Source organism: Mesocricetus auratus, unplaced genomic scaffold, assembly GCF_017639785.1.
Source record: "Mesocricetus auratus isolate SY011 unplaced genomic scaffold, BCM_Maur_2.0 Super-Scaffold_100676, whole genome shotgun sequence".
Lineage (NCBI taxonomy): Eukaryota > Metazoa > Chordata > Mammalia > Rodentia > Cricetidae > Mesocricetus > Mesocricetus auratus.
Genome location: NW_024429266.1, coordinates 183,210,273 through 183,346,720, shown reverse-complemented (window position 1 = coordinate 183,346,720; position 136,448 = coordinate 183,210,273). Strand labels below are relative to the sequence as shown.

The following is a 136,448-nucleotide window of genomic DNA, read 5'->3' as shown; positions in this document are numbered from 1 at the left end:
CTTCAAAGACTTAACTTTCCTTCTAGCAGGTAGGTAGGTCAAGGGACGGAATTTTAGAAGAATAAAGGGTGGAGACTTAAATTAAGCAAAATCACCCAGGGGCGGAGCTAAGAGGCCTGACTCCAAAGCCAAAGGCTGAGATTTTGACATACTAATTGTCTTGCACAAAGTCTGGCTGAGCTGCCTAGCCTCCTCTTTGGGTCAGAGGATCTGAACTGTATTAGGTAGACTTTGACCCACAGAGATCCAAACTCAAAACTCTCCCTAGTTCTTTACTCTGGCTGTCAGCCACTTTGGTACCGTGTGGAATCTGATCCAAAGAGAACGGCTTATTCTCCACAATTCCCTGGGGGAAAGGATCCAAGGTTAGTTAGGAGAAGACTGGGAGCAGAGTCTCAGTTTCTTTCGATTTGATCATTACTAAAATGAAAAAATAGTGTATCCACGAGGTATGCAGGCAGATTGGCAAAATGAAACAAGAATATAAGAATTTTTTTCATTGATATTTTTAGAGATAAATAAAACCTTAAGTCTGTGTCCTGCCCTTTCTTCTGAGTACGCAGAGGGGGGCGAGGCAGTGGTGGCCCACACTTTAACTCAAGAGGCAGAGGCAGGTGGAGCTCTGAGTTTCAGGCTACAGGACAGCCAGGGTTACACAGATACACAGAGAAACCCTGTCTTAAACATCGCGCTCCCCCCGACCCCTGCCGCGCCCCAAAAAAGAGTACGTCAGGGTTGCAGAGACAGGTCAGTGCTAAAATATCTGCCGTTGGTGGGGCCCGAAGATCTCTGTGAGCTAGGGGCTGTCCTGGGCTACATAGTAGGTCTAAAAACCAAACCAACCAAACAAAAATATATATATATATATTTTTAAACACGGGCTGGAGACATGGCTCAGTGGTTAAGAGCATTGGTTGCTTTTCCAGAGGACCTGAGTTCAATTCCCTGCAACCACATGGCAGCTCACAAATATCTATAATGGGATCCAATGCCCTCTTTCTGGCATGCAGGCACACATGCAGATAGAACACACATAAAATATATAACAAAGAAAAACTGGGAAATGGTGGTGCTCATCTTTAATCCCTGTCCTTGGGAGGCAGACAGATCTCTATGAGTTTGGAGGCTAGCCTGGTCTACAGAGAGAGTTCTAGGACAGCCAAGGCTACACGGAGAAACCCTGCCTCAAAAAGAAACAAAAAAGTTCTTGTTTCTATTCCAGATGATCCCAGTATGATTAGAGTTCCAGCTCCAGGGAATCTGACAACCTCTTCAGGCATCCAAGGGTACTCACCTGGCATTCTGACACACATGCATGTAAAATCAATCTAAAACAGAGCACTTACTGCTCTTGCAGAGACCTAGTACAATTACCAGGACCCACTTGGTGACTCACAACCACCAGTAAAACAAAATCCAGTTCCAGGATATTCAATGCCCTCTTCTGGCCTCTGTGGGTATTGCACACACATGGTACACATACATAAGCAAAATAAGTATACCCGGGGAATAAATCTGATCATTAAAAATATTTACTTCCCATGCCTTTAATCCCAGCACTAGCACTCAGGAGGCAGAGGCGGATCTCTGTGAGTTCCAGACCAGCCTGGTCTACAAGAGCTAGTCTAGGACAGCCTCCAAAGCCACAGAGAAACCCTGTCTTGAAAACCCAAAAACAAAGACAAAAAAATTTACTTCCATTAGTGTTCTGCCACCTAGACTTAAAGAGATGCTGCACAAGTTCTTTTTTGTTTTTGCCTCCTTTCAAAGCAAGTTCCTGTCTGGGACAAGGTCCCACTATGTAGCTCTGGGACTGAAGGTGTGTGTTATCACACCTGGCTATCAAAGCAAGTTCTTGTTGCTTGGCCAACCAACTGGTATTTAATGAGCACTTGCCCTGTGCTAGGAATAGTTTATTAAACAAATAGACAAAGCTAAGTAAGATAGTCCCTACCAGCTTGAGGTGTATAGTCTTTTAGCCTCCTTGCTGTGAGTTCTGTTTGTTTTGAGACAGGGTTTTGCTGGAAAGCCCTGGCTGGGAGCACTTGAACTAATGGTCATTCTGCCCTAGCTTCTGGGATGCAAGGATTTCAGTTGTGTGCTACCATAGCCAGCTGTATCTCCATGTTTGTTTTTGTTCCTTCTGTTTGTTTGTTTGTTTTGAGACAGGGTTTCTCTGTGTAACAGTTCTGGATTTCCTGAAACTTGCTCTGTAGACCAGGCTGGCTTCAAACTCAGAGATCTGCCTGCCTCTGTCTCCCAAGACTAAAGGTGTGTGCCATCACTGCCCAACATCTCTATGTTTCTTTTTCTATTATTTGGTATCTTTGTCTCCTGCTTTCAGATGTCTGGAAACCTTTCTCTTCTGTCCCTCAGATTGTAAGAATGTCACTATGAATGTTGGATGTACATCTGTAACCCTGTCTCTCAAATTGTAAGAATGTCACTATGAATGTTGGATGTACATCTGTAATCCCAGCTCTACACATAGCAAGGCTATATGTAAGATGTTGTCAAAAGATATAAATACCAAACAGGAAACCTTAAGAATCTCATACCACCCATTTTTATCTTTGCCTCTGTGTGTGTGTGTGTGTGTGTGTGTGAATCCAGGATTGAACCCAGGACCTTGCATATGGCCGAAAGTGCTCTCCCTTTGAGCTAAGTTTTCACAGCCCTATTTTTATTTGGGACAGTCCACTGTGTGACCCAGACTGATATGAAATTTACTGGATTGGAGTCCTGATCCTCCTATTCTCACCAACCAAGTGGTGGGATTCTAAGCATATGGTGCCCTGTCTTTTCATGATTTTGTTTTTATTAAAATCTATTATGTTCATTTGTGTATGGGGTGCATATATCAGGACATACATGTGGAGGTCAGAAGGCAGTTTGGAGGACTCAGTTCTCTTCTTCCACTATGTGGGCTCCAGGAAGTCAAAGTCACAGTGTCAGGGTTGGTGGCAACTGCTTTTTACCTGCTGAACCATCTCACTGGCTCTACATGATTTTATTTTAAGATTTATTTAGGCTAGGCATGATGACTCACACCTTTAATCCCAGCACCTGGGAAGCAGGGGGAGGAGGAGATTTCTGAGTTCCAGGCCAGCTTGGTCTACATGGTAAATTCCAGGCCAGCTGGGACATTGAGAGACCTTGTCTCAGAAAAAGAAAAGATTTATTTATTTCAAATGTATGAGTGATGAGTGTTTTGCTGGCAAATGTGTCTGTGCTTGCCTGAGGGCATGCAGGAGTCAGAAGAGAGAAAGTGTCAAGGACCCTTGATTGAAGTCAGGATAGTCGGATAGTCTTAAGCCACTATGTGGATACTGGGAACTGAACCTGTGTCCTCTGCATGAGCAGCCAGTGCTCTCGGGCTCTCAACCACTGAGCCGTCCCTCCAGCCCCTCTACATGACTTTAAATGAGTGGATCTCCTCTCCTAGGAATGTTTACAAATTACAGCGTAACCTTTATTAGACATAGCTTGAAATCTGGATTTGTTTGTTTCTCCTGAACCAAAAGTTCTTGAGCTGGGCTCGGGATGTAGCCCAGTGTCAGAGAGCTTGCCTTGTACACACAAGACCATGCCTTGGGTCCTCAGCAACACACACACACACACACACACACACACACACACACACACACACACACACACACACACACACACACACCCCGACAGGTGAGACTAAAAGAGGAGATACGAGAGCTCATTTTCAGCATGTTGGTGACATACACAGGCAGCTCTCTAGGAATTGAAGGGATATAATTTACAAGCAACCAGCAGTTATGTCTGTCTGCTTCTTTTCTCCTCTCTCTCCCCCTCCCTCTTCCCTCTCCCTTCTCTGCCCGATCAATGAAGGAGGAAAGAGGCTTCCTCAAGGGATGAGGCTACCGGACTAGGACTGACTGTGCCTCCTTCATCTGCGGGTTGTCTGGCTGGAGTCAGTCAGGAAAACCTTGAGTGGGTAGAGAACGCCCTCTTTGGATGTGAGGTCACACATCTGGAACCCACCCAGGACAGCTGGATATTTGTACAGAGTGAGGGTGGAGAAACGTTGTAAGCAGGGAATTACAACAGCCTGTTTGTATTTTAAATCGAAAGGCCGTTTACACATTCCTGGAAACTTTCTTTTGAGCTTGTTGCACAATATAGCAGGTACAGAGATAGGGAAACCAAGGTAGGTGTGAAGACACAAACCTCCTTAACTCACTGTTGACAATCACGATCTGTTGTCAAGTCTCTGAGCAGGAGGGACAGGTCAGGAAAGGGAAGGGAAGGAAGGGAAGGAAAGGGAAGGAAGGGAAGAAGGGAAGGGAAGGAAGGGAAGGAAAGGGAAGGAAGGGAAGAAGGCAAGGGAAGGCAAGGGAAGGGAAGGGAAGGGAAGACGAGGTCTAGTGTGGTCCCTTTGGTGGATACTTGCGCTGAGGGAAGTACCATCAGCCAGACAGGAAATGGGGGGAGACTTCTGCTGCACCCTGTTACTGTGAGACTCCGTGGAGCCCAGGAGAGAGGAAAAAGAGCTGAAATTGTGAGTCTGGACCTCGGGAATAAAGCCAGTGCTAGGGACTTTGGAGTCACCAGTGTCTGAGTTTTGTGGTTGGTGGTGGGACTTGGACGGACGCCCGTGATGGAGCAGCCTAGGGAGAATGCACAGACCCTGTCCAAGTCCATCCTCACTGTTCTTTCTTTAGTCCAGCTTGCTAGGCCAAGTCAGTGCCTCCCATTTTCACTAGCCTTTTCTTTACTGGTCTGTGTAATGTGTGAAAACTCTAAACACACACCTAAGGTAAAGTATCTAGCACAGCAGACAGACTAGCTCTCTGACATTCTAATTACGAATTGCAAGGGTTGGATGTGGGCAAGAAGGCAGGCTGCAGGCTGGGTTAATAGCTCAGTAGTAAGGCTTGTGATTAGCGTGTACAAAGTCCTGGGTTCAATCCCCAGCAGGCTCCTTAAAAAATCAAAACAAAAAAAGTAAGGGGGCTGAATAGATGGCTCAGTGGTTAAGACAACATACTGAGCTTTCAGAGAATGGAATTCAAAAATGATCCAACTGTCACCTGTACTTATGCACACATATTCACACAGAGACACACATAATTTAAGATCAAATAACTTTTTTTTTTAAGGAGGTAGCTTTAAATAGATCTAAGATTCTGGTAACTAATATGGTAGCTGCTAGCCACAAAGAACTATTTAAATAGGGCTGATGGTGTAGTGCAATGGTCTGAGCCTTGATTAGCATGTATTAGGCCCTAAGTCTGACTCTTTGCAGAGCAAAAACAAATAACAAGAGTTAAATAAATAATTATCTTTCGGCCGGGCATTGGTGGCGCACACCTTTAATCCCAGCACTCGGGAGGCAGAGGCAGGCGGATCTCTGTGAGTTCAAGGCCAGCCTGGTCTACCGAGCGAGTTCCAGGACATCCTCCAAAACAATACAGAGAAACCCTGTCTTGAAAAAACCAAAAAAAAATTATCTTTCTTAGTGAAACTAACCACTGTTACTTTTTTTTTTTTTTTTGAGAGAGAGGGTGTTTATGCAGTATGAGTATCCAACTCAGGACTTTATGCACAAGAGGCAAAACACTTTGCAACATCCCCAGCCCTTGAGCTAGCCATATTTTCTTTTTCTTTCTTTCTTTCTTTTTTTTTTTTCCGAGACAGGGTTTCTCTGTGTAGTCCTAGCTGTCCTGGAACTCGCTCTTGTATACCAAGCTGCCCTCGAACTCACAGAGATCCACCTGCCTCTGCCTCCTGAGTGCTGGGATTAAAGGTGTGTGTCACCATCGCCTGTCTAAATACTGTCTTTCTTATTATGGATTTTTTCTGAAAGCCTGAAAAGCATTTTGGAGAGTAATATGAGGGAGAAAATGAATGGACAGCAGAGATTTGGGCCAGAGTCAGCTCTTCTGGGAGAACAAGTAAAGGAGAGAGAAGAGAGAAAAGCCAACCCACCAAATGAAGATCGAGGCTTGGTGGCACACGCCTGTAACCCCAGCACTCACAATCACTAAAGTTTGAGGCCAGCCTGGTCTACTTAGCCAGACCCCACCTAAAAATGAAAGCCAAAGGTTCCAAAGTACAACGGTAAAACCGATACCTCGCCAGCAAGAAAGTTCAGGAAGAAATAGAAAAGCACTAAAATTTTCCTAGAGCAAGGTCAGTCTAAATATAGGGAATTTGCTACATAGAAAGTTCAAGGACAGCACAGCCTACATGTCAAAACCCTACTTCTAAAAAGAAAAAGCAGGCTGGTGATGCAGTCAGCTAGTACAGCACTTGCCTAGCACACACGAGACCTGGGTTCGGTTCCCGGGACTGCATGAAAATGGTCTTGGCGGTACACTATTAATTCCAGCACTCAGGCGATGGAGGGTGAGCATCCAAGCCATCCTTGCTACATATGGACTTGGGGGTCAGCTTGGAATACAAGAGGCTATCTCAAAACAAAAACAAAAAAGTAAACAAAACAGCTGGAGGTGTATCTTCTGACGATTGTGGCCTCAAATTCTATTATTAGCAAACATAGAGACAAAAACATTCATACTTCAATAAACTTTAATTGCCCTCTTAGTAGCTGTTAAGGACTGTGGTAAATAGTGGAGAGACGAAACTGAATGAAAAAGACATGATCCCATGGGGGCTGGAGAGATGGCTCAGCAGTTAAGAGTACTGACTGATCCTCCAGAAGACCTGGGTTCAACTCTCAGCACCCACATGGCAGCTCACAACTGTCTGTAAATCCAGTTTTCCAGTTTCAGGAGGCCTGAAACTTCTCAGGGCAAAACACTAATGCACATTAAAAAAATAAATAAATAAAAAGACATGATCCCTGCTGGTAGCATTACAGATGAAGAGCTTGTCACATCACAATACAGCCTAGGGGCTGGAGAGATAGCTCAGAGGCAGTGGCTGCTCTTTCGGTGGGCCTGAATTCCATTCCCCACACCCACAGGATGGCTCACAACCACCTGTAATTCAGTCTCAAGGGATCCAGAACCTTCTTCTGGTCTCTGTGGGACTACAGGTAAGTAAGTGGCGCAAGCAAAACACCCACAATATAAAATAAAAATAAATACAAAAAAATTTTAGCCGGGCATTGGTGGCACTCGCCTTTAGTCCCAGCACTAAGGAGGTAGAGGCAGGTGGATCTCTTGTGAGTTCGAGACCAGCCTGGTCTACATGAGCTAGTTCCAGGACAGCCTCCAAAGCCACAGAGAAACCCCGTCTCGAGAAACAAACAAACAAAACAACCAAAAAACAAAAATTAAGCTTGATATGGAGACACAATAGAAATTTAAATTTCTTCAGCTAAAATTGGCTTATATCTGAGTATAATTTTTTGTTGTTTTTTGTTTTTCGAGACAGGGTTTCTCCGTGGCCTTGGAGACTGTCCTGGAACTAGCTCTTGTAGTCCAGGCTGGTTTCGAACTCACAGAGATCTGCCTACCTTTGCCTCCCTAGTGCTGGGATTAAAAGCATGTACCACCAGCCTGAGTAGATTTTTGATGGTGGATAAGACTAATGAAACAACCAGACTAGCCAGGTGTTGGTGGCACATCACACACACACACACACACACACACACACACACACACACACACACACACACACAAAGAAGCTGGAGACTTCACTAAGAGCGAGCTTGAAGCAGTTAGAAGGGAACACTTCCTAGCAAGACCAACTTCTAGGAACTCAGCCCGATGTTATGGCTTCCAGAGGCTCTGGCCTTTCTTATTCTCACCCAGGATCTCCTTTTTCCCACTTTCAGAAAGTGTGTAAGCACAGTTTTCCTCCCTATTCAATTCGTGGGAAATCTCTGTAGAGTGTAGAGTGACAGAATTCTAGGAATAGGCAGACCTCAGCAGTCCTTCCACGGAAAGCAGCAAACGTTACCATAACACTGACCCGAGGCATACAGACAGACCTTAAAGGACCGCCCTGTCCTGGTGGGTTCTCAACATCCCATTACCTCCAAATTCACCCTAAGTCTCCCAGCCGTTTCCTCATAAAGCCAAACTCCGGGCGACTGATCTGCGGTCTAACCAGATAGGAACAGACATTAGGTGCTTCCTCCGTGTGGGAGGTAGCTCAGATGCGGTCCCGTCCTATCGTCCTGTAGCATTTCCCCGGTCCCTGCAGACCCAAATGTCCACGCTCTTTTAGATTTCCATGCACTCCCTTGGGCCTTGGGGCAGGATTCCCATTCTCTGCCTCGCCATCTCCCTGGAATTTTCCACTGCAGCTGCCTCCTCTCCTAGACACCCCTTCCTGGGCAAAATTCCCGGCTCCCTCCGCCTCCCCTTCCCTAATCACACCTCATTCCCACCCCCAGTCTTGAGGCCCAGCCCACAGTCCAGCCCACTCCCCACGGTCCGTCCCACACCTCACAGAAACCTTGGTGGCCCCATTTAGAGAAATAGGAAACCAGGCCTATGTGACAGGGTGAACTAGGGGGTCCCAATCTCTTTCCAGAGCGGGAGAGAAAGGACAGTCGAGGGGCTCGTCCCCTGTAGGGCTGGAGTGGGGGGAGTGGCTCTCCTCGCATCCCCTTATAAGGCAGGGCAAGCAGTTAGGATCCTGGATTGGCTGATTCAAATGAGCATTCCACCTGGCAACAGGGTTTCTATTGGTTCTCAGGAAAAATAGGAGGAAGGTGGATGGAGGTTGTTGGTGGCGGTGATTGGAGGGGGGGGATGGGAGTGGAGGTGACCGGAGTTGAGGGCGGTTACCAGGGCAACAGGGTAAGAGCCCAGCAGGGTGTCCGAGACAGCAGGCGGGGCTGGGAGGTGGAGTAAGAAGGCCGAGGAAAAAAAAAGAAGGCAGGAGGGAGAGGAACGAGACCATCCCGGAGGGAGCTAGACTGGGGGCCGGGGGGGGGGGGTTGGAGCCAGAGAGGCCACAGAGATGGAATATGGTGAGAGGTCGCTGAAGACTTTAGTCACTGAAGTCTGAAATGGAAAGATCTCAGAAAAGGTGGGCCGAATCCTGCCAGGAAAAACCAGGGTGGGGCTCCCCGATTTATGAGGCCAAGACGGAGAAACTGAATAGAGTCAGAGAAACCAGGAGGTGTGTACAAAAGATGGTGTGTGTTGACTCACATGCTAAATGATGGTGGCGATCAACAATGGCTATATTATTTTTCCTAATTTATTTGAGGGTGACAAGAGGTCTCACTGTGTTGCCCAGGATGCTTTCAAACTAATGACAATCCTCCTGCCTCAGCCTCCCAAGTGCTGGTATAGATCATTTGCCTCCAAATGTCTTTATTAAGAAAATGAAAATTTGGAGGTGAAGAGTAATGGTAATGACGAACACGTACACACACACACACACACACACACCAAAGACAATCTTTTCCCAGAGCCCAGCCCTCTAGTACCATCATATTTCTGACTTCAAATCCACATCTCAGCCCCTGCGTCCTTCTGAAACCCCAGGTTCTCAAAATGGTCCACAGACGCTGAACCCAGGGGTGAGGAGCTGAAGATGTGTGCAATAGGGTGTGGCTGGAGCTCCAGGTGTTCGCCAAGAAGGCGGCGAGAATACAGAAAGACAGGGAAGGTGGCGAGAAAAGCCAATCGAGGTGAAATGCGAAGGGGCAGAGGGGTGGAAATCAGCTAAGTGTCTAGGGCCAGGTGCCTGAGTCAGGTAAGACCACCGTGTTGCCTGGGGAGGGTAGAGAGACGCACGCACGCGGCACAGGGAATGAGAAGCCCACGGTTCTAAGAGAGGTCGAGGACTGCAAGACAGAAGGGAGTTGAAGAGAAACGGGAGGACCTGGCAAATAAAAGTGAGGTGAGACTTGAGACAGGTAGGGAGGTAGAATAAAGAGGCAGAAGAGGAGATCAGAGACCTCGGACACCCCTCAGATCAAGGAAACGGACGGCAAGGAACCCGCCAAGGACCAAAAATGTCAGGTCCAGCCAAGGCCCAGACTGTCCTTTGCACTCTCCCTTGTCCTCCTCAAGGCCACCTAGAGAAAGCGGACACGAGAGAGAAATGGAAGTGGCTCGTCCGCCTTCTTCCTCTTCTTCCAGCTTTTGGTTTCTGGAATACCTGCCCAGTCTCTCCATCTAACGCCCCCCACCCCGCCGCCGCCGCCGCCGCAGCCCCCCTCCCCTCCCTTCAGCAACATTTCAGGGCTTTGAGGAGGTCAGCAGGAGTCTGGCCACCTCTCCAGCACGCCCCCAGGAGCCAGACTCCAGCTCGCAGGCAGTAGGCTGGGTTTTGGAACGGTGTCTCCCCGCTGGAACCCCACCCCTTCCCACCTCCTCGCCCCAGCCCGCTCCCTCCCGAGCCGTCAGTCTCTCCATTTCCCCCGTCTCGTCCTTCCTCCCGCCCCCCTCGCTCTCCCGCCCTTCGCTTTCATCCTCCTATCCCCACCTCTCCAACCTCCTCTTTCATCCCCCTCCCCTCCCCTCCCTCCCCGCTCTCGCCTGCCCCACCCCTGGGAAGCCCCTCCCGTCGGGCAGCGCCGCCTTAAAAGCGGGTTCCCTTCCCGGGGGCGGCAGCGGCTGGTCGGCGGCAGCTCTGCTGGTGCGGGGGCGGCGAGCAGGACCGAGCGACCGCGACCGGAGCGCGCCGGCCACCGCCCGCATCACCCTCCCGCCCGCCCTCCGGACGGCCGCAGCCCTGCGGGTCTCGGCTCGGGACCCACCCCCGCCCCACCCCGCGCGCCTCTGCCGCCTCTTGCAGAGAGCCAGCTTGCCGAGCGGCCGTCGCTGCCGCTGCCGCCGCCGCCACCGCGCCAAGTTCCGGCCGCGGCCACCCTCCGCCGTCCAGGGCCCCTCCGCCTCGGCCCCGGGACCCCGGCTCCCCGCCAGCCCCGGCCCCGGCACCATGTCGGAGAAGAGCGTGGAGGCAGCGGCCGAGCTGAGCGCCAAGGTACGGGCAGGGGCGGCGGCGGCCCGGCACCCGGGCGGCCCCGGAATCGGCGCGGTCGTTCGCGCCCGGTCGCCCCCGACGGCCCCGAGCGGCCCTGGCGCCCGGTCCCCGCGGACCCCGCTGCGCCCTCCCCCCGCTCGGAGCCCGGCGCTGCCTGCCCCGCTCGGCGTCGCCAGCGCCCTCTAGCGGCCCAGCGCGCGGTGGCTCGGGCCTCGCCGCCCGTCCCCGCCATCCCCACCCCTCGTGTGCCCCGCCGCGCCCGCCGCGGCCCGGTCCGCCCTCCCGTCGGAGAGCGGCGCGTCTCGCCTTCCGGGCCCGGTGTCTGTGCCGCGGCTCCAGGCCTCTTTCCACTGTGACCTCACCTTTCCTCTGCTAAGCGGTTTGGGATCCTCAAGTGTAAACAGGACTCTCGGGGGAGGCTACTCCTCGGCCCCTCCCTCGCGGGCGGCCCGACCGTCCGTGCTCGTTCCCGGAGGGCTGCGCCTCTCCGGCACCCTCTTTCTGCCCATCCTCATCCGTTTTCCCTCCACCACCGACTTTCAGTTTTCATTTTGTCGCCTCCCCTCATGTCGAATTCCTAAAAATCAGAAAGGTGGAGCGAATAGCCTTCGAAAAAGCCGAAACGGCAGCATCGCTTGACCATACGTCAAGCTGTCTTTGCTCGCAGCACCTGCCTTTCCCGGCCTCATCCCTTTGCCCTTGCCTGCCTTCCAGCCTTCCTCTAATTTCCCCAGGGAAACTGCGGAGTGTCGCTTAGGGAAATTAATGCGGCCGGGCTTGGGGGCTGGGAGCCTAGTCTTTTGGAGGGGGCAGTATAGTTGTGGAGGCTAAAGTAGAAGGAGAGGGGACATGTGAGATCTGACAAGGTGTGCCTGCGTGGCCCTCCGGTGGGTTGTGCGGCGGCATGTGACTTCACTGAGTAGGCGTCTTTGTATGTCTGAGATCCAGCGAGTGTGTGGGACTGCCCGTGTCAGTTACATGTGTGCTTGTGGAGACCGAAACGTTCCGGAGGCATGTTGCCGCTTGGTGAGTGCCGAGTGTCTACGCTGTGCTCCTGGGAGAGTGTACCAGAATGTCCAAACATTGGGCCATGTGTCTCCAGAGCGCGTGGGCGCTCCCCTGTAGATGTATGTGTGAGTTGGTGTCAGCTTGCGTGAGCTTGTGTACCCGTGTAGAGGCCAGAGAGCTGCTTAGCACTGGGCAGGTCACATACCCGCCTGGCAAAGAGATCATGGAAGGACAGTGACCAGAAGGACAGGACCCAGGAGGAGAGGGGCCAGCCCTGTGGACTTTGGTCCCTGGTATTCTCTCTCCCTCTTCCCCTCACCCCTCCATCAACCTCGATGGGAAACGCAGGCCAGGGCCTGACTCCAGCCAAACTGCCTGGCCTAGGATGTAAGGAAAATCTCACCTGGTAGTACAAGGCCAGCCCCACCATGTGACAAATGACAACAAACAGAACGAAGAAGAGCCCTGCTTGGAGCGGGGGTCAAGTGTTCTTGTGCCCTGCTCCTAAAGGGAAAGCAAAGTCGGGTGTCTCCAGGCCAGTCACTGGACACCGAGTCCCTCCTCTACCCAGTCTTGCTCTAGAAAGGATCTACTAGGGAACCTCCAGCCCACTTAGGATCCTGCACGTAGAGTTGCACACTAGCATAGATAAGATCGTAGGAGACTGTGCACCTGCCAAGGAGTGCGCTGGGGAGAAAAGCAGACTCTACACGGGCAGGGAGGCTGGGATGCCCAGAGGCGCTCACCCACAGGCGCATCTCCCTCCGTGGGATAGAATAGGACTTCCCGCACCTGCGGGATCTTGGAATGGAGGGGAGGACAGCCTGGTGGGAGGGGCCTCTGGACAGGTAACTCCCCCATCCTTTCTCCTAACTCTGAATGTTTCTTTTACCCGGCTTTACCTTTATTTCCACAGAAAATTTCCACTTCTTCTCTTCCGCCATTCCAGTCCATATCCCATGACGGGGCGGGGGGGAGAAGGCACACTGAAACTTTTGCTGGGGACAGGAACGGATGTGGGAATATACTAGGGTGACCGTCATAACCCTGTGCTGCTTTGCCAAGTAGGAACAGGAGATTAGGGAGACACAGACAGGGAAACAAAGGCCTCAGAAGCTGAAGGGGAAGCTGGGAGGATGCCCAGGGGAGAGAGTACTTAGGCAAAGGCCCCTGAGGTAGACAAAAGGCAGAGCAGGGCAAGCAGAGAGGGTGAAGGGGGCGGGGCATCGCTGCTGGCAGATGGGGGATTTGCTTTGCGGAGCAGAAGTCTTAGGGCCAGGGAGGTTTGGAAGAACTTGATGGGGTGGGCGCCTCAGCTACGCTTAGCTGTTTGCTCCCCCTTTTATCGTCGCTTTCCCACTCCCTTTGGGTCTTGGGGTAGGAGGGCTCTGCTATCGGCCGGCTATGACCCAAATCTAAGGACCTGAGGACGCCTGCTGCGCCTTAAGCTGTGGCCACCATCACGCAACACCTTTGACCGAGCTGCAGAGTTGGAGAAACAGTCTGGGGTACTCAAGGACTGTGATCATTCTGCCTTGCAGGACCTGAAGGAAAAGAAGGAGAAGGTGGAGGAGAAGGGCGGCCGGAAAGAACGGAAGAAAGAAGTGGTGGAGGTATGGATGGAGGCGGTGTGCAGAAGGTGGTCCCGCTTTGCCCCAGCGTCCGTCCTCCCTCCTCTTACCTTCCTGGCGGTGCTGGGGTCCTGCCTTCCTCTTGATCCCTCCTCTTGCCTTCCCTGAGTCCTATCCAGTGAGTGGCAACACAGCCATCCTGACAGAGCTCACTGTCTTGGTCCCCGTAGGAGGAGGAGAATGGAGCTGAGGAGGAAGAGGAAGAAACTGCTGAGGATGGAGAGGATGACGATGAAGGGGATGAAGAAGGTAGGGAGGGGCCGGGAAGGCTGGGCTGGGAAGGTTGGGGCTCAAAGGAGCAGAGTGAGGAAGCAGTTGACCACCACAAGCCAGGCTGAGGGTAACCATGGGGTCGATGTGGGTCTGTGCCCGGAGCCTCCCGTCCTTCCCCAATGACTTGTTTCTGGCTCCTCAGATGAGGAAGAGGAGGAGGAGGAGGATGAAGGCCCTGTGCGGAAGAGAACTGCTGAAGAGGAGGTTTGACTGGGTTGGGACCTGAGGGACTGTCAAGAATATACAGGGGCTGGGTGCCCTTTGGATTTGGACCCAGGTCCTTGTGGCACAGGCAGGGGCTGGAGCAGGGCCAGCAGGAGCAGGGGTGATCTCCTTCATGCAGCTACCTCAGCTTTTATCCTTTCCACAGGATGAAGCAGATCCCAAGAGGCAGAAGACAGAAAATGGGGCGTCGGCGTGAGCCCCTGCCAGTGGGCTTGGGGATGGGCGGCCCCTCAGGTCCTGGAGGTGGGGCGGGAACACACAAGTACAGCCCCCCTCTCCCGGCCCCCTGCTCTGGCCCTGCCCCAGAGCCAACCCTTGTCCTCCGACCCAGTCTCTCATTTCCGTCTCTCTAGACACTGCTCCTCCACCCCTACCGCCATCGTTGCAGCCCCTGACACCTCCCCTGAGCTCCCCAGCCGGCCCTCACTCTGCATTCCCTCACCATCCCGTGTGTCCCAGGCCTTGCAAAGCCTCTCCTTACCCTTGCCACCCCAGCCTCTCAGCCTGCCCGTCTCTCACCTGCCTGATCCCTGGGTCTCCCTCAGATTCCCTCCTCTCAGACAGCGCCAGGCCGGGGTGGGGCCGGGGTTGGGGCCAAGCCCCGAAGCTGCCCCCCTCCCCTTTTTGTATAATTTAATAAAGAAACGGTCGCGCTTCTGTTTTTAACCTGTCTCCTAATTTCCCAGAGTCCAGTCAGTCCCTGAAAGGGTAGGGAAAGGGTGGCTGACCTCGTAACCAGATCACAGGGGTGCGATGAGCCCTCCAGGGGTGGACTGGGAACCCAGGTCTGCCTCTGGGAGCTGACTTGTGTTTTGGGTTCCTGGGGATGTTCCTCAGCAGTGCACACAAGATCTAACCCACACAACATCTAGACACTGCTGAGCCCAGTGGAAAGCTACCAGCTCCGTTGTGCTGAACCAGGCAGATAGGCAGATAGAAACAGCTCTAGAAACAGGAAGTCCCGCCCCAAAGTGGAAGAGACTGGTAGACTTGAGTCTGGCTCGGCTAGGGTTTTGGAAAGAACGGCTGAACATGGACGTGTTTTGACGTGTGGGGAGCAGGGTCCTCTTAAGCGAGGGAGGGCTCCAGAGTTACTTATCAAGTCTGTCTCCTTGTCACTGTCTTCTGGTTTTCTCAGCTGAGCTGATCTGGGAATCAGATTCCGTTTGAAGACAGTCGCACTGTGCAGCCCTGGCTGGCTTCAAACTCAGAGAACTGCCTGCCTCTGCCTTCCAGGTGCTGAGATAGAGGTCTTTTGTTGTTGACACAAGGAATACCTTGCAACCCACGATGTCCCTGAATTCACTAGGTAGCCCAGGGATGTCTGAAACTCCTTTCAAATCCCCCCCAAAGTCTAGGATTACAATTAAGTGCCATGTCCTGACTTTTCAGTCTTTCTTGAGTTTGCTCTGTTACAAGATTTCTGCATTATTCCATCTATATAAACCTTTGCCTTCATTTTTTAGCACAGAATCTGGGGGGGGGGGGGGGACTTTGAAGATGGTAAAGTATCCTATCATCAAGAGATAACTATCTGATGAACTCATCAGTTACTGGTACTTGCTGCTCTTTCAGAAGACCTGAATTTGGTTTCCAGCATCCAGATTGGGCAACTCTCAAGCCACCTGTAACTGGCTCCAAGGAATGTGACGCCCTCTTCAGGCCTCTGGGCATTCATACACAGGCAGTGTTCATGTACACAGACATAAGCAGAAATAGATCTTTAAAACAATTATCCCATCGTCATCCTCTTCATGGAAGATGAAAGGCCACTCCATAATGCAAATAGGGTTAGGACTAGGGTATGCCCTCATGCCTCCTGACCTTGGCAAGTTGTTTAGTGCCTGTGGGCCTGTTTCCTTGTCTGTATTTTCACAAGTTGCTTTATGGAAAATGTATCATACTAAAAGTAGCACAGAGTGAAGATTGACATCATGTAGCCACTAGACTCTGCCACCAAGCCCTTCTTCAGACCTGCTAACTTGTGGTATGCTGACACTTCCTATGTATGTGTCCAGGAGATGCTGAATAGGCAGGCAGCCTACAGGGACAGTTCTGGGAAGTTAATGGGAAAGATCCTGCCAAGAAGGAAGTGTGACTGTGGGGACATAGGCAGCTTAGAGATAACAGCTGTCACTCTAGGCAGACATGCTTAGCAGAGAGACTGAGGGGGAAGAGGTGAAGAGGGGGCGGTGGGGAGACCCGCGTCGGAGGAAGTAAACAAGGGGAGCGCCACAACAGAGACAGAGGGCACTGCTGGGAATCGGCCCCCTCACACTTTCCACTGCGAATCGAAACCCAGAGCCCTGGGCTGGGGGGCGGGCAGTGGAGAGGGAAGTGGGGAAGGTGGGAGGAAAGGAGGAGGGAGCCAGGGCCGCAGAGCAGCATCCTAGCTCCCTCAGTGGCCTTGCCTCCACGCTGCTCTCTGCCCGGCCCTGCCGGGTCCCAGGAGTGTGTCTCCGGGCCACCCCATCCAGCCTGCTTTCTTTGTCTCATTGGTCCTCCTGCTCTCTCTCCAGACCTTCCTGGTGGTCCTTACCCTGTGTTCTTTCTCTGCCTCTCCTCCCTCCTTGTAGAAGGCTTTTTTTTCTTCCAGGACCTCTTTCTGACCTCCCTTGGAGGGCTGGGGAGGCCCAGGCCTTAGAGGAGATGAGGGAGGCTCTGCTCCTAGGCCTGTTGCTTCTGAGACTGCTGTGGGAAGATCCAGGTAAGATGGGGAGTTCGGGAGAAGCCAGCAGGGACCTCCATAGCCTGCCTCTAGCTCTGTGGTGGGCTTCTAATGCCTTTTTAAAAGTCAGTCCTTTGGGTCCCAAAGCTGACTCAGTCTCCCCTCGACTAGGAGGAATGATGTTTCTCTCTTGGGAACGCCAAGCCTTTCTCTATTCTCAGATCTTTGGCTCATAGCCCTTGACCTCTCTTTTGCTCCATTAGTCGTGGCTTCAGAGCCTGGGAAGGAGGACTCTGTGGTGTGGGCCCAGGAGGGAGCTCCTGTCCATCTTCCTTGCAACCCCCAGCTCCCCCACCTGAATCCCAACCTTCTGCGAAGAGGAGGGGTCACTTGGCAGCATCAACCAGATGGGTATGCACCCCAAAGTTGGGCAACCTCCCAATTCAGTTTTAATGGCATTCTGATAAAACCGCATCCAAGCCAGTCTAGTCCTCTGAAGCCTGAAGCTCAGCTTCTTCGCCCAGCCTTCCTGCGACTTCTCTGCAATCTGAGATCCATAGTCCACCACCTCTGCAGTAGCAGCTGGAAGTGGGGACAGGGGTGGTTGGGGGCGTGGGGGGGCAGCTAATGGTCGAGCGCTCTCATAGGCGGGTTGTCTTATCCTTAGAGTGTTTGGAGTGCATCTTCTTTATGGCTTTTTCAAATTGCCCCGGAATTTCTCAGTCCTATTCTTCCCGCCCCCGACCAGTGGCCAACCCGCTCCCACCTCTGCCCTTGACCATCTCAAGGGGATGCCCTCGCCTGGGAGGCCGGCCCCCCATCGTTACACCGTGCTGAGCGTGGCTCCAGGAGGCCTGCGCAGCGGGAGGCTGCCCCTGCATCCCCGCGTGCAGCTGGAGGAGCGCGGCCTCCGGCGCGGGGACTTCTCGCTGTGGCTGCGTCCAGCCCTGCGCGCCGACGCTGGCGAGTACCACGCCGTGGTGCGCTTCCCGGACCTCACCCTCTCCTGCCATCTCCGCCTGCGCATCGGCCAGGCCTCGAGTAGGTGGGGCGGGACAAAGGGAGAGAGGGGCTGGGAAGCAAGTCCTTGTCGCCCCGAGGCAGGAAGAGCTGTGGTAAGGGGTGGTGCCTTAGACCCCGCCTGTGGGCCTCCAGAAGTGTTCAAGAAGGGATGACCGCTTAATGGCAGGGTGGAAAGTGTCCCCCGAAATGCCTGCCTCTAGGCGGGGGTAAGGGGGGCTACGGAGAAATTGTATCACACACCCCAGCTCCCTTACCCCCACCTACAGCCTCCCTGTTGGAGAGGTGGGAGGGGACCTTTACTTGGAGGGTCTAGAATGATTCATTTATGACATCCGTAGTTCATCCTCAGGCAAGGTCTCCCCCCAAAAACAGACCAAGTAAAGTGGAGGCAGGAGGCAGGAGGCAGGAGTCCCAGGTCTCCTGGAGACCCGCGTTAAGCAGCATCATGTACTGAGTTGGAATGGGAGGCGGTACGGAGAATCCGAACGTAACGTCCCTGTTTCCATGACTTTTCAGCTTGGTTTGGCTGGCTGCGTTGACAGAAGCCTTTCCATCTAGTCGACTGATGGGTCTTTTTTTACTTTCTCACAGTAACGGCCAGTCCCTCAGGACCCCTCAGGCCATCTGATTGGGTCATTCTGAACTGCTCCTTCAGTCGTCCTGACCGCCCAGTCTCTGCGCACTGGTTCCAGGGCCAGAGCCGAGTTCCTGTCCAGAAGTCCTCCCGTCATCACTTAGCTGAAAGTTTCCTCTTTCTCCCCCAAGTCAGTCCCCTGGACTCCGGGACCTGGGGCTGTGTCCTCACCTACAGAGATGGCTTCAACGTCTCCATTACATACAACCTCAAGGTTCTGGGTAACTCTCGCAAGCTGTCTTTACTCTTGACCACAACTCCTTCCTGCCCCCCCACCTCGCCTGACTCATGCACCCCCCCAAGCAGGTTCTCGGTTTCGGGGTCACTTCAGATTGGGGTGTCGACTGCCTTTCCTCTGCGGGAGTCCTTTAGCTCCCGTCTCTCAAGTGTAGTTTGTCCACTAGCGGTCCACCCTTCTGATAGCCTTTGGTCTCCTGCTGGCTCCGCACAGCACGGGTTTCCCAGCTTTCCAGGGCTGTCTGCTTTATTCTGTTTCTCTGTGTGTTATAGCCAGAGTACCTCCTTCACGCTCTGCCTTCCGTCCTTCCTCAATGTTCCTGCCCTCTGCCGCGCTGCATACCCATCCCGGGGCACTGATCTTGGCCTTTCCCTTTCCCTCTAGGTCTAGAGCCCCTCGCTCCTCTGACAGTGTATGCTGCCGCAGGCTCTAGGGTGGAGCTGCCTTGTCACTTGTCCCCTGGTGTGGGAGCCTCTTCCCTCATTGCCAAGTGGACTTCTCCTGGGGGAGGCCCCGAGCGCCAGGTGACTGGAAAGAATGGCAGTTTCAACCTTCAACTTGAGGCCGTGAGTCTGGCGCAGGCTGGGACCTACATCTGTAGCACCCATCTGCAGGGGCAGCAGCTCAGTGCCACCGTCACGCTGGCAGTCATCACAGGTGGGAAAGGAATAGCGTCTCCTTCAGGGGACAGAGACAGGGCGGCAATGTTGCTTGGTCAGAGACTGTGCATGTGTATTCCATGATGCTAGGTCAATCGACTCAAGCTGTAGCTTCTTTTCTTTTTACGAGAGAGAGAGAGAGAGAGAGAGAGAGAGAGAGAGAGAGAGAGAGAGAGAGAGAGAGAGAGAGAGAGTGCATATGATGGGTACATGTTTCTCAGCACACGTGGAGGTCACAGGACAACTTTGGAGTTAGTTCTTTCCGCCCATCTTTCTTTGAATGATAGGGATTGAACTTGGGATTCCGGGTTTGCATGGCAAGTGCCTTTCTCATGTGGTCCAGGCTGCTGTATCTTAGGATAGTATTCATTTCCTGATTCTTCTTCCACTTCCCAAATGCTGGGATTACAGGCAAGTACTACAGTGCCTGTCAAATCATGGGCTGGTTGTTGCTTTTTGTTTTTCCTTTTCTTTTTTTTTTTTTTTTGGTTTTTCGCGACAGGGTTTCTCTGTGGCTTTGGAGGCTGTCCTGGAACTCACTCTGTAGACCAGGCTGGCCTCGAACTCACAGAGACCCGCCTGCCTCTGTCTCCCGAGTGCTGGGATTAAAGGCATGCGCCACCAACGCCCGGCTTTGTTTTTCCTTTTCGAGTCAGGGTTTCTCTGTGTAGCCCTGGCCATCCTGGAACTCACTCTGCTGGCCTCAAACTTGGAGATCCAACTTCTGCCTCGGGAGTGCTGGGATTAAAGGCATGCACCACCATGCCTGATTTACAGGTTGTTTTTTTCTTCACCCCAATGATAAAACAAAACAAAAAACAAAACTGAAACTGAAAATCTCCCCTTGAGTCACAAAATAAAAATCCCGCTTCTTCTCTGAGGGACTCCCCTACCCTGAATTGGCGGGAGGTCTGAGAAGTTAGAAACAGATGATAAACATTCAAATGGTTCAGAGGAAGCAGCACCCAGCCTCAGATCCTTGTTTGCTTGATCTGGGGCTTGGTTAACGGTGTGGGAGTTGACCTGGATTTGGAGGGAGTTAATAAACCAGTCCCTTGTCAGTAAATATTTGTAAGGGTTTTCCAAGACAATAAACAAAAACAGGCGAAAAATAATCAGAAAGTATGTGTTCATTGATTGGTAACTGTCAGCCATGATAATTAGCTGTGTCTGCAGTATTCACTGGTGGCCATTAACCACACAAGAGGTGCTTAGTGATGGTCACGGGAGCCAGGCATGGTGGGACAGTGCGGTAATCCCAGCACTTTGCAGGAGGACCAGGAATTCAAGTTCATAGTGAGTTCCAGACCATCCTGGGCTACTTGAGATCCTGTCTCAAAACAAATAAACGAATGTTGATTACTTGACTAAGTAAACGAACTAACAAGCACCATATCTCTAGGATGTTAGTCCTGAATCCTACACACTTTTTCTGTAACTCTACCCCTCAGCTTCACTGGGAACCCCATCTTTTCACTTCAGGCTTTTTGCTGACTCAGCCTATTAGTAAATCCATTGGAATTCCATGCATCCCTAACCCTTCTTTGCCACATCCAGTCAGTTCCCAAAGCCCACCCTTTCTCCTGACCAATGTTAATGGCCAGAGTCTTACTGGCTAAATATCTGAGACTCTGAGGTTGACCTTGAACTCCTGAACCAGTGATCTTTCTGCCTCTACCTCCAAGTGCTGGGATTACAGTGTGACCCGCCATGCCTGGCCTCCAATGTCCCCCTCCTCCTCCTTCCTCACTTCCTTCTTTTCTTTCCACACAGTCTGATGTATCCCAGGTTGGCCTAAAACTCACTACATAGTGATGGGTGGTCTCAAGTTTCTAATTCTTCTGCAACCACCTCCCAAGTGCTAGGATTACAGACAGACAGCACCACACCCAATTTACGAGGTGCTGGGAATTGAACCCCGGGCCTTCATGCTGCCAGCTAACTCTACCATCTAAGATAAACTATCACCAGCCCCCCAGTGTCTTCTAAAAGATCAGCTGTGTTCAGCTACTCAGTGGGCGAGACACTGTCACTCCTGCTTCACAGAGGAGTGGTTTCAAGGTCACACCGCCCGGAAATGCTCAACTCAGGGTTTCAAGTTGGGTGCCTGCGTCACCAAGGTCAAGGCCTTTACCGTCTGTCTACTACCACCCCATTTCTAGTCAACTTCGAGCATGCTCTGTTTGCAGATCAATCAGCCGGTTACTTGTTCTGTAAACATTCAGGCCGGGAAGCTCACTCAGGCACCACACAGCAGGGGGCACAGGCTCGAGCAAAGTGACCGAGGCCATTGTGGTGCTGGCTCGCCTGACGGGTCACTGCGAGTCTGAGCATTTTAGAAGAGAATAAGCTTGTGTGTATGTGTTCCTGTGAGAGTGTGTGCACATGGATGGGCTGTCCAAGGATGAGAAGGAAGCGTTGGATCCCCGGGCGCTAGCGTTACAGATGATTGTGAGCTGCCGGGTGTGAGTGCTGGGAACTGAACATGGGTCCTCTGGAAGAAGAGTAAACCCTGACGACTTAGTAAACTCTGGACCATCTCTTCCCATTTGAAAGTGTGTTTTATAAAGCTGGGTGGTGGTGGCACACGCCTTTAATCCCAGCACTCGGGAGGCAGAGGCAGGCAGATCTTTGAGTTTGAGACCAGCTTGGTTTATAGAACAGAGCAAGTTCTAAGACATCTTGGGCTATACAGATAAAACCTGGCTCAAACAATAAGAACAAAACAAAACAAAAAGGCGGAGGTGGGGGGTGGGTAGTGGTTGTGCAAGCCTTTAATCCTAGCACTCAGGAGGCAGAGACAGTTGGATCTCTGTGAGTTTGAGACCAGGGTTGTTATATAGAGAATCATGTCTCAAAAAACAGAACAAACAAAAAAGGTGTTTTATTATATGTGAATGGGTATTTTTCAGGCTTGTACATCTGTGGCTAGTGCCCACAGAAACAGAAGAGGGCATCAGTCTTCTAGATCTGGAATTGCAGACAAGATTGTGAGCTACCAAGTGGGTGTTGGGAATCAAACATAGGTCTTCTGGAAGAACAGCAAGTACTCCTAATCACTGACTCATCTCTCCAGCCTTATTTTCTTTTAAAAACAAGGTCTCATGTAGCTCAGGCTGACGACGTTGAATTCAATGTGTAGTGGATCTTTAACCTCTGATTTTCTTGTATCTACACCCAGCTTATGTGGTGCTGGGGACTGGACCTAGGGACTCATACATTCTAGGGCAGCATCCTGCCAACCGAGGTACATCCCCGGCATGAATAACAGTTTCCATGCGGTCTTCAGTACCAGTTGGAGTTTTATGGTGTCTTGAAGGGTTGGGAACATTTTGAGCAGGGAAAACAATCAAACTATAGCATTGTTTTAAGACTCCTATGGTCAGGTGGGACACCCCTGTGATCCCAGTACTTACGGGATGGAGGCAGGAAGATCAGGAGTTCAAGGTTATCTTTGGCTACATAGTAAGTTCAAGGCCAGCTTGAGCTACATGAGACCCTGTCTCAAAAGCACACAACAAAACCAAAGATAAATGTATTCATGACTTGTGCTGTAAGTCAGATCCCCAATGAGAATAAAGTGACAGAGATATGGCATTGCAACTTTGATAACATTCAAGGGGTCAAGACCCCCATGGGAGCTCTTCCCTCTAATTTTTCAGTGACTCATCAATCCTTGGGTTTACCTGGCTCCCCCGGGAAGCTGATGTGTGATGTAACCCCAGCATCTGGACAAGAAAGATTTGTGTGGCTCCCCCTGAACAATCCGTCCAGGAGTTCTCCAGGACCCGGGTTGGAGATGCAGGAGGCCAGGCTCCTTTCTGAGCCTTGGCAATGCCAGCTGTACCAGGGGCAGAAGCTTCTTGGAGTAGCAGTGAACATCGCCGAGTCTGGCCCAGGTCTGAGGCTCTAAGATGCCATGGCCCCAACTCCAAAGCTGTCACCTTGGTTGTCTTCCAAGCCCTCTCCCCCTACCTCTTCTCCTTCCCAGTCAGGGACCTGACTTCAAGCTCTCTAGGCCTGACCTACTTCTGTCATTCATTAGCAGAAGGATCCTGGACAAGTCCCTTAAACTCTCTGACCTCATTGTATCTGTAAAGGAGGAGGGTGTATCTGAGTGTCCTTTTCATCCCTGACCCTAGGTCTAATCCCATGCTTTCTTCATAGGTGCCCGGAGTGCAAGGAGAATCTCAGGTGACCTTAAAGGAGGCCATCTCTTTCTCCTTCTCGTCATTGGCATCTTCTCACTGTTCCTTTTGGTGACTGGGGTCTTTGGATTTCACCTATGGAGAAGACAGGTGAGCCAGGGACAGAGCTCCCTCTCGTCAAACCTCAGAGTGCTTGCTGTGTGGGACCCCCCCCTTCCTCGATGAAGATAGCCATAGTGAATTCTGAATATACTCCCAGAGCCTTTGGAGTGGGAATGCCTTGTAGCTGGGGAGTTTAAAGAGGCTGAAAGAAGGCCCTGGGCCAGATGGGGAGGCTGGAAAGAAAGCAGCAGGACTCAGGGTTCGTGCTATCCCTTCCTCCTCCATTCTCTCCATCTTTCTCCACAGTGGCGGTGGAGAAGGTTTTCCGCCTTGGAGAATAGGATTCACCCACCTCCTGCTCCCAGTAAGACAGAGGAGCTGGAGCAAGAACTGGAGATAGAGATGGAGCCCGAGCTGGAGCCGGAACAGGAGCCCGAGTCACAGCTGGAGCCAGAGTTCAGGCAGCTCTGACCCAGAGCGAGGCAGCCAGCAGAGCTCAGCAGCTTCAAGCGGAATAAACTCCCCGTCAGCAGCAAGCTGGAGTGCGACTCTTTCTTATCCAGGGACGGTTCCTGTCTCTCCCCGCCACTGGGGGCTCCCTTCTCCCACTCCAGCCTCCCAACCTACTTTCTCCAGCCAATTTTTCTCCTCATTCCCTTTTCTGTTGCTTGCCTCTTTGTTTCTTTCTGTGTTTCTCCCTTTCTCCCGAGTAATCCTTTATTCCCCACTAAAGCTCCGGAGATCCCTCACTTCTTAGCTCTGCAACCCGGTGCCCATGTTCTACCCACATTTTGCTGGCTGTCCTGGTCTCCTTTATGTTCTTGTCCCTTTGGCCCGCACCAAGCTCAGCTGCATTTAAGAACTGTGAAGGGAAACACAGACAGACAGGCAGGCAGGCAGACCAATGTCCGCACGCGCGCTCACACACATGAGCCGGCCATGTGAAGTCCTCCAGGAGATGGGGGCCTCCTAATCTTTCTGGGTAACCAGCTGACGTTGCTACCTCTGCCCCATCCCCCATGCTTGCCATCCCTGGGTGACTTTTCTGGTCCCAGGCATGACAACACACTGCCACCTGGTGGTCACTACTGGTCACACCCCAGAGGAGGTCACCGGACCAACTGCCGCAGGCCTGACACCTAACACACTGCGGTAGGTAAGATGGAGCAGGCGTGCAGGTGCTTAGTTTATGATGTTCGCTCTGGGTGTGCGGCACTGAGTGTGCCCCCGGCATCTGCCACATGTCTTACGCATCCTGCAGAAGAGGAACTAAATAACACATGCTTCAGGGAATGCAGCCCTGGTCCTGGCAAGGTTCTAATCCAAGTACAACAAAGGGGAGGACAGTAAACAAAGGCCACAGGCAGGGAGAGAAACAACCTGCGAGACAGCTGGGTATTGCTGCCGCTGTGGAAGTCATACGCCCTGGATTCTCGTTCTATTACTGTTGGTGAGGCTGTTGCAAATCTCTGTGAACGCTTTTTGTTTTTTAGCCTATTAAGCGGGACAGTGGCGGGGTACAGAAGCATGCATCTGAAGTCTCAGCTAATGGGGGACTGAGGCAGGAGGATCCCCTTGGGACCCGGACTGTTGGACGAACATGGGTAACATAGTGAGACTCCATCTTTAACAAAACAGATATGGAGGTGACTGCCTGCAATTCCAGCATGCGAAAAAGTCAGCTACCTAGTAAGTTCGAGGTCAGCCTAGGAAACATCAGACCCTGACTCAAAAATAATAGACAGCAAAATAAAAGCAAACTAATCGAACGGAAGAGTGAGGGAAGCTGGTGGTGGCACACATATTCCTGTGACAAACACCCTATCAGGTGTCTGTGCACAGTCTGGTGGTGGCACACATATTCCTGTGACAAACACCCTATCAGGTATCTGTGCACAAGCAAGAGGTTGGAGGTCTCTGTCTCTGTGGATGCATAAGGCCCAGAGACATGGAGACAGAGAATGAAAAGTAACACTATTACTTCTGTGTTAGCCATAGGCAAGGGGAGAGCCCCTGATGCCTGAATAATGAGCCATTTAAGGCAATCCGAGGTTCTGAGGCTCAGGATCATGGTTGGAACTCTTGCGACGTGACAGGTGGCACACTTTTAATCCCAGCCCTTAGGAGGCAGAGGTTAAGGGCAGCCTGGTCTACAGAGTTACAGGACAGGCAGGCCTACACAGAGAAACCCTGTCTCAAAAAAAGTAATTAATTAATTAATAGGATCCTGGACATGGTGGGGGCATGCCTTTAATCTCAACACTTGGGAGGTAGAGGTAGGGAGATTTCTGTGAGTTTGAGGCTAGCCCTATCTACAGAGTGAGTTCCAGGACAGCCAGGGTTACACAAAGAGACCCTGTCTCAAAAAATACACAAAGAAACAATTATTTTAATTAATAGGCCAAGTGAGATGGGTCAGAGGATAAAGGAGAATGCCATACAAGGTTGGTGACCTGATTCACCAATGCCTGGAACCCTTGTAAAGATGGAAGAAAAAAACAACCAATTCCACAGAGTTGTCCTCTGAACTATATGTGCGTGGTGTGGTACCCACTCCGTATACACACCATGCAATTGCACATAATAATAATAACAGTACTAAAACAAACAAATAAATAAGACAGCAATAGGGGCTGAAGAGATGGTTCAGTAAATGCATGGCAAGCATGAGGACCTAAGTTCAGATCCCCAACACCCATATAAAAGTTAGGAGACAGGGCTAGAGAGATGGCTCAGAGTTTAAGAGCACTGGTTGCTCTTCCAGAGGTCCCAGGTTCAATTCCCAGCAACCACATGGTGGCTCATAACGGACTGTAGCTCTAGTTTCAGGGATCTGATACCTTCACACCGATGCACATACAACGAAGTTAAATTATTAGAGAAAGTAGACGTTAGGAGACTTACGAAGACCCTTTAGGACTTCACTTTAGAGTGTGCCTGTCCTCATTCTGCCTCTCTGTGCCACTGAGTTTCCACCTGTCGTAACGCAAGAGTTCCCACCACGATCCTGAGCCTCGGAACTCAAATGGCTCATTATTCAGGCATCAGGGGCTCCCCCTTGCCTATGGCTCAACACAGAAGTAATAGTGTTACTTTTCATTCTCTGTCTCCATGTCTCTGTGCGTCCACAGAGACAGAGACCTCTAACCTGTTTGTGCAGACACCTGATAGGGTGTTTGTCACAGGAATATGTGTGCCACCATGAGTCTCCTGCAGGCTCCCTCACCCTTGTGTTCAATAATTTGCTCTCCGGCCTAGAGTTAAAGTGCCTGACAGATAAAGTTACCTGAGGCAAATGCCCACCAGGCTGCCATAGTCTTCACAGCGTGAGGTCTCAGGTCCTACCCAGACTTAAAGGACACTGACTGAGGCCTAGAGACAGCTGCTGAGGCGGCTTCCTAGCAGCCCTGCCTCAGACCTTCTTTCCATGGCCTCAGTGGACGCCACCATGTTTTCACAGGGCAGGGGTTTCCTGGAAAGTTCTGTGGGTGGCATTTTTTGCTTTGTACTAGATAATAACCTATGCCCTTTGGGTTTATGAGACGAGTTGTCATAGGTTCACTGGGGCTCATGCAGGGACTTCCCCGTGCTCTTTCATGAAGGGGAGAGAGACAGCGTGGAGGGACACCTGTGTCTCACAGAAGAAAGAGGAAAGGACAGAGGGAGAGGAGCGGGGGACTTGGGTATAATGTGCTGTGCTGTGGGGCCTTTCTTAGGGGTGATGTTCCTACTCTCACCCCCCACACAAAGCCCCGCCCTCTAGCCAGCAGGGTAGCTTCTACTCCTTTCTGTGTTCTCTTAAGGTCTCTGGGAGCTGGGTTAATTTGTTAGGTATCCCTAAGTGATTGTTTGTTTTTGTGGGATTAGAGGTGGAACCTACCAGTTTATCTATAAGCCCGTGCTCTGGGCTGGGAGCCTGGAGGGGAAGGGATTTGATGAGACAGTTTGTCCAGGGAGACTTAGGGGGTCAGGTGGGGATCATCTCAGAAACAAAGTGTGTGTATTATAGCTTTCTAGTGCTGCAATTTAAAAATCACCCCCAAACTTAGTAATCCTCACATGGCCAGAAGTCAGGCTAACCAAATGGTTCTGGTACAGGGTCTGTCATGTGGCTGCTCTAAGGCGTGGCCAAAACTGTGGTCAAGGGCACGCTTGGCTTGGGCTGAGGGATCTGCCTCCTAAAAGGCTAACCCCTGTGACTGGCAGGATGGATAAGACAAAAGTAATCCACCCCATCGCCTGATCTGTGATAGGACGTCACCTCTGTCCTCGTCTGTAGACCACACAGGCCACTTGTGATGGTGTAGGAAGGGGTAAGATAAGGGTATGAACAAGGGAGGTGGGATTGCTGGGGCCACTTATAGCCTGGCTGTCACGAGGTAGCGGTGCTTGAATGACAGACAGCCCAGGAGAAGAGTGGGCATCTGGTTATCCTCCATCCCTGGCTTCTCCTGGACCTGGCAGTCTCCTCCATTGTCAGCTATCCCGATGTGCTGGAGATGAAGGCCACGCCCGGCAATCAGGAGGCTGCCTGGGACATTCAGACCGTTGGCCACCGCCCCTCCCACCTCTGAACTTGTTTGCTGGGCTTCATGGGTCAAAGCCTAACAGAGCTTTCTGCACTACATCCCCAATCAAGCCAAGGTGTTGGGGTACAAATTTGAGTCCCCGATTTTACCCTTCTGCAAAGAAAACAACAAAGGGCCCTAACCCTTCTGAGCCCCACCCTAAGATGGGAGTCGTTTCTTTAAAGGGAATGAGGTTGGGGTGGGGTGGGTTCTATCAACTCCACTTTGTGGCTGACAGTTTCTCCAAAGGGTCACAGGTGTCAGCTGGCTGAGCCTCGACCGAGCCCTGGGATAGGCTACTCCTATCTTCTCATGGCTGGAGGAGCCCTTGGGAGTCACAGAAGGTGGCCATGGGGCTCAGGAAAATGTGACTGGGATGGAGGTGGAATTGATCCTCCTAGATACAACTTCCAAGGAAAATCCTTGTAACCCCGCCCAGCTACCCACTCATGCCCACTCCCCAGTTACCTTAAAATAGTGTCTGTGCTAAGCAGATGGTTCCTGTAACGAGGTCACCACAGGGCTGCACCTGGTGCCCCACTTCCCTGGGCCTCAGCTCCCACATACTGGTGTCTGGTGCTCTGTTGGCAGCCTCTCATAATGCAGGGGGGGGGGAGGCTCTGCTTCCATCTCCCATTCTCTCCCTTTGGTTACCTCCCCCTCTTCTAACCAGGAAGTATAGCAGCAAAAGTAGCTCCAACCAAGAACTAGGAATCGGAGGAAACCGGGCTCCAAGCTTACCTTCATGGAAAGCCCCAGACAGCCCGACTTCAGTTTCCTTTGTAACGTGAGGGCTGTAAGCTGACCCTGGTGGCTCATGCCTTGTCCTCTGACTCAGAGGCAGAGACAGAGCAGGAGAAGCTCTACTCCCTGGCCGGGCAAAGCTTCTTAGTGAGAGTATCTCAGTAAAGCAAAAATAAAAACAAACAGAAAACCATGCGGAAGGCCTTTCTACAATCTCACCTCTGTGGGACTCAGGACCCCGGGCCTCACACAGGCCGGGGAATTGCTCTTCCACGGAGCTGTCCTCAGCCGTCTTCATTTTGAGGCAGCGTCTAACTATGTAGCACAGGGTGGCCTACAGCTCCTATTTCTCTAGCCCAAACCTCCCGAGGACCGGGATTAGAGATGTGACCACCACATCCGGCTTCTATTTTTTAATTGATTTTGATCTATCAAAACATTAAAAATGCATTTACTAAGCTGTTGTGGTACTGTAGGCGTTTGATCCAGCACTCAGGAGGCAGATTTTGAGGCTAGCCTGATCTACTGAGTGAGATCCAGGACAGCCAGGACCACACAGTGTAACCTTGCCTCAATAAACCAGGAAAACAAACAAAACAAAAACAAAAAGCCCACTTATTAGTGAGAGTACCTCCTGTGTAATGTGTTGGTGCATATGCATGCTACGTAATATTTAAATCAGGGTAATGGGGTTATAGGGGTTATATGATTAAGAGCACTGGCTGCTCTTCCATTAGACCTGGGTTTGATTCCCAGCACCCACATGGAGGCTCACAACCTCCTTTAGCTCCAGTCCCAGGGATCTGATGTCCTTTTTTGACCTCTGAGGGTACCAGGTACACACATATTACACAGACATACATGCAGGCAAAACACTCATACACACAGAATAGTAAAAATAATAAATCTAAATCAGGGTAGACATCTATCCATGTGGTGATATTTTGTTTATGATCTAACAAATAAAACTTGCCTGAAGATCCGAGTGCAAAGCTAGCCACAGCCATGGAGGCCAGGCAGTGGTGGTATGTACCTTTAATCCCAGCACTCAGGAGACAGAGGCAGATGGATCTCTGTGAGTTCAAGACCACCCTGGGCTACCTGAGAGTGAATCAGTCTAAAAGGGAAACAAGCTCACAACTTTGATCTCAGTGCTTGGGATGACACGTTTGCCTTTAATCCCAGCACTAGGGAGGTGGGGACAGAGTGATGTGGCTGGGTGGAGAGAGGAATATAAGGCGGGAGGAGACAGGAGCTTACAGAGTCTGAGGTTTGGTGGAGAGCAGTGCTGTCTGAGGGCAGAATCGCCCTCAGGTCTGAGCATTGGTAGAGGTGAGAACTCTCTGGTAGCTTGGCCGTATTGCTTCCCTGATCTTCAGCTTTAACCCTAATATCTGACTCTGGATTTTTATTATTTGTGCTACATATCTACTCCAAAAATTTATTATTTCTTCAGAGGGAACTTTTTAAAAAATTTTTTCAAAACAGGGTTTCTCTGGCTGTCCTGGAACTCACTCTGGAGACCAGGCTGACCTCTAACTCAGAGATCCACCTGCCTCTGCCTCTCAAGTGCTGAGATTAAAGCCCATGCCTGGCCATAGGGAACTTAAAATTCTTTTTTCTTCTAAGTTCTCGTGGGTCTTCCAAGTACAGGATTGCAGGTATGTGCACCAGGCCAGCATCCTATAGCTCTCTGAACTGTGGAATGCATTAGGATTGCCTGTTATCACCTTTGCAGAGCTCCTCCTCCTCCCCATTACCCTTCCACGCTCCTCCTCCCTGCTTCTCCCTCCTCCCCTTCCTTTCCCCAGTCCTCCCTGCTCCCTCTTCTCCTCCCCTTCCCCACTCATCCTCCCTTCCCCCTCTCCCTCCTCCCCACTTTCCTTCCCCACTCATCCTCCCTGCTCCCCCTTCCCTCTCCTCCCCTGCCTCCTCCTCAGCTTTGGATAGCCTTGATTCTACCCTCCACATCTATGAGATCCACTTTTCTTTCCTTTCTTCGCTCCCCTTTCTCCTTTCCTTCTTTGCCAGTACCGGAGACTGAACCCAAGACCTTGAACATGCTGTCCAGTGCTTTACTCAGACCAACTTTTTGAAGTTGCACAGTGAGAGTGCTTTCCAAAAGGAAGAACAGCCTTCCGAGGTGAGGCTCCAGGTGACACTCAGCCCCAGGAGCAGCGGATGAGACTGTCAGTCTCCTGCTGTGGGAGAACATCATCCTTGCTGTGTGCGTGTGTGTGTGTGTGTGTGTGTGTGTGTGTGTGTGTGTGAGAGAGAGAGAGAGAGAGAGAGAGAGAGAGAGAGAGAGAGAGAGAGAGAGAGAGAGAGAGAGAGAGAGTGTCTCTGTGTAGAGCTGGCTATGTAAACCAGGCTGGCCTTGAACTCACAAAAATCTGTCCATCTGTCCAGATCCTGAGTCTGGAACTAAAGATGTGCACAATTTATTATTTTATTTTTTAAGATTTATTTATTTACTAATATATATTGTTCTGTCTGCATGTATTCATGCAGGCCAGAAGAGGGAACCAGATCTCATTACAGATGGTTGTGAGACACCATGTAGGTGCTGGGAATTGAACTCAGGTCCTCTGGAAGAGCAGTCAATGCTGTTAACCATTGAGTCATCTCTTCACCCCCAGTTTTTTGAAACAGGGTCTTAATATGCCACACAAGCAGTTCTGAAAGTCTTTCACACTGTGTAGCCCAGGATAGCCTTGAACTTGTGCTAATTCTCCTGCTTCAGTCTTATGAATGCTGAGGTTATAGGCATGGACTACTGCATCTGGTTCCCAGCCCAGTACCTTTTGTGTGTGTATGTGTGTGTGTGTGCGCGCGCGCGCACGCGCCTGCACGTGTGCAAGTACACATGCACATGAGATCACTGTGGAGTCCCGAGGGCTGCTTTGGGATCTTTCTTCAGGAGCTGTCCACCTTGTTTGTTTTTTTGTTGTTTCTTGTTTGTGACAAGGTCTCACCGGATAGCATTGGCTGTCTTAAAGTTTGCCATCTAGACCAGGGTGGTCTCAGACTCACAGAGATCCATCTGCCTTGGCTTCCCAAGGACTGGGACTAAAGGCCTGTGCTACTCAGCTGAGCCTTACAGTGTTTTCTGAGGCAGGGTATCATATTGAGGCCTAAGCTTGCTCATTGGATTAGGCTGGCTGGCCAGAGCCCAAGGGACACCCTCCCCCATCTCTGTCTCCCTATCTCCCTACTGTGTGCTACCACACTAACTTATAGCATGGGTGGGGCCCCAGACTCACATCCTTAAGCTGTTTGCAAGCTTTCCACTAACAGAAACTTTCTAGGCCCCTCAGCCCAAATCTTGTTTTTGTTTTTTGAGACAGGGTTTCTCTGTGTAGTCCTGGCTGTCCTGGAACTTTGTAGATCAGACTGGCATTGAACTCACAAAGATCCAGCTGCCTCTGCCTCCCAAGTTCTGAGATTAAAGGCATATGCCACCACCGCCAGGCTTAACTTAAACAAACAAACAAAAAGGCATGCTGCCCCAGTTTCCGAATCTATGCCTGGGGAAGGGTACCCAGGCCGTGCCATTCTTGTGAGGATCAAATAAACATCAATCGTACAAAGTCCATAGCGAAGCCATCTGCTTACCGCAGACCTTTCTTCCTCTTTTCTTTTCCTCTCTGGAAAGCCCCTCAGGGGAAACAGGCTTTAGATGCCCTTGACTCCCAGGAGCCCCTTGGCACAGCCAGCCAAGGCCCGCACTTCAGAGTCAGCAGGCTGACCAGGTTCCTCCTTGACCCACAGTTTGCTAACTGGTGAGTCTGGAGCTGGAGCCAGGCCTGGGAATGCTTACTTGGTCTACCCAGTGGCATTACGGAGAACCTTCTTCGACATCATTAAAACAAGGAAATAGTACAGGATACCTGGTTTTTCGCTCTCAGAATTTTGGCAGAGCTGGCAACTCTAGGCTGACATTTTGTCATTTTGATACGAGTTCTGCTACTGAGCAGGCTATGGCAGTGGAAACCCATAATGCCAGCACTTGGGAGGTAGAAGGGTGATGGAGAGATCCAGAGCATCCTGGTCTGGGGAGTGAGTGCCATGCCCGTCCAGGCTGCATGAGATCTTGTCTGAAATAAACCAACATCTACTACTGGCTCAGCTGAACTTATGCAGGTGGTTTCTGCTCTTCCTAGAGGAGGTGGGTGCCCTCTGGCTTTCCTTTGTTCCCGCCCCTCGCTGTGACATTCCAGCCAGCTCATTCTCACCTACTTCACCTAGCACACTCCTAGAAGCTTCGGTTGGAGACCTGCTGCTGTAGACCAACCCTTTTCATTCACTCACTCATTCATCCATTAGCAAATGGCTAGAACCTGCTCCCCCTGCCGGCCGGCCGGCCGTGTGTGTGTGTGTGTGTGTGTGTGTGTGTGTGTGTGTGTGTGTGTGTGTGTGTGTGTGTGTGCAGGAGGAAGTTATGGTGTTTAATGAGGACAGAATTTAGGTAGGGAACATGAAAAAATTCCACTGGTGGATGGTGATGTTGATGATACAACATTGTTAGGGAAAATTTTCAAGATGCCCTAAATTTAACAACAAGAGCCAGAAGATGGAGAAAAGCAACAAGGGAAGTTATTCAGTTAGCAGCTACATTGGCAAACCAACACCAGCGCCACAGAAAAATTCCACAATTCTGAATGTTTATATCAAAAGTCTGACTCCAGCAGCAGGTGGCTGGCTGCCAAGAGTCCCTACACTTTAAATGCTTAATTTTCCTTCCTCTACTTTTCTTATAAAAATGCTCCGGAATCCCAGGTGGTAGTGCATGCCTTTAATCCCAGCTCTTGAGAGGCTGAGGCAGGTGGATCTCTGTGAGTCTGAGGCCAGCTTGGTTTACACAGCAGGTTCAAGGCCAGCCAGAGAGACTCTGTTTAGAAAAATTAATAACATAAAACAAAATAAAAACCCTGTTCTTGGACAAGAAAGAGTATAAAAGTGTGTGTGTGTGTGTGTGTGTGTGTGTGTGTGTGTGTGTGTGTACAGACTATTCTGTGGAACCCCATTATTTTGTATTAAAATTGGGGGTATGCTTTAATCCCAGCACTTGGGAGGCAGAGGCAGGCGGATCTCTGTGAGTTTGAGGCCAGCCTGGTATACAGAGTGACTTCCAGGACAGCCTCCAAAACAATACAGAGAAGCCCTGTCTCGAAAAAAAAAATTGGGGGTATGTACATGTGTGTGCCTGGGCACAGGTGTGTACACAGATCAAGGGGACAATGACAGATGTCTTCTGTGGCATTCCACCTTAGTTTTTGACACAAGATCTCTCTATGAACCTGAAACCTGCCATTTCAGTCCAATGAGCTTTGGGTAGTGATCTCTGCCCCCACACTGGGGTCATAGGTACACACAATCACGTCCAGCTTCTCGAGTGTTGGTGATTTGCACTCTGAATCAGCTTTCTTTCATGGCAAGCGCTCTTACCCACAGGACCATCTCCCAGTCTTAAAGTTTTCTTCTCTCCCTCCCTCCCTTCCTCTCTTTCTTTCCCTTTCCTTTATTTTTTCTTTCGTTCTTTTTTTTTTCTTCAGAATATGGTCCTAGCTCTTGGCAAATAGAGGCGGGAAGACTGCCATAAGTTTGAGGTCATCCTAGTCTACATAATGAATTCCAGACCAACCAGGGCACTGGCTGTTCTTTCAGAGTACCCTGGGTTTGATTCCCAGCATGCAAAAAACAACTCCAGTCCCAGAGGGTATGATGCCTCATCTGGTCTTTGTGGGCACGCATGAACATATATGCAAGCAAAACATCCACACATATAAGATAAATATTTTTTTCATTATTACAAACATGTTTGTTTGCTTCTTCAAGGCAGGGTTTCTCAGTGGCTTTGGAGGCTGTCCTAGAACTAGCTCTTGTAGACTGGTCTCAAATTCAGAGATCCACCTGCCCCTGCCTCCCAAGTGCTGGGATTAAAGGCATGAGCCACCACTGCCCAGCTATTACTAATTTTTCAAAATTTTTATTCAGGCGTGTGTGTGTGTGTGTGTGTGTGTGTGTGTGTGTGTGTGTGTGTGTGTGTGTGTATACAAGTGCTTTTTGGAAGCAGAAGAGGGCGTGAGATCTCTTGGAGCTGGGGTTACAGGCATTTGTGAACTGTCTGATGTGAGTATTGGGAATTGGACTCAAGTCCTCTCGAAGAGCAGTAAGTGCTCGTAACTACTGGGCCATCTCTCCATTCCCCCAAGATAAATCTTAAAAATAAAAAATCAGGGGTGTGATTACTCATATCTGTAGTCTTGGCACTCGCTCAGGAAGGAAAGGAAGGAGGATCAGGGGTCTAAGGCCAGCCTTGATTATTTGAGTCTGAGGTCAGTCTGAACTGCATGAGACACTGTTTCAACAACAACAAAAAGAAACAAGTTTTTTTTTTTTTTTTTTTTTTTTGGTTACGAGCCTAGCCTTTAATGGCTGAGCCTTCTCTCCAGCCCTAAGTGATTTTTTTTAAGTTCTTGGCTTGTAGGCCTAGTGAGTATATTTTCAAGTGCTGTTTAACTTTCTGCTGGAAGTCTTGGGAATATACTCTTGGTCTCCAGAGTTTTGTTTTAAGATTAGGCCAACAGAGCATACCTGTAAAAACAGCACATGGGAGGCTGAAGTGAGGGGATTTGATCTTTGTTTACTTTGCTTTTCGGCAGGGTCTTGTGTTGAGGCTGGTCTTAAATTTGCTGTATAAGCATAGGATGACCTTGAACTTCTGATTCTCCTGCTTCTTCCTCCCAAGTGCTGGTGCTATAGGCCTGTGCCACCATGCAAGGCTTGATGGAAGGAACTTTTGGATTAGAAACTAGTATAGGTATTGTAGAGAGATTGTTTAAAAGGCAAAAGGTTTCAGTTTAAAATAGTAAATGTACTTAATCCCAGAGGTGTGCATTTTAAAATGGTTTCAATGTGTGCTGTGATAAAGCTGGGTGGTAGAGCTCATACTTAGCATGTATTCAATCCTCAGGACCAAACATTAATTTATAAAATTTAAATGGTGTAGAGCGGGGCATGGGGTGTGCGACTGTAATCCCAGCACTAGGGAGGTAGAGGGAGGGAGATTAGTAGTTAAAGGCCATTCTTGGCCACATATCAAATTCAAGGCCAACCTAGGCTACCTGAGACCCTTTTACCTACAAAACAATGTTACCACAACAAGCAAAAAATTGAAGTGACTAAAATGTTAAATTTCATGATATGTATATCTTACCACAAGAAGTTTAATAGCAATTTCATGTAAATTAATTTTAGCATTCTGGTGATATATTATTTATGATTTATTAACTCTTTCCTGAGGGTACAGAAAGCAAAGCCAGTCACATTAGATAGCTATAGAAGCCCGATGGTGGTGGTGCACACCTTTAACCCTACCCCTTGGGAAGTAGAGGTAGACAGATATGTAAGTTCAAGGCAACACAGAGCTACAAGAAATTGACCCAGTCCTAAAGAGAAACAGCTCACACAAAGACGACCTCAGCACTTGGGATCACACACCTTTATTCCCAGCATTAAGCAGGTATAAAAAGCAAAGGGTCACATGAGGAGAGATTCTCTCCAGCCACCAGGAGGAGAGGCATCTGTCTCAGGCTTGGAGGAGAGCTCGTGGAGACAGGATCAACCCTTTCAGTCAGAGGTATAGGTAAGAGATAGTGGCAGCTGCTTTGCTTCTCTGATCCTCAGCATGAAGCTTGAACCCCAATATCTGATCTTCAGCATGAAGCTTGAACCCCAGTATCAGTCTCTGGGTGTTTTATTTTTCATGTAACACAACATATTCAAATATATTCGATAAATGATGTGGATATAGGCCAGGATTTAGGAAATAATTGGCGGAAGACAATGGTTTAGAAATTGATAAGACAGGGTTTGGAGAGACAGCTCATTAGTTGAGAGCATGGACTGCTCTTCTAGAGGACCTGGGTTCAATTCCCACTACCCACATGGTGACTCACAACTGTCTGTAACTCCAATTCCAGGGGATCTGACACCCTCACACAGACAGACATGCAGGCAAAACACCAGTGAACATAAAATAAAAATAAATTAATCATTAAAAAAAGAAAGAAGTTGATAAAGAGCTGGGCAGTTGTGGCACATGCCTTTAGTCCCAGCATTCTTGAGGCAGAGGCAGGTGGATCTCTGAATTCTAGGCCAAATCGGGAAATTGATAAAAGAAAACAAAACAAAGCTACATTCTGGTCACAGTCTGCAACAATCCTTTACTTGTCCTGGAGATCCAGGGTCAAAAACCCATCCACCCAATATACAGTAAATATTTAAGACATTTGGGCTTGATGCTAAGAAAGTAGCTGCTAATTCTGGAAAAAGCCTGTTCCTATGAAGATAATAGCCTAGCTGAGACACTGAAGGGCTTACCTCACAAGTCTGGGGACTTGAGTTCAGTACCCAGACCCATTAGCCTGGTTACTCTCTGTGTTCTTCTTCTGTTTGCTCCAAGAAGTCTGCCTGTTCTTGCTGAATCTCTTTAAATATCTTTAAAAAAAAAAAAGGTCTTGCTCTGTAGCCCAGGTCACCCTCAACTCACAGTCTGCTTGCCTTAGACTCCAATGTTGGGATTATAGACATGTACCAGCACACTGGCTTTCCCTTGAATTTCTTTCTACTAGGACACCAAGAACCCCTGAGAGTACAGTCTGGTGACATAGGTATGAGGAGTCTGCCAGGCCAGGGTCAATGTACTCTGCTGGGATCCTGGGGGTAGGGTGCTAAGGCACGAGCCACCATCATCGTGTTTAGTCAGATGAAACCAACTAATATGCATTTTATTCTGGTTGAACAATGACTGCAGAGAAAGGGCAGGAGGTAGCACTCTTACCTTCCATTAGGGAAGTGTATCTCATCCGAGGAACTGAGGGGCCTTAGACTATGGGCAGAAAGTAACAGGGTATCAAAAACCTAGACCCTAGCACAGAACCTGGTGTTCCCTCCCACAGAACCGCCCACCCAGACCTCTTTCATGTGAGGAATAAACTCGAATCTTGGCCAAGTCAAGCTACTGTTTTGGAATTTCTTCCATTTGTCGCAGACAAAAGCTCCTGATGGTTAGTAATACACTAGGCACTGACATAAAGCTACTTTGTGGTAAGCTTTCTCAGCCCTCCACGATTTTCCTTTTGTAGCACATACCGTCTGCAATGAGATCATTCATTACAGATGTTCACAAGCCAAAGACTGTGGGACCCTATCTGTTTTTACCCACTATTAGATATTCATATTCACTGTTACACCCCAGCACTGACTAAAGTGCCTTGGGTTGGTGGATACTTACCATTGAATATGTGGATGGATGGGTGGGTGGATGGATGGGTGGATGGATGGATGGATGATGGATGGATGGATGGATGGATGGATGGGTGGGTGGATGGATGGGTGGATGGATGGATGGATGGGTGGGTGGGTGGGTGGATGGGTGGATGGGTGGATGGATGGGTGGGTGGGTGGGTGGATGGATGGATGGGTGGATGGGTGGATGGGTGGATGGATGGATGGATGGGTGGATGGATGGGTGGATGGGTGGTTGGATGGATGGATGGGTGGATGGGTGGGTGGATGGATGGATGGATGGGCGGATGGATGGGTGGATGGGTGGATGGATGGGTGGATGGGTGGGTGGATGGGTAGATGGGTGGATGGGTGGATGGGTGGATGGGTGGATAGTTTGGTGGGTGGGTGGGTGGATGGGTGGATGGATGGATGGGTGGATGGATGGGTGGATGGGTGGATGGGTGGATGGATGGATGGGTGGATGGGTGGATAGTTTGGTGGGTGGGTGGGTGGATGGGTGGATGGATGGATGGATGGGTGGATGGGTGGGTGGGTGGATGGGTGGATGGATGGATGGGTGGATGGATGGATGGGTGGATGGGTGGATGGGTGGATGGATGGGTGGGTGGGTGGATGGGTGGATGGATGGGTGGGTGGGTGGGTGGGTGGATGGGTGGGTGAATGGGTGGATGGATGGATGGGTGGATGGGTGGATGGATGGTTGGATGGGTGGATGGGTGGGTGGATGGGTAGATGGGTGGATGGGTGGATGGGTGGATGGGTGGATAGTTTGGTGGGTGGGTGGGTGGATGGGTGGATGGATGGATGGGTGGATGGATGGGTGGATGGATGGATGGGTGGATGGGTGGATAGTTTGGTGGGTGGGTGGGTGGATGGGTGGATGGATGGATGGATGGGTGGATGGGTGGATGGATGGTTGGATGGGTGGATGGGTGGGTGGATGGGTAGATGGGTGGATGGGTGGATGGGTGGATGGGTGGATGGGTGGATAGTTTGGTGGGTGGGTGGGTGGATGGGTGGATGGATGGATGGGTGGATGGATGGGTGGATGGGTGGATGGGTGGATGGATGGATGGGTGGATGGGTGGATAGTTTGGTGGGTGGGTGGGTGGATGGGTGGATGGATGGATGGATGGGTGGATGGGTGGTTGGGTGGATGGGTGGATGGATGGATGGGTGGATGGATGGATGGGTGGATGGGTGGATGGGTGGATGGATGGGTGGATGGGTGGATGGGTGGATGGGTGGATGGTGAGTCACAAATTCAGCTGCCTACTTAAGCCTGCTAGGTCATGCAAATGAGAAAGGAGGGCTGGCTATGTGTTATAGAGAAGGTGTTTGCATACCAGACTGTAAAAAAAGAAACTTCAAGAGAGAGAGATAGACGCCTAGCTGCTTTTAAAGAGCAACTCAGAGGTCTGACACTTTCACTTCAATTTATTCACAAAACTGAGTCACTTGGCCAGGCTGACTGCAAAGAAAGTTTGGGAATGTGTGTTAGATCTGGGTTGCTAAAGCCAGAGCCGGCACTGCGGGCCTATAATCCCAGCTACTGGAGAGGCTGAGGCAGGAGGATTGCTTGAGCCCAGGAGCTGAAGACCAGTCTGGGCAATATAGTAAGATCTCATCTCAAAATAAATAATCAACAAAATTGAGGTAGCTAGAACTTGTGAGTGCTAGAGCTAGGGAAATGACTCAGTGAATGAAGTGTTTGCCTTGCAAGTGTGAAGATTCGAATTTGGATACCCAAGACCCCACATAAAGCCAGCTAGACACAGTAGTTACAGACAGAATGTAGCAGTAACGGGAGGACTTGTTTGAGACCTTTTCTCAAACAAGGAGAAAAGTGATGACCAGCAACACTCAAGATTGTCCTTTGACCTTTACATGAACTCAACGACATCACACACACACACACACACACACACACACACACACACACACACACCACACGATAAAATAATTGAGGGACCTACTACGAAGAATAAGGAGAAAACTGATTTGAGACATAACTAAAAAGATAGCTAAGGCCTGAGGGATGAATAAAAATTCCCTAGATTTGTGTTTCTCAACATGTAAGTGTGGACCGTGGACTCCCAGGAGGCCCTGATGCCTTCCAGAGGGTCTTAAAGGGCAAGCTAGTTTCATAAAAGGGACAGGACACCATTTGCCTGTTGCTGCGTTGCTTCCCTGAGAGCCTGCAACAGCTTCCTGGGGGAAACTGCCGCCTTAGCACAAAGCCAGGTGGAGGCACAAAAGTGTACCGTGGTCCTCCACTGCCAGACACTTGTAATTTAAGAACATGCCCATTTTTACCGAAGAACGTCTTTGATGACACAATAAAATTTAATTTTATTAAAATGCAGCCCTTGGGAACACCGTGTTATGAAGCAGGAAGAAGCAGGGAACATTTGCAGATGAAGTTGCGATGGTTGCCATGAGTAGAAGCACTTATATCCATTATGGGTGTTACAAGCCTAACTACACTTTCAATATCTCTTTTATTATTCTTCTTCTTAATAATTAATTTATTTGAGCAGCCAGTACTCTTTTTTTTTTTTTTTTTTTTTTTTTTTTTTGGTTTTGGTTTTTTTCGAGACAGGGTTTCTCTGTATTGTTTTGGAGCCTGCCCTGGAACTTGCTCGGTAGACCAGCCTGGTCTCGAACTCACAGAGATCCACCTGCCTCTGCCTCCCGAGTGCTGGATTAAAGGTGTGCACCACCAACGCCCAGCTGAGCAGCCAGTACTCTTAACTGCTGAATTATCTGCCCAGTCCCTTACTGTATTATAGTATGCAAATTGTAGTGTTTCATTATGGCATTTTCATACATATGTCATCATATTTTGTTCTTACCTTATTCTTCCCCCTCCCCTATGCCCATCTTGTTGAAGTAACCACTTTTTTTTTAAGATTTATTTATTTATTTATTATGTATACAGTGTTTTGCCTGCATGTATGCTTGTACACCAGAAGAGGGCACCAGATCTCATTATAGATGGTTGTGAGCCACGATGTGGTTGCTGGGAACAGAACTCAGAACCTCTGGAGGAGCAGTCAGTGCTCTTAACCTCTGAGCCATCTCTCCAGCCCCAAGTAACCACTTTTTAAAAAGTTTTTTCCCCTTAATGTGTATGGGTATGTTACCTGCATGTCTGTGCATCATGTGTGTACTTGGTGCCTGAGTAGGCTAGAAGATGGGGGTAGATTCCTAAAGCTAGAAGTAGAGTTGTGAGCCACCAGGTGGAATTGAACCTAGGTACTCTGGAAGAGCAACCAGTGTTTTTAACTACAGAGCCATCTCTTCAGGCCTGGAATCAGCTACTTTTTTAGGGTAGGGGAATGGCTAGATCACATGTACACCGTTTAGTGATCACTCTGACTGCTGTGTGGAACATGACCTGGAGGAAGGCAGAAGAAAGAGTGTCATGGCCAGTCCAGCCGTGGCTATCAAATAGACCTGAAAGAAAGGTAATGGTAACTGGAAATTGGTGGCGCACGTCTTTGATCCCAATGCTTGGGAGGCAGAGGCAGGCGGATCTATGTGAGTTCGAGGCCAGCCTGGTCTACAGAGCGAGTTCCAGGACAGCCTCCAAAGCTACACAGAGAAACCTTGTCTTGAAAAAAAGAAAGAAAGAAAGGAAGAAAGGAAGAAAGAAAGAAAGAAAGGTAATGGTAGACAGACACCCAGGACACTCTGGGTTCACTTCAAGAATGAACAATTTGCCTGGCATGGTGGCACAAGCCTTTAATCCTAGCAATTGGGAGGCAGAGGCAGGCGGATCTCTACGAGCTGGAGGCCAGTCTAATCTACAAAGCAAGTTCCAGGTCAGCCAGGGCTATACATAGAAACCCTGTCTCAAAAATAAGCAAAGGAAAAGATGAACACTTTGTTTTTCCCACCACTGCTTATACATTGTTTCTTTGGCTGTAGAGATTGCATTGAAGCAGAGCTTGAACAAACTGCTGTGGAATAATAATCCTTCTGTACACTGTGTGAATATATGCTGCTATGATTGGTTCAATAAAGATGTTGATTGACCAGTAGCTGAACAGGATAAAGTTAAGCGGGGGAACCAAACTAAGAATGAGGGGATGAGGAAGGGCAAAGTCAGAGGCATTGCCAGCTAGATGCAGAATGAGTCTGACACAAAATGGGACTGAGGTAAAAGCCACCAGCCTCGGGCCACCACATGGATTAATAGAAATGAGCTAAATAGTAAGAGCTAGTTAGTAATAAGCCTGAGCTATCAGCCAAGCATTTGTAATTAATATAAGCCTCAGTGTGTTTATTTGGGAGCAGTTGAAGGACATGGAAATTTTCACCTACAACAAACGACATCTATATTCCTCTTAGATTAGTTCTTCTTTCTGCACCCCCTGCCCTTGTGACTTTGTTTTGCTCCAGAGGACATTCCTCTTCTGATTTTATCTGTGCTTGCAGTTTCCCTAAGTCATGCAGTCATGGGGCCACATCTGGGTCAGGAGAACCTCAAACCACCTGGACTCCAGCAAGAGAGTCCAGAAGATGGGAGGTTGGAGCAAGAGGCATGTGCTATAGGGTAGCAGTGTCACCCAAGCCTGGAATGGTGGTATTGGTGCAAAGTGGCTTTAGTATTCATAAACAGATACACGAGACGATTTGCATGCTGAGGAAGTTAGATCTCATTCAATATGTTTGGCTTGGGTAGCTTGGATGTCGATGCCTTCCCTTAGTGCTTAACCTGGAACAAAGGTGTGCAGATGCAATGTTAGTCTGGAACTAGTCAGAGATGTGTAGGAACTGCTATGTCTGTGTCTTAGTCACTGGCCCATTCCTGTGAAGGGACACCATGCCCGAGGCAACTCCTATGAAAGAAAGCATTTAACTGGGGACTTGCTTACCGTTTCAGAGGATTAGTCCATTATCATCATAGTGGGGAGGATGGTGCTGGAGCAGTAGCTAACAGCTACATCCTGATCCATATGAAGAGAGAGAGACAGACAGAGACTGGGCCTGGCATGGGCTTTTGAAACCTCAAAGCCCACCCCCAGTGACACACTTCCTCCTGCAAGGCCATCTCTCTCTCTCTCTCCTTTTTTTTTGGGGGGGGGTTGCTGTTTCAAGACAAGGTTTCTTTGTGTAACAGCCTTGGCTGTCTTGGAACTCAGTCTGTAGACCAGGCTGGCCTAGAACTCACAGAGATCCACCTGCCTCTGCCTCCCAAGTACTGGGATCAAAGGCGTGCGCCACCTAAGCCCTGGTGGAGGGCACATCTCTCAATCCTTATAATCCTTTCAAAAATTGCCACTTCCTGGTGACTAACCATTCAAATCCATGAACCTGTGGGGGCCATTCGTATCCCATCACATTATGGTAAACATGCAGCGGAGACTTCAGAGGGAAGGCGGGTGTCTGTCGGCAGAAGGAGGAGAGGTCTGGGCTGGGTGAGAATATGGGAAATGCTGAAGGGAGCGGGGAAGCACCTTGGCCTAAGCACCGCCATTTTGACTTCAGACTCCGTTTTACCTGTAGGGTGAAATAAAGTTCAGGTTCCCAAGCCCTAGGGAACTAATAGCTGATCCACTGCCCCCTAAACCACAGATGTGCCATTATGAGTCTTTAGTTCTCCAGAAGCAGGCTGTTCTTCACAACAGAAGGAACAAACGAATCTTACTGGTTGGGTGGAAAGGCTTGTGTTGTCAGTCAGTTCACAATGACGGAACACACAAGGAGAGGCCCTAGCCTTTGATTGTTGATGATGAAAGTTGTGACTGAAACTTGGCAACGGATGTTTGTGAATTTTATGCTTGTAAACCTGGCTTCTGCCCCTGCTGGGGCTGTCAGGAGAAACAAGGCTCCCAAGTCCTTGTCCTGCAGCCCTGAGGGACAGCGGCCCTCTTATGTGGTGATTTAATAAAATCTTTGGAACCTGTAAGTGTTGTCTCTCTCCTTCTTCTTGGTGCATAACAGGTTAGGTGTAACAATGTTAGCAACTGTATGGCCCATGGCCACTCCTGTCCTCAGACACCCACAGTGTGGCCCATGGTCACTCCTGTCCTCAGACACCCACAGTGTGGCCCATGGTCACTCCTGTCCCCTCAGACACCCACAGTGTGGCCCATGGTCACTCCTGTCCTCAGACACCCACAGTGTGGTCCATGGTCACTCCTGTCCTCAGACACCCACAGTGTGGTCCATGGTCACTCCTGTCCTCAGACACCCACAGTGTGGTCCATGGTCACTCCTGTCCTCAGACACCCACAGTGTGGCCCATGGTCACTCCTGTCCTCAGACACCCACAGTGTGGCCCATGGTCACTCCTGTCCTCAGACACCCACAGTGTGGCCCATGGTCACTCCTGTCCTCAGACACCCACAGTGTGGCCCATAGTCACTCCTGTCCTCAGACACCCACAGTGTGGCCCATGGTCACTCCTGTCCTCAGACACCCACAGTGTGGTCCATGGTCACTCCTGTCCCCTCAGACACCCACAGTGTGGCCCATGGCCACTCCTGTCCTCAGACACCCACAGTGTGGCCCATGGTCACTCCTGTCCTCAGACACCCACAGTGTGGCCCATGGTCACTCCTGTCCTCAGACACCCACAGTGTGGCCCATAGTCACTCCTGTCCTCAGACACCCACAGTGTGGTCCATGGTCACTCCTGTCCTCAGATACCCACAGTGTGGCCCATGGTCACTCCTGTCCTCAGACACCCACAGTGTGGCCCATAGTCACTCCTGTCCTCAGACACCCACAGTGTGGTCCATGGTCACTCCTGTCCTCAGACACCCACAGTGTGGCCCATGGTCACTCCTGTCCTCAGACACCCACAGTGTGGCCCATGGTCACTCCTGTCCTCAGACACCCACAGTGTGGTCCATGGTCACTCCTGTCCTCAGACACCCACAGTGTGGCCCATGGTCACTCCTGTCCTCAGACACCCACAGTGTGGCCCATGGTCACTCCTGTCCCCTCAGACACCCACAGTGTGGCCCATGGTCACTCCTGTCCTCAGACACCCACAGTGTGGCCCATGGTCACTCCTGTCCTCAGACACCCACAGTGTGGCCCATGGTCACTCCTGTCCCCTCAGACACCCACAGTGTGGCCCATGGTCACTCCTGTCCTCAGACATCTATGTTTCAGCCCAGGCCTTCTCTGCCACAGTGAGCCAGATACACAGCCACTGCGGTTCAAAGTCCAGGAAGTAAGCACACTGCAAAGATATGCTCAGGCGTGTGGGACAAGAATCCATCCCTTTGTGGGATCGACACAGCTTCTCTCAAATTGTCACTAAAGGAAGGGCTGTGTTTGTCCACCTGTCAAAACACAGTGGCCCTACTCTTGCTGTAGGACAGGCCGTGCAGTCTGAATGGCTTTCCAGTGCCTTTTCCGTAGAAGACACACACCATCCTCATCCTGGGGTGAGGCAGAGCCAGACCAGTGCTGCTTTAGCTGGAGGCACACTGGCCCTTGCTTCCCCCCAGGCTCTTTATCATCTCAGTTCTGTTGTTTTTAGAGACAGGGTTTCTCTGTGGCTTTGGAGGCTGTCCTGGAACTCGCTCTGTAGCCCAGGCTGGCCTCGAACTCACAGAGATCCGCCTGCCTCTCCCTCCTGAGTGCTGGGATTAAAGGTGTGCGCCACCAACCCCTGGCTCTTTATCATCTCTTAACAGCTCACTTAGTGGGTTTGTTGGTAATGTAATCCCATCTAAATTTTCCACTGCTTACATTTTTGCTAACTTTTTTTTTTTTTTTTTTTTTTTGGCGTGGTATTACTATATAGCCCAGTCCGGCCTTGAATTTGTGATTCTTCTGCCTAAATCTCCCAAGTGCTGGGGTTATAGTTATGTGCCCCTAAGCCCTGCCTCATGCCAGCTGAATCTAATTTTGTCAGTCTTTTTCTTGTCCCTAAACAGACAACAGTGACGTTCTAGGTTAGCCTGATTCTGCTTAGCTATTTCCAATGACTTTGGCAGTTTTAATTTGTCAGTTTCCCCAACAGCTGGGGGTGTAAGGGAGGGACTCCAGAGGGCTGGCCCATGTCTGGCGTGTAGAGGAGCCTCGCTACCAGGCTTCCTGTTTCTTCACATCTGTGAAGACCTGGCAAAGACATAGCAAAACTCTCTTCCTCACTAGGCTCGCACCCTGACAGACACACCTGTGCACGAAGCAGAGCGAAGAAGGGCTGGCCAGAGGTAAGGGCGTGCTCGGCTTCGTTCTCTCACGGAGCTGGAAGGGGCAGCCAACATGGCGCCCATGCGCCGGAATGTCCGGGATGCGGCTCTGCGTCCCTAGCTGTGGCCCAGCTAAGCTGTGGCCCAGCTCTCTCGAGTTGCTCTCAGAACAGATTGGGATCAGTGATTTCCCGCTGGAATCATAGCTTCAAAAGGTCAAGCAGTAAGCCACAGGCATCTTTGCCTGCCCACCCAGGCAGTGCGGTATGAGCTGAACGCGAGAGAGGTCAGGGAGGCAATGGCTGAGAGAGACGGCAGAGGCTGAGAGAGACGGCAGAAGACGGCTGGGCCGGGGGCAGTGGTGGAGAGGTGAAGCTGGGAAGAGAAAAGGCAGAAACAGTTATGGAGAGGAGGAGAGAGCAGAAGGAATCAGCAGGTGTTGAGTATGGAGGAGGCATAAGAAACGAGAGAGAAAACCAGGAGGCACTACCATTTTTCTAAAATCGTCACAGAGGATCATACAATCAAGAGCAATTTAAACCATGTGATTTCTGCAGACTCCTCCAACGCTTTTGTGTTTATGTGAGCTCTTTAACTCTTGTCTTCTGTGAAGTTTTGGGAGTTTGGCTTGAATTTTGTTTTTGCGGTCTTGCTGTGCTGCCTGGGCTGGCCTTACTGGCCTGGGCTGTTTTGCCCCAGCTTCCTCAGTAGCTGGGACCAAGGCACCTGCCACGAAGCCTGGATTGAGATTTAGGATGTTTGAAATGTCGAAGGGAACTCTGCTGTATTTATCCTGAGTTAGGAAATGGGGTAGTGAGATTCTCAGAAAGTATTAAGACTGAACTCTACACCTCCGGAGTGCTGTAAAAGGATACTTTGCTGGTAGACATGCTGTCAAAACAGGTGATTCTAAGAGAATTGGTCTTGGCTATAGACCCTGGTGTTCTCAGTGGGAACTGGGCATGAGTAGGACTCTGTTTCTCAAGAGGGGGTGAGCTATCCAACTCTAGACCCCTAGGGGCCTCCACACCCTCATACCCTTCTCATCTCTTAGCATGGTCTTGAAGTCCGCTGTGCCCCTGAATATTCTTCAGTTCACAGACTTATTCCCGGAGAGAGGTCCCCTGAGGTTCAGCCTGATCCTTCAAAATAGAAAAGTTCCATTTTGATAATTCAAAGACTCTACTGGCTGGAATAGCACTTTCCAAGTGTCCCAATCTTGTAAGACACAGTGGAGTTTTTTCTGTTGTTGTTTTTGTTTTGTTGTTTTTGTTTTGGCGGGCAAGGCCAGGAGAGGAGTCTGATGAGAGAGACCACCGCTATTTCTTGTTCTGACGATTTCTGGTGCTGTCTCAGATTCTGTAGGCTGATACAAAATGGCCGCCCTGCAGGGCTGATGGAAGAGCCCCAGAGGAGTTCGATACTCAGGGACACTTCCTATTCAGTCTCGGCCACTCACAGGAGAGACCTGCCTCTCATCACAAACGCTCCCCTACCATCACCCAGGTCTAAGCAGAGACTCGAAGCGGCCTTGGTTCTTGCTGTTCTTGGTCATAGGGGTGAAGTGGCAGTGGTTGGAGTTGGGTGGCCAGGTCTGGCACACTTTAGACACTAAGTAAATGTCTGTTGGATCCGATAATTTGATGGAGATGGGAAATGGGACAAGTGTGTGGAGGACGGAGATGGGTGTATGTCTGTGGGGTGAATGTTGAGTGCCCTGTTTTACAGCTCTGTGTAGGCCTTTCAGAGACAAGAAAAGGAGGGGGTACAGGGCCCCCACCCACCCTTACCCACCCAGCATGTGGGCATCTGAGGTAAAGAGAGGGTGCAGAGGTTGCAGCCACTGAACCACAAGGGTCGCTTAGAGGGTCACATCTCTAGGAAGTTTATACGAAGCTCGTCAGAGTTGAAGGGTGTGTGGTGGGAGGCACATCCCACGACTGGGCTAGAGTGGGCTGACTGGGGGATGTGAGGGGAGATAAAAGTGTCTGTGGGACCACAGACTGTCGCTGTGGTGGAGCTGTGCCCTAGGCTCGCTTCTCTGGGGAGCCTGTGAGGGTGGCAGGGACCTCAAGCCCTGTGAAAGGTGTGTGGTGTGTGTTGCTGTTCTGATAACGTCCCTTGTTGGTCCCTCTGTCTCTTTTGTGCTCCCTGCATGCCTCCCAGAACCCCTTCCTTTCTATGCCTCATCTCTATCACTTCTGACAGGCCCTCTGCGCTTTGCCTGTTGATGGGTCCTGTGAAGGGTGGATGTTGCTTTAATGACCTTTCTGAGTCCCTTTCTCCTTCCCTCCTGTCTTCTCTGGAGGCCCTTTGTTTTGTTTTGTTTCCAGAATCTACTGTTTCTCGTCCACCGTGTCGCTCTTACTCTGCAGTCAATTCCGTTCACATCCACCTTGGGTCCAGCCCATACTCTGCAACTTCATGTCAGATCAGAACCTGCGGAAGTCCTGCTGGCCTGCAGGACACCAGGCTGGATGCTTGCTTATCTTGTTTCTGGGGTAGAAAGGACTAGATCCTAGTGGCATCCAGAGAGGGGAAGAAGAGACAGGGGAACTCTAAGGGGAAGAGAACAGCATTGGCTGCAGCCCAGAGGGAGCCACCCCAGGAGCCCAGGACTGAAGCATGAACCTGGAAAGGAGAGATTCAGAAACCCAGATGTAAGCAGAGAGAGGGGGAGGGGCCACTACAGCCAGTCAGTCCCTGCAGCTTCTCCCAGGGGCGATGTACACAGGATGCTAGCATATGAGGTAGGGCGCCTCTGGGGAGGCTGAGGATGTGGGAATCAAAGGCCAGGTCTCTGGGGCGGCAGCGGAAGTTTAAAGCACCAAAGTACGCTGTGGCTGGAAACCCACAAAGCCCGGGGTGCAATGGGGTGATGCCAGGAGCTGGAGACAGCAATAGCCGTCTGCAGAATCTTGGAGTGAGGGCGAGAAAGTGGCTACCATCTGGGGAAGAGCCAGGAACGCCCATATTCCTCAAGCATCTTTACCGGGACGATGGGAATCCAGATCCCACAGAGGGAGAGCCCATATAGAGACTTTGTTTCTCTGTTAAGTCGTCGACTCCAAGGACACATTTGCTCAAAAAGGTTCTCCATCTGGGTGGGGGTGAGGGCAGTAGGAACCCTTTGGGGCTAGGCTCTCCCTACAGCTCTTGCCACCATACCCTTCCCTCAGATGCTCTGCAGGTCCCACCCCAAGCTAGCAGAGCTAATCTGTAAGCACCCCTCACGACTACAGTGACAAGTTTCTTACCCACCTTCCCCAGATGCCGCATCTCTCTCTCTCTCTCTCTCTCTCTCTCTCTCTCTCTCTCTCTCTCTCTCTCTCTCTCTCTCTGTGTGTGTGTGTGTGTGTGTGATCTTTGTCTATCCATCTGAAGCATCTATTCTATTTTAGGTTCTGGAAAATTCCTCTTTCAGCCAATAGAGGAACTGGACAGGACTGTGTCTTAGCTTCCCCCAAACCTTATTGTTGGCTCGGCCTCCAGGGCCTCCTCTGAGACTACATCCCCGTGAGGAATTATGGATCTGGGGTCCAGGTGTCCAGTGGGTAAACGAGTGAGTGTCCTGACCCGAGTTCAGTCCCCAGCACCATGTGAAGTTGAAAGAAGATAACTGACCAGCAGAGTCTCCGACATTCTCTGTCCCTCTTCCTGCTCTCTCTCATAACACAACGATAATTTAGAAAACTTGTGTATTAAAACCCAGCAGGAAACCTACCTCAGATGGTCCAGGGGCCGTGTGGAAGGGGAGTTACTACAGAGTCAGGGACAGGGCCCCGGAGACCAGCCCTTGCCTGAGGGGGGCTGACACTGAAAAGGCTGGCTTGGCGCCTCTGGAAGCAGGACGAGCCTCCCTCCATTGTGGGGCAGGACAGAGGGAGGGTGGACACACACACCACCGATGGTGGCGAACACACCGAGAACATGGAGAGTAGGGAGACACACTCCCGTCTCCTTTGGGCTTTTCCCATTGGCAGCCCCACGTGGTCCCTGAAGGCCAGGGAGCCTCCAGGACACAATCATAGCAGCCCACCCCTTTGGTGGAGTTTGGCCACAGACAATGGAGAAGAATAAGCTTCGTGGATGGAGGCGACTCTGCTCCATCCAGGTCGGGGCTGGGTGTGAATGCTCACTCAGCGACTGGCCTTCCTTCTCAGGTTCCCTCTCTCCCCTCTCCCTCCCTTCCTCACGGCTACATTTTTTTTTTTTTTTGTAGCACTGAGCTCGGAACCCAGGGCATGCTGAGCAAACCCTGTACCACTGAGCTACACCCCAGCCATCAGTGACCCATTTAAGAAATGGAGTTAAGTGCAGTAAGACTTGTCACTGAGTTACTTTCCTGTAAGCTAAGCAGGCACATTATCCCGCTTCTGCGCTGGTCTTGATGTGGCTTAACTGCTCAGGCTAGGAAGGGATTACACGAACCATCCTGTCTTAAGGTGGAAGAGGGGACACGGCTAAGAGAGTGACAACATGGCACTGGCCGAGTTCAGGGAGGGCGGGTTGCTATAGCAACACACAGCAAGGGTGAGCCAAGGGGAAAGAAAAGTCAGGCTTGGGAGAAGGAATAATACAAGAGTCTCCATGACTGTCCTGTCTCAGCAGCTCTGGACCAGATCCCTGGGGTTCACGCTGGGCTGCAATTCCTGTGTGCACGTGTGTGTACGTGCATGCCTCTGTGTGTGTGTGTGTGTGTGTGTGTGTGCGCGCGCGAGCTCGCGTGCGAAAGGGGGGTTATCAACAGTGGCTCCAGTCACCTCCAGTCCCAACTCTCCTAGCTGGCCTGTTGAGATGACTTGTCAGGCCCCAAAGACCCTCTCTCAGCTGCCTGCACCTGCTCTAGCAAGCTCTTTGTTCTCAGCTCGGCTAGCATAACCCACACTAGCTGAGAGGGACAGAGAATGCTCCTCCCCTTTCTCCTCCACCTAAGTCGTGTTTTAGGACTTGAGCATGCCTGGGTCTTCTAGAGGTTTATGAAAATGCAAGTGACTAACCCCATCCTCCAGCTTTGGATCCTTGGGTCTGGGGTGGCCATGGGTCTGTTTCTTACCAATTCAGTTTCTCACATATTTCCTGGACATGTTGCAGCAAAGAATCACTCTTCCGGCACTTGTGAGGCAAAGGCAGGCACACTTCTGTGGGTTTGAGGTCAGCCTGGTCTGCATAGTGAGTTCAGGCAAGTCACAGCCAGCAGTGAGAGTTGTTCTTCTCCTATAATGCGGTCCTTTTTCCAATGCCCACTTTTCAGCCTCAACTCTCAGCGTTATCCACAGGCGACAGTCCTTGTCTTTCTGGTGACCCAGACTTAGTAGGCTTTACACCGTTTGCCTGATACCGAGCAGGAAACGAACCTTCTGGGTGTACATTTTGCTCTGCTCGTCTCTCAGCGGTATGATCTCAAGTCCTGAGAATTTCATCTTAGAGCACGCAAGGTGGTGGTGCATGCCTGTAATCCCGATTTAGGAGATCCCGCAGGAAGGTCAGGGGTTCAAGGTTATCTTTAACAAAAACAAACAGTCAAGAGACAGACAGACAGTCGCCCCTCAGCTCTCCTGCAGTCTTAGAGAGCTGTGTCCCCTCACCAGAATCACAGTTTTGCCCTCTCAGGGATCCTTTCTGCAACCAGAATCGCTTTCTCTCCTAAAACTGTCTCCTCGTTCCAGAGCTCAGCCTACACTCCCGGACCTTCAGATACTGACCTGGCTTCGTCTCAGTCCCCATCACTTTGCCAACTTCTTAAATCGTTCTCTGTTTTCATCCACAAAGAAGTCATTCTTGGTGAGGGCACAACACTGGAAAACATCTGAAAACATGTCTGACAGGATGTGACACAGTACAGGTTGGCCTCCAGCGGTCTGTGTAGCTGAGGATGACCTTGAACTCCCGATTTCCTGCCTCTGCCATCCTCCTGTGCTGTGATTATTGGTATGCATCACCACAGCTAGTACCACTAACACACCTGGTGCTCCTAAACCCAGGGCCTCACCTATGTTAGGCAGGCACTTACTAATTGAGCCACAGTCTCCATTTTTAATTTTTTGAAAAATTTTTGTTAAAATGTTCTGGAGGAAGCACCACCTCAGCCTCCAGCATCCATATACTCAGAATCTGGAATGTTCTGGTGGAAGTTTCACCCCAAGCCCCTCCCTCACCTCTCTCTCCCCAAACCCTGCCTCATCTCAGAAAGCCAGCCAAAGATGGCTCCTCCCCCAGAGATGCTCAAGACCACTCCCACAGGTCTCTCTTCCCAGTCTCCTCTCTGGGGTGCTGGAAAATTATGTGGGAGCTTTTTACCCATTAAGCCTGGTTTTTGTTTTTTTCTAATTCGGTTTGATTTGGTTGATTTGGATTGCTGAGTAAGCAGAGGCTTATCAGGGTACAGAAACTTTTCATAAAACCTTGCCACTCTCTCCACCAAGTCTTTTTAAAATTTTTTATATTTATTTATTTATTTCATATATGGTGTTCTGCCTACATACCAGAAGAGGGCACCAGATTGAATTATAGATGGTTGTGAGTCACCATGTGGTTGCTGGGAATTAAACTCAGGACCTCTGGAAGAGCAGTCAGTGCTCTTAACCTCTGAGCCAACTCTCCAGCCCCTCTCCACCAAGTCTTAATGGCAGAGGACTTGACTAATGTGTGTGGCCCTGAGTTCCATCTCAACATAGAAAACCGTCAAAAAAACGAGCCAACCAGACTGGTGAGATGACTTAGTGGGTAAAGGTGCTTGCTGCTAAGCCTGTCATCTGTCTAGACCCCTAAGCCCCATACTGTGGGAAGAGAATGGACTCACACAGGTTGTCTGCTGCCTGCCACACAAGTGTAACATACACAATGGGTAAATGTCTAAGTAAATAAAGTAAAACGATTTTAATGGCTAACAAGCTCCCCCGCACTTCTGTAAGCAATGTGATTTGTTTGATGCCTTTTTTTTTTCTTAAGAAATTATTCTTACCAAAGCCACAGAGAAACCCTGTCTCGAAAAACCAAAAAAAAAAAATATTCTTAGCCGGGCGTTGGTGGCTCCCAGCACTTGGGAGGCAGAGGCAGGCGGATCTCTGTGAGTTCAAGGCCAGGCTGGACCGACAGCCTCCAAAACAGAGAAACCCTGTCTCGTAAAAAAAAAAAAAAAAAAAAAAAAGTTATTCTTAGACAATCTTGTGCAGGTGTACAGTGCATTCTGGTCACTCACTCTCTCCACCTTAGTATCTTTCTCCCACCCCTGTCAACTACCCTCCTCTTCCCTACAAGTCCCCTTCTCGTGTCTTTGGCTTTGTTGTTTCGTGATCCATCGAGTTTCACCAGGGCAGCCCAGAGCATGGGTCTGGAGCTACACAAGGCATGGGCAAAGCGTCAGTGGCTACACCACCGATGACCGTGACTGTCCCTCCTCCAGCGTCTGTCCACCACCCATACTCCCTCGGGGAGAGGGCGGGGCCACGGCCTCCTGAGCTCCTGCCCATCCATGACTGGGCCCAGGCTTGCATAGGCTGAGTCTTGGAGCAGCTCTGCTTTTGGCAAGCAGGCAGGAGATGCAACAAAACCCGAACAAAGGGCTAAGGACAGAGCTCTTGCCTAGCAGGTGCAAGGGGCTGGGCTGCATCCCTGGTACCACACAACAAATAAAGAAGTCAACAACACAGCCTGGTGCAAGGTCCATCTGTAAACATGTCAAATATTTGAAACTTACAGTTGTCAGGAGTGGGAGAGTGACTCAGCAATAGAACACGCCCCTGGCACGTGGTGATCTTTAAGTTCTAGGCCCACTACAGGGGCCGAGAACAAAAAAATTTTTGAAATATCAGTAAAAGTGATACAGTTTATAGGTGAAATAAAGCTATCTAGAAATGGTTTGCCAAAGTTTCTGAACCTGGACGTGTGTGTGTGTGTGTGTGTGTGTGTGTGTGTGTATGCACATTTATATATATCTATATTATTTACATGAAATGAAATTGTTAGTCTATGCTTATACTTTTTTTTTGTTTTGTTTTTTGTTTTTTGAGACAGGGTTTCTCAGTTTAGCTTTGGAACTAGCTGTTGTAGGCCAGGCTGGTCCCAAACTCACAGAGATCCCCCTGCCTCTGCCTCCCACATGCTGGGATTAAAGGCATGCGCCACCACTGCCCAGCCCATGCTTATACTTTAAATTTTTTTCATTCATTTCTTTTATGTGCATGAGTGTTTCGCTTCTAAGTGTGTCTGTGCACCATGTGTCTACCTGGTACTGTGGGACTGAGTTCCAGACAGGTCACCAGTGAGTGCTGAGAATTGGACCCAGGTCCTTTAAAAGAGCAGCCAGTGTTCTTGATGGCTGGGCCACGGCTCCAACCAATGTATATAATTTTAAAAATCCAAATCTAACCAGAACAGAGATCTAAACTAGAAAGAGATGTTTCTCTATCAGAATCTAATAGCTTTTTAAACGAACTACATGTTCAAAGCTCCAAATAATTATCAAAGCAACAAAACCCATTTATGATGTTGTCTCTCAAGACTAGATTTGTGTGTGTGCAAGTATATGTGTTGGAGTTAGCATGTGTGGGGTGTGGGTATCCATGCTAGCATGCTCCAGGGATCTCCTATCTCTGCCTCCCAGCGCTGAGCTTCCAGGTACCTTCTTGGCTTTAAGAGAGGTCTGGGGGTCCAAACTCCAGACCTCACATTTGCATGGTAAGCATCTTATTCACTGACAAGGTATTTCTTAAGCAAAGAGATCAGAATTAATTACTTTTTTGTTGTATTTGTTTTGTTTTTGAGACAGGGTTTCCCTGTGTAACTTTGGAGCCTGTCCTGGAACTCACTCTGTAGATCAGACTGACCTCGAACTCACAGAGATCCCATCTCTGACTCCTGAGTGCTGGGTTTAAAGGTGTGCACCACCACCTGGCTATAACTACTTTTGTTAAAAGACTATTGGGTTCCCCAAGTTTGAGATAGGGTCTCATATAACCCAGGTTAGCCTTGACTTTGCTATGTTGCTGAGTCTGGTCTTGAATTCTCTGTCTCTATCTCTTTTACTAAAAACTATATTTTATGTGTATGGGTGTTTGCCTGCAAGTATGTACGTGCACCACCTGCGTGCCTGGAGCCTGCTGGGGTCAGAAGAGGGCATTGCATCCCCTGGGACTGGAGTTACAGATGAAACCACCATGTGGGTGCTAGGAATTGAACCTGGGTCCTCCACAGGGAGGGACGTGTGACCTCAACTACTACATCAATTATCCAGCCCCTTTAGTTTTACTTTTTTGTTTGTTTTTCGAGACAGGGTTTCTCTGTGTAACAGCCTTGGTTTTCCTGGAATTGGCTCTGTAGTCCAGGCTGGCCTCGAACTCACAGAGATCGCCCTCCTCTGCCTCCTGAGTGCTGGGATTAAAGGCGTGCACCACCACTGCCTGACCAGTAGTTTTACTTTTGAGATATGGTCTCACTGTGTAGACCTGGCTGGTTTTGGACTCATGGTCCTCCTGCCTAAGCCTCCTAAGATTAAACATGTGTGTCTCTTTGCCAGGAGACTGGAACTCTTCGTGGGAGTGCCCGAAACTGTAGTTTGTGTTTAACACAAGTGTAACATGCTGCTATTGTTTAGGATGTGAAAATCGCACAGGCTTAATTTGGCACAGGCTTTTGTGGTACAGTACTGCAGGGTGCCTGCTTATGTGTGCAAATAAGGTTCTCAGGGCTGGTTATAAAGGTCCTGAGAGAGACAGAGAGAGAGCTCTTATGTCCTCCAGGCGCAAGGAATGCCTGAAGGCTAATGGTTTCTCCTTTCTCCTGCCCCTGCCATTTTTGCAGACTCAGATCCCCAGCGACTCAAGTCGGTCGACTTTAGCAAGGCCACAATGTACCAAGGAATCTCTTTCAGGCACTTGCTCCTGGTGCTGCAGCTGGGTAAGTTCTCAGACTTGAGACCAGCAGCAGATGGTGCGGGAGGTGGGCAGATGGGAGAACTGGAAGGGCGTGGCCCAGAGGGAGACAGCGGTAACATTGAAGCCTGACCTTTTCTGTGTAGTGCAACTGCCAGCTGTCACTCAAGGGAAGACTGTGTTGCTGGGCAGAGAAGGGAAGTCAATAGAGCTGCCTTGCGACGGTTCCCAGCGGAAGAGCGCGGTGTTCACCTGGAAGCTCTCAGACCAGACGAAGATTCTGGGAAATAATAAGCAGAGTAACTTTGTGGCTAGAGGTAGGATCCCCTAGCCCCGCACCCAGGGAGGAAAAGAGTGAGTTCAATGAATTTGCTGTCGGAAACCTGTTCCTAGGAAGTCCAATGTCCCATGGTGGCTAGGGTTGACAAAATCTCAGCGGCCCTCTATTCTGGGATTTCCTTTCTCGAGCAGTTGATGGCAAATGGCTTCTGGTAGAATCTTTTTATTGTTGTTCTTTTAACATTCATGACTTTAATGGACATTGGAAAAATCATCATATAAAGTATGTGACTTCAAGAGCATTATTACTACAGACTACAAAGATGATATGATACTTCCTTTTTTGTTTTGTTTTGTTTTGTTTTTTTGAGACAGGGTTTCTCTTCTGTATTGTTTTGGAGGCTGTCCTGGAACTAGCTCTTATAGACCAGGCTGGCCTCGAACTCACAGAGATTCGCCTGCCTCTGCCTCCCAAGTGCTGGGATTAAAGGCGTGCGCCACCAACGCCCAGCTATATGATACTTTCTTTACTCTCATTAAAAGCAACAACTAGTGATATAGAGTGCTTGCCTAGAACATCTAAGGGCCTAGGTTTGATTCTCCAGAAAAAACAAAGAAAGAAAGAAAATAAACTCAAAAAACAAAAAACAAAAGCCAAGTGGTGGTGGTATACACTTTTAATTGCTGTACTCAGGAGGTAGAGGCAGGCAGATCTGAATGAGTTTAAGGCCAGCCTGGTCTACAAAGCTAGCTCCAGGACAGCCAGAACTATGCAGAGAAACCTTGTCTCACAAAAAAACGAAACAAACAGCCAGGCGGTGGAGTTGCACACTTTTAATCCCAGCACTCTGGAGGCAGAGGCAGGTGGCTCTCTGTGAGTTCGAGTCCAGCCTGGTCTGCAAAGCTACACAGAGAAACCCTGTCTTAAAACAAACAAACAAACAAAATAACAAAGCAAACACCTCCAAAACAAAACAAACAAACCAATAAAAACAAAAAATTCCTGTGATCCTAGCATTAGGAGGCTAAGACAAGAAGGGGGTAAGTTCTAGGGTCATATACCAAGACTGTCTCAAAAATAAATAAAATTAATTTATTTAATTTTAAAAGTGAACACACTCTGAGTAAGTTCCAGGGCAGCCAGGGCTACACAGAGAAACCCTGTCTTAAAAATAAAAAACAAACAAGCAAAAGAAACAAACAAACAAAAACAAAAAAATCCCCACCAAGAACAGTAATAAAATTGAACACATTCTGAGATAGATTTGGTTAAAGTATATTCGATGTCTCTGAAAGGCTGAAGTTTGGGAAACAGCCATGGTCCAGCCTCTAGTCTTCTTGGTAGGCAGCTTGAGTGTTGGGCGGGTGCTCTAGGAAGCTGTGTTCTAGGCAATCAGATCCTGCTTGCTATCCAGACAGGCATTTTAAAGACGGCTCTATAGCCCTGGGTGTATTAATACATATGTGTTGGCTGCCAAGATGACTCAGCAGGTTAAAGGTACACTGCCACCTCTGATAACCTGAGTTTCACTTCATGACCCACGTGGTCCATGGCTTGTCTCCTGACCCCCACGTATGCTCTGTGGCACGTGTGAGTAAGCACTGTCACACACTCTCTGAATAAAGTAGTAAATGTAGTAAAAACATTAAAAATACCTGTAATTATCTGAGGAGATATGTATTTCTGTCTCAGTTCCTTTCCATAACTGCTTAATTCCTTATTCAACTCTGCTATGATTTACTTGACTAATTCCATGTTGTTGGACATTTATGCTCTTTTTAGGGAATAATTTTGTAAAGACATTTTGGGGGGGGGTTGAAGCAGGGTTTCTCTGTGTTGCCCTGCCTGTCCTGGAACTAGCTCTGTAGGCCAGGCTGGCCTCAAACTCACAGAGATTCGCCTGCCTCTGCCTCCCAAGTGCTGGGATTAAAGGGGTACAGCCTCTGCCTGAGGAGAGTGGAAGAGGATGCCAGGTTCATTGGAACTGGAGTTCAAAGAGTCAGAAGCTACCATGTGGATACTGGGGCCAGAACCTGGGTCCTTGGGTAGAGAAGTCAATGCTCTTACCTGCTAAGCCATCTCTCCAGCCCAAATATCTTATTTTATTTTGTGTGTATGTGCAAGGGCACTTGTTTAGAAACAGATATACTCAGTAATTCAGGCTGGTCCCAAACTCCCAATAATCCTCCTGCTAGGATTACAGTCATAGACCATCAGGCCTGCCTTTCAAAAAGTCTTATTTCTGTAGGCACGGTGGTACATGCTTTTAATCCTAGCATTGGTAGATCTCTGTGAGTTTGAGACCAGCCTGGTCTACATAGCAAGCTACATAGAGAATCCCTGTCTCAAAAGCAAACAAATGAAAATACATCCCCACACAAATCTTACCTCATTCCTAAAGACTAACACCCCACCCGTGTCTCTTCAGATGTCATGCAAATTTGACATGAGTGTTATGTAGTTCAATGGGTTTGAATTTCTTCAGAGACAAAAGTTCTCTTTAGCTATGAACCCATGAAACTAGACAAATTAAGTGCTTTCTAAAATAGAATGATGTTCAGGCATAGGATAGACTTTCCATCCCCAAAGAAGAAATTGAAAAGGAAGGGATTTTGGATTGAAGGAAGTCCAGACCTTGGCAGGTGAGGTCCAGCAGAGCTTGTCTTTTTTTCTTTTGGTTTTGAAACACGGTTTCTCTGTGTTTCCCTGGCTGTACTGGAACTCACTCTGTAGACCAGGCTGGCCTCAAACTCACAGATCTGCCTGCCTTTGCCTCCAGACAGTCATGTGGTGGGAGAGGCCTACACCATCACCCTTAAGCTCATTAGATCTTTTTTTTTTTCTTCAAGACAGGGTTTCTCTGTGTTGTTTTGGAGCCTGTCCTGGAACTCGATCTGTAGACCAGGCTGGCCTTGAACTCACAAAGATCCGCCTGCCTCTGCCTCCCAAGTGCTGGGACTAAAGGCGTGCGCCACCAACGCCCACCTGGGCTCATTGGATCTTAAAGGTCAACATAATCTGCTCCCGAGCTAGATTTGTGCCCAGGACTCTGCTGGGTGGAGTCTTGTCCCCATGGCAGAGGCCAGATGGCCTGCTGAAACTGAGATAATGGTTCTGCAGTGTGTGCCACCACTGCAATTTTCCAAATCTTTAAGACCGGGTCCTTTTTGCTTAGAAATCTCTTCAGCGAAATATTCTGTTATTTGCAAATTCTACCTACACAAACCAGTAGAAAATTAGCACAGTTTAGCCAAGTCTTTTGTCACTTTGTAGTAAGAACCCAGTTTCCAACATTACATGCCTCACTTCTTTGTGGACCTGAAGCCCTGTGAAATAGGCACAGAAAGAAACGGGATGCAGTGAAAGGCAGCCTTCACTCACTAAAGGCTAGAGAAGGAACAATCTAGAAAGGCAAAGACCTCTTAGATAATTACTGCACTTCAGCCAAACATCACAGGGAATCCTGCCCTGTACCCTAATGCGTGCCAACACTGAGCAAGGAGGCACACTTCCTCCTTTTGAGAGTGGAATGGAGTGTCCAAACACCTCTACTGGGACAGTGCCCTAGAAGGTGAAGTTGAGAGCTCTGTTCATCAATGCCAGCCTGCCACAGGCTCTGACAATATTAGTGGAAAGTGTTAGAAGAGCCTGGGTACTCAGCCAAGAACACCACTTCCTGCCGGAGTGGTGTCAGAGGAGGGCCTGGTGGACAGGTAGACCTTCCATCATCGACCAGCATCAATGAGACCACCAGAGTGCAGGCTGGCGTGTCTGCTTAGCCCAGTAGTAATGAGGGGCATGCCCCTCCGGGGTCAACAGATGATGGGAGCAACTTGGATTTCTGCCTCCACTTGCAGCAATAAGGAGGTAACCCACATTCCCTGAACAAATATCATCCAAAGAAGTCAGTTAAAATGAAACGTTTAAGTTCGAGGCCGGGCTGGACTGACAGCCTCCAAAGCAATACAGGGAAACCCTGTCTCATAAAACCAAAAAAAAAAAAAAAAAAAAAAAAAGAAACGTTTAATACAAGCTACAAATCTTTTTTTTTTATTTTGGTTTTTTGAGATAGGGTCTCTCTGTGTAACTGTGGTTATCTTGGAATTTGCTATAGTGATCAGACTGACCACAAACTCACAGAGCTGAGCCTGCCTCTGCCTCCCAAGTGCTGGGATCAAAGCTTGTGCCAGCACACCCAGAATAATACAAACTCTTAAAGAAACCAGCAACAAAGTACTTACAACACTGAACTCAAATCTCTAAACATCCAAACTGCCTTTCTCCCTTGCCTCCTCCCTCCCTTCCTTGTTTCTCCTTCCCTTCTTACACGCGCGCACGCGCACACACACACACACACACACACACACACACACACACACACACACACACACACACTGATTTGTTTTTAAATGTTCAGTCAAACCCTAGGAAGGCAGAAAACAGAATACTGAAACATGGGGCCGAAGGATGTAGCTTGGCTGGAAGAGTGCCTGCCTGGCACACAGGAAACCCTGGGACAGACCCCTGGCATCCTATAGGCTGGGCCTGAGAGGCTTATAACACCGGGACTTGGGATATGGAGCAAAGCGATCAGAAGTCCAAAGTTATTCTTAGCTACATAAGGAGTCTGGGGCCAGCCTGGGGTACCGTACACCATATTGCAAAACAAACCAAACAGAAAAATAAAGAAACAAAACAAAGTAACAGGCACAAGCTCTAATATGTCAACAATTACATTAGGTATAAATGGTTTTCACACATTACAATAGTCTACATGCATTGTAACAGTCTGCACAGGTAACAATCTACACACATTGTGACAGTGTTCACACATTTTTAACAGTCTGTATACATTGTAACAGTCTATACACATTATAACAATCTACATATGTTGTAACTGTATATACACATTGTAACAGTCTGTACATATTATAATAGTCTATAGATATTATAATGGTCTACACCACATAGTAGTTTGCATACATTATTATTATTATCTATTGTAAGACAAAGTCTCACTATGTAGCCCAAGCTGGCCTGGAATTCACCATGTAGACCAGTCTGGACTTGATCTCACAGAAATCCTCCCTGCCTCTGCCTCCTGAGTGTTGGGATTAAAGTTATGTGACACTACTCATGACTGTTATTTCTATTCATGTATTTGCTTATTTGGGGCTGTGTTGGACATTTTAAGCTAGGGTTTCCCATGTAAGGCAAGTGCTTTACCACTGAGTTTCATTTCCAGCCTCCAAACCTTTATTAACAGAGAGCTTCAATGGCAGGCTGCAGCTCAGTGGTGGAGTGAAGCCCTAGGTTCAACACACAGTACTTCCAAAAAGGGAGGAAGGAACAGTAGATAATATTCTTGAAATTCCAGATTATAGCAATAGCAAGAGCTCAAAGAAAAGAAAGAAAGAAAGAAAGAAAGAAAGAAAGAAAGAAAGAAAGAAAGAAAGAAAGAAAGAAAGAAAGGAAAGAAAAGAAAAAACAAAATGCTGGGTGATGGTGGCATATGCCTTTAATCCCAGCACTAGGGAGGCAGAGGCAGGTGGATCTCTGTGAGTTCAAGGTCACCCTGGTCTACAAGAGCGAGTTCCAGGACAGCCTCCAAAGTCACAGAGAAACCATGTCTCAAAAACAAAACAAAACAAAACAAAAAAGAGTAGCTACGGTCATGGTGTCTCTTCACAGCAATAGAACTAGGACAATAACAATCATCATTTTCTGTTTTTTGAGACAAGGTCTCATTTGGTAGCCCAAACTGTTTTTGAACCTACAGTAATTCACCTGCCTCAGGCTCTCAAATGCTAGAAATATAGGTATGAGCCATCATTCCTGATGCTATTACTGTTTTACCTGATATAACATGATATTTAATAATATTATAATTATGATTTTTATTTCTTTTTTTTTTTTTTTTTGGTTTTCGAGACAGGGTTTCTCTGTATTGTCTTGGAAGCTGTCCTGGAACTCGCTCTGTAGACCAGGCTGGCTTCCAACTCACAGAGATCCGCCTGCCTCTGCCTCCCGAGTGCTGGGATTAAAGGCGTGCGCCACCAACGCCGGCTTATGATTTTTATTTCAAGGTAAGGTCATACCATATGGTCCTACTAGCCTCCATTGCCCCATGTCCCAAAGTAGCCTAGGCTGGCCTTGAACTTGTGATGCTCCTGCACAGCCTTCCAGATGCGGGGACTCCAGAAGTGCACCACCATACCCAGCTAATTATGACTTCTGTACCTAAATTTTGGTTTGCATTTAAAAAGCATTATGTTTTAAATGTTTATCTGTTATCATCATCATCGTGTATGTGTGTGTATTTGTGTATGCGGACGCTGTGAGAGTCACTGCACATATGTTGAGGTCAGAGGGCAACTTTTGGGAGCCTGTTCTCTTCTCCTCCTGTGGGTTTCAGGGATTGAACTTGGGTAGTGAGGCTCGTGTGTCAAATGCTTCTACCTGCTGAACCCTGAAATCAGTTTGTTGTTTTTGTCAGTGCAGGCCAGGCTTGCTGGCCTGCGGCTCCCACACATTTTGCCATCTCTGCCTCCTCTCTTGGTGTAGGAGCACTGGGATTTATAGACATGGGAATCCTAACTCTATCCAATCCAAGCTCAGGAGGTTACACTGGGCCTCGCATCTGAGTCTTTCTTAGGCCCAACACTTCTTAGCTTTTTTTTTTTCTCCTTCTAATTTGATAGTTTAAAACTATGGCATTGTTTTAATTTTAATTTGTGAGATTAAAACACTTTCTAAAATTCCTAGTCTTTTGTGTTAATGTTTTAGTTCTGTTTCTGTGATCTGATTTTTTTTTCTTTTTTCTTTTTTTTTTGGTTTTTCGAGGCAAGATTTTCTCTGTATTGTTTTGGAGGCTGTCCTAGGTGGCCTTGAACTCACAGAGATCCGCCTGCCTCTGCCTCCCGAGTGCTAGGACTAAAGGTGTGCACCACCGCCGCCGAGCTTCCACCTCATTTCTTTAAGACAAGATTTCTCAAAAACTCCCCCCAAAGGTTGTTTTTATTTATCACCATGGGGGGGGGTAGGTTGTGTTCAGAGGGCAACTTGTGGGGGTTTGTTCTCTCCTACCATGTAGGTCCTGGGGATTGAACTAAGGTCATCAAAGTTGAAGGTTTTACTAACTGAAACATCTTCAGGTAATTTTTTTAGTCAGGGTCTCATTGCATAGCCTACCCTTGAACTCTCGACCCTCCTTCCTTAGCCTACGGAGGCCTGGTTGGGTTACAGGTGTGCACCAGCACACAAGACTGAACTGTGGTTGATTTAGCCATCCTTTGGGAGAGGTACTTATTTTGGAATGTCCATTAATAATTCTGGCTGACATGACAAATTACTAAGATGTTTGAGTTTGAGCAATCGTTTCAACTCTCAGCAACAGTGCCCATGTCTGCATGGGAGGCAAAGCAGTCTGCGTGTCCTGGAATCAGTGTGAAGGTTACTGGAGATGGTGCATGTCAAGTGTTTGGCCTGTAAGAGCAGGTGCTCTCCAAATGAGCACATTGTTTTATAATTTTTTTTGAGCTAGTGGGATGATGTTCCCACCACATAAATAGATACGACATCAGTCTGGGGTCCCTGAGGGGTGAAGTAAGGACTCTGGAACTCAGACCAGCGGAGCTGGGGGCACTGTTCTTGGCAGGGATGCCAGGGTACCAGAGCGCCTCAGCTTCCTTGGTATGGCTTCTATTCACAGCCCAGAGTGAGCGGTTTAGCCGTTTCGACTCAAGAAAAGCTGCGTGGGACCGAGGATCATTCCCTCTCGTCATCAATAAACTTAAGGTGGAAGACTCCAACACTTACATCTGTGAGGTGGAGAACAAGAAGACAGAGGTGGAATTGTGGGTGTTCAAACGTGAGTGGGTTTGCTCTGGGACGGGCACCTCTCCTACTCCCTTCCACTCTTGTACCAAAACCTGAGCTGATGACATTTCACAGACCACAGGGGGTCAGGCTGTTCCTCTTGGTTAACTGGGGAGGGACAGAGACCGAGAGAGAAGGAAAGAAAAGGGGAGGAACCGAAGGAAGGAAGGAGACAGGGAGGAAGGCAGAGGAGGGGACCCTGACTTGCGCTGAGAATGGGCAGCGGGAGTTAGGAGGGGGGGAACGATGGAAAGACACTCTTCTTTCCTTTCTTCTTCCTTTGTCCTTGGGGATGGTGTGTGTGAGATGCAGCCATCTGCTCCCTCCACAGTGACTGTCAGTCCGGATGTCCGCCTGCTGCAGGGACAGACTCTGACGCTGCGCTTGGATAGCAGCTCTAAAGTCACTAACCCCTCAATGAAGTGCTCAGGCCCAGGGGATAGAGTTGTCACAGACTCCAGAGTCTACTCTGTGCCCAACCTAAGGATTCAGGACAGTGGCATCTGGACCTGCATCGTAACCCAGAACCAGAAAAAGGAAACAGTCAACATAGACATCTCAGTGCTGGGTAAGAGGCCCAGGAACTCCGAAGCCTGGCTCAGCTCTCGTTGGTTTTGGGAGCTGCTGGAGTGGGTCATGGGGGTGTGTGCAGACCCTTCTCTAGCTGAGGTTTGTCCTGAGGGCCTGTCCCTCTTCTGGAGCACTATGGCAACCTAGGGAGTATGCGAGAAGGAAGGTGTGTGGGGGGGGGGGGCGAGAGGCTCCAGGGACTGAGGTAGGGAAGTGGCCAAGGCACCTATTGTCCTGGTTGCTGATTTCCACTCCTACGAAGTTGACAAATCCATTTACTGAGGACCACTGACTTCAGCAAACCAGTCATGCAGACATCGGCTTTGCATCTCTATATCCCGAGCGAGGCACCATGGGAAGACCGAGAACTCCTGTGGAGTTCTTATTTAAATCCCAAACCTGCCACAACCTTTTTATTATTTGTTTTTAAGATCATAATACCATTACATCATCCTTTCCCTTCCTCTTTCCAAACCCTCCCACCCTCCCCTCCCAACCTGGCTCAGTCCACACGACTGTATGTATAATGTTGCTTGTATGCACATTTTTTCAGAGCTGACCACTTTGTGTTGTATAAACTAATTGGTGTGCTTTTCCTTGGGGGAAATTATTTCTCTGCTCTCAACATTTTTCAGTTGCCTGTAGATTTTTGTTTTTGTTTTTGTTTTTGCTTTTTTTTGTCAAAGGTTGAGGTCTCATGAGTTCTCCCCTTCCACAATAGCGTCATGTTTAGGCAGCCATGTTGGTGAGATCTTATGGGTGTGGTTTCTGACATTTGTAGGAGACATATCTCACACCAAACTCTCAGGTCCTCTGGCCCCTCCAATCTTTCCGCCCCCCTCTTCTGAAATGATTTCTGAGCCAAAGGTGCGGGAGTTGTGTTGTAGATGTGTCGTGTGGGGTGGATTCTGTACCTCCTCAGTTAAAGGTCTCCATCTATTACAAAGAAATGTTTCCTTGATGAGGAACGAGAACTACATTTATCTGTGGGAATGAGGACAAATAATTAGAATGTCGTTAGGGATTTTGCTGGTTTAGTAAAGTGATAGTAGTAGGTTGTGACAACTTAAATAAGAACGGCCCTCATAGGCTCATATATGTGAATGCTTAGTCACCAGGGAGTGGCACTATTTGAGAAGGATTAGGAGGTGTGGCCTTGTTGGAGGAAGTGTGTCCCCTGGAGTGTCTCTGCCTCTCTGCCTTTGGGTTAGAATATAGCACCCTCAGCCATAGCTCCATTTGCTGCCTATTTGCTGACAAGATTCCCTCCATGATGATAATGGACTATACCTCTGAAACTGTAATCAAGCCCCCAATTAGATGCTTTCTTTTATAAGAGTTTCCTTGGGCATGGTCTCCTCCTAGCAATAAAACACTGACTAAGACACAGGTTCTCCTCCAGTATCCATGCCTTCATCAACCCTGAGTAGTTGGTTAGGTTTCCACTACCAAGAATGATTTCCCTCTTGTTGAGTGGACAACTATATTTTGGTTTCTGCATCCATAAAACGGAGATGATGCTAACCATGACAGCACCAGCCTCCTAGTACCATAGCAAAAACTACAATTGTGCTGGGTGAAGGTGGTATACATTAATCCCAGCACTTGGCTGTCAGAGGCAAATAGATCTCTGTGAGTTCAAGGCCAGCCTGGTCTATGGAGTGAGTTCATGGAAAAAAAAGAAGAGAACTACACTGTATAGCACCTAGGCCAGTTCCTGGCATACAGCAAGCCTTATTTTCATTTTGGCTGAAGGATGGTGAGCAGATCTCAAGTCGCCCCTGGGCTCCCAAGGAGAGAGAAACGACCACCTTGGGGGGTAGACTGACCTGACCCACCATTTATTCCCTCGTCCTCTTCTCCTCTCACTCAGGGTTATTTCTGTGCCCTTCTCACCTCCAGGTTTCCAGAAGACATCTACCACAGTCTATACGAGGGACGGGGAGTCCGCGGAGTTTTCCTTCCCACTTAACTTCGGAGATGAAAACCTGCAGGGGGAGCTGAAGTGGAGGACAGAGAAGGACCCCTCCCCCAGCCCCTGGGTCACCTTTTCCCTGGAGAACAGGAAAGTGACCATGGCCAAGGACACCCGCAAGCTCCAGATGGCTGAAGAGCTCCCACTCCGCCTCAAGATACTCCAGGTCTCGCTGGAGAACGCTGGCTCTGGGAACCTGACTCTAACTCTGGCCAAAGGAACCCTGCATCAGGAAGTGACCCTGGTGGTGCTGAAATGTGAGGGGTGGGCGGAAAAGGACAGGCTGGGGTGAAAGGAAGAGGGATGGTCAGGTCCCAAAATCCCAAAAGGGGGTGCTCTGACCCTGCTTGTCTAGCTAAAGGAAGGATCTCCAGGTTTTGGTGCTGGAGACAGAAACTAGGGCCTCATGCATGCTATGCACAAACTCTATTACTGAGTGGCACCCAGTCCTGGACTGGCTTTGAATTGAATTCAGGCTGAAATCCACAAGTCCTTCCCCAGCACCTATACTCTGGTCTGGGACAGGCTCCACCGAGGCTTAGGCCACCATCAGGGTCTAGTTCTTCCTCTGCCTGTGGCCCTGGCTGAGCCCCTTCCACATCTTGGACCTTTCTCATCTTTTCTTTCTTTGTTTCTTTCCTTTCCTCCTCTTCTCTTCTCTTTTCTTTTTTGAGTCAGGGTTTCCCTGGGTAAACCTGACAGTCCTGGAACTCACTCTGTAGACCAGGCTGGCCTCAGACTCAGAGATCCGCCTGATTAAAGCTGTGCACCCTGCTGCCTTTATTTTTATTTTATTTTATGTCTGTGTGAGGTGTCAGAAGCCCTCGGAACTGGAGTTACAGACAGATGTGAGGTGCCATGCGGGTGCTGGGAACTGAACCCAGATGCTCTGGAAGAACAGCCAATGCTTTTAACTACTGAGCCATCTTTCCAGCCCTTTGAGATTTATTTTTATTTGTGTGGGCGGGCATGTGCATGGGCATGCATGCATCACACACACACACACACACACACACACACACACACAGAGAGAGAGAGAGAGAGAGAGAGAGAGAGAGAGAGAGAGAGAGAATGTGTGTTATTCTTGTCATGACAGACAGATCCTGGAGCTAGAATTATGGTAGTGAGCTGCCAGGTGGTCCCTTGGAGAGCAGCAAGCACTCTTAAGCTCTGAGCCTCCTCTCCTGCCCCATCATCTTTTTAATATGGAACAAAGTCTCTGCACACAGTAATATCAACCTTGACAACGAGTTATTTGTATCCTTAACTCATCATGGCACCAACTCCACTAATAGCAATGACTAACCCTGATATTTAGCACATGCCAGGCCCCATTCAAACATTTCGGGCATTCATACATTCCATCATTGTCGGTGCAGGTGCTTAAGCAGTTTGTCCAGGGACACACTGTGTGTCTCTGCAAACTCCAGGACATGCGCATCAAGAAGGAAATCTGGTTCAACACGACTTTGGATTCAAATCTAAGGATAGCTCACACACAGGCTGTTTCTCCCTGATAATTACATATAGGATCATTTTCCCCGTCCTGCTGAGTCCCCTTCCTGATAGCTTGGATGTACTAGGAACCCTGAGCACCAGACTCCAGAACTCTATGTCTCCTTCCTCTGCAGTGACTCAGAACAATAACATTCTGACCTGTGAAGTGAGGGGACCCACCTCCCCCAAGATGAGACTGACCCTGGTGCCGGAGAAACAGGAGGCCAGGGTCTCCAAGCAGGAGAAGGTGGTTGAAGTGCCGGACCCCGAGGCAGGGCTGTGGCGGTGTGTACTGTATGAAGCAGAAGAGGTCAAGATGAATGCTGATATCCAGGGTAAGGAGTCGATCCCTAAGGCCTCATGTTTAGCCTCGGCCTCTTCAACTGTGAAATTGTCCCAGGGATTAGTCAAGATGATCCAGAGTTCCAGCTCCCTAGTTCCTCTGACATGGAGGCATTTTGTACAGTGACCTGAAGACATAGGTCCTAGGCTCCAGGTTCCCACTTCCATACAGCCTAGGAAGAAGGCCCTTCCTGGCTAAGAGCTACTCTCCTCCATGACTTCCCTCTAAAGCTAAACAAACACGCAGGGCCTGACATCAGGGCCCTGGCTTCTAACTCCCTAGCGAACTGTGTAAGAAACAAGTTTCCCTTTCCTGTTGTCAGCTCTTCTCTCTGACCTGGGACCACGGGGAAGACTGTCCCTAGATGGAGACATTGAGTGTCTTTCATTCTTGGTAGTGCTTGGGGTGGAACCCAGGGCGTCTCTCCACCACGGCTACATCCCCAGCCACATACCTCCCCTGCCTCCTCTCTCTCAGTTTCATCCAGAGGGCTGAACCAGGACCAGCCCATGTTCCTGGCCATCGTGCTGGGGGGCACCTTCAGCTTTCTGGCCTTCATGGGGCTCTGCATCCTCTGCTGTGTCAAGTGCCGACACCAACGGGTGAGTGAGCTCCCATCATCCTCTCTGGGCCCTCAAGCACAAGACTTACACATGAGGCCGTGCAGCCTAGGACTGGCATCTGCCTTAGCCTAGGATTGGCGTCTGCCTTAGCTCTCCCGGCCCAGCCCTTACTGCAGACCAGGCCTCTGACCCCAGCTGAAGGGAGACACAAGGAGCAGAGTCACTGACAGGACAGGTGGCTTCAGCCACAGTAAATGCTTCTTTTCTGCCAGCTCCCCCTTCCCCCCCCTCCAAGGGGCACCTCCCTCCTGGAGGACTGGGACCCTCACAACTCTTCTCCTTGTCCCTGGACAGCGCCAGGCAGAACGGATGTCTCAGATCAAGAGGCTCCTGAGTGAGAAGAAGACCTGCCAGTGCTCCCAGTAAGGATCTGGGCTGAGAGGGAGGAGGGAGAGTGAGAAAAGAGGAGGGAGCGAGGGAGGAGGGGGAGAGAGGAGAGCGAAAGAAGGGAAGGAAAGCAGTGAGGGAGACAAGCTGGACTTGAGAGGGAAGGGGGGTGAAGGGAGGTTAAGGAGGAGCAGCAAGGGGGTGGGGTGAAGAGGAGGTGACGGAGAGGATGGAACTGTGGGGAAGGGCGGCAGAGGTGGAGGAAGGGGCGGTGGACCTGAGGTCACCTGAGGACAGACACTGCAGCGATGTCCATTGGCCCCTCTGTGCTCCAACAGAAAAAATGGGGTCTGGGAGCCATGGAAGCCGCAGCGCCGAGGGGTTGGGAGAACGGGTTTGTTCCCTTCTCTCTTCTTTCTTCCAGCCGGATGCAGAAGACTCAGAACTTCATTTGAGGCCTAGGCCCCATCGCAGCCTGCCAACGGTGTCTTGTCTCCTCTGCCGAGGCCTGTGGACCAGACGAATGTAGTGCAGCCAGTGCCTCCAGCCTCGGCCCTACTCTTCCGTAGCTGGCCACTGTTTCTCTCCCTCTATTCCTGAGCCAAAAGTAGAGCCTGCTCTCCCCTATTCAGACACTCAAACGCACCATTCGTTTTCCCAGCTTCCTTCCCCCCAAGCCCCCTTCTCCGACTGTTGTGCAGTCTCTCCAGAGTCCGCTTGGATCTAAGGGCGGAGCACAGAACCAGCCCCGCCTGGCACGGATGGTGGGGCTGGTGTGTGGGAATACACAGCGCAGTTTACAAGTCAGGGTCCTGGGACTGAACCGAGTGGGGACTTGTGTAGATCACACGGCCTTCCAGGGGCAGATGTAGACCCCAAAGCTTCTGAACCCTGCTTGAACTCCCCCTGCTGCCGGCTTCTTACTTGGTGTCGGCAAGACCAGACTCACGCTCGCACCAACACACACCCGGGCCACATACCCTTCAGTTAGCCACACCCTCGCCCACGGTTAATCTATAAGCCAGCTTAATGTCCTCGGTATTCAACCCTTACAGAAACCTTACATGTGGGCAAGTAAAATGGCTCAGCAGCAAAAGCTCTCACTGCCCAGCCTGAGACCCGAGTTCAATCCCTGAGGATGGAAGGAAAGACCTGACTCTCAAAAGTTGTCCTCCACTCCTGTGCCATGGCCCTAATGGACACACACACACACACACACAGAGAGAGAGAGAGAGAGAGAGACAGAGACAGAGACAGAGAGAGAGATCCTACGAGCTGGCAGAGATGACCAAGAAATGACCAGTCATCTCCAATAAAATGTAACAAAGGTTGAACAACTACCCAAGGGTACACAGTTAACCGTGTGGATGTCAGGACTAACCCAGGCCTCCGGATCCCTGGAGCCACTATCTGTAACACAGTGAATGCCAGGCAGATCTCTGGAGCTAGCCACAGGCACCAGTATGCTCTTCGGAAGCACAGGGGCACGCACCCGCAGGACGCCCTGTGTCCAGTCAGCGGGAGGATGGAGGAGTGATCCTTGTTTGGAATCCCTCCTTGACCACTGCTGTTTGTGGATTCCTTTACCCAAGGACCAAACTCCAGTTCTCTCAGAGCAAGGCTGAGAGACATGTGCAGACCTGCCACTCACTGAGTGCGAGCCCGAAAGTGAGCTGTGTTGGGGTCCTTAGAGAAGACCCTTGGGGAAGGAGACTGCGCCTTCCGCCTTTGCCACACACCGGGGGAAGCAGGGCTGTAAGCATTCTCCCTGCCAGTCTCGGTCTGTTTCTCTCAGAGTCTCGGCCTCCTAGTCTCTCTCAGCTTCCTGCCATAGCACCTCCTTTCTCCCCTCCCAACACATTCCTTCATCCCCCTCTTTTCTCTCCAGATGACCTCTTCCAGAAAGACCCCTCCCCCTCCCCCCAGGCTCCTCATTGCTTACTTTTTATTTGCGTTCACTCCCCACTCCTGCTTCCTCAGCTAACAAAAAAATAAAGACTAAGTAAAATGCACTGTGCGTGTGTGGTGGGGGCATGAACTTCTCTGGGGGCTTTAGCTGATAGGCCTGATCCAGGAAGAAGATGAAGTTGCCCAGAGAAGAAAAAATGCCCTGGAGGATGATTTCCCACCTCCTCTTCGCACCGTGGGTGACCCTGTAGTTAACCGAGAGACTGTGGGTGATGGGTGCTTCCCTGCAGTCTGTGTATGGGAGAAGAAAGGACTGTGAGAAACTGCAATGTGTGTGACAGTTGTGTGTGTCCCCACCGTAAGTGTATGCTTGTGTTCTGGAAGCTGTACACAGGTGCACCAAGAGCCCACATCCTTTCTGTTCCAACTTCACAAGCGGTCTTCGCTTGTATCACGAGCACCTTCCAGCAGGCCTTCAGGTGGCGCCCCTCAAGAGCAGGCAGCCTTCACAAGGATGCTCACAGTGACACACGGTGGCAAACGTTTCCTCCTCCCGAACAGCTAGCTCCTCAGTCCCCAACAACACCAGCTGCCTCTTCGGGACGGGGTGGGGGCAGGACACCAACCGCTTCACCAATGAAGCCCGCTCCCCGCCGTCCTCCTCGCTCCCTCCCTCGCCGCGCCTTCCTTGCCCCTCCTCCTCTAAGTCACCGCCGTCCAGTGTCCCCGCCCCACCCTCGCCACCCCCGACCCCAACCAAGACCGGCCAGCGGCTCCCTAACCCCGGCCTCGCGGGCGAATGACCCCAGGAGACAGGGACCTCGAGGGGCCGCAAGCTAGGGCGCCGCGGGCTGAGCCTGAGAGGCCGGGCTGGGGGGGGGGGGGGGGGGGGAGGCCAGGAGGGAGGGAGCGAAGGAAGGAGGAGGGCTGGCGAGCTGGAGCCGGCGGGCGGCGGGAGCCCGCGCGAGCCTCGTCGGGAGTAGTCTCCACGGCGGAGCGGGGCGCAGCCAGAGGTAAGAGGACCCCTGCCCGGTCCCCCGCGTGTCTCCGCTCCCCCACCCCGCCCAGCCAGCAGCCTCCGCTTCACTCCTCCCCACCCCCTCCTCCCCAGCCACCTGCTGTTTCTGCTCCGGAGAACACCCTAGGTGACAGGAGGGAGGAGCCACCTGACCTTATCTCATCAAGGCGAAGGGCGAGGGACCCCTGTCGGCCAGGAAGCCCCCAATAGTCCTCCTCCCCTCCCCGGATCTCTCTCTGTCCTTCATCTCCTTCCCTCTGTCCTTCACGTCTTTCTTCTTCCCTCCCTCTCTGACTCTCCCTCTCTCTCCCTCTGACTTTCCCTCCCACCAACTGGTCATGGGGGTGAAGGGTGAGCAGCGGGCAGGGGTCCGAAGACTGTAGGGGAGGGCAGTAGGGGGCATCCGGAACAATTCCTCACACCTCCCCCTGGCTGTCCATTGCCATGGCAACTAGGATGTACTGGGCTGGGGGGGAGACAAAGGTGGGGGTTGGACTAGGACCTCTTGGGGAGAGCTAGGGCCTAAGGTCTTCCTCAGGAGACAGAAGGGTGCACAGCTGTGCCCCACTCGCCCCCGTTTGCCCCGAGGCCATTACGCCGGTCCTTACAGCCTTTACTCCATCAGCAGTTGACTCGATTTCCTAGTGTCTTCCCCAGATCTCATTGAACCGTGTCACTGAGATCAAGACCCTTCTCCTCACTCCCATCAGAGGGAAACTGAGGCTCTGGCCCAGAGGAGGAGACCCAAGGTCTCCTGGTGAGGCCAGCCGGCTCTCTGTTCGTCTGTGCCTACCTCCATAGTCCTCCTCCCCACTCCCCTGCCTCCAGCATCTCCTCCCCAGGGGTTTCTGAACCTTCCCTTCTATTTTCAGACACTACCACTTTCCCCTCTTTCTCTGCTGCCCAAACTCTCCTCCTTCTCCCTGGTTCCCCCTCTTTCCATTTCTGGATGCGTCTGATGTCAGTGGTTTCCCCGCCCTCAGGTTCCCTAGCTACCCCCCACTTCAATCCCAGCCTCCTTTCTCCCATCTTCCTTGGGGAGCGGAACGGGTGGAAATCCAGGCTTAGACTAGGGGTCGAGCACCGAGACCGCAGGGTCTGGGAGGATGGCATGTAAGAGGGCTTCTGCTTTAGCGTGAGCCCGCAAGAAGGAACACACCACACGTCTCCCCTTGGTAACTGAAGGAACACACCACACGTCTCCCCTTGGTAACTGAAGGGAGATCTGGGGATGTGGACACGGTGGGTAGTTCTGGGTACAGGCTATTCTAGGAAGGAACTTTGGAATTCCAAAGCAGGGAGAAAGGGCTAAAAAGGATGGAAACAGGGAGACTTTTCCCATGTAGTCTGCGAGTATAGGAAGTCTTATCTGTGTGGTAAGTAGGCACCTGCTTTACTGCAGGAGAATGCTCTGGATGGCCCCAGTGACCCTCAGCAATCAGTCATTTCTGTAGTTCCTAGAGAAAGGTGCATGTGAACTAGAGTACAGCACAGACCTAATTGTTCTCTCCTCTTACCTCACAGCTTGTCCAGGTGACCGAGCTCCACCCCGCACTGACTGGTCAAGATTCATTGGAGAAAGAGACCTGGAGGTCCCAGCTTCATAGATGGGAGAGCAGCAAGCTTGCTTCCCTCATCAATTACAGGGATAATTAAGAAAAGGCCCCACCCAGTATGGAAGCTGAAGACCACCACCTCTATTGAGTCTCTGCCCTCCCCTGCCCTGCCCACTGGGCCTTAGCTGGGTCGGTCATGTAATGCTGAGCAGTAAGGAAGACTTGGGGCCATCTTGCCTGGCCACAGGGCAAGAATTGTGGGCATCATGGGGGTGTGTGTGAGTGGGGCTCCAGGGTGAGACCTAGCCCCCGCCCCCAGGCGCTCAAGGGGGTGGGGGTGGGGCTGAGGATAGGATGGCTCGGGGCGGGCTGGGAGCAGAAGAGGCCTCCCTCCGCTCAAACGCATTGTCCTGGCTGGCCTGTGGGCTCCTGGCCCTGCTGGCCAATGCCTGGATCATCCTCAGCATTTCAGCCAAACAGCAGAAGCACAAGCCACTGGAACTTCTGCTCTGCTTCCTGGCGGGAACACACATACTCATGGCGGCCGTGCCCCTGACCACTTTCGCTGTGGTGCAGCTGCGGCGCCAGGCTTCCTCCGACTACGACTGGAACGAGAGTATCTGCAAGGTCTTTGTGTCCACCTACTACACGCTGGCCCTGGCCACATGCTTCACAGTCGCCTCGCTCTCCTACCACCGCATGTGGATGGTGCGCTGGCCCGTCAACTACCGCCTCAGCAACGCCAAGAAGCAGGCACTGCACGCCGTCATGGGCATCTGGATGGTCAGCTTCATCCTTTCCACGCTGCCCTCCATAGGCTGGCATAACAACGGCGAGCGCTACTATGCCCGAGGCTGCCAGTTCATAGTCTCCAAGATCGGCCTTGGCTTTGGTGTTTGCTTCAGCCTCTTGCTTCTTGGGGGCATTGTCATGGGCTTGGTCTGTGTGGCTATCACTTTCTATCAGACGCTGTGGGCCCGGCCCCGAAGGGCTCGGCAGGCCCGGAAAGCCGGGGGCAGTGTGGGAGCCAAAGTGGGTGGTCTGGGGGGCTTGGGCACCCGGCCGGCTTTTGAGGTGCCGGCCATTGTGGTGGAGGATACTCGAGGGAAGCGGCGGTCCTCGCTGGATGGCTCCGAATCTGCCAAGACATCCTTGCAGGTCACCAACTTGGTCAGCGCTATCGTCTTTCTGTACGACTCTCTCACAGGGGTGCCCATCTTGGTGAGACTGAGGTCCCTCGACCCGTTCTTAATATGCAGGACCCTCCAGTTCCACCGGGCTCCATCTGTCGTCTTCATTGCTCTTTCCCCCGGCGTGTGCGGTTCCCGTCTCTATCATCCATCTCCAAGCTCGCGCTACTCCATCTCCAGCTCCACCCGCCTTTCTTCATTTCTAGTTCTATTCTCCAGCTCCCCCTTCTGTCCTGCCCCGCCAACGTTCAACCTGACGCCCAGCTGCCCTGAGGCGCTATCTAGTCCCTAACACCCTTTGGTGATCACAGCCTTTGAGCCCTCCTGAGTGGAGACCCCAGGTTCACCCCACCACACTATCCAGGCCTCATCCCTGGGTTTCCCTGAGTCTTAAGTTTCTTATAGTCTCAATCTCCCTCGCCCCCCCCCCGCCACTTTCTTTTTCTGTCTCTCTGTATGTCTGTTCTGTCTCCCCCGGCTCAAACCCCCAACTCCAGGGTTTCGTCTACAGCATTTCCTGACTTTCCTCGTTCAGCCCCCCCCCCTTACTCACGCCTCCTCCCTTTCGAATTTCTTGCATCAGGAGTGGGCACCAGGCTTAGATGGGGTCCGGGTTCTCACACCTGACCAGCCATTCCCTTCCCCCGGCCAGGTGGTGAGCTTCTTCTCCTTGAAGTCCGACTCAGCTCCGCCATGGATGGTGCTGGCTGTGCTGTGGTGTTCCATGGCACAGACACTGCTCTTGCCCTCCTTCATCTGGTCCTGTGAGCGCTACCGAGCAGATGTGCGCACAGTGTGGGAGCAGTGCGTGGCCATCATGTCCGAGGATGACGGCGATGACGGTCAGAGGAGGGATGGGGACTTGGATTTCCTGGACAGCTATCTTCAGTCCTTTCTGCTGCCCTTCTCCTTGAGTGTGCTGCCCTGGGGCGCCCCCTGCTGGCCGGTGCTGGAACCAACTCCAGGCTCCCCGTAGCCTGACCGTGCACTGCGCCATGCCAGCCAGCCTTGCTTCCTTCTGCCCTGAGGGAGTTTTTCACTAGGCCTCTGTCCTCTCTAGAGGCCTACACCGCCCAGCTTTGTCTATACCAAACAGAGCTCCAGGGACAGGGTGCTTGGTCCTAATGCAAAGTGACATTAAAGGGAAGCCAAGCTTCCTGAGAGTCCCTGCTCTTGGGACAATTCTCGGAGAACAAGCAAAACAGTCTGGGTAAAGGACTAGGGACTCTGTGACTGGAGCACAGCTAGTCATTCCCTTGGTCCTCCCGGGGCTTACAGACTAACGGGAACCAAAAGTTCCTCCTGGGCCTCGTGAAGGGGATGGGGAGAGGGTGGGGTCTCTGCCTGTAACCGCTCCACTGTTTCTCCCCCCACAGATGGGGCCTGTGATGACTACACAGACGGCCGAGTGTGCAAAATTCGTTTTGACGCTAATGGAGCCACAGGGCCAGGGGGTCGGGACCCCACGCAGGTGAAACTGCTGCCTGGACGGCACACGCTGTTTCCGCCTCTTGAGAGAGCACACTATTTGCAGGTATGGCGAAGGAGGGGCCCCCTCCTCTCTGGTCCTTTGCACCACTGCCCCATGGCTTTGGACTGCAGGGTGCCCTAGGGGGCAGATGAAGGAAGGACAGGCTCTCTCAGAGCCAGGTTTGCCTACTGGAGTAAGTGCTCTGAGAAGCGGGAGGCAGAGCCCCCACTTTGCCCTCTGCCAGCTCTGCCTTTGCCTCTGCAGCACCTCCAGGCCTCACCCGCTCCTCTTCCAGGTCCCTTTGTCCCGCCGGCTGTCCCATGATGAGACCAACATCTTTTCTACTCCCCGGGCGCCAGGCTCCTTCCTGCACAAATGGTCATCATCCGATGATATCCGGGTCCTCCCAGCCCAGAGCCGAGCCCTTGGGGGCCCTCCTGAATACCTGGGACAGAGACACAGGCTGGAGGATGAAGAGGATGAGGAAGAGGCTGAAGGCGGGGGTTTAGCCAGCCTTCGCCAGTTCCTAGAAAGCGGGGTTCTGGGGTCAGGTGGGGGACCCCCGCGAGGTCCTGGTTTCTTCCGGGAGGAGATCACCACCTTCATCGATGAGACACCTTTGCCTTCTCCAACGGCCTCACCAGGACCCTCTCCTCGCAGACCCAGGCCACTGGGTTTTTCACCTCGACGCCTCTCCCTTGGGTCTCCTGATAGCCGAGCTGTTGGGCTTCCTTTGGGGCTAAGTGCAGGGAGACGCTGTTCTCTGACAGGCAGCGAGGGGAGTTCAAGGGCTTGGGGACGACCCTGGGGCCCAGGCAACCCCATCTTCCCCCAGCTGACCCTGTGAGGCCACATGGGCCCCGCTTTACTCAGAGGAGGGGGCGTGGGTGCTCACCCCTCATTCTGGCCCTGAGCCTACGGCAGCTGCCTCTAGGGAGATGGGCGCTAGCTCTGGGTTCCAGCTCTCTCTCATCCAAGTGACCAGACACCCTACTCACCCATCTTCACCCTAGCAAAACCTATTAAAGGCTGAAGTATTGCCATGGAACCCTGGTCTCCAGCGTCTGCACTGGCAAAGGGTATGGTCGGTGGCTCGGGGAGGGGGAGTGACTCATGGAAGACAAGATGGAAAGAGAAAGAGATCATCCAACGGCAGGAGAGATGGGCTCTGGGCATATGCTGGGGTGGGGTACTGGACACTTGAGTGTGTTAGTTTAAAATGGGAAGGATCTTTGCTCAAATTAGTAGAAGTATTCATTCCTCACCTCCCCTAAATATGCCCGGGCGCTCACTTTCTGGGTGAACTTTTGGGGCCAGAATTGGAGTTCCAAGCCCGGAGTCACCCTCTTGCACGTTGCCTTGCAAAGGTCCTTCTCGAACCTGGTGGGTTGGCAGAAGTCTGGGTGGATACGTGTATGAGGGGCATCCACCGTCCTTTCCAGGACCCCAGGATAGATGGGAACAAAGTTACCCCCACACGACAGGCGTCCCGGATCCCCCATTTCACCCTCCTGTCTCCATTTCCCTTTCTTACTCAAGTAGACCCATGTGGCCCTCGGAATTCTCACTGTCTCACTTCTTCCCTGCGGCAGACCTAAGCCCAGCAGCCTTCTTTGGCTTCGCTTACTCCTTCTCTCTTCCTCTCCCTCCTCCTCTCCATCTTTCCTTCCTTCTCCTCCCCCTCTCCCCCCCCTTCTCCCTCCCTCCCGGTTTGGCATTTCCCTTCGGCAGTGGGCCCGCGGCTCTGGGCACCATGCTCCGGCTCCTGCGGTTGCTGCTGTTGCTGCTGCTGCCTCCCCCCAGGGTCCCCCGAGCCTTCCGAGCCCCCGGGCCTGGTCTCGTTGTCGCCGGGGGCGCCTCCCCAGGCCCCGGACTTGCTCTACGCGGACGGGCTGCGAGCCTACTCCGCTGGAGCATGGGCGTCCGCGGTGGCGCTGCTGCGAGAGGCGCTGCGGAGCCGGGAGGTGCTGGGCCGCACGCGGCGGGACTGCGGGGCGAGCTGTGCGGCCGAGCCCGACGCCGCGCTCCCCGCTCAGCTCCTCGGCGCCCCGCAGTCTGCTTCGGGGCCCCGGGCCTGGGAGCCGCTGCTCCTGCGCGCCACGCTCCGCCGTGCCGAGTGCCTGACCCAGTGCTCCGCGCGCACGCTGGGTCCGGGGGGCGCGGCGCGACTCCGCGTGGGGAGCGCGCTGCGGGATGTCTTCCGTCGACGGGAACCTTACAACTACTTGCAGAGGGCCTACTACCAGGTGCGAGAGCCAGCGAGGGTGCTACCCCAAGCCAAGTGACTGTCTTACTTGGAGCTGACCAGGAGAGGGCAGGATGCTCAGTGCCCAGATTCAGGGGTGGAGTCGTGTGTAGGGGGGGTCGTTTAACGGGCTTCTACACTTACGTGGGTGCCATCAAAACGTTGACCAGGACTTGTGATGGTCGCAGAGGGAGGGCCAAAAAAGAGTGGGGGTCAAGCTGGAGTTAAGAGAAATGGATGCAGGTTGAACAAGGAGGGAGGGCTCCGCAGTGTTACTGTAGCGGGTCTCAGAGAGTGAACCCAGCCTCTTCCTAGGTATGAAGGGCAGATGGTGAGGGGCCCCAAAGCAGTCAAAGGACAGGGTGTTGTGTGCGCGCGCGTGTGTGCGTGCGTGCGCGCGTGTGTGTGTGTGCGCGCGTGTGTGTGTGTGTGAAGGAGTGGGAGTTTGAGTGTGAGCCTTCTCTTGGGATGGGATGGGGCTTCGGAAAGGCTGAATGAGGCAGGCTAGGTTTAGAGGAAGAAGCACGGTAGCTAATGCCTACGTGGCTGGAGGAGGGAGGGGCTCCAGTTACACGTACCTCAGCTCAGGGTCCTAAGGCCTGCAGATTCTAGTTACTCAAGGTCTCCCCCACAGCCGTTCACCTCATTGTCCCCCAAACTGAGGCTCTGAGGTCCTCTGCCCATGACACACCCACTCCCAAGCTTTCGGGCCTCCTTCCTTCCTTTCTATACCAGATTCCTGGCAGTCTCAACCCTCTGGCTTCCAAGGGATTTGGTGGTTTCTAGTTGGGACAGTCCTGCTTGGCTAGGCTTCCATGAGGATCTGTGGAGGCTGAAGGGACATTGGTCTGAGCCCCCTCCCCTCCACACACCGCTGGGCTCTGATACCGCATCCTCTGGGCTCTGATACCGCATCCTCCAGGCTCTGACCTCATCTGTTCGGCTCCTCAGTTGAAGAAGTTGGACCTGGCAGCTTCTGCAGCGCACACCTTCTTTGTGGCAAACCCAGCACACTTGCAGATGCGGGAAGACATGGCAAAGTACAGAAGGATGTCGGGGATTCGGCCCCAGAGCTTCCGAGACCTGGTGACGCCTCTGTACTGGGTGAGCCCCTCCGTGCTGGCTGGCTACTGCCAACTCCAGCCTTGTGTGGCTTGAGCATCAGGAGATCTGGGTACTGTTTCTCAGTGGCCCTGGGTGAAGTACTCACTTCCTCTGTGGCCACTAAAGTGTGTGCTGTTCCAGCACTCTGACCCTGAGGCCACATCATTCTCCCCGAGGTGTGTGCAGCAGGACAGACGCTCATTCCTTTTCCACCTCCCTTTTTTGTTTTGTTTGAGACAGAGTTTCTCTGTGTTGCCCTGACAGTCCTGGCATTCACTCTGCAGGCCAGGCTGGTCTCGAACTCACAGAGATCTGCCTGTGTCTGCTTCCCGGGGGCTGGGATTAAAGGCGTGTGCCACCACTGCCCGGCCTGTCTTCCTTTTGAAACAGGGTCTCTCTGTGTAGCCCTGGGTGTCCTGGAACGCACTATGTCTACCAGGCTGGGCTCTAAGTCGATGAGATCCAATTGTCTCTGCGTCCTGTGTGCCAGGAGTAAAAGCATATGCCACCGTGCCCTTTGACCTCCCAACATTGTTTGATGCCCCCCATCTTGCTCGATTCCTCACAGGCAGCCTATGACACTGGCCTGGAGCTACTGGAGCAGCAGGAGGCAGCACTGGCACTGCCCACGCTAGAGGCGGCCCTCCAGGGGAGCCTGGCCCAGGTGGAAGGCTGCCGTGCTGGCTGTGAAGGGCCCGAGGAACAGCCACCGGCTGACGAGGAGGAAGAGGAAGGCAGTCAGGGGGGCCTGTATGAAGCCATTGCAGGTGAGGGGCTGGACTGTGTGCTTGGGGGGGGCACGGATGCCAGGGGAGGAACACGACCCATAGCTCCTGTCTTCTCTGCAGGACACTGGATCCGGGTTCTACAGTGCCGGCAGCAGTGTGTGGCAGATACAGCCACCCGTCCTGGTCGCAGCTTCCCTGTCCCCGACTTCATTCCCAGCCAGCTGAGACGGTTGCAGGGGGCTTATGCTCAGGGTCAGCTTGGGAAGGACAGACCCTGGGAGTGAAGATGCATCTCTGAGTCCCACCTGTCCCTCCTCCCTCCCACCTGGTTCTGCACTGATAGCTTCACTCTCAGGGGACAACGCTTCGGGATGGTGTCCTTTGGCAAAGCTCAGGAGATGGGTCACTGGGCTCCTTCAGCCCACGTTGCTTCTCGCCTTCCCTTCTTTCCTCCTCCTTCCTCTTGTCTGAGCTCTGCTGTTGAAGGTATGTTTGAGGATGCTTTCAAAGAGGCGCTAGGTGGGATGTCTCCCGGTTGGGCTGGGGCTTCTTGGAGTTGGTGGTCTTTCCAGGTGACCGTCAGCTTTCTTTGTTCTGTCTTGTTTGTTGCTGGCCCCTTCCCACTTCCCCCACCTCCAGTGGGGAACACGTCTAAGGCCGTGGAAAATGTCCTGAGTGTCCTGCTCTTCTACCCTGAGGATGAGACTGCCAAAAAGGCTCTGCACCAGTACCAAACTGAGTTGGGAGAGCCAAGACCCAGCCTGGGACCACGAGAGGTAACCCCTCGCCCATACTAACTGATAGGTAGGGCCTGGAGCAATCCAAACAGCCAAGAGTGGGCTGGATTCTGTACTCCATTCTGGCTTCTTTGTTTATTTTACTTATTTGACTTTGTATTTGTTTATAGTTATTTGTTTTGTCTTATTGCATGTGTGTGCTCCACGTATATGCTCTCACAGGTCAGAAGGGAGCATGGAGACAGGCTTGGTGGTGCACACCTTTAATCCCAGCGACTCGGAAGCTAGAGGCAGGCAGATAGATCTCTGTGAGTCTAAGGCCAGCCTGGTCTCCAGAGTGAGTTCCAGGACAGTCGGGCCTACACAGTGAGAATCTGTCTCTAAACAAAGAAATAAGCACAAACGACAACAACAGTGAAAGAGAGGGCATGGGATGGAATGGAAATCCCTGGAATGGAGTTAGGATGGAATGGAAACCCCTGGAATGGAGTTAGGATGGAATGGAAACCCCTGGAATGGAGTTAGGATGGTTATGGACCCCATGTGGGTGCTAAGAACTGAACCTGGGTCCTCTGCAAGATCGACTTAACTACTGAGTCATCTCTCCAACCCAACTTTATTCATTTTCTCTGAGATAGCGGCTCAATGTATAGTTCTGGCTCATCTGGAACTCTGTAGACCAGGCTGGCCTGGAGCTCACAGTGCTCTGCCTGCCTCCGCCTCCTGCGTGCTGGGATTTAAAGTGTACGAGACCACACACAGCTCATTCTGGTTTCTTACCCAAGCTCTTTAGCCACCAAAGGGACACCCAGGTCTAGGTTCTGACCTTTACCTCAGCTCCCTGCCCCCACATAGCGGACTGTATCCACTTGGGGGTCTATCCCAGCACTATTCTTTTTTTTTAAGATTTATTTATTTATTACATATACAGTGTTCAGCCTGTATGCCAGAAGAGGACACCAGATTGAATTGTAGATGGTTGTGAGCCACCATGTGGTTGCTGGGAATTGAACTCAGGACCCCTGGGAGAGCAGTCAGTGCTCTTAACTTCTGAGCCATCTCTCCAGGCCCCTAGCACTATTCTTTTCCCTAAATCCTACTCTTACTCTGAACCCAGCCACTCAGAAGGTGAACCCCTGCTGCATCAGGCTCGGTGATGGATCTCAAGAGTTTGCAAATGTCCCCTATAGCCCAGGGCTGCCCTGCTCTCCTCCAGTTTCCCTTCCCTTCTCCTTACATCTCCATTGTCCTGTCTCTGCCCTGCTTAGGATATCCAGCGCTTTATCCTTCGATCCCTCGGGGAGAAGAGACAGCTCTATTATGCCATGGAGCACCTAGGCACCAGCTTCAAGGACCCGGTAAGGAGTTGTGCTGTCTTCCCCAGGGTGAAGCATAGTGATGCTGGACATTCATATGCCACTGCAGTCAGCAGGACTGTTCCCCTTGTCCGAAGTCCTGCAGACTCACAGAACTCTGGCATCCCAGGTTCCCAGGGACCTGAACAGTATGCATACAGTTAAAACTGCCATGGGATCGTGCATGGCTAAGAATCAGGCTCTCTGCCACATATCCCCTCTGGTTACCTGTCTGCTTTTATCTCAGTTTCTTTACCTGTAAATTGCAAAGCTCACACTGTTCCACAGTCCTGCTGTTGAAGCTGTTCCATCTGATAAGAGTGCAGAAAGCATCCTTACTGCTGAATCCATTACCCTCCTCTAGTTGTGAGGACCAAGTCCGGTGCCAACATCATCAAGCCAGTGCTTAACAAAACCCAGCAGTTTTCAATTGCCTAGCACACATAAATGCCCAGGGTCCTAACTCCAGCATTGGAGAGAGAGAGAGAGAGAGAGAGAGAGAGAGAGAGAGAGAGAGAGAGAGAGAGAGAGAGAGAGGGAGGAGGAGGAGGAGGAGGAGGAGGAGGAGGAAGGAAGGGAGGAAGGAAGGGAGGGAGGGAGGGAGGAAAATATTTTGGGCTTCATAGTTCTTTGTTGGAGGAGGGAATGGGGCTGTCCTCAGCATTTGTGGGTCTTCTTCAACTGTTGTTCTGACCTTTTCCTAGTAGGTGTCAATAGTACACTGATAGTCCTTAAACCATGAGATCAATAGTTTTCAGACATTGTCTAATGTCCCCTGGGGGTCATGTCACTCTCCTGAGAGCTGCTGGATAAAAGTGAGGGCTGTAAAGCTAGTTTAAACCCTACTATGCCACCTACGAGCTGTGTGAAGTCCACCCTACTATTCAACCTTCCTGTGTCTCAGAACCCTCAGCTGGAAGGTGAGTGTGTCACAACTGCCTGTTCCATTGGAATGTATGAACTATACAAACTTTAAACCTCAAAATCTCACTACAAGTATAAAGCTTTTAGCACCTGGCAAACAGAGTGATGGAAGTCATTGTGTACTACAGTCTGGTCTAGAACTCAAGGTGCTGGACTGTGAGGTTTCCCTGGCACTGTGTCCAAGCCTTCTTCCCCCCCTTGGCCTTCCTCTCTGGAAGCTGGAAGACCTTAACATGGACCTTCAGATTCTAAATTCAGGGACCCCAGGAGCTAGACACAGAGGGTGATGGTACTGTTCTCCACTGCCGCAGGATTCTTGGACCCCAGCTGCTCTCATCCCTGAGGCGTTGAGAGAGAAGCTCAGGTAGGTTGTGGCCTGTGGTGGGGACCACTTGGCCCAGACTGGGAGGTGACAGGATGGGTCTGTACTGCCTACTGAATATGTCTGTCACCCCGAGAGAGGATCAAGAGAAGAGGTCCTGGGACCAGGAGCCTCCACAGCCAACGTCCTTGCCTTACTGGAAGGGTGAGTTCTTTCGTATCTGTGGAGCCGGGGGCAAGAGGTGGCGGTGGGTGTGGAGAGGTAGACAGTCGGGGTGGGGGAAGGTCAGGAGGAGAAGGGGGCCTGGAATCTTCCAGTGAGCCCAGTGACCTCTGCTCCCGTTCTTTCCCTTGTAGATGTCCTTCTCCTGGAGGGTGTGACCCTCACCCAGGATGCCCAGCAGCTGAATGGGTCGGAGCGAGCTGTGCTGGATGGACTGCTAACTCCAGCCGAGTGTGGGGTTCTGCTGCAGCTGGCCAAGGTAGGACAGTGTGTGCTTCAGTCACCTGGTCAGGCCCTCAGGTTCAGCCACCTGATCCTCCTCTTGGCCTATACCACCCAGTGCTCTGTCTGCCTCTCTCTCTCTCTCTCTCTCTCTCTCTCTCTCTCTCTCTCTCTCTCTCTCTCTCTCAGATTTATATGTTATGTGCATTAGTGTTTTGTCTGCATGTATGTCTGGTGAGAGTGCAGATTCCCCTGGAGCTGGAGTTACAGACAGCTGAGCTGCCATGTAGGGACTGGGACTTGAACTCAGGTTCCCGGGAAGAGCAGCCAGTGCTGGTAACCATGGAGTCATCTCTCCAGCCCCGTCAAGTGTGTTTTGATGTCTGTGTTTTATCTCAACAGTGGAAAGCTCTTTTTTCTCTTTTTATTATTTATTTGCATAAACGTGAGTTTATTCATGATACACTTTTCATCTCATTTAAAGTTAATAGCTAATAAAGTCTATTTTAAATCATATTGATAATGTGAAAATAGGCATAGCATGAAAGCAATGACTCCCCTGGTTTTTGATATTGTCTTATTATAGAAGGTGTCCTTTTGACATATTTAGTGTCATTCCTGGGTGAAACAGGTAGCCTCTTCTGGTGTCATTCAATAATCCTCTTGTCCCAGTCCTGTTCTGATGATGTCTCTCCCGTGTACACTATCTATGGAAGGAGCTTTAAAATGGTTCTCTTTGGCTAGGCAGTGGTGGTACACACCTTTAATCCCAGCAACTCAGGAAGCAGGGGCAGGCTGATCTCTGTGAATTCCAGGCCAGCTTGGTTTACAAAGTGAGTTCCAGGAAAGCCAGAGCTATCACACAGAGAAACCCTGTCTCAAACAAACAAACAAACAAAAACAAAAAACAAACACAGTTCCCTTCTGTAGGTGGAGAGTCTCTGTGTCCCAGCAGCCACTCCCAAATAACCACAGTAAGACTTATTATTGATTAGAGATACCCAGCCAATAGCTCAGACTTGCTACTAGTTCTTACATTTTAAATTAACCCATATTTCTCATCTGCCCTCTGCCATGTGGTGGTGCCTTCTTCCAACATGGCACACTCATCCTGCTTCTCTCTGTCTGCTCGGCCATTCTTCTTCCCAGCATCCTCCTAGTCTGGCTCTGTCACTCCGTCTCTTCCTGCCCAGCCATAGGCCAGTGGGTTCTTAATTAACCAGTGAGAGCAGTGCATATTTACAGTGTAAAAGGTGGCTCCACAGTACCCTTCCTTTTTCATTTTGAGACAGGGTCTCTTTATGTAGACCAGGCTGGCCTTGAATCCAGAGTCCACCTGCTCTGCCTCCCGAGTGCTAGGATTAAAGGCGAGCACCACCATCCTCTGTCCTGCTTCTTGATCCCTTATTTGTAGTCTCCTTGAGCACTTTCTCAGAGCAATAGCCACACCGACATGTCTCTGCTTCAGATGGCCACATTCAGGGCAAATGTCTAAATTGTCTTTAACTTAGTAAGGTTGTAGGGCCTCTTCTCCTACACCTGTTGTCTTCAGTCCCGCATCTGTTTAGGGAGTTGTCATCCAAAACACGCTATCCCAAAGGCTGGGGCTCTCTATCCCCATGGGTGTCGTTTGCTAGTTCTGTGAGCATGGATGGGCGCTGGACCTCTAGTGTCCACAGAGGACTGAGCAGCTTCCAGGGTGCACAGCTCAGAAGTACCATGGGCAGCAGTGCAGGCACCGCGTTTCTCTGCTCCCCTTCTCTTAATTTAGCTGCTAGGGATGGGCGGGTGCTCTTATGTGAGACAGGGTCTCGCTATGTTGCCCAGGCTGGCTTTAAATTCAGGATCCTCTTACATATCAGTGCCCCACCGAAACCCTAAGTGCTGGAATGAGAAGCCTTGCAGGTGCATGCCGCCACATCTGAGCAGGGCGGGTGTGCTTTACAAAGAGTAGGAAGAAAAGACAAAGGAGAGCATAGAGCATGGGTGTTACACACGGAAGGTTCCTTGGCTACCTGGGGGTTCAGAGGGCATCCAGGCTTCCTTTCCCAGGCCTTTCATCCTCTCCTTGTTTGTGCGGAATGGCCCAGGCTCACATGCTGAGGCTGCCAGCTCATGATGGCCCAGACGTGGACACTTTCATTATGTACTCATGAAGTACCTGCTGTGGACTAGAAATGGCTGGATTCTAGGGGACGAAGCTGAGGCCCTTTGGGGTCATGTATAAGGAGGGAAACAACATGGAGACATAATTAGAGCAGCCGGGAGGTTGTTACTAAGTGTGTACTATCCAAACAGAAACACTGGCAATGAATGTCCAGTCCTAGGCGGCTTGCCAGAGGGCTGATATTCCAGATGATTCCCATGCCAGTGTTGCTGCGGTTTCCAGCACTGAGAGGCGGGGTTGTCACACCCAGCGTACTGCACACACTAGGCAAGGACTTTGCCACACCCTCAGCTCCTTAGGCCAGCCTTCCCATTTGTTGTTGTCCTAGCTACTGGGAAGGCTTAGGCAGGACGATTGCTTGGACTGGGGAATTTGAAGCCAGCCTGGGCAACATAGAGACCTACCCTATCACAAAGGAGAGAGAAGGCAGAGACAGAGAAGACAAAGAGGAAGAAGGAGCGGCTAGAGAGAAAGCTCTATGAGATGATCAGGAGCTCTTCCAGAGGACCAGGTTTCGATTCCTACCCCATGGTGGCTCACAATCATCTGTAACTACAGTTTCCAGACCTACATGCAGGCAAAACACCCATACACATAAAAATGATAATAAAAACTTAGAGAGAGAGAGAGAGAGAGAGAGAGAGAGAGAGAGAGAGAGAGAGAGAGAGAGAAGAACAAAGTGCTTTCTAGGAACTGCAGGAAAACATGACTTAAAGGGTGGATCAGATCCAGCAGTTACCTGTCTATGTAAATGTCTGTGAGCGAGTTTCCCATCTGTAAAGTGGAATTTATCATGTTTCTTGGTGGTGTCCTGAGGCTTAAATAGGTGGTTAGTACATTGCGAAGCCTTCAGGAGGTGGAGTTGCTGCCATTTTGCTGTCTATTGTAAAGAGGCATTATAGAGAAGAGGGAGAGGGCCTAGAGAGATGGCCTATAGGCGAGAAGGCTTTCTGTTCCCTCCCGGTAGACAGTGGATTTCACGGTTTCACTTCGGACTCAGTAGCCCCCTCTAGTGGCGGTCTTTAGAAGACAATCGTAGAGAAGCTTGTGGCCTTAGGTTCTGGTTGTATTCAAGGAGAAGAATACAACCAGATACTCCAGGGAGCCAAGAGAGGGCAACAGATGGGAGGCAAGGGACACTAAGGAATAAAAGTTAGAAAAGCTAAGAACTAAGTCTTCAGGAGATAATGAGAAGACGACACCAAGAATGATCTCAGGGCGTCTTTCCTCCTTTACTCAGTCTGGCCTCAGGACTTTGCATTGGTTTCCATTTCATATATTCAAGGGGCATCTCTACAACATTGAGATGTCCTCTTTAACTGTAGATGAACACTCATACAATTATAACCCTGTTTTAATTTTCTTCACACCACTCATCATCATCTGAATTGGTTTTTCTATTTATTTGCTATCTTAAAATATAAATCCTGGGGCTGGAGAAATGGCTCAGTGGTTAGGAGCACTGACTGCTCTTCCAGAGGACCTGGGTTCAATTCCCAGCCCCCACATGGCAGCTCACAACTGTCTGTACCTCCAGTACAGTATTCAACACCGTCATACAGACATATTTGAGGGAAAACATGAATGCCCACAAAATAAAAATAAATAATTAAAAAGCATAAAATTCTAGGGCTGAGGAGGTAGCTTATTTGGTAGAGGGCTTACCTAACATGCACAAAGCCCTGGATTTGATCTCAAGCACCTCACGAGCCAGGTGTGGTGGCACAGGTCTGTAACTGGCACTTAGGAGGCTGAGGCAGGAGGATCAGGAATTCTAATTCATCCTCAGCTATGGATCAAGTTTAAGGCCAGCCTGGGCTACACTAGACACCATCTCAGTCAGTGTATATAACAGATAGTTTGGAGTATAGCCAGCTCCATGGTGGAGGCTGCTTAGCATGGGTTAGCCCCAAGGTGTGATCTCAGCACTGCAGGAGCGGAAGAGGAGGAGGAAAAGGAGGAGGTAGAGGTGACAGCAAGATGGCCTGGTGACTAGGTGGACTCTCAGGGCTGAGTCTGTGTAGGTGACTAGGTGGACTCCCAGGGCTGAGTCTGTGTAGGTGACTAGGTGGACTCCCAGGGCTGAGTCTGTGTGTAGGGAACTAGGTGGACTCCCAGGGCTGAGTCTGTGTAGGGAACTAGGTGGACTCCCAGGGCTGAGTCTGTGTAGGTGACTAGGTGGACTCCCAGGGCTGAGTCTGTGTGTAGGGAACTAGGTGGACTCCCAGGGCTGAGTCTGTGTGCAGATGACTAGGGAGTGGTGCTCACACAGATTTAACAAGTTGGCTTGAAAATGAATGTCTGCAGGGCATGGTGGTTCATTCACTCCTATGATCCCAGAACTTGGGAAACTGAGGCAGGAGGACTGTTGCAAACTTGAGACGAGACTAGGCTACATGCTGATTTCCAGACCAAGCTTGGCTACAGAATGATACCCTGTCTCAAAAGAAAAAAAAATACCATATACAGACATCCAAACATGGGGGCACCCAGGAGTATGAGTCATGGGAGGCAGTTGGGTAGTGGGATCCACCATCAGAGGCAGGAGAATCATGGAGCCTATAGGCTCTCCACAAAACATCAGCGGGAGGAGGCCAGTGTTGTCTTGACACCTCAAGCTTCCTGCCAGAACTGGCCTGTCAGACTTCCTGTTGGGGTCCTGCTTGCACAAAGACCCCTGTCTCCTCACTGAAGGGTGACCCAGTACTTCCTGCCTGAGACACAAGCTGTGTCTCTCCTTCAGCGACTCTCACCATCTCAAGGCCCCTTCTTCCCCACTGTGGAGAGCTCTTAGGGGAATGTCTACATAGTCCCCTTGGGAAGTAGCCGTCCAGAAAACCAGGCCAAATGCCATTCTCTGGGAAAGAGACAAAAAGGGATTTTTCAAGGGCATTCTGGGAGTTCCCAGGTAGCTCCAGATACTGAGAAGGCCGGAGAAGACCTGGTAGCCATGTGGCAGTGAGATGTGTGGATGACTCACTGTAAGGCCCTTCTCATTCAGGACGCAGCTGACGCTGGAGCCAGGTCTGGCTACCGTGGTCGCCGTTCCCCTCATAGTCCTCATGAACGCTTTGAGGGGCTCACAGTGCTCAAGGCTGCCCAGGTAAGAAGAGGCACTGCGGCCTGGTCTGATGCCTAGGACTTGAGAAGAGGGGCTGTGTCAGGAGGCTGGATACCCGGGCCTCGGCTCCGTGGAGGAATTCTCTGGGGACCTAGATCACTGTATTCTTGGCCCATCATTGGAAAAGGGTGTATCCTGAGACCTGGGGCTCTAGTGTTGTCGTGGAGTTGCTGGAAGGAGGCGTTTAGGCTGCTGAACAGATGGTAGACCCAAATAGGAGGGTAGTGTCAAGAGACACGGGCTAATGCTAGGCCTGTCTCCCACGCCTCTCTCCCTGCCTGCAGCTGGCTCGGGCTGGGACTGTGGGCAGGCCGGGTGCTAAATTGCTTCTGGAGGTGAGCGAGCGAGTCCGGACCTTGACCCAGGCTTACTTTTCCCCGGAACGGCCACTGCACCTTTCCTTCACCCACCTGGTGTGCCGAAGCGCCATAGAAGGTAACCGTCAGGGAGCCCTATCTGGATGTGTTCCGTCTTCACTACTGGCCCAAGTGGGGAAGGCGAGTTTCTCTGCTCATTTGTCACCCAGGAACTGGGCATGGGCCCATGGTGGGAACCAACCCTGATTTATATCCTAGGTGAGCAAGAGCAACGCATGGACCTGAGTCACCCGGTACATGCCGACAACTGTGTCCTGGACCCTGACACTGGTGAATGCTGGCGGGAGCCCCCAGCCTACACCTATCGGGACTACAGGTGGGCAGCCTCCCTGGGGACTGGCAGGTAGGCACACAAGGCTGTAGGCCAGGCCTGGGCCTCGGTGGGGGTCTCACTGCCTCCTGTCTTCTCTGCTTTCCAGTGGGCTCCTCTACCTCAATGATGACTTCAAGGGAGGCGACCTGTTCTTCACACAGCCCAACGCCCTCACTGTCACGGTAGGGGGTTGGGGCAGAGGGCCCAGGTGTGGGGTCAGGATTCATTCAAAACAGCAGCTCTCGAGACGCAAATGCAGGGAAATGGCTGGGGCCACCTTAACCCTGCCGCTCCACCTCTCTAGTCCTGCTGGCCAATGAACCACATTCCAGCTTCCTGCAGAGGCTGACTGGCCCCACGCTGCCTTCCTGGTTTGCCTTCCCTCCTAAGCATGGCTGAGCATAGCTGCAGGATCCACACTTGTAGTCTCAGCTGTTGAGGAAGTTAAGGCTGGAGAATCACTTAGGTCCAGGAGTTCAAGGTCAGCCTGGACAATGCGTCAGGATACCTTCTAAAAGAAAACAAAGCATGCGCCGTGAGGTGGCGCAGTGTGTAAAGGCGCCTACCACTAAGCCCAACAACCCGAGTTTGATCTCTGGAACCGGCATGGTGGAAGGAGAGAACCAGCTTCCACAGTTGCCCTCTGACCTCCACACTGTGCGGCACCATTCACCTCCACCTCCAATAAAAGTGATAAAAACGTAGAAGAAAATCAGAGCAAGGAGGGGCTGCAGAGAAGGCTCGGTGGTTAAGAGCACTGCTGTTCTTCCAGAGGGCCTGGGGTGGTTCCCAGCATCCACATGGTGGCTCACAACCACCTGCAATTCAGTTTTAGGGATCTAACACCCTCTCTGGCTGGCACCAGAACATGTGGTGCAGACATGCACCGAGACAAAACACACACATAAAGTACAGTCGTGACATACATTAAAATAAACCAACCGTGTGACTGAAGCACTGCCTGCAGGACCCACAGAGCCCGGGCTCCTATTCTAGGGGTCTGAGAATTAGCCCTTCCTTCCCCATGGCTGGGCGGCAATGGAGGTAGCACAGGCTAGCACAAGCACAGACACCATTGGACTAGAGTTCAGATGGGGTCTTAATGCTTTTGAAGCTCTTTTCTAATTAAGGGTGATAGCAATAGTACCTATCATTTAGACATTATTTATTTATTTATTTAGGGTTTTTTTGAGACAGGGTTTCTCTGTGGCTTTGGAGGCTGTCCTGGAACTCGCTCTTGTAGACCAGGCTGGTCTCAAACTCACAGAGATCCTCCCAAGTGCTGGGATTAAAGGTGTGCACCACCACCACCCGGCTATTTTGACATTTTTATTATCATTATTATAAACGGGCTACACAGTCCAGATTAGCCTTGAATTATGTAGCTAGCCCTTGCTGCTCTTGAATTTACAGCAACCCTCCTGCTGTGACCTTCTGGGTGCTGAGATTATAGACATGCACCACCCCAAGTGACTGACTTTTGTCAGGTCTCATTGTGTAGGCCTGGCTGTACTGGAACTCACATGTAGACCAGGCTAGCCTTGAACCACAGAGATCTGCCTGTTTCAGCCTCTCAAGTTCTGGGATTAAAGGTGCGCGCCACCTTGTGTGGCTTGGCACACACGTGCTGTGTGGAGTGCAAGTACACATGACACACGCACATTGTAGATCAGAACACAACTTCGGGCGTCATTCTTACCTCCTGTCTTTCCTTCGCATCTGGGCATGGGCGTGTTGGGATTACAGACTCAGGATACTTCATCTAGCTTTTATGTGGGTGCTGGGGATCTGAATTCGGATCTTTATACTTGCACAGCAAGCACTTTACCCAGTAAGCCGTCTTCCCATAACTACAATAAGTAATTTCTAAAAAACATTTATTTATTATTTATACGTGTGCATCTGTGTGTGCATGTGAAGGGTGAGGGGGGGGGTGCATGCTGCACATGCTTGTGTGCAGAGAACATAGGACAATTTGTAGGAGCTGCTTCTCTCCTTCCACCGTGTGTTCTTACGGTTGAATTTAGGTTGTTGGGCTTGGTGGCAAGCACCTTTACCCCCTAAGCCATCTCTGTGACCCTGTTAAAAGTCATTTATATAATATGCTTAAAAGGATGATAGCCAGGCTGGAGAGATGGCACAGCGGTTAAGAGCACTGACTGTTCTTCCAAAGGTCCTGAGTTCAATTCCCGGCAACCACATGGTGGCTCACAACTACCTTGAATGAGATCGGATGCCCTCTGCTGGCATGCAGGCAGAGGATTGTATACATAATAAATAAATAAAATACTAAAAAAAAAAATAAGAATGATAGCCAGGCAGTGGTGGCGCATGCTTTAATCCCAGCACTTGGGAAGCAGAGGCAGGTGGATCTCAGTGAGTTTGAAGCCAGCCTGGTCTACAAAGTGAGTTCCAGGACAGCCAGGGCTGTCACACAGAGAAACCCTGTCTCGACAAACAAGAGTCAGTGCCTTGTATTAATAATTAATGAATGTTAGGTGTTGTTTATTCTTCTACTCCTCGATCATGGAGCCTTCTATTCCTGGGCCTAGAAATGGGCAAGAGAGGAGCAGGCATAGCAGTACACACCTGTGATCCTGTCATTAGGAGGTTGAGGCAGGGGTTCCAGACCAGCCTGTGTTACACAGAGGGACTCTGCCTTACTCTTCACACTAAGGGCATAGAGAGGAGCAATTGCTCACGTCCAGTCTAGGATTTCCTTAGGGTGGAAATGCACCTAAAGTCCTTGCCACCTTCCATCCCATCTGGGGCTGCTCCAGGGCCCTCTGGCCACTTCATTCCAAGGTCACAGGGTCAGGCACAAAAGGTCCGGCTGCAGGACAGGGGACTCCCATGGGGCACCTGCCCTCTTTGCCTTCCTTCTCCTCCAGCCTCGGTCTTGCGTTCTTCCTTCCTGAGTTGAGGCCAGTTTTGCCTTTGCCCCAGGCTAGTCCCTGAATTAGGGGGAGGAGTAATAGACAAGAAGTCTGATACCGTGTTCCCCCACCCTTCAGGCTCAGGTTCGTCCTCGATGTGGGCGCCTCGTGGCCTTCAGCTCTGGTGGTGAGAATCCCCACGGCGTATGGGCCGTGACGCGGGGACGGCGCTGTGCCTTAGCACTGTGGCACACATGGGCTCCTGAGCACAGGGAGCTGGTAAGGAGGTGTAGAGGAGGGGAGGTGTGAAGGGGTGAGTGGGTGGGCGCTGCAGAAGCTTGTGCAGGGGCGAGGCTCGCAGCGGAGCTGTCGGGTGGCTGAGATGCCCAGGCAAGGTGGTGCAAAGGACTGAACTATAGTTTATCCACCCCCAGGAGTGGACAGAAGCCAAGGAGCTGCTGCAGGAGGAGGAGGAGGAGGAAGAGGAGGAGGAGGAGGAGGAGGAGGAAGAGACCCTCAGCAGAGATCCTTCCCCAGAGCCCCCAAGTCACAAGCTTCAGCGGGTCCAAGACAAAGCTGGGAAGTTACTCCGGGTCCGAGAGGAGCTGTGACAGCTGAGCCAGCTTCTTAGGGATATGGCCACTCAATCTGTGAAGGAATCAATGAGAAGGCCCTGTGTGACATCAGGAACAGGGTGGCATGCCCATTTGGGGAACCTACAAGGGCCACCAAGCCCTGGACTCAAGTTTACTACACAGACTTAGCCTAGGGCCCACCAGGACTGGAAGCCAGGTCTGGTCCCAGCTGAGGGACCGGCACGGTCCCTAGGACAAAGATCATTATGCCTCCCTGAAGGCATGGCAAGGATTGAAGGCTAACTGCTTCTAATCAGGAAGACACAGTGGAGACCATCCCATCCTCTCCCAACCTGTGTAATAAAGAACATGAAGATCCCCAGTCAGGGCCTGGTCTGGCATATCCCAGCTTCTCTGACCGCTGGGGGTGGGGGTGGCTAGGGCTGGTGTGGGAGGGGACAGGTGGTGTCTTTGGGCCTCCCAGAGGCGGAGCTGTGAGAGCCTGTGATTTGTCAGGGAAATCTCAGCCATCTGCTGCCTCATGCAAATAGACCCATGTACCCCATCACCACCACCACAGCTGCTCCTTGGGCCTCCAACGCTAAGCCCTGTCATCTCTCCCTGAGTGTGGGTGTGAGAGGGTAGCCTGATCCCTCTGGCTCCTACCTTCACAGTCCAGTAAGACCCCAGGAGACGTGGGCATGTGAGCAAGACAGACCCCCAGCCTAGCAGGACACAGGGCTCCATTCTTTATGTAGTCCCTTCTTTGCCCACAAGGCAGGGGCACATTGTCCAGCTTCCCCTGGATCCCCTCTCAACTCCCCCAACTAGGATCAGGCCCAGGGGCAGCTGGTTGGGGCTTGTCGAGAAAAAGGATTATCCAGATCAGCCCCTTCTAATCTCACTGTCTGCCTGTACCCTCTCCCCGCACAGCCCTCAATGAGGGAACATGGTTTGGGGTGTTGACAACAGGGTCATCTATCACCTGTCTGTCCCTGCTCCTGGCCTGTTTGCTGAACAGACCTGCACTGCCAAGATCATGAGCACAAGTTAGGGCTAAGGCTGGGGCCTCTGGCGCTGTGGCTGCCCCTCTCTCTTGTTCTGTTCTTCGCCCCAAACCCAACCAGTAATCCTCACAGCTTTTCTCTGATCCGTGGGCCTGATGCTCTTATCTCTGCTGGCAGACTGACCATGGAGGCACCCCTTTTCCCCCCTTCTTGTGGCTGGATGGGGGTTGCTGCTCTTCCCTGGCTCACAGACCTGCTCCCCACCCCTCCAGGCTGACCCAAGTTTCTGGAAGCCACACACCTCCCTCCCTGGCCTCTCCCCCTGCCAGCTGATTTCATTTGCCTGACGTGGTTGTCTCTGGCCTTACCCTTCCCTGGCAGTTTCCCCCCTCCCAGTCGGGGACAGGCCAGGCCAGCTCCTCTGGCAGCAGAGGGGGGCAGGTGACAGGCAGGCATCGCAGCTGAGAGAGTCAAGAGGCGCCTGGGAAGCGGAAACCTGGGAGAAGTCCAGCTAGAGCCCAAGTAAGAGGGAGCTGGCCGACTCTGCCCTCTGGGATCGGGGGCCCACAGGGAGGGCTCAGGCAGTCCTGGGTTTTGATGCACAGGACCTAGGCAGGAGGAGGGGGAGCCCCCATCACTTCTTAGGAATAGGGCAGGATGGAAAGGACAGAAGCATGGTCTGACAGGGATTCCCCAACACCTGTTCCGTGTTCCTGGCAGGAGCCAGAGCTACCCCTCGACCTGTGCACCATGGGGGAGATGGCGCAGCTGAGGCAGGAAGCGGAGCAGCTCAAGAAGCAGATCGCTGTAACCCCAGCCCTCCTCCTGGGGACCTGGAAAACAACTTAAGATGGGGGGTGTGGCCTGGGAGGGGCTGGGGGACTGGGTTCACTCTTGGGTGACACTTTAGAGACCTCTGATCTAGACGGATTCAGACTTTAAACTTGGACCTCACATTTGAGACCACCACCCAACTGCAGAGTCCAATGCCCGCCCACCCATGTGTGGCATGCATGTGTGTGCCCTCCACCCCACCACAGCCTCCCTGATGCCTGCTTTCCCCACAGGATGCCAGGAAAGCCTGTGCGGACATCACCCTGGCCGAGGTGAGACTTTCTACCCCTCTGAGGCAGGACATGAGGGGAAGGGAGGGGAATGGATGGGCTGCTGCCTTAGCACACCCTGTCCTTGGAGCGAGGAAAGACATTCATGAATTAATTCAGCAAACATCTATTAAGATCTGCTCTGGGTCAGGCTCCGGTCTTGTCCCCTTCATCTTTAGCAGTACAGATGGAGGGGGTGTGCAGGATTTCTCATAGACACAGTTGACAGTTGTCTAAGACTGCATTTCATCCATTCTAGAATGCTTGTTTTTTTCAGATTTCTCTAAAATCGAGATGCATCTGACAATACATAATACCTTGTCAGCCTATTGTTTCTTGGTGATACATAAAATAGTACTGTTTCTTGGAACTAACAATAAGCACAGAGCCATGTCAGGTGGAACAGACTTGGACTCCAGCTACATAGAAGGCTGAGGCAGGGTTGAAAATTCAAAACATGCCTGGGCTGCAGAGTGGTTTTAAGATCAGCCTGTCTCAAAATAAAAAGTAAAGAGTTGAGCTAGGAAAAAATTTTAAAAGGACGACATGAAGTTGGGTGAGGGTAGGAGGTGAAGGGTGGATCTGAGAGGAGCTAGAAGTAGGGGTGAGTATGATTAAAATGCATTGCATGAGTTTATGAAATCATAAAAGTTAAGAAAAATATTATATTAAAAAAGTTATAAGGGTCTGGGGATATATTTCAGCGGTAGACTTCTGAGTTAGCATATCTAAGGCCCTAGGTTCAATTCCCAGTACTAAGAGGGGAAAAATAGAATAGAATCGATTGTATTAAATATGTTCATTCATAATAGCATGAGAAAGACACAGAGCTAGATGCTTAAATACATAATTCTCTATGATTCCCATGGCAACTCTGTAATAGGCTCAGGGGAAGGTGTGATTTGCTGAAGTTGACAAAGAATGACAGACCGAGTCTGTGGACTCTGGAGGCTTAGCATCTGGTTGTGGCTGAGGGAGTGGAGGACACAGAAAGTCCCAGGTGATGGCAATGCCGTGGAACCCATGGGTGTCAACTGTGTGCCACTGGGGTGTGAAGACAGGCATCTGCCAGTCTGAATCCACCTGTGAGTCTCTTCCCAAGTTAAGTTCAGTGACCTCATAGCAGCAACTCGAGATCAATCAAGATAGGACTATCTCCATAGTAACGACTCCTCCTCGGCCTGGAGACACTGGGCTAAACCCTTACCTCTACTGTTGAGCAGCTTGCCACAAGCCATTCCAGCACCTGTCGACCACAGGGGGCAGAGTCCCTCTAGGCTGGGGACCTCTTTCTCTAGTGTTGGGGAACCTGCTCGAGTGTCTGGTCCCCAGCAGGAGCTTGTACAAGCTGTGGTGGACATGTGAAACCCAATACTCCTTTCTCTGCAGCTTGTGTCTGGCCTAGAGGTGGTGGGACGAGTCCAGATGCGAACGCGGAGGACATTAAGGGGACACCTGGCCAAGATCTATGCCATGCACTGGGCCACTGACTCTAAGTGAGGATCCAGAGGGGTCTACAGGGAGGGGGCGGCAGGGAACAGAGGCCTGGATGACACAGGTGCCCTTTCTCCAGGCTGCTGGTAAGTGCCTCACAGGATGGGAAGCTGATCGTCTGGGACACCTATACCACTAACAAGGTACTAGCCCTTTCTACTGACTGTACTCCAGGAAGGGCCGTCATCCTTCCCAGGGTTGTCATGGCTAATCTCTGCTCTGTTACATGAAGCTCAGGTCCACCTGCCCCAAATCTACCCTCTGCAGGTGCATGCTATCCCACTGCGTTCCTCCTGGGTCATGACCTGTGCCTACGCACCATCAGGGAACTTTGTGGCATGTGGGGGGCTGGATAACATGTGCTCCATCTACAGCCTCAAATCCCGTGAGGGCAACGTTAAGGTCAGCCGGGAACTCTCTGCTCACACAGGTGAGAAGCCCTCTTTTCCTATGTAGGGGTCATGAAGCCCAGGCCCCTTGCCAGTTGTGACCTTGTGCCAGGACAATGTCCTTCTAACCACCTCCAGGTTATCTCTCCTGTTGTCGCTTCCTGGATGACAACAACATTGTGACCAGCTCTGGGGACACCACGTGGTAAGGGTGGAATGCCATGGGTGCTGAGGACTGGAAGGTCATCCTGTGCTGGGCAACTGTGACATTTCTGTGATGGGTTCCTTTTCTCCTTGCAGTGCCTTGTGGGACATTGAGACGGGGCAGCAGAAGACGGTGTTTGTGGGACACACTGGTGACTGCATGAGCCTGGCTGTGTCTCCAGACTACAAACTCTTCATTTCGGGGGCTTGTGATGCCAGCGCAAAGCTCTGGGATGTGAGGGAAGGGACCTGCCGCCAGACCTTCACTGGCCACGAATCAGACATCAATGCTATCTGTGTGAGTGTCCCTTCATGAACTACTTAAACCCCGACACACATCTCCGGCCCTTTCCTTACTACTTTTAAAAATAATCTTACCTTTATAGGATAGTTCCAAAACCAATGACTAGAAATGTCATGTCTGCTTTACCCAGATTCACTGTTAACATTTTGCCACATTTGTTTTCCTGTTGTCTCTAGACACGCATTAACATACTCACTCACACTTAGATCCTCACCTCTGCTCTCTGTGTGTCTGATGTGTAGAGTTGGAGGTTCAACTCAGAGCTTTTCACATGGAAGACGAGTGCCTTACCAGCAAGCTACACACTAGGTCCTCATTCCTGGATCCTGAGAGTAGATTATGCATATCATGACTCTGTGCCCTTTAACTACTCCTTGGAAGACAGAAGAGGGTGTTGGATTCCCTGGAACTGTTGGAGTCACAGTTATGAGCTGAATGTGGGTACTGGGACCCAACTGAACTTGGGTCCTCTGCAAGAGCAAGTGCTCTTAGCTGCTAGGCTGTCTTTCCAGCCCTAAATCAGAAGTTAAAAAAAAAAAATACCCCCTAAGACAAGGTCTCTCTATAGCTCTGACTGGGTTGGAAGTTGGAATTTGCTATGTAGACCTGGCAAGCCTCACACTCAGAGATCTGTCAGCCTCTACCTCCCAAGTGCTGGGTTAAAAGTGTGTTCCACCACTGCCCAGCTCATACGTTTTATTTCTGTCATGCTAGAGAATAAGCCCAGGCTGAGCCTAATAAGTTGTATCTCCCTCCCTTATTTCAGCATTTGAGAAAATCTCACTGAGTTGACTGGGCTTGACCAGAACCCACTTTATACCTCAGGCAGGCCTTGGGCTTCAATCTCCTGCCTCAGCCTTCTGAGTGCTAGGGACTTGAGGCAATTCTCCTGTATCAGCCTCCCAAGCACTAAGATTACAGGTGTAAGTTTTATTATTGTGTATGAGAGTTTTGTCTGCACATATGTCTGCATACCACATACAAGCCTGGCTCCCGTGGAGGTTAAGGTGTCAGGGTCCCCTGGAACTGGAGTTACGGATGGTGTCAGCCACCATGTGGATGCTGGGAACTGAACCTGGGTCCTCGAAAGAGCAGCCAATGCTCTTAACTCCTGAGCCACCTCCCCAATCCTAGTATAATTTGTAAAACCAGGAAATACAACATTTACAGAATACTGCTCATTCTCAAATTTAGCCAGTTATCTTATAAGTGTCCTTACTGGCAATGTTTTTCTATCCAGAATCCAATCCAGAAACGTGCACATCCTTGTCATGTCTTTTGTCTCTAAATAGAGCCATTTTTCTACTTTTCTGGGGTCTATGACATTATTTTGATAAGGACATGCCAGTTTTCTGTAATTTCCCTCCAAGTATACCTGTTATTCTTCCTGTTATATGCTTGGACCAGTCACAGAAGTCTGATCTCTTAGTTGTGTGTTCCTGGGAAGCCTTGGTGCTCCTGCCTGCAGCATGGCAATGGCGCCTGCCTACAGTGCTGGAGTCGGGCAGAGGGAGCCACGCCAACACAACAGTGAACAGCCATGCCCAGCAGGTTGCTCACTCTCCAAGAAACACACAGGCAGGGAGGCTGATAGAAGTGGCTTACACTCGCTGTGGGAACCAGGAAGCAGACAGGAAGGTGAGACTGCCCCATGTCTGAGCCCTGACGGCTTCTTACCTGTATTCTCAGTTCTTTCCTAATGGAGAGGCCATCTGTACTGGCTCAGATGATGCCTCCTGCCGTCTGTTTGACCTGAGGGCAGATCAGGAACTGACTGCCTATTCCCATGAGAGCATCATCTGTGGCATCACATCGGTAGCCTTCTCTCTCAGTGGCCGCCTGCTCTTCGCAGGCTATGACGACTTCAACTGCAATGTCTGGGACTCTATGAAGTGCGAGCGTGTGGGTAAGGCCTGCCCCAGACTTTCCAGTCCTCCCGCCTTCCCTCCCAGTTTCTTCATGGGGACCCTCTTACTGCTGCTTCCTAATTCTTGCCTAACTCCAAGCCTTGGAAAACCAACACCCTTTGCTTCTGAAACTAAGATCACATTCCCCAAACAGAAAGTGCTCTAAGCAGCCCTTCCTCTGCCCAGTGCCATGCCTACCCCTTCTGGTCACCCCAAACCAGAATATCTTAAATGCCCAATCCTCTGGATACTGAGGTTTCAGGGCCACACACTTAAAGGACAGCCTCAGAGAGGTATGAATGAGAGTAAAACAAGGCCTAGGGGAAAGACAGTCTGGTTTTTATCAGGAGAGACCAAGAGCTGAATGAAAATAACACATGCCCCAGAATCAGGCTCCAAATCCTATGCGGTTAGTTACTTTTCGAGTTTACCTATACATATCAGTCTTATGGGCCTTGCTTTTTTAAAAAGCAAAACAAACAAAACAGCCCTAGAAACAAAGGGCCCCTTCCTCAGGCCCATCACAGTGACCCTGGCCTTCCTCACAGCATACTGACATTACTAACCAGTTTACCCTTGCTCTACAATCGGCTCAAGTTCTGGACAGAGGAACTGGCCTGACGAGAAATTCCTCTCCTCGGGGCTAATCCTCCTTCAGTTCCTTAGTGTCTATCAGGGCAGAGTTTATTCCCCCCAAGCTGGGGCTTCTGTCCATCATGGGCCCTCACACACCTGGGAAACTAGGCTGACTTTTTCCTCTTTCTCAGGCATACTCTCTGGCCACGACAACAGAGTCAGCTGCCTCGGGGTCACAGCTGATGGCATGGCTGTGGCCACTGGTTCCTGGGACAGCTTCCTCAAAATCTGGAACTAAGGAGGCTAGAGGAAGAGAGGCAAAAGCCATGAAGATGCTCGCCTGCTTCCTCCTATGCCCCATCTCCTTAGGGTCAGTCTTCTATACCCCAGGGCCATTCCCAGCAAACTCCCTTTGGAGAGCAGTAGGATTATGGGAATGTGCCTTTCGAAGCATCAGGGACACAAGGGCAAAGAACTGCCCCATTTCCTCCCAAGGCCTCCCCTTTCCATAGTCCAACAAGAACAGACTCTTTTCAGCCCCTAAAGTCATCTTGAGCTACCAGTAGCCTTTGGAATGGCCAGGGTGCTAGCTCATGATTATGGATGTCACTACTAGTCTCCTGACCCCTTCATACTTTCTCTTTTCCTACCCTCTTTCCCCCTCTATTATTACCTAATAAAATGTAGCATCCTGTGATGCTAGCTTTCACCCCTTTGTGCTATAAGAAGACCTAGGTTCCATTAATGAGCAATAAGATATTACAGGTGGGAGGATAAAGGCTAAGTACTAGGTAGACTGCACAGGAAGAAGGATCCAGTCAGCAGCTGGGGAGGCTGGGTGGCCAGGAGGCACACAACAGCTTGCTACAGACTACAATGTGTGCAGGCTTCCTTGGAAGCCATTAAAGAGTTTCAAGTGGGGTATTACCATGATCCTTAAGCTTGTCAAGAAAACTGCTCTACCAACAGTTTAGGGTGGTGGGACGGAAAGAGAGACTGGCCTTCTAGAGAACAAGAGGCAGGTGTTAAGGATGACAGGACTGGGGCTGGGTGTGAAACTCAGTAACAGAGTATTTGACATGAGCAAAGCAAGCTCTGGGTCAATCTCCAGCAACACACACACACACACACACACACACACACACACACACACACACACACACACACACACATGACAAGGCAGAAGAGATTAAAAACACAGAATCACCAAGATCTAGTGACCATACTCACAGATAGGTCATTCTGAACAGAAGAATTCAATATTCAATACGATGACGAACAAGGTCATGACTACTGTTCAGGCAGAGAGGTGGGTAATGATCCTTCCTACCCACAAGGATAGGGAATAGGCAATGAGGAAGAGCTTTAGTGAAAAATCATGAATTTTATTTTAAGGGAACTAACGTTGAGTGCTTACGCACCAGCTGAAAAAAGTCGGGGTGAGAGGGACCTAAGGACTACCAGAAGCAGGTAAGTAATAGCTAGGCCCAAACAAAAGGGAAAGAGGAGAGGTGCCAAGGGCAGAGCCTCGGGGAGAGTATCCAAGCTTAAGGCATAGAGAAGAGGCTCAGAAGTGGCAGCAGAGAGACCCCGAGGCTGCCATTCTACACACGGAGGACCAAATGCAGCTGTCTAATTCACAAAGCATCATTTAAAACCATCTCCTTTAATATACAAGAAAATACACAAAACAAAACAATGTCCAAATCCCCAAGCTGGTAGCCTGTGAGGAACCAGAAAACAAGACTTTCCTCAGTACCTTTTGGGGAAGAGGTGAAGAGCACAGACTATCACCGAACTCTGGGCAAATCCAGAATGGACCTAGCTCTCCATCAAAGCAAAATGCAGATTCTCCTTGTCATGGTCCTGGCTTTGTTCCCATGCTCCTCCTCCTCCGGTTTTCACAAGTCTTCCAGCTCCAAGAATGACTCCTTCCTTCAGATCTTTAACATTTTCACTAAGAGGAGAAGGTCTCTTACCCTGCAAAAGGTGGTATATGAGCTGAGGGACCAGCTGGGACATCAGGGAAAGGTAAAAGCTGGGGGAAAAGGGCCTCCCACTATACTGATGATCTTAGTGACAATTTTCACCCTCTCTTCCTTTACCTGCCGCAACAGCAAGGCCCCAGGGGAGTTGTCGTCCTGCAGGACGGTGAGAGGAGATCTGCCTAGCACCTTGCTGTTTGCTTTCCGTCTACTACGCTTAGAACCTAGGGGAAGAAAGGTCTTGTTACGTAAGGATCAGAATTGGGGGCTTAGTTTATTCTTCTTACATTATCCCAGGACATGAGTTCAGCTTCTCTTCTCTCCATCTTAATCTTTCATTTTGTACCTGCAGACTGGGGAGTCTCGGGATCTCTTGAGGGCTTGTCTGAGTTCTGGCTGGCAATTATGGGTTCTGTGGATTGTTTAGCTTCCTCCTTGGCAAACACCTGTTTGGAGGGGAGTTCAGTCTGGCTCCCTGGCAGCAACTGGTCCTCAAGGGATAACTGAGTATCCAAAGGCAGGTCCAGTTCGGAAGATAAAGGTGTTTGCTGGGGCAGAGCAAGCTCTGTGGGGGAAATGGATTTGGAAGCTTCCGTCTCAAACTCTTCACTCAGCTCTTTCACCAGCGGACTCGGAGGGTCTGGAGGAAAGAAGGGAAGCAAGCTGTGGCCTTCTGATATAAACCAAGTAGGAAAAGATAGAGGACCATCAAACTCACGCTCAGACGAGGAGGGGGTGGGAAGAGGGAAAGCAAGGTGGGAGAAAACAAGCCACGGAGAAAACAGACAAGAGCTAGGGGTGTGGCTCAACGGTGGAGTGTGAACACCAGGAGGAGGGCCTGTGTCCCAGTTGGGCTGGGGGAGCCGAGTATGGGAGTACACGCCTGCAATACTAGCACTTACAAAGCTAGAGTGGGGTTGCCTCAAATTCCAGACCAGCCTGGGCTACAATGTGAGACCCTGCCTTAAGACACAACACAACACAACAAACAAAAAAGCTGGGTGGTGGTAGTACACGCCTGTACACACCCTTGGTCCCAGTACTTGGGAGGCAGAGGCAGATGGATCTCTTAGTTTGAGGCCAGCTTAGTGTACAAAGTGAGTTCCAGGACAACCAGAGCTATTACACAGAGAAAACCTGTATATAAGTGTGTGTGTGGAGGGGGGGGTGCATGTAGAAAAAAAGGCCGGTTTAGTTGATGAAAGAGCTGTTGCCAAGCCTGATGACCTGAATTGATCCCCAGAAGCTACACGGTAGGAGACCACTGACTCCCTAAAATTGCCCTCTGGCCTTTACACACGAACTGTGTCAGGTATGTGTCCTCACGCATAAAATGTAAAATTGAGGAGTCCAAAACAGGAGGCTGGAGCCCCTGGCTGGCATGCTCAAAACCTTTGGTTCAAACCCCAGAGCTACAAAAAGAAGCAAATAAAAAAGCCAGGTAATGGCCGGGCGTTGGTGGCGCATGCCTTTAATCCCAGCCCTCGGGAGGCAGAGGCAGGCGGATCTCTGTGAGTTCGAGGCCAGCCTTGTCTACAGAGCGAGTTCCAGGACAGCCTCCAAAACCACAGAGAAACCCTGTCTCGAAAAATCAAAAAAGAAAGAAAAAAAAAATCCAGGTAAGACAAAAATGGTCTTGATGCCACCCTAGATAGGTGTCAGTTTCATCAGCATCCCCTGGCCCCATTACTTACCGGCACCACTGATCTTCATGGGTGTCCGTGCGATGCCAAGAGTAGGGGAGCGGGGATCTGGGTCTTCAGCTTGTTTAGGACAACTCAGCTGTTCTGTTGGCAGGCGTGGCTGTGGAGAGCTCTCCACCTGTCCATACCGTAAGTTACAAGAAGTCTGGGTCCTGGCGTTTATCTCCTCCCCATATTCCCAGCCAGAACTGCTAACGCCCATGGATATGCAGCCTGCACATGCAAATTAAGAATGTAGAAAGGAGCTGGAGAGACGGCTCAGTGGTCAAGATCACGGGCTGCTCTTCCAGAGGTCCTGAGTTCAATTCCCGGCACCCACGTTGGTGGCTCACAGCCATCTATAATGAGATCTGATACTCTCTTCTGGCCTGCAGCATACAAGCAGGCAGAAAACTGTATACATAACAAATTATGCTTTAAAAAAATGCAGAAAGTTGCTGGGTGGTGGTAGCACACCTTTAATTCCAGCACTTGAAAGACAGAGGAAGGCAGATCTCTGTGAGTTTGAGGTCAGCCTGATCTACAGAGCAAGTGCCAGTACGGGGCAAGAGCTGTTACACAGAGAAACCCTGTCTCAAAAAACAAAAACAAACAAACAAACAAACAAGAAAAAGCAGAAGATCACCAGGCATGGTGGTAGTGCCGGCCTTTTATCCCAGTACTAGGGAGGCAGAGGAGATCAGTCTCTGTGAGTTTGAGACCAGCCTAGTCGATATGGTTGAGTTCCAGACTAGCCAGTGTTACACAGTGAGACCCTGTCTCCAAAAAACAAAACAAAACAAAAAAACAAAAAGAAAGAAAGAAAGAAAGAAAGAAAGAAAGAAAGAAAGAAAGAAAGAAAGAAGAGAAAAAAAGCAGAAAGTCAGTTACTGGAAAAGGAGACCATGAATTTGAAAGACAGCAAGAAGGGTGTATAGAAGGGTTTGGAGGGAGGAAAGGCAGAAATGATACTATTAGAATCTCAATAAATAATAAAAGAAGGGGATGTGCAGAAAGTAAGGTCGGAGTGGCAGGGTGACGAGGACTCGCAGACAAGCTGGGCAGGGCCCCCCCCCCCGACTCCACAGTTTCTGGGCATCCCCACCCCAGCCCAGCGTACCTGAATAGGAGTGCGCTGGATGCCAGCACTGGGTGAACGAGGGTCTGCCACTCGAGCCAGATGCTTGTTGTGTGGCAGAGGCCGCGCTGGAGTGCCTGAGACGCTCTGAGTAGAACCCATCTCCACTAGAGGTGGGGACAGGGCCCGGCTGTGCAGACGCAGGGGAAGGGACGCCGGTCAGGAGCGGCTCTCGGAGCTTACGGTCGGCCGCCGTGGCGGACCTCGGACCCCAGGCCCGCCCGGCCCTCCCAGTTTACAGCGGAGGAACCTCAGGGTCGCTGGCTCCGAGACCTCTGAGGGGACAACGAGCAGAGCTTCCGAGCGGCGTGCTCAGGTCTGCGGGAGCCACGGATTCACCCACTAACTCATTCGCAGCACTTACCGGGCCCCAGCTCGACCTCCGGGCGGACACGGCCAGCTCGAGAAACAACTCCTGAAGTCAGGAGTTTCAAACTTCCCGCCACGCCCCCTGTCCCGACCCCATTGGCTGGGCCGAAACAGACTCTCATAGGCCAGTTATGGGAAACGCGCCCTCCAGGCCAGAAAGCCATTGGTCCGGAGGACGTCAATCATGAGGGCCGGCCAATGGGCTGAGGACTAACTTGCCCCAGGGCGGTGCCTAGGTGGCAGGGACTTTTGTTCAGTGTCGGCCCGTCAGCAGTAGGCCTGAGTGTTACTCAGCCTCTCGGTTTTACGAAACAAAATAGGACGAGTTATTGTGCTGCATGCACAAAAATGGATGGAGGCGGAGTTAGGACGGGTTGCCTAAGGCGAGGCAGCAATTCTCATTGGTTGACGAAGTCATCACTCACATCTCTCAAAGTCGGCCTCATTGGCTACTGCTTTTCAAATGCCCAGAAGACAAACGCCCGTCTGCTTTCCGATTGGACGGTCCCTGACAAAGCCTCACTAACTAATGCATTTAAACAGCCCTCAGTTTCTGCTCCTCACGTAAAGCACTCTCATCGAGTCCTTGAATTGGAGGAGCCACAACAGCGCGGCCTCCCGGCCCCGCCTCTTGCGCGCCCGCCCCGGAAGAGCGGGATTGGTCCTTTCGACCATCAGTTATGCCAGGAGAGCTTTTTATTGGCGTTCGCTGAGAGTGGGTCAGAGGGCGGAGCACCAGGCGGCAGGCTGAGTCCAACTGCCGTTCTCGCGCGTCTTGCCTTTAGCGCATGCGCCCAGCAAGCCGCGCTCATTGGCCGCGAGAGCACGAGTGGGGGGGGGGACTAGGGAGAGTGGGAGCTGCTGTGTGAGGAGGAGCTGCTGCCGGTGTCATGGCGGAGCTGAGTGAGGAGGCGCTGCTGTCAGTGTTACCGACGATCCGTGTCCCCAAGGCGGGAGACCGGGTCCACAAAGACGAGTGCGCTTTCTCCTTCGACACGCCGGTAAGCCCATTCCCCGCGCCCGTGGGCAGCACGACTTCCTTCCATCGCCCTGGTCATTCGGCCAGGCCTGCAAGCCTCGGGCTACCGCCTCCTTGCGATGCACCCTGGGACTTGTAGTTTTCTCCGCGACTCCCTGCTTTTGCCTTTCATTATTTGGAGCTGTAGTGTGACTACCACTCCCGGAAGCTACAGCTCTCGCTCTGCCCATTCCTGGTCTCGTGAAGCATTATGGGCATTGTAGTTGCCCCCGTCCCTTGTTCCCATTCTAAGATAGAGTTGGAACCTGATCAGCGGACTACATTCCCCAGGCGACATCCAGAAAAAAAAGGTGGAGGTGGCCTTGCACGTTGCGCAGGGCTCTCCGGGTTTTGTAGTTTCATGTGGAAGGACTTAGGGGCGACTCCCCACTGTTCTGGGCAGGGGTTGAGGTTGGGAAGGTATGGCCTGCAGCTTCTAGTCTGGGAGAGGACTGGGAAGAAATCTAGTTTGGTGAAAAATTGAGTTAAATATCCTCCACTCGCGGTTAATTTGGATAGGGGATGGGGAGGTGGGTCACTGGTAGGGAGGAGGAAAAACGCCCTGTGGAAAGATCTAGTCGTTTCTTCTTTGGCGTGAATTGTGGCCGCGCCCCCTCCCTTTTCCTCCGTCCTTCCCAGGTTGCCGAGACAACCCCTTTTCAGGTATCCTAGAGTGGGTCTCTTGCTTGGGAGGCTGCTAAGGCCCTCTACCGTCTCGCTCCCACACTTGTCTCGTTAGACAAAGCCGCCACCCACTCGTGCCTCCCGTTTTGCAGGCTCCACCTCGTACCTCCCTTCCCGCAGCTCTGCCTTCTTGTGTCATCCTCAGCTGGAGACGAGCCTCCAGGCCCCAACAGAAAGGGCTGCAGTTTGGTCGGGATCCGCCCCCCTCGCCACCCCTCCCCTCAAGAGGCTGTTGGGCCCTGCCCAGAGCATTCAGCCAGACCAGCTCATGGCCTGAAAACTGCAAGTCAGAGTGGAAAGGCTTCATTAATGCATCCCCAGGGCTGAGTGTAGCAGCATGATGTGATGCCCACTGTAGGACCAGTGCTGTGATTTGTGGTTTTCTTGCTTTGCTGGGCTTTGATCTAAGCCCCGGATAATGCTCTGCTTCTCTCAAGTTGGCCTTGGTAGAATAAGGGAGGACGGCTGGCCTAGATGGCCAGGGTTTTCAATCCGTGCTGAAGCCAGCACCTTGTATTTTCATCTGAAGAGTTATATCGGTGGGTCTGTCTTTACACTTAAAGCAACTTAAAAGTTGTTCTTGTCTCTCCTTAGTAACTAATTTAAATGACCCAGAAAAGATGGGAGGTTTTTTTTTTTGTCTGTTTGTTTTGTAATTTTTCCAACATTTTCCTTTTTTTCATTCTAAGGCAAGAAATCTCCAGTGTAGTCTACTTGATTTAGTAACAAACCCAAGTACATCAGGTCATCTTCTGATTCTTTTTCTGGAAGAAAGAGTGTAGCTGACCCTGTGGTGAGAATGCTTTATTCATGAGCATTGCAGCCTATAGTATTCTAGGGAGTGGGAGAGTGCAATGTATTGGTCCACTGACTGTCTTGGATAGTGTCCTAATTGTACTGTCACAGTGAGAAATTGTCAAGGCCACTTGACTTACTCCCGGAAAAGGATGCCTGTGGCTCCTAGCCTTGGATCTGAGACAAGACTCTTTATTCCCCAGGTTCCTCTCCCACTTTCTCTATCACTCGTACAAAGGCACTGGCAGGCGTAGCGTTTGGGGGAGCCTGGTTTCCCGCCTCAGGATTCAGGATGGGCATTTATCTCACCTGTACTTGAGTTTTATGTAATCTGGCCAGATTGCTCATTAAAGCTATCTCAGCTGGCCATGGTGGCAACACATGGTAACCTCAGCCAGCCCTGGGAGGCTGAAGCACAACAAAAGTTTAGGCCATCCTAGGCTACATGGTGAGTTTCAGGCCAGCCTAGGTTACACAAGGAGATCATGTCTCAAAAATAAATCAAAGTAAATCAAAAGGGCTAGCTTTGAGGTTGCAGGTTGATGGGGCGTCAGTGGGGTCTTACAGGGGAGAGGGATGAGGTAGGAGTAGCTAGAGGCTGTAAAATGATGGACTTCAGGCCCTTACTAATGTACACGCAGGGTTAGCTGTGAGTCCTGAGCAAGGTATTTTCCTCTAAAGTCAGGGTTTAGTGGAGAGTGTGGCAAAGGAAAGGTCTGACTGCTGTCAAACTCAGGGTTAGGTGGCTCGTTGCTGCGTTCTTTGTGCCTGTGGTCTAGGAGGTCTGTCTGGTTGGTGATTAGTCTGAAAATGTAGACCTTCTTTCTCCCAGCAAGGAGCTCTTTTTCCTCTAAATGTAATCCCTGACACTGCCAGTTCCGTTTACTTTTTGAGTGTCCTGAGCCAAGAAGCGGCAAAGGGGCTTGATTGGTGAGCATCAAAGCCCACCGAAAGAATGAGCAAGCCGAGGGTCGGTGACTGGGGGCCGTCGTTCAGCTGCCTCATGAACTCATTGGCTGTCTTCAAATTCCTAGAGGATATGGGGAGAACTTAAGTCGTGTCGTATATCATGTCCCAGCAGGCTAGATAAGTTGCCAAGAGCTACACAGTGTCAGGGAACCTGCAGTTTCCCCACATGTCCAAGCTTCCTCTTTCTTATGCTCCCCCACTTGTGTTGTGTCCTGCAGGAGTCTGAGGGTGGCCTCTACATCTGCATGAACACATTCCTGGGCTTCGGGAAACAGTATGTGGAGAGACATTTCAACAAGACAGGCCAGCGTGTCTACCTTCATCTCCGGAGGACCCGGCGACTGGTAGGTACAGAGGCTAGGCTATGTGCTGGGAACATCCAGACAGTTACAGAATAGACACATTCTGCCTATTTTGTATCTCTGTTTCCTTCTAAGTTAGGGTTCTCATTGCTATGATGAGACGCCATGACCAAAAGCACTTACACTTTATTTGGCACTCCATAGTCTATCATTGAAGGACGTCAGGACAGGAACTCAGGTAGGGCAGGAACTGACGGGGAGGCCATGGAGGTGCTGCATACTAGCTGGCTCGGTCTGCCTTCTTATGGGACCCAGGACTGCCAGCCCCGTGGTGCCACCCACAAGGGCCTAACCCTTCTCGTATCAATCACTAATTAAGAAAATGCCCTACAGCGGTGGTTCTTAACCTTCTAACACTGCAACCCTTTAATACAGTTCCTCCTATTGTGATAACCCCAAACCACATTATTTTCATTGCTACAGTTAGGAATTGTAATGTAAATGTCTGATTGGAAGGATATCTGATAGGTGACTCCCACCATCACCAGAGTTTGCAGCCACAGGTGTAGAACTGCTGCCCTGCCGGACGGTGGTGGCGCACGCCTTTAATCCCAGCACTCGGGAGGCAGAGGCAGGCGGATCTCTGTGAGTTCGAGGCTGGGCTGGACCGACCGACAGCCTCCAAAACAATACAGAGAAACCCTGTCTCGTAAAACCCAAAAAAAAAAAAGAGCTGCTGCCCTACTGGCTTGCCTACAGCCCAATCTTTGTTGTGGTTGTTGTTTTTTATTTGTTTTGCTTTGTTTTTCAAGACAGGGTTTCTCAGGAGCTATGGAACCTGTCCTGGAAATCACTCTGTACACTAGGCTAGCCTTGAACTCACAAGATCTGTGAGGCCTGTCTCTGCCTCCTGAGTACTGGGCATCACAACTGCCCAGCATATAGCCCTATCTTATGGAGGCATTTTCTCGACTGAGACTCCTCCTCGTCTCTGATAGCTCTAGCATGTGTCAAATTGACGTAAACTAGCTTGCACACCTGATTCCCCTATTGTCCTTTGCTTTTCTTTCACCTGCTCTCATTTGTGTCACTAAAACTTGCCACAGTTGTCTTCCTGTCTTCATTCCATTGTTCAGCTAACCATTCTTTTCCCTCCATCTTCCTCATTTGTTCTGTCCCAAGGGCTCATTGCTGCTCCAGACCCTCTTTTTTCTTTGCTTTGTTTTTGTCCTTTTGAGACAGGGTGTTACTGTGTAGCCTTGGCTTGCCTGGAACTCCTAGAGATCTGTGCCTCCTGAGTGCTAGGACAGTCGTGTGCTGTCACACCCAGCCCTCAACCTCTTTGCGTTGCAGAAAGAAGAGGACACTAGTGCAGGCACTGGGGACCCACCTCGTAAGAAGCCCACCCGGCTAGCGATTGGTGAGTTACCTGCTAGGGGAACCCTGAGCCTGATCAGTGGCCTTAAGAGTCCTGGAGGAGGCAAATTGGAGGAGAGATGATGACAAATGGTAGTTGCTCTACTTTCTTCTTTCTTCCCTGTCCTGCCCAGGTGTTGAAGGTGGGTTTGACCTCACCGAGGAGAAGTTTGAATATGACGAGGACGTGAAGATTGTCATTTTGCCAGATTACCTGGAGATTGCCCGGGATGGGTTAGGGGGACTTCCTGACATTGTCAGAGATCGGGTATGAATATCTTACCACCCTATCCAGAGATCCTAGGGCATGAGGGACTGCTGCCGGTGTATCTTGGACAGCACTAACAAAACTGGAAACCAAGGGTGGAAAGGGTGTGTGGGGCAGGGCTTGGGTCCTGGTTGACTCTGTTCCTTCTAGGTGACCAGTGCGGTGGAAGCCCTACTCTCTGCTGATTCAGCTTCCCGCAAGCAAGAGGTACAAGCTTGGGATGGGGAAGTCCGCCAGGTGTCTAAGCATGCCTTCAACCTCAAGCAGTTGGACAACCCTGCTCGGATCCCTCCCTGGTGAGGCTTGGCTCCTCCCATCTCTGGGCACAATCCCTAGAGTAAGGGTAAAGAGGCCAGCCACCCTTGTGCTGGAGCTGGTAAGAGAGGGTAGGGAGCGAGACCAGAAAGAAGATGTGGGGGAAGATGAACAGTGCAGGGGACAGCCAGAAGAGAGAAGGATGGGCTCTTGGATTGGCTGGGGCCTGCAGTGCTCCCTCTCACTTCAACTCCCATAGACCCCAACCCAGAATTCAGCTAATTTTCTTCTCCCTGGACTAGCGGCTGGAAGTGCTCCAAGTGTGACATGAGAGAGAACCTGTGGCTCAACCTGACAGATGGCTCCATCCTCTGTGGCCGACGCTACTTTGATGGCAGTGGGGGCAACAACCATGCTGTGGAGCACTACAGGGAGACTGGCTACCCCTTAGCTGTTAAGCTGGGCACCATCACACCCGATGGAGCTGGTACTCACCTGCCCCTTCCCACTTAATGTGTCCCAGTTACTCATTTCATATGGCATGAATAGTACATAGATGTATCCCCTTGATACGAAAGTGAAAAGACTTAAAATTTCACTACTACCTTTCACAATCCTAGTCTCCTTCTTAGAGACAACTATCATTATCTGTTTAGTAATCATCTTTCTAAACCTGTCTTACTATAGTAGCTTATGGTACAAGAGTAGACTCAGAATCAAAATTGAAACTGGGAATGGTAGTGCACTAGTCCACATCTGTTACCCCAGTGCTTGGGACGTGGAGGCGGGAGTATCAAAAGGTGAAGGTCATCCTCAACTACATAACAAACTTGAGGTGAGCCTGGGCTGTGTAAGGCCTGTCTCCAGAAAAAGAGAAAAAGAAGCCATGTACACATATGAACACACATGCATTTAAAAAGAAAATCACAATTCTACCCCTCACCCTGTTTCACCCTGGTCCTTCTGACAACCAATCCCAGGTGGGCTTGTGCCTCACTAATGCCCAAGTGAGTCAAGAGGGTGATCCTTACCGGCTGTCCTTATGTTCTCTGGGCAGGAGGTAGAACTGGTGGATAGGCCAATGCCAAACTATTCCCTTGCCCACGTGTCTGCCTTTTGCTCTAGACGTGTATTCCTATGATGAGGATGACATGGTTCTGGACCCTAGCCTGGCAGAGCACTTGTCCCACTTTGGCATTGACATGCTGAAGATGCAGAAGGTGAGCCCCCCCCCTTAGAGTCAGATTCTCATTCCTGCCATTTTCACTCTTCTGTGTCTGCCGCTGAGCTTACCCAGTCCCCTAGATGTATGGATTTCTCTTGAAGAGAAGTCTATAGTCATTCAGTGAATGCTGCCCAACACGTGTTACAGACTGGTCACTCCATGGATAAAACAGGAATGCTCCTTGGTTTCATAGACATATCTTAGGAGCATGGCAAGTCTCAGTGATGTTCACAAATAAATGGATAATTGTGAACTACTGACCAATGGCATGAGAGTTGATGGTAGTATGACACTACCATAGTTTACAGCAGAGGCCCTGGCTTGGCTAGGGCATCAGGGATGTTTCTCTGAGGAAGTGTTCTTCCAGTGATAATCTAAAAGTAAGTAGAAATGACTTCAGAATGGAAAAAATGTTTGGGGAAGGGGAATCTTGATCATTTTACTCCCTCATTCAAGCAAAGGCCTGATGACTAACGGATCTAGGATAGTTCCCAGTCTGGAGATTAGAGACTACATGATATTTAATATGCCCAGGGCCCTAATTCTGTAAATCCTGGGCTATATCTGGGTGACCTAGACTCTGGGAAACTTTAGGACTGAGTTTCTTGCTTAGTCTAAAGTCCCCTTCCCTGCAGACGGACAAGACAATGACTGAGCTGGAGATAGACATGAACCAGCGGATTGGTGAGTGGGAGCTGATCCAGGAGTCAGGTGTGCCACTCAAGCCTCTGTTTGGGCCTGGTTACACGGGAATCCGGAATCTGGGGAACAGCTGCTACCTCAACTCTGTGGTCCAGGTGCTCTTCAGCATCCCTGACTTCCAGAGGAAGTGAGTGGTTCTCTTTATTGCTGACCTGTGGCTGTGTACCTGCACAACCTGAGTAGGGTTTAGTGTTTTCCCATTATTGAATTACTTAAGGAGAACCATGAAGCTGAGAAAATTATTAGTTGACTAAAACCAAATACCTCCTAGCATCCTTGCTCCTCTCTTGGTTGTTATTTTTGCACACTGGCCTTCAGCTGTCCTCGTGTCTGTGTGGCTGCTCTCGTTCTTTTTTTTTTTTTTTTTTGGTTTTTCGAGACAGGGTTTCTCTGTGGCTTTGGAGGCTATCCTGGAACTCGCTCTGTAGACCAGGCTGGCCTTGAACTCACAGAGATCCGCCTGCCTCTGCCTCCCGAGGGCTGGGATTAAAGGCATGCGCCACCAACACCCGGCGGCTGCTCTCATTCTTAGAGTAGCCCGTGTTCTTCTGTGGCAGGTGTGCTGTGAAGGGAACATGTTATAAAGCTGCCATAGCACACATTCCCAGGAGCAGAGCAGAAAGGAACACAAGAACATGACTTCTGCTTATTCTAATCCTGGGCTGTTTTCTCATTTCCTTGACTCTCTTGGGAAAGATGCCAGGAAGAGTGCCTTGAGTACACTGCATGCTGTCTTTAGTTGAGAGGGGAGGATGGACAGGTTGCTGCAGAGAAATGGACTGTAACTTTAGGCAGAGCATGTTCCTGGTATTATTAGTAGATGATTTGTCCCTTCCTTTTCCCTGCTGTTTGCCTCTAGGTATGTGGATAAATTGGAGAAGATCTTCCAGAATGCCCCAGCAGACCCTACCCAGGACTTCAGCACCCAGGTGTAAGTAGCCAGGTCATTCGTACAAAGGTTGTTGAGAGCTTCACAGCTTTCTACTTTTCTGCACCAAGACCACGTGGGGCAGAAATCAGTAGAGCCCCTGGACAATTAGAAGCTGTGGGCTGCCTCTTGAGTCAAGTTCTCACGCAGCCCAAGGTGTCCCTATTCCCACAGCACCACACACACATTTGTAAGAGTTGTTTAGGCTGGGTGTTGGTGGTGCCTTTAATCCCAGCACTTGGGAGGCAGAGGCAGGCAGATCTCTCTGAGTTCAAGGCCAGCCTGGTGTACAAGAGCTAGTTCCAGGACAGCCTCTAAAGCCACAGAGAAATCCTGTCTCGAAAAAAACAAACAAAAAAACAAAACAAAAAAAGAGTTGTTTAAGTTGGGTCATGAGCAAGATTGAGGGAAAGAGGGAAAAATACAGACAGCTGCAAGGATCTTTAGTTGACTGAAGCTAAATAGTTTTCTTGGCTATTACTACAGCGCCAAGCTAGGCCATGGCCTTCTCTCTGGAGAATATTCCAAGCCAGCACTGGAGTCAGGTGATGGAGAGCAGGTGTCAGAACAAAAGGTGAGTTAGGATTTTATCCTTTTCGGGCTTTAGAATTATATAAAGAAACCAAGATCTGGGAGGTATCCAAATTAGGTCAGTGGGTGGCTACTGAGTCTCTGCCCTGGTTCTGTCTAGGAAGTTCAAGATGGCATTGCCCCTCGAATGTTCAAGGCCCTCATTGGCAAGGGCCACCCTGAGTTCTCCACCAATCGACAGCAGGATGCCCAGGAGTTCTTCCTTCACCTTATCAACATGGTGGAGGTAAGGATGGGAGGGTGGCAGGGAGGCTAGTATTGGTTCTCCTGTTTGCCTTCAGCTCGCACCCACTTACTTCCTCTCCTCAGACCAGTCCTGTAGTTCAGCCGCCTGTTTGCACTTAATCTGCCCTGTATAGTAGCGGCACCTGAGGCACAGAGTGATGACGGGATCCTTCTTGTGATAGGTCTAGTTGAGCTTAGAACAACAACAACAGTAAGAGACATAAGAGGACTGGGCGGTGGGGCGCAGGCTGGAGCACTTGCCTAGAATTCACGAGTTCCTGGGTTCATCCCCAGCCCAGCAATAATTACCACTGGTAAGTCAGGTAGAGTATACAGGCCAGAAGCAGGGTTTGAGGGTAGTTAGTTAGGGAAGGCTTTTGCTCTGTCTTGCATCCCTGTGCTCCTGAGTGGCTGTCTTCTAATCCACTGCTGTTCCCTACCGGCTCCCTAATAACAATTTTGAGCCTCCCAGACCTTCCTATTCTGCCTGTTTCCCATAGAGGAATTGCCGGAGTTCTGAAAATCCGAATGAAGTGTTCCGCTTCTTGGTGGAAGAAAAGATCAAATGCCTGGCCACAGAGAAGGTTAAGTACACTCAGCGAGTTGACTACATCATGCAGTTGCCTGTGCCCATGGATGCAGCCCTTAACAAAGGTAGCTTGCTTGCTCAGCTAGGCCTTGGTGTGAATGGAGGCTGCGGTCTGAAGCTGGGCCCCAGTGGGAGTGGGGCTGCTCTTCCTGCAGCTCGCTAGCACTGTTGAATGAGAGGCAAGGACACGTGACGTGTCCAGTGGGCTTTGGTGGTTGAGAAACAGGGATCAAGGGCAAAGCTGAGCAGAGAGCAGGGACTTCCTCTAAGAGTGCACCACCCAATTCTCTCACCAGAGGAGCTCCTAGAGTACGAAGAGAAGAAGCGGCAAGCTGAAGAGGAGAAATTACCACTGCCGGAACTGGTTCGGGCCCAGGTGCCCTTCAGCTCCTGCCTGGAAGCCTATGGGGCCCCTGAGCAGGTGGACGACTTCTGGAGCACAGCCCTACAGGCGAAATCAGTAGCTGTCAAGTATGTCCTTTGGCCTGGGTTTGAGCTGCAGGCCTTTGGTGGGGTAATCAGCAAAGACATGGCTGCCCCTTGGATGTTCCCTCATCCCTTTTGGTTGATATCACAAGGTTAAATCCTCTGGGCCTGGGGTTTGTTCCTGAGGGGACCAGGAGGCCCCAGCAGGGGTAGACACGGGTGACAACTGCATCTGTAACCTTTTCCTTTCCTGACACTTCCTCTTTTATAGTGCAGGCTTTTCCCAGTGTGGCCTCTGCACATCCTTTCCACTATGCCAGACCACAGGCTCGTAGTGTCAGCTGAAGGCGTAGTCTGACTTCTAGCAAATAGTTTTCTGTTGGCCACTGGGCGTGGCCTTGATCTGAAGAGGCACTTCAGTTTTAGGGACCAAGTCCCCAGCCCATTGCTGCTTCTGCCAATAAAGTAGTACTCTTCCTGGCTCCTGCAGCCCCTTGTGTAGGCCCCTCACCTCTACCCAGGCAAGAAAAGAGGGGAGTCCCTAAGAAAGTCCAAATCCAGGTAGAGAAAGGAGCGTCCTGGGGTACCAGCACATTTTCTCTCTCCAGGACTACACGGTTTGCCTCCTTCCCTGACTACCTGGTCATCCAGATCAAGAAGTTCACCTTTGGCTTAGACTGGGTGCCCAAGAAACTGGGTATGCTGGTCGGGATGAGGGTGGTGACATAGAAAGCCCTAGAAAAAGATAGTTTTAACATAGTATCAACTAGCATTCCTCAGACTTTTCTCTAAAAGAGGAAGCATTTTGTGTGTTTGAAAATGTCTCTTTTGAAAAGACTGATTAAAACATTTTTGAGTTTATTTTGTTACTGTTTTTGAGATAGGGTCTCACTGTGTAGTTCTTTTCTGGCTGGTCTGGAATTTGCTATGTAATTTAGGTTGGTTCCACACTCAAAGATCTGCCTGCCTCTGCCTCTGCCTCTCCCTCTGCCTCTCAAATGCTGGGATTAAGGGCATGTGCCATGATGCTTGGCTAAAACTGTTTTGACAGTCATAATTTAAAATTAGTTTTATTGTTAGTAGTAATTTGAAGCAGGTCTTATTGGTCCTTGGCTTTAACTTGACACTACTGATTTATCTTGGTTTTCTTGATAAGGACATTGAGACCTACAGATGTGTAAGGCACTCTGTGAGAGGCTGCTGGCCTGTCTGTAGCTCAGATGGTAGTAGATTTAGGACTAGAATGTAGGTCCCTTGACTCCTAGACTTGTACGTTTCCCAAGGTGGGAACTAGTAAGAGCAGTTCCGAAGCCTGGGCAGAACTTGAGGCTCTGCTGTGTGTGCCGGAGAGCCTTAAGCAGCTGCTGAAGTGACCCTTTCCCTGCCCTGCCGATTGCAGATGTGTCCATTGAGATGCCAGAGGAGCTAGACATCTCCCAGTTGAGGGGCGCAGGGCTACAGCCAGGAGAGGAGGAGCTGCCTGACATTGCCCCACCCCTGGTCACTCCGGATGAGCCCAAAGGTAGCCTTGGTTTCTATGGCAACGAAGACGAAGACTCCTTCTGCTCCCCTCACTTCTCCTCTCCGACATGTTAGTGTTCTTCTTCCTGCCTGTCTCTCTTCCTTACTAATGGGGGAGGGCTTTCCTTCACTGCCCTCTCCATCCTTTGTTTCTCCTGTCCTCCTCCCTTTCCAATTTCCTCTGTATCCTTACTGGATGTGAAGACTGGCTACAGTACTCCCAGTTGCAGTCTTAATATGGATGTCAGTAGCCTTGACTAATCACCTCTATGTCTTTGTTACTTTCTTGGGTTGGATTGGGGAGGGGAAGGAGTATCATGCACCATAAATGGCAGGAAATGGTTCACCTTTGGGATACCAGGTCCACATTTTGCTTCAGGTTATTTTTAGTTCTGAAATACCTGTCTATGGAAGAGAAAAAGGTAATTTGGAAAAGACTAGAAGCTTGCCATGTGGGAGAATAGAGAAACAAATAGAAACAGTGGCAGTAAGTCATAGTGCCTACCGTTTTACCACAGCACCCATGTTGGATGAATCCGTTATCATACAGTTGGTGGAAATGGGCTTCCCTATGGATGCCTGCCGGAAAGCTGTCTACTATACAGGGAACAGTGGGGCCGAAGCAGCCATGAACTGGGTCATGTCGCACATGGATGATCCAGGTAGGCAGAGGTGGGGAGCAGGGTGGGGCAGGGCCTCCATCCACCCCCAAACACTCATCCCTTCCCCATCCACAGATTTTGCAAATCCCCTCATCCTGCCTGGCTCCAGTGGGCCTGGCTCCACCAGTGCAGCGGCTGATCCCCCACCAGAGGACTGTGTGACCACCATTGTTTCCATGGGCTTCTCAAGGGACCAGGCCCTGAAAGCTCTGCGGGCCACGGTATGGGCTGCCCCAGCTAAGGACTGGGGGCTCATGGGGAAAAGTGAGGGTGGGAGTAAAGTTACACGAACACCTCTGGTTAGTGGTACCAAACCTTGTGTATTGTGACTGAAGCTGGCTGGCCCTTGTGTGATTGTGATAGCCACGGTGTTGGTGTGCCTGCCTGCCTGCCTTGTTAGAAAAATAACCCTTCCCTCCTCTCCAAGAACAATAGTTTAGAACGGGCTGTAGACTGGATCTTCAGTCACATTGATGACCTGGATGCAGAAGCTGCTATGGACATCTCAGAGGGACGCTCAGCTGCTGACTCCATCTCGGAGTCTGTACCAGTGGGACCTAAAGTCCGGGATGGTCCTGGAAGTGAGTGTCCCCAAGCATCAGGGCAAACCTGAGGCTCTCTGCTGCACCAGGCCCCTCTTTCTAGCGTTGTGCCCTCCTGTCTGAGGGTTTAGAAGCTTTGCCTCACGTTCCCTGAAATTGTTGTCGTGAGTTTGAGCTGTTAAATACGGTCACACAGGAACCTCGTGTTTTCTCTGCTTTATCTTCTCTTCCGCAGAGTATCAGCTCTTTGCCTTCATTAGTCACATGGGGACTTCTACTATGTGTGGCCACTACGTCTGCCACATCAAGAAGGAAGGCAGGTAAGTGGCTAGCGATGTGCACTGTGAATGGAGAGGTGCTGGGGAATGAGGAGGGCAACCTGGGAGCGCTAGAATATTTGTAGAAGGCAGGGAAAAAAATGCCTCCCACAGGGGTGGTCAAGCCACATCCCGGGGCTGAATCTGACTGACTGCTTTATTAAATGAAGTTTTACCAGTACATAGTCATCTGCGTGTTTATGGATTACCTGCAGCAGCAGCGGCAAAGACTGTAATCAGTGGAAATGCTAGTTAGTAGCTGTGTGTGGTGGCTTATGGCCCCGGGGATAGCATTGGAGGTGGGGGCAGGTGAACCAGCGGTTGAAGCTCATCCTTGGTTACATGGTGAATGATATTTTTTTTTCTTTTTGGTTTTTACGAGACAGGGTTTCTCTGTATTGTTTTTGAGGCTGTCTGTCCAGCCCAGCCTCGAACTCAGACATCCGCCTGCCTCTGCCTCCCGAGTGCTGGGATTAAAGGCGTGTGCCACCACCGCCTGGCTATGGTGAATGATCTTAAAGTGAGCCTGGGCCTTATGAGACTCTGTCACCAAAGGAGTGGGGGTGGGCTACAGAGATGCTATTGGTTAAGAGCACTTGCTACTCATGCAGAAGACCCAACATCCAGATGGAGGCTAACAACTATCTGTAACTCTACTTCCAGGGATCTGGCACCTTCTTCTGGCCTTCATGAGCACTCTCACTCATGTGCATACGTATACCCCAAAGACAGACAGACAGACACATACACACACACACACACACACACACACACACACACACACACACACACACACACACTTTAAAAATCCTTTTTTACAAAAGAAAAAGGAAAGGATAGAAAACATTGGTCTCTCTGGTTCCTCCAGCTTCACAGGAATGAATGGGTGGAAGATGATTATAAAAATACAATCTAGGTTAACAAAATCTTAATGAGCCAGCACACGCCTTTAATCCAAGCACTAGGGAGGCAGAGGCAGGTGGATCTCTGTGAGTTCGAGGCCAGCTTGGTCTACAGAGTGAGTGCCAGGATAGCCTCCCAAACAATACAGAGAAACCCTGTCTTGAAAAAAACAAAAACAAAACAACAAAAAAAAGATCTTAATGAGTAAAGATACTACCTCAATCCTGACAGCCTGAGATAGATTCCCATAACCAACCAGAAAACTGCCCTCTGACCTCTGTGTATACCATGGTTCAAGTACACATTAGTGCAAAATAAATGATTGTAATTATTGAAAATACAATCTGGTTAGGAATGGTGGTGCACACATTTAATCCCAGCACCCAGGAGGCAGAGGCAGTTGGATCTCTCTGAGTTTGAGGCCAGCCTGGTCTACAGAGTGAGTTTCAGGACAGCCAGGGCTGTTACACAGAGAAACCCTGTCTGGGAAAAAAAAAATCTGGCCGGATGTAGTTGTATACATAATTAATCCCAGCATTGTGGAGGCAGAAGTAGGTAGATCCTTGAGTTTGTGGCTATCCTGGTCTACATAGTATTCCAGGACAGCCAGGGCTGTTGGGATCCTGTCTAAATAACAATCCGAAGACTTCAAACGGGAAATGACTCGTAATGGTATTTTGGAGTTCCAGACTGCTACCTGAACTGTAGATTTGGGGATCTCAGCATAGAATGAAAGTTGGGATCCTTCCCCAGAAAAACACGTCAGGGATCGCAGGTGGGCACCCAAGTGATGAACATGATGCAACTTGGGGTGCTCACTTTGTTCATCCTCCTCTGTCCCCTCCCCCATTTCCAGATGGGTGATCTACAATGACCAGAAAGTATGTGCCTCTGAAAAGCCACCCAAGGACCTGGGCTACATCTACTTCTACCAGAGAGTGGTCAGCTAAGAGCCTGCCCTCAACCCTTACCACTCGGGGCAGGGGACAGACCATCTGGCATGAGGGATGGGGGTTGAGGGATGGACTTAAGCCCCCTGCTCTGTACCCTTTTTCATTTTGTCCCCAGCAGCCGGAAAGAGCTGGAGGCCATAGGAGAATGGCCCAGCAAAGAGAAGGGGTACTCAGTAGACTTCGGGGATAGAGCAGGGATGGATGGGTCAGGACGGGGCCAACTGCCTGTCCACAGTGGGACCTTGTTGCTTCCTCTCCCTGCCCTGGGATCCACAGTGCTCTGCTTCTCTGTGATGACCCAGCCCCTGGAGTGGGGAGGGGTCCTCTGTGTGTGTGTGTGTGTGTGTGTGTGTGTGTGTGTGTGTGTGTGTGTGTGGCTTTATGCATCCTTCCAGGGGAGGGAGCAGCGACTGTACCTCCCCTCCCCTTATGTGTGTGCTCCTTTGTGGTTGGGCAAAGACGGATATGAGGGAAATAGGGACACCTCTCACCCCTTGTTCTTCTGCCTCAGCCTCCCATTCTGTCTTTGGTCCTCTGGAAAAATGCCAAAATACATGATGTGAATAAAAGTACAATGACTGGCTGGTTTTGTTCAGTTCTTTAAGGCAAACTTAGATTCCCTGGGGAAAATTACTGGCGTAGGGGGCAGGGAGGTGGCACGATAGGTTCAGAGAAGCCCCACTGGGGTCCCTTGCTCTGCCTCCACCCCCGCCCCCGGGCAATTCTGTCTTTAGTTCTAGAAGTGCTCAGAAACCTGACAGTGAGGTGTCCCCTCTGCTAACCATGTGCTTGGTCTAGCCCCAGTGTTGCAGGATAGATAGGGTCTAGAGCGGGTGGTGGGCAGTCAGTATGGTATTAGCTGACAGGTTTTACAAGGCAGCAGCCAATCTCCCCTTCCGCTCCTGCACCAGTATCCCACTCGTTTGCTCTGTTTGGCCAAGACCTGACGGAGGCCCAGGAATCACCAGCGACGTTTGTGAAACACTTGGGCCTCTTCCCTTGGGCTTGCTGGAAGGGCTCCTCAACCATGTCTGCCTTGTGCTGTGCGGGAAGGGGGCTCTGTCCCAATGAGACTGGTCTAAGGCCATGTTGCTGCTAGCTCCAAGGGAAATGCCCCTCGGTCTTCTGAAATCGCAAAGTTGGTTTCCCTGAGCGCGAGGCTCAACATCTCAACTGTCGAGCAACAGACGGGACGTTTGAGCCCCCCCGGAACCCCGTAGAACGTTGCTACAAGAAAGGAGAAACGTCAGAATATCAAAACACCGGGAGGTGGCTAGGCTGAGGGGGAAGGCCTAGCAGCAAGGGGCCGGGCTAACCATGGCGGAGGGCGGGAAGGAGGAGGAGTTCTGCTTCACGGCGCTCTATATAAGTGGCCAGTGGCCAGCGCCGTGCGTTCATACTGACCTTCAGCGAGTCAGTTGCAGCACGATGGCGCCTTCCAGGAAGTTCTTCGTTGGGGGTAACTGGAAGATGAACGGGAGGAAGAAGTGCCTGGGAGAACTCATTTGCACCCTGAACGCGGCCAAGTTGCCGGCAGACACCGGTGAGCTCCATTTGGGAGCGGCAGAGGCGGGGGGGTAGGTGTGGATCGGGCGTGGCAGCACCTACTCCCTATCCGAGTGGACCTGGATGCTGGCCTGGGGACAAGGGCCATTTGGTGTCCGGGCAGCATAGAGATGTGCTGAGATGGAAAGGCGTTTAAATGGCGCCCTGGGCCTGTGGAGCAGGAAAGGGCTTCGTGGGGTGGGGGCTGGGTGGAAGGTCGCCCCTAGGAATGGACCACCTAGGAGGCACGGTTAAGAAGCGGAACCAGTGTCCGGGCGGATAATCAGGAAAAGTGGCACGTGTCCCCCAGAGCGTGGGGGAGGAAGCTGAGCTTGCGCGGTCTCACAGCTACCTGCCCCCTCGGTCTCTAGATCCGTGCGTCTCTGCACGTAGCCCGAAACTCCTCCCCGCGCCGCAGCTAGCTTAGGCCTCTGAGCTGGGGCTCCTACATCCCTACCCCTCCACAGTCTGGGCCACTTCTATCTTCCACCTTAGGGACTGAGCCGTTTAGGAGTGAAAAGTTATCCTGCAGCTCTCCTCCGTCTGAAATAGGAAAACACGAGGTCTCTGCGAGCTAGACAACTCCCCCTGCTGCTCGCGTCCTGTCCTCCATGCTTCCCTCACCTACCCACCCAAATCAGAGAACCTTGAGAATAACCGAAGGGTATCGTCTGCTAATTTCTTTCCTAAAGAGCCCAATGCAAACTCCAGTAGCTGGCCTATTTTCTTGAATTAAAATCCTTGCCGGCTTGGAGAAGTGGGGCTAGGCTATTTTAGAAAGGGTTGGCTCCCGGGGAATGCTGAGTCTAGGAGGTGCCCATTCCCAGAATAGCCTGAGGAAATTAGAGCCACAGCTGTTAAAAGAGCAGAGGGCAGGGTGAGGGCCGTGGCCTCTCATGAGCATTAGGAAGGCTATGGGATTGGTACAGGCCCAGCCTGTGCTGTGCAGTGGACAAAGGTCATCTTTCTGGAGTGAAAAAGCCAGGAAAATAGAACCAAGAAAGTGAAGGCTTCCTTTGATCTCATTCTCAGAGGTGGTTTGTGCGCCCCCCTCCGCCTACATCGATTTTGCCAGACAGAAGCTAGATCCCAAGATTGCTGTGGCGGCGCAGAACTGCTACAAAGTGACCAATGGGGCCTTCACTGGGGAGATCAGGTGAGATGGAGGCCGAGAGGGGTGTAGAGGGAACCTTCCTTGTGGACTCTTGCTGAACCTTGGTGTTATCTGTTCGTTTTAGCCCGGGCATGATCAAAGACTTAGGAGCCGAATGGGTAGTGCTGGGGCACTCGGAGAGAAGGCACGTCTTCGGAGAGTCGGATGAGGTCAGTAAGCAGAAGGGGAGTAAGGAGATGCTTGCACCCGGGAGAGATGGCTCACTGTATTTGTTCTTTACCAGTTGATTGGACAGAAAGTGGCGCATGCACTAGCCGAGGGCCTCGGAGTCATCGCCTGTATTGGAGAGAAGCTAGATGAAAGGGAAGCTGGTATCACCGAGAAGGTTGTTTTCGAGCAAACCAAGGTCATCGCAGGTATCTCTGGAGAAAGGGACCTTTGACCCTATCGAGGGCCGCAGAGATGGGGTGGGGAGGTCAGAAACCCTGCAGCCTGCCTGATATGTTGGACCAGGAAAAGAGAGGGCGACTTGCATGGTCTTTATCACTTCTGTTCCTGCAGAAGGTGGAAACCCTAACTTGAAAATTCACTAGGGGCTGGTGAAAAGGCTCTGTGGGTAAGGGTAGGGTGCTTAGTGCTAAGCTCGAGGGCCTGTTTGATCCCCCAAACCCACATGTAGGAGAGAACCAACTCCTGCAAGTTTATCCTCTAGTCTCTGTTGGCATGTGTACACACACACATGCGCGTGTTTGCGCGAGCGATACACACACACACAAATGGGTGAGGAACAAAGCCCACCAGGGACCGCAAGCCGTTACTGTTATACCCTAGAGAGCATGGCTGGGCTGCTCCTTCCTCTTCACAGTTTTCTCTGTCATCTCCATCCTGCAGATAATGTGAAGGACTGGAGTAAAGTTGTCCTGGCCTATGAACCTGTATGGGCCATTGGTACCGGCAAGACTGCAACACCTCAACAGGTAACTAACTGCCCGGAAGCCCCAGCCGCCCCCACACCCCCTCAGCTCATCAAGAAGAGTGACTTGCCAAGGATGTTTATTCTAGGCCTGTCTGGGATTGGAGGCTTGCTATTCTGATGCCAGGACTTTTCCAGAAACTAAACTCTCCATACAAGTACCAGTGGGTTGTTTGCTCTCTTTGAACAGGAAGGGTCTTACTTAGTGTGCCTTGTCTTCCTAGGCCCAGGAAGTACACGAGAAGCTTCGGGGATGGCTGAAATGCAATGTCTCTGATGAGGTGGCTCAAAGCACCCGAATCATTTACGGAGGTGAGGGGGTTTGGCTCCAGCCAGGGTGGAAGTGGGCTAAGATAGACTGAGGCCCCATGGAGGGGTGGGGCTTAAGTGGACCAATCCTATTATGCCTGACAAAACCATCTTCCTGTTAATGTTACAGGTTCTGTGACTGGAGCAACCTGCAAAGAACTGGCAAGCCAGCCTGATGTGGACGGCTTCCTTGTGGGTGGTGCTTCCCTCAAGCCTGAGTTTGTGGACATCATCAATGCCAAACAATAAGCGCCAGCCTCCTCCCCTACCCTCCGCTAGGCCAGTACTAGGTTGCCCAGGAGCTTAGGAACTGCTCCCGTCAGTCACGTGCTTCTGATGTCATCTGCCCCTCGTTGTGTCCTAATCCACACTGTACCTTCCCAAACCTTTTACACCTCCCTGTAACGATTGGGACCAGGCCAACCCTTTACCACTTACAATGAATGAAATAATGTCACCTACTTCACCAAGACGCCTTCCTGGCTGGGGGAGCTGAAGGAGGGGAACTGATTCTGTCCCTTCAGGCCCTCGCAAGGACAGGAGAGTAAAGTCACCTTCCTCTTCCTTCTCAGCGTACACTAAGACCAACATCCTCTTGTTCTAAGGCCTGGGATGTCCCCTCTCCCGTAGTGCCGAAGCCCTAGTACTGTGTTTGTGAACCATCTTACATGTTAGGGAAATAAACACCTGGTCCTGAGCTTTGTAGTTTGTCCTCTCATTGCATGTTTTCTTTTTTTTTTTTTGGTTTTTCGAGACAGGGTTTCTCTGTGGCTTTGGAGGCTGTCCTGGAACTAGCTCTTGTAGACCAGGCTGGCCTCGAACTCACAGAGATCCGCCTGCCTCTGCCTCCCGAGTGCTGGGATTAAAGGCGTGCGCCACCAACGCCCGGCTGCATGTTTTCTTATAATTTCTTATGACAGTGATAGGATTCTGTGGGGGGTATAACAAAAACAAACCAGGCTGTGACAATACAACTCATCTTTTACTTGAAAAACATCTTTTTACCAGGCTGCCACAGCCTTCAGCTTCATTTCCGCGTCTCACCCATCTATAAGGGTTGGTGAAGAGGCCCGGCCTCTTCTCTCAGCTTCACTGGTTTTTTCCAGACCAATGGTGCCTCTCCACCTGTCCCCACAGTACTGATGATGACCAGGTGCCTGTGCCATCTGGTGCTACAGGGTCATTTGTAGAGCAGGTAGCGCTTCATGGCAGGGGGCAAAGGCAGAGTGGATATTTGGCCAAGCCGGGTATCTCCCAACGCATGGCGCACACACAGACGACTCAGGTGCAGAAGGGATTGTGGTTCCTCGGCTGAGAGAGAAGGAAGGCAAGGTCAGAGGAGGCACAGGTCCAGCCAGACATCCTCAAACTCTAAGGTCCTGTTCAGGCTCCCTAATTGATTCCTCCAATTCTGCCTCACAGCTCAGGGAGACCTAAGGCTCTGAATTTCTGCACCATACATCCAGTTAAGGCCTGGGAGCGAAGCTAGAGGCAAAGACATCTAAGTGACAAGCCAAAGTGACAAGAAGCCCCCTTCCTGGGGTCCAAGCTTGAGTTTCCATCCCAAATCATTGCCCAGAGTGTAATTCCCCACACCTAGTCCAGGTCTCACCTCTTCTTTCGCCCATGTAGCGGATGCGAACCTGGCACTGGCCCCAAACAGCGCTTACACAGGGATAGAGGGTCCTGCCCTTCAGTCCACGGAAGGCTGGTCCCAGGTAGGTGCCCCCAATAGAGTAGCCCAGAGTCCCCTCCTCCATGTCGAGAACCACCAACAGTCTCTCTGGCACCACTAGCTGCTCACCCTGAGGTCCAGCTGGGTACTGGGGGGCCTCAAGGCCCTTACTCTGATGATACAATTTCCCCCGCCCAATATCCCAGCCCCAGGACTCGCTGTTGCTGCCCAAAAGCGCCGCATAGTGGTCAACCTGCAGCGGGGCGAGGGCGGTGGCCACGCCCACCACGGCGTGTGTGCCCCTCTGCTCCAGGGGCCAGCTGATCTCCCAGGCATGCAGGCCCCTCGAGTAACCCCTCTTTCCCCGGACTCCATCAGTGCTTTGGGCCACAGGGCGCCGCTCAAAGCACAGCCCCCCTTCCTTGACGTCGATGTTCTCGGAGCAATCCTTAGGGTTCCAGCCGTGGCGTCGCTGGGCCCCTAGGTCAGGAGGGGGAGCAGACAGGAGCTCCTCCAAGCCCTCGGGAGGAGAGAAGTCAGGGTACAGAGCCTGCGAGGTGGGGGTGCTGCTGCTGCCCCTTGCTAGGGCCGTCTGGCCCATGAGGTGAGCAGCTGAAGGGATCCTCGCAACAGGCTTCCTGCAGAGTCTCTCTTCTGAAACTTGAACTTCCGGATCGTCCCCTGGAGCGTGTGGGAGGAGAAAGGACTGTGAGGCGCAGCATCTTTCCCTAGCGCTCCTGCCGTCCTTTCACCCGGGTGTGACAACCAGCCTGCGCTTGGTCCCCCCAACCCCCGTGAGCCCATCACTCGGCTTTCACCGCATCTGCGCCGCGCCCCCCAAGTTTCTCACGAGTTCGCCCCTCAGACTTCACGCTCGCCTTCTCCCCGCACCTCGCCGGGCTCCCCAGCCCGCAGGGACCTCGGCCGAAGCACGGACGGACGGGGGCAGGCTAGGCGCACCCCTGACCCGCGACTGCTTCCGGCTCCAGCGGGGACGCAGGACGCCGGCCCGCGCGCTCCGCCCCCGCTCCGCCCCCCGGAGGCCCTGTGGGAGGTTAACCCTCTGGGCACCGCCCAGACCACGCCCCCCACGCCCCGCCCCGCCGTGGGGACCTCACTGGCTGCAAGAAATCGAGGCAAAGAATCTGTGGTGACGCCAGTCGTGGACAGGCGCGCATGTTTTGTGCAGCCCACTCTAGACGGGTAACCTCTTGTCCCCTCCCAGGACTCGATCTTCCCCGTGGTGAGGCTTCCTCACCGCAGTTAACCTTTCCGAAGCCACCTGGCAGCTGTGTGCCCCGCCCCTCCCCCGCGTGCGAGTCTAGAATTAACCCTTTGATGACATCACCGCCTTGGAGTCTCGGTGGAGCGTGTTGTCCACTGGAGACCTTTGTGCTGCTGGACCAGTCATTCCCTAGGCCCTCAGAGGAAGAGGCATTGACACCCTTCCTGAACTACTGCTCCCATTCCGTAGAACGCAGGGGCTGTGTTTGTTCCCTGAGTTTCCTGTGTTGCTGAAATGGTAGTCATTCATCCTCCTGCCTCAGCCTCCTGAGTAATGAGACTACTGAGTGAATGTGCTTGAAGGGTTAGTTTTGAGTTAAACTAGGTCACCAGCTGCATTATCATGGGGGAGTTTGCCACTGAATTTTGACCTCCTCAATTATCTATTGATAAACCAAATATCCCATAATGCTACAGGTAATTTTCACCCCCACCCCACAGAGGTTTATTTTGTGGCCTACATTGCCCTGCCTCTGTCTCCTAAACATTAGAATTAAAATGTGTACCACCCTGTCTGGCCTGTTTTCAACCTTTGTTTCATTATTGTTTGGTCGGGTTTGAAATGGTGTCTTGTTGCCTATCGTAGGACAAAACTGGCTATGTAGTCAAGAGCTGGCCTTCAATTCCTGCTCCTCTTAGCTCTACTTCAAGCACTAGGATTATAGGGGTGTGAGTCACATATGGCTGCTAATTTTAACTTTAAAATTCAGATGTGGGGCTGCTGAGATGGTTCAGCAGTTAAGAGCACTGGCTGCTCTTCCAGAGGACCCAGTTCAGGTTCCCGCACCCATACGGCAGCTCATAACCATCCAATCCAGTTCCTGGGGGTTTACTGCTCTCTTCTGACTTCTACACGAATGTGGCATAGACACACACTCACAAAAAAAAATCCATGTAAAATACAGTATTATTTTTTCAAGAAAGGGTTTTTCTGTGTAGTCCTGGCTGTCCTGGAACTTGCTCTGTAGAACAGGCTGGCCTCAAACTCAGATTTGCCTGCCTCTGCTTCCCAAGTGCTGGGATTAAAAGGTGTGTGCCACCGGGCAAAACAAAATAGTCTTTTTAAAAAATTTTTTAGAGGTAATAAAATGCTATCCTAAGTTGCCATATATATATATATATATATATATATATATATATATATATATATTTTTTTTTTTTTTTTGGTTTTTCGAGACAGGGTTCCTCTGTATTGTTTTGAAGGCTGTCCTGGAACTCGCTCTGTAGAGAAGGCTGGCCTTGAAGTCACAGAAATCGGCCTGCCTCTGCCTCCTGAGTGCTGCCATATTATATGTGATTGTTTCTTTTTGGATGCTGGAATTTATGTATTTATTTATTTATTTTGTTTTTGAGACAGGGTTGCTCTGTGACTTTGGAGGCTGTCCTGGAACTAGCTCCTGTATACCAGGCTGGCCTCGAACTCACAGAGACCCACCTGCCTTTTCCTCCCCAGTGCTGGGATTAAAGACATGCTACCAACACCCGGCTATGGATGCTGGAAATTAAATTGAAGTCCTATATACTAAGCAAGCATTGCTTTACCAGTGTTGCTGGATGCATTTTACATTTGTGTGCACAAACTTGCTTGACCACCACCAAAAGGGTAAAAAAAAAAACTTTTCTGGTATTCCAGAAGGCTTATTCTTACTCTTTTCCTGATACTCCTAAGGGTATGACACTCATGAACATAATTTTTAAATCTTTTTTGAAGGGTAATTGTCATCTGTAGCTCTGTAAAACACTCTGCCAATGGGCCTGGAAGAAGATGAAAGTTCATTAGTTGCTTTCCAACCAAGACTTTAGGTTCCTAGTTGGGAAACAGAAACACAGTTGGGCATTTCCCCCTGGAAGATACCTCATTCTGGAAGACAGCATTTTTGCAAGTGACGCTAACAACACTAGGTGCATTTGTTGCCTCTTCCCCCAGACCCAGCCTTACTCATAGTCTGCATGTTTTGCAGATCGAAGTGGTTTCTAGAACCGTGAGTCCATTCTTGGCTAATCTTGAACTCTTTCCATCCAGAGGCTATCTCCTCTAGCAGGAGGTTTGAACTGAGACTTAAGACAGAACCTTAAGAGGAAGAAAGCTTCATTTTCTGAGTGCATGCATGCATGTGTACCATATCCCTTCTTTGTGTTCAAGGAAGTCAACTGGAGTTAGACAGTTGTGAACCACTGCGTGGGTGCTAGAACCAAACACTTGCCCCTAAGAGTGCCAAGGGCTCTTACAGATGGTTTAATCTTTGAGCCTTCTCTCCAGCCTGAAGACAAAACCTTCCCTTTTGTTTCATTCTGTTGGTGCTGGGGAATATATGCAGAGCCCGTACTCTACTACTGAGCCTCAGGCGCACCCTGAATCAGAGTGGCAGAGTGAGTTCTTGACTCTTATATAGCCTTGTATTGCCACTGCTGAGCATTTCTGGTTCATGTCTTCCAGCAATAGATGGCATAAATCTAGACGGGTTTGGATTTTGTTTGGTTTGGGTTTCATCGTTGTTTGCTTTTTGAAATTACATTTATTTTTGTGTGAATGTGGCTGTGTGTGACACACTTTGCAGTGTGTGGGGAGGTCACAGGATGACTTTCAGGCATCTGTTCTCTGCTTCCACGTTTGAGTCCCAGAGGTGAACCAGACGGCCAGGCTTGGCAGCAAGTTCCTTCACCAAGTGAACCATCTTGCAGCGTGTGTGTGTGTGTGTGTGTGTGTGTGTGTGTGTGTGTGTTTTAATGTATATTGGTGTTTGGTCCCCTGGGACTGGGGTTACTGATGGTTGTGAGCCACCATGTGGACAGTGAGAATTGAGAATGGGCTGACTGGAAGAGCAGCTAGGATTCTTAATCACTGAGCTGTCTTTCCAGCCCTTGGATTTTTGTTTGTTTGATTTGTTTGGTTTGGTTTCGTTATCTGAGACAGCATCACAGGTAGCCTAGGCTGGCTACTCTAGTGTGTAGCCAAGGACGACCTTAAACTCCTATTCTTCCTCCAAGTGCTGGGATTACAAGCATGGACCACCATGCTGTGCTGCCTCTCCTTGATGAACCACTTGAACTTTGGTGGAACTGTAGTAACTTTAGAATTGGACGGCCCAGTTTTAGGTATTTCTTTAATTGCATTTATTATTTTTGGGGGCTAGGGCAGCACTTGTGAAGGTCAAAGAGCAACCCCGTGGGTGCCAAGACTCATACTCAAGTCATTTAGACTCAGCCACGGGTGCCCTTTACTGTTGAGTCGCCTTGCTGGTCCACTTTATAAATTTCTGGAATCTTTATTGCACATGTTCTAATGTCTTGAAGCCATATTTAGATACCATACATACAATATATATTTAAATCCCATACATATACATATATGTGCATTCATATACATATGAAGTGGGGGCTGTTGGCCCTTGTTCTTCTAGACTAGAAAGACTGTGTGTTTGCTTGGTGGCAAATGAAGTGGTTGGACTGCTTTCAGATGGGTCATGTTGTATACAAACAAGGTAACTTAAAGCACTATAACCTAAAAAACAAACAACAACAACAACAAAAAAACACATCTAGCCTTGGGCCAGCACTGGGCTCGGTAGAACACAGATAAGTTTTCATCTTACAGGCTGGCCAAATTCTGTCCTATTTAATCAGACCGTTGTTGAGTTCACGTTCGATATGTCTGTATAAAATTGGACCTTCTTTTATTCTCACAACAAATGATTCCAGTTTTCACAGACTCATATAGAAGGTTTAGATACGTTTAACTTGGGAACCAGGACATATGCTGAGACTGTTTTCTATACAGCACAGGGAACATCACCAATGAAATTTCAACAATATGGTTGCCTAAGCAAGGCCTGAACAATGACAACACTACCTGACATGCCAAGGAGGAAGAGGAAAAATCTTCCAGGGCCCCACCCCTGGACGAAGAGCTAAAAGCAATTAATGGTTGCTGAAAGAGAATCAGACTTCCCCAGGAATGAGCCCTCTGCTTGGGTTATCCAACACCAAGTGGTCAGTTCTGAAAACAATACATATGAGTAACAGAAAATGAACTCAGCAGGTTGCATTTATATGTTTATGTGTATCAACAATTAAAAACAAATAGTATTATATAACATGTAAAACAAATAGAAAGGGTCAAACCTGAAAGGGAAGCCTATCTTCCAATCTCACCAATGAGGATGAAATAGCAACTGGGCTGAGGTTGAGAAATCTAGATTACTGGCCGCCCGCAGGCCCCGCCTCCGGCTCTGGCTCCGCCCCTCTCCCCTGGTGCCAGTCCCGTAACCAAGGCAACGCACAGGCAAGATGGGGGTGGGAAAGCTGACTCACTCAGGCTGACGGTCACGTGCGTGGGCGCATAGTATGCGCTCTGGAGGCCTGGGGATCTGAGCCTGCTCCAGTAGTCTGCCGCCTCGGTCCCTCCCTTGTACTGCAGCTCATGCTTAGGGCGTTAACACTCAGGTCTGGAATGTTCCACCAGAGGAAACCTGGGTGGGGAGGGGTTGAAAGCTAGGGAAGGCATTTTGGAGGAAAGCTGACCATGGAAAGCCAGAGAGGCTAGCAAGGGTAAGAATAACCCTGGTGTGGTATTGCACACCTGTAATCTTCGCTATTCTGATGGCTAGAAGGATGATGGAGAAAGCCAGCCTGGGATGCCACGCAAGTTGGCACACACCTTTAGTCCCAGCACTGGAGAGGCAGGTAGATTTCTGTGAGTCCGAGGCCAGAGCCAGTTCCAGGACAGCCAAGACTGCACAGAGAAGCCTTATCTCGAAAAAACAAAAATAAATAGAAACAATCATACAGAAGAATTTTAACTGCAAGCCGGAGAGAAAGCTTGGATGTAAGGAGAGCCGAACCTGGACCCAGGGTGGTAAAAGGGAGGGAGATTTTTTTTTCCTTTAGAGATTGTTTTATTTTTTATTTAAATTAGAAACAAGGTTACTTCACATGTCAATCCCAGCTCCCTCTCCCTCCCTTCCTCCCCCGCTCCCCCACCAGTCTCCCCAGCCCTCCCCCCCAGTCCCCACTCCGATTCTCAGGGAGGGTGAGGCCCTCCATGGAGAATCTCCATAGTCTGTCATTTCATTCAGGGCAGGGCCTAGGCTCTCCCAAAGAGTCCAGGCTGAGAGAGCATCTCTCATTGTGGGATGGGCACCCAAAGTCCATTTGTATGCCAGGGATAAATACTACCCAAGGCCCCATAGATTGCTTAGGCCTCACTGACACCCACATTCAGGGGGTCTGGATCAGTCCCATGCTGGCCTCTCAGCCATCAGTCTGGGGTCCAAGAGCTCCCCCTTGTTCAGGTCAGCTGAAGGGAGAGAGATTTAGGAGAAGGGCTTAGCTGAGGCTTCCTTTCCCCAAGCATGTTTTGAAGAGTCTGTTGTGGCAGCCCTGATAAAATGTTTCCTGGTCTTTCATCTGCTGACCTTCCTGCTGTAAGGACTCTCCAAAGACAATCATCTTTTTTGTCCATAGGTCTGTAGTAGGAAACAGCTCGGTTTGTGTTAGAAATCTCAGTATAGTGGGTGGAGTAGAACAGTGGAAGGGGGCTTGCCTAGCATATACTAGGCCCTGGATTTGATTCCTGGAACTGGAAAAACAAAAACAAAAAACTCCCCAGAGGAAAGGTCTTAGGAGATCCCCCACCTTCCTTGAGAATTCATAGGCAGTTAATGCTGGGAAAGGGAGAAAGGTTTCTTCTGTGGTGTAGACCTTACTAAATTGCTAGTGCCCCTTTAAGAGTCCCTCACACATACTCCTGCATGTAACCCTAAGGAAAATCATTTTGAAGCATAAAGAAACACACCCATTACAATAGCCACACCTGCTTAAGCTATGCCAACTCTACCAAGATTAGTCACCAAAAACCTTAATTTACCCAATAAAGTACTTTGCAATCTTAGCACTGAAGAGTCAGGCAGGGAACCAAGATCGAACCTGGGGTAGCCTGTCTCAAACCAGCAATGAGTGAAATGCTCCTGCTTTTCTTCTACCCAACTGTTCTTCAGTGCCTCGATTTCCTTCCCACCGGAATACCCTGCAGGGTTGCCATTTCATCACTGCTCATCAGTGTTTCTCCAAGAAGAGGAAGGGGCTGTTTGTTAGCAAGAGCACGTCTAAATGGAAGGGAGGCAGTGATTACTTAAAAAAAAAATGATTGTATATACAGTGTTCTGTCTACATGTATGCCTTCAGGCCAGAAGAGGGCACCAGATCTCATTACAGAAGGTTGTGAGTCACCATGTGGTTGCTGAGAATTGAACTCAGGGCCTCTGGAAGAGCAGCCAGTGCTCTTAACCACTGAGCCATCTCTCTATCCCCTCAATTATTACTTTTTCAAGCATGCCAAAGTGGCTGGAAAGATGGCTCAGCAGCAAAAATACTGGCTGTTTTTCCAGAGGACCAGGGTTTGATTCCCAGCATCCACATGGCAGCTCACAGCCATCTGCAACCCCAGGAAAATCTCATAAAAAACAGATGATGAACTAGGCGTTGGTGGCGCACACCTTTAATCCCATCACCCTGGAGGCAGAGGAAAATGGATCTCTGTGAGTTCCAGGCCAGCCTGGTCTACAGAGTGAGTTCGAGGACAGCCTCCAAAACAATACAGAGAAACCCTGTCTTGAACCCCGCCCCCCAAAATGTATTCATGGCCAAAATAATGTCTCTGCTCAGACACTGCTGCAAGGTGATGTGACAACTTGGCAGAAAGGCTGACATCCTCCTGGGAAACAAGTCCTCCTCTGGTTGGTACCAGGGTTTGTCCTTTTCTTCATTTTTATTGAAAGAAATAAGGACACAGACTGACACCCCAATATCAGGGGGCCCTGAGGCCTCATGTGAGGGCACTGTAGGAAAAAGGGTCCAGCTAAAGAAATACAGCTTGAGCAGAACTAAAGAAACACACTTTGGCTCTGCAACCAGAACCAAAGAAATGCACCCTGATCCTGAAACCAGTGCCAAAGGAATACACTTTGTCCCTGTTATCAGAGCCAGAGAAAGAAATGCACCCTGGTCCTAAAACTAGAGCCAGAAGGCTAAAAAGGACCAGGGAAAGAAACACACTTTGGCCCTGAAACCAGAGCCAAATCAGACCCTAACCCTGTGCAGAAAACCAACCAATCCCTTGAGCAAGAGCTCTAACCATCCTAAATTCAGGGATTCAAATCTGACCAATCCCCACACTGGAACCCTCCACCCCCCGCCAAGAATCCCTATATAAACCCTGTGTCTGTTCAGCTTGTACTGGCTGCCTGGCTGTCCTCTGCTGGTGTGGATTCTTCCCTCCCAATAAATCTCTTGAATGAAGTTTGGGTGAGACATTTCGCCCCAGCAGAGCAGGGCTGTAACATTTTTTACTGGGTTAAATCTTTGGGCAAACTGAAGTTGTTACACTCTCCTGAGAAATGGAGCTGAAACTGTAACAACTTCGCCTGGGAAACCCTCTCCTGGCAGAGCAGAGCTAATGCACTAGGGAAGCCTTTCCCTGAAGCAAGGCTGTAAACTGCTATGCTTACTGTGACCTGTGGTATTCCTTGGCTCCCAAGTTCCAGAATACCTTTCCATCCGAGCTATAACACTCAGTAATCTTTGACTCCCAAGTGCCATAATCCATCCCTGTCAATCACATCCGATCCGTCAAAATGCTTACAGACACAGTGAGGTGGTGGTTCTTCACAAGTCCAGAAGAAGCCCTTAGAAGAAACATTTCAATTTCTTGTGTGCATTTTTGTAAGGGTATCGAGTATGTGAGCAGGTGCACATGTCTCTGCCTTCAGAGACCAGAAGAGCACATGACATCTGAACTCTAGTCCTCATGATTATGAAGCACGCACTCTTAACTGTTGAGCCATCTCTCCAGCCAAAAGTGTGCGCTGGCATTTTCTTCCTTCCTTCCTTCCTTTCATTTTTTGTGACATGGTTTCTCTGTGTAGCCCTGGCTGTCCTGGAACTCACTTCGTGGACGAGACTGGTCTTGAACTCAGAGACTTGCCTGCCTCTGCTTCCCGAGTGCTGGGATTAAA

At 50.7% G+C, this 136,448-nt stretch overlaps 9 protein-coding genes across 18 annotated transcripts; 7 read left to right on the top strand and 2 right to left on the bottom strand.

Moving 5' to 3' along the window:
- Positions 1 to 16,390: 16,390 nt before the first annotated feature.
- On the top strand, positions 16,391 to 24,038 carry Lag3 (lymphocyte activating 3). The gene is made up of 8 exons (XM_021224701.2): positions 16,391 to 16,737; positions 16,962 to 17,109; positions 17,447 to 17,739; positions 18,313 to 18,576; positions 18,978 to 19,250; positions 22,915 to 23,151; positions 23,420 to 23,550; positions 23,809 to 24,038. The coding sequence occupies exons 1-8, from the start codon at positions 16,680 to 16,682 to the stop codon at positions 23,971 to 23,973; spliced, it is 1,569 nt and encodes a 522-aa protein (XP_021080360.1). The 5' UTR covers positions 16,391 to 16,679; the 3' UTR covers positions 23,974 to 24,038.
- Positions 24,039 to 46,136: 22,098 nt separating this feature from the next.
- Cd4 (CD4 molecule) lies at positions 46,137 to 71,668 on the top strand. Of its 2 annotated transcripts, none has more exons than XM_040739410.1 (10): positions 46,137 to 46,312; positions 56,093 to 56,188; positions 56,310 to 56,480; positions 64,155 to 64,313; positions 64,653 to 64,889; positions 66,794 to 67,123; positions 68,498 to 68,698; positions 69,184 to 69,308; positions 69,542 to 69,691; positions 70,081 to 71,668. In XM_040739410.1, the coding sequence occupies exons 2-9, from the start codon at positions 56,140 to 56,142 to the stop codon at positions 69,665 to 69,667; spliced, it is 1,398 nt and encodes a 465-aa protein (XP_040595344.1). In that variant the 5' UTR covers positions 46,137 to 46,312; positions 56,093 to 56,139; the 3' UTR covers positions 69,668 to 69,691; positions 70,081 to 71,668. The 2 variants fall into 2 exon arrangements, with proteins under 2 accessions (XP_040595344.1, XP_040595345.1); XM_040739411.1 differs by having other exon boundaries at positions 46,139 to 46,312; positions 69,624 to 69,691.
- Positions 71,669 to 72,458: 790 nt separating this feature from the next.
- Positions 72,459 to 77,847, top strand: Gpr162 (G protein-coupled receptor 162). Of its 2 annotated transcripts, none has more exons than XM_005066006.4 (5): positions 72,459 to 72,577; positions 74,107 to 75,359; positions 75,981 to 76,170; positions 76,705 to 76,862; positions 77,095 to 77,847. In XM_005066006.4, exons 2-5 carry the CDS (start codon positions 74,493 to 74,495, stop codon positions 77,644 to 77,646), a joined length of 1,767 nt encoding a protein of 588 aa, XP_005066063.1. In that variant the 5' UTR covers positions 72,459 to 72,577; positions 74,107 to 74,492; the 3' UTR covers positions 77,647 to 77,847. The 2 variants fall into 2 exon arrangements, with proteins under 2 accessions (XP_005066063.1, XP_012965875.1); XM_013110421.3 differs by lacking the exon at positions 72,459 to 72,577 and adding an exon at positions 73,769 to 73,791.
- Positions 77,848 to 78,537: 690 nt separating this feature from the next.
- On the top strand, positions 78,538 to 94,469 carry P3h3 (prolyl 3-hydroxylase 3). The gene is given in 16 exon segments (XM_005066007.4): positions 78,538 to 78,594; positions 78,596 to 79,045; positions 79,996 to 80,148; positions 80,717 to 80,915; positions 80,997 to 81,128; positions 81,516 to 81,652; positions 82,882 to 82,971; positions 84,204 to 84,256; positions 84,351 to 84,418; positions 84,571 to 84,695; positions 89,827 to 89,928; positions 90,231 to 90,381; positions 90,522 to 90,639; positions 90,743 to 90,818; positions 93,651 to 93,791; positions 93,947 to 94,469. Coding segments are annotated over 16 exon segments (2,214 nt in total). The 5' UTR covers positions 78,538 to 78,552; the 3' UTR covers positions 94,124 to 94,469.
- A 79-nt stretch (positions 94,470 to 94,548) lies between these two features.
- Gnb3 (G protein subunit beta 3) lies at positions 94,549 to 101,780 on the top strand. 2 transcript variants are annotated; one of them, XM_005066008.4, is made up of 10 exons: positions 94,563 to 95,616; positions 95,815 to 95,901; positions 96,162 to 96,200; positions 97,587 to 97,693; positions 97,771 to 97,834; positions 97,959 to 98,121; positions 98,219 to 98,285; positions 98,381 to 98,582; positions 100,278 to 100,494; positions 101,263 to 101,780. In XM_005066008.4, exons 2-10 carry the CDS (start codon positions 95,845 to 95,847, stop codon positions 101,367 to 101,369), a joined length of 1,023 nt encoding a protein of 340 aa, XP_005066065.1. In that variant the 5' UTR covers positions 94,563 to 95,616; positions 95,815 to 95,844; the 3' UTR covers positions 101,370 to 101,780. The 2 variants fall into 2 exon arrangements, with proteins under 2 accessions (XP_040595346.1, XP_005066065.1); XM_040739412.1 differs by lacking the exons at positions 100,278 to 100,494; positions 101,263 to 101,780 and adding an exon at positions 98,831 to 100,259 and having other exon boundaries at positions 94,549 to 95,616.
- A 938-nt stretch (positions 101,781 to 102,718) lies between these two features.
- On the bottom strand, positions 102,719 to 108,101 carry Cdca3 (cell division cycle associated 3). Of its 4 annotated transcripts, none has more exons than XM_040739413.1 (6): positions 108,054 to 108,101; positions 105,859 to 106,006; positions 104,751 to 104,972; positions 103,403 to 103,696; positions 103,177 to 103,280; positions 102,719 to 103,051 (listed from the first exon to the last, which is right to left on the bottom strand). In XM_040739413.1, the coding sequence occupies exons 1-6, from the start codon at positions 108,084 to 108,086 to the stop codon at positions 102,893 to 102,895; spliced, it is 960 nt and encodes a 319-aa protein (XP_040595347.1). In that variant the 5' UTR covers positions 108,087 to 108,101; the 3' UTR covers positions 102,719 to 102,892. The 4 variants fall into 4 exon arrangements, with proteins under 4 accessions (XP_040595347.1, XP_012965878.1, XP_005066066.1 ...); XM_013110424.3 differs by lacking the exon at positions 108,054 to 108,101 and adding an exon at positions 106,671 to 106,967; XM_005066009.4 differs by lacking the exon at positions 108,054 to 108,101 and adding an exon at positions 106,241 to 106,955 and having other exon boundaries at positions 104,751 to 104,877.
- Usp5 (ubiquitin specific peptidase 5) lies at positions 107,079 to 122,119 on the top strand. Of its 2 annotated transcripts, none has more exons than XM_005066010.4 (20): positions 107,079 to 107,246; positions 109,930 to 110,055; positions 111,367 to 111,433; positions 111,564 to 111,697; positions 111,848 to 111,993; positions 112,255 to 112,439; positions 113,078 to 113,172; positions 113,813 to 114,006; positions 114,739 to 114,810; positions 115,294 to 115,381; positions 115,499 to 115,624; positions 116,124 to 116,277; positions 116,509 to 116,683; positions 117,247 to 117,335; positions 118,038 to 118,229; positions 118,678 to 118,821; positions 118,897 to 119,042; positions 119,249 to 119,402; positions 119,599 to 119,683; positions 121,440 to 122,119. In XM_005066010.4, the coding sequence occupies exons 1-20, from the start codon at positions 107,136 to 107,138 to the stop codon at positions 121,531 to 121,533; spliced, it is 2,577 nt and encodes an 858-aa protein (XP_005066067.1). In that variant the 5' UTR covers positions 107,079 to 107,135; the 3' UTR covers positions 121,534 to 122,119. The 2 variants fall into 2 exon arrangements, with proteins under 2 accessions (XP_005066067.1, XP_005066068.1); XM_005066011.4 differs by having other exon boundaries at positions 107,080 to 107,246; positions 118,038 to 118,160.
- Positions 122,120 to 122,808: 689 nt separating this feature from the next.
- On the top strand, positions 122,809 to 126,174 carry Tpi1 (triosephosphate isomerase 1). Its single transcript, XM_005066012.4, has 7 exons — positions 122,809 to 123,079; positions 124,114 to 124,237; positions 124,320 to 124,404; positions 124,479 to 124,611; positions 125,087 to 125,172; positions 125,393 to 125,480; positions 125,608 to 126,174. Exons 1-7 carry the CDS (start codon positions 122,854 to 122,856, stop codon positions 125,724 to 125,726), a joined length of 861 nt encoding a protein of 286 aa, XP_005066069.1. The 5' UTR covers positions 122,809 to 122,853; the 3' UTR covers positions 125,727 to 126,174.
- A 266-nt stretch (positions 126,175 to 126,440) lies between these two features.
- On the bottom strand, positions 126,441 to 128,410 carry Spsb2 (splA/ryanodine receptor domain and SOCS box containing 2). 3 transcript variants are annotated; one of them, XM_040738310.1, is made up of 3 exons: positions 128,271 to 128,410; positions 127,090 to 127,833; positions 126,441 to 126,788 (listed from the first exon to the last, which is right to left on the bottom strand). In XM_040738310.1, the coding sequence occupies exons 2-3, from the start codon at positions 127,751 to 127,753 to the stop codon at positions 126,658 to 126,660; spliced, it is 795 nt and encodes a 264-aa protein (XP_040594244.1). In that variant the 5' UTR covers positions 127,754 to 127,833; positions 128,271 to 128,410; the 3' UTR covers positions 126,441 to 126,657. The 3 variants fall into 3 exon arrangements, with proteins under 3 accessions (XP_040594244.1, XP_012965733.1, XP_012965734.1); XM_013110279.3 differs by lacking the exon at positions 128,271 to 128,410 and adding an exon at positions 128,044 to 128,186; XM_013110280.3 differs by lacking the exon at positions 128,271 to 128,410 and adding an exon at positions 128,003 to 128,156.
- Positions 128,411 to 136,448: the final 8,038 nt, after the last annotated feature.

Bases quoted from the DNA above. Each gene is read 5' to 3' on its own strand.
- Gnb3 (XM_005066008.4), top strand. From the start codon at position 95,845: ATGGGGGAGATGGCGCAGCTGAGGCAGGAAGCGGAGCAGCTCAAGAAG. The intron at 96,201-97,586 runs GTGAGACTTTCT...CTTTCTCTGCAG, and splicing joins CGGACATCACCCTGGCCGAG to CTTGTGTCTGGCCTAGAGGT. The intron at 98,122-98,218 runs GTGAGAAGCCCT...AACCACCTCCAG, and splicing joins GGAACTCTCTGCTCACACAG to GTTATCTCTCCTGTTGTCGC.
- Gpr162 (XM_005066006.4), top strand. From the start codon at position 74,493: ATGGCTCGGGGCGGGCTGGGAGCAGAAGAGGCCTCCCTCCGCTCAAAC. The intron at 76,171-76,704 runs GTCAGAGGAGGG...CTCCCCCCACAG, and splicing joins CGAGGATGACGGCGATGACG to ATGGGGCCTGTGATGACTAC. The intron at 76,863-77,094 runs GTATGGCGAAGG...CTCCTCTTCCAG, and splicing joins AGAGAGCACACTATTTGCAG to GTCCCTTTGTCCCGCCGGCT.
- Cd4 (XM_040739410.1), top strand. From the start codon at position 56,140: ATGTACCAAGGAATCTCTTTCAGGCACTTGCTCCTGGTGCTGCAGCTG. The intron at 56,189-56,309 runs GTAAGTTCTCAG...TTTTCTGTGTAG, and splicing joins GCTCCTGGTGCTGCAGCTGG to TGCAACTGCCAGCTGTCACT. The intron at 64,314-64,652 runs GTGAGTGGGTTT...CTCCCTCCACAG, and splicing joins GGAATTGTGGGTGTTCAAAC to TGACTGTCAGTCCGGATGTC.
- Tpi1 (XM_005066012.4), top strand. From the start codon at position 122,854: ATGGCGGAGGGCGGGAAGGAGGAGGAGTTCTGCTTCACGGCGCTCTAT. The intron at 124,238-124,319 runs GTGAGATGGAGG...TGTTCGTTTTAG, and splicing joins GCCTTCACTGGGGAGATCAG to CCCGGGCATGATCAAAGACT. The intron at 124,612-125,086 runs GTATCTCTGGAG...TCCATCCTGCAG, and splicing joins GCAAACCAAGGTCATCGCAG to ATAATGTGAAGGACTGGAGT.
- Usp5 (XM_005066010.4), top strand. From the start codon at position 107,136: ATGGCGGAGCTGAGTGAGGAGGCGCTGCTGTCAGTGTTACCGACGATC. The intron at 114,007-114,738 runs GTGAGTGGTTCT...GTTTGCCTCTAG, and splicing joins ATCCCTGACTTCCAGAGGAA to GTATGTGGATAAATTGGAGA. The intron at 116,684-117,246 runs GTATGTCCTTTG...TTCTCTCTCCAG, and splicing joins GCGAAATCAGTAGCTGTCAA to GACTACACGGTTTGCCTCCT.
- Spsb2 (XM_040738310.1), bottom strand. From the start codon at position 127,753: ATGGGCCAGACGGCCCTAGCAAGGGGCAGCAGCAGCACCCCCACCTCG. The intron at 126,789-127,089 runs GTGAGACCTGGA...CTTCTCTCTCAG, and splicing joins CTACATGGGCGAAAGAAGAG to CCGAGGAACCACAATCCCTT.
- Cdca3 (XM_040739413.1), bottom strand. From the start codon at position 108,086: ATGACACAAGAAGGCAGAGCTGCGGGAAGGGAG. The intron at 104,973-105,858 runs GTACGCTGGGCT...TTGCATGTGCAG, and splicing joins TCCAGCGCACTCCTATTCAG to GCTGCATATCCATGGGCGTT. The intron at 103,697-104,750 runs GTAAGTAATGGG...TCTTTCCTCCAG, and splicing joins CATGAAGATCAGTGGTGCCG to ACCCTCCGAGTCCGCTGGTG.
- Lag3 (XM_021224701.2), top strand. From the start codon at position 16,680: ATGAGGGAGGCTCTGCTCCTAGGCCTGTTGCTTCTGAGACTGCTGTGG. The intron at 17,110-17,446 runs GTATGCACCCCA...GCCCCCGACCAG, and splicing joins TGGCAGCATCAACCAGATGG to TGGCCAACCCGCTCCCACCT. The intron at 23,152-23,419 runs GTCTGAGGCTCT...CTTTCTTCATAG, and splicing joins CATCGCCGAGTCTGGCCCAG to GTGCCCGGAGTGCAAGGAGA.